This window comes from Diorhabda sublineata, chromosome 7 (genome assembly GCF_026230105.1).
Source record: "Diorhabda sublineata isolate icDioSubl1.1 chromosome 7, icDioSubl1.1, whole genome shotgun sequence".
Taxonomy (NCBI): domain Eukaryota; kingdom Metazoa; phylum Arthropoda; class Insecta; order Coleoptera; family Chrysomelidae; genus Diorhabda; species Diorhabda sublineata.
The window spans coordinates 11321390-11461670 of record NC_079480.1 but is presented as its reverse complement, the minus strand read 5'-3'; the positions used below and the strand labels follow the sequence as shown (position 1 = coordinate 11461670).

Genomic DNA, 140281 nt, shown 5'->3' with positions numbered 1-140281 from the left:
GTAAGGTCTGTGGACTCTTTTCTTCCCCAAAAACGACAATTTTGGTAAATTACGCATATATCTAAATGAAAATGTGCCACATCGCTGAAGAATATGTTGAATCTCTCTAAGATTGCATTCACAAAATCTTATAACGTAATCATTTTAATGTAGAGCTTGCACAAAATAAATTTTATAGGCGTTGAGGTGTAAATCAGATCGCATTATGCGGTGAATTGTCTTTCTTGATAATCCCAGTTGAGACTCACGCTTTCTGACGGTGAGTCGAGGCTATCATCTTACAGAATATGCTACTGATTGAATATTTCCAGGCGTTCTTGCAGTCCTTGGACGGTCGTTATGAATTTCGCCTATAGCGTTTCCTGTAGTATTGAATGTCTGGATCCAAGCTAAAGTTGTTGCGTTGCTTGGAGCTCCCGCAATGTTGCGCCGCCCCTCCCCCGCGCCTTGTTTGCATCTCACTCACTTTTGAAATACAATAAAAACTAAAATTTACTTACTTTGGAATATAAATAAATTGCTCTATCTAATTTGTTTTAGCTTTTTTAGACTCATATCGTTCAGATTTTGTTTTATGTACGTCATAATTTAGTATATTTCGAGATAATTCATAAAAATAAACAATTACCACGTTTTCTGGAAAGCTATTAGACTTATTTTTGTCCTTCTAATCCAAAAATGGATAGTAAAAATTTTCTTATACTTTTGCTGATTTTACTAGCAATAAATTATTTGTGGCAATTGTGACTTGGTCTAAAAAAAAATTTCTACAGATTTTTCTTTTAAAAAACACAAATTGAATTAGAATCAGTAAACTTTTTTACAATTTTTCAAGATTGATAAATTTCAGATACGTCAGGTGGTCCGGTAATAATTGGTGTTGTCCAAATATTATCTAATGCTCCAATTCTATTGGTTATAAACTTGTGTCTTAATGAACAATCTATATCTTAATGAATATCATGGAACTTTAGGTTTCTTCTGTTTTAACATTAGTTTTTTTATAATTTCTGGAAGACAGACAGAATTTATTTTAATATATATTTTGATAAAGACTGAAAGTAGTTGAAACGTCAAATTTCTATTTGTCTTTCAAAAATTATAAAAAAAACTAATTAGAATAGAAAATAGAAAAGATATAAAATCTAGATGTTTTAGAAACATAAACGTTTGTGAAATTTCTAGACGACTATGATTTTATTATAGTTTTCCAAAATGGACATAGTCGTTTCGAAATTCGACTCCTCACTTCAATCATTTTGACTGAATTAATTTTAGCATGAATTTGCAACCTCCATTACATTGCGGCTTGCCGTTTAATATCAATTCAACCATGAATATAATTTCGTCATTAAATGCGATTTCCTGTTATTCGAAATGTTACAGTTCACTATTTCATAACTTAATGCAGTTCAAAATATTAAAAGTAGATATCCTTGACAAGTTTCCCGTTAATAGCTTGATAATTTTGGCCTAAAGGAAGGTTTTTACTCGTGTATCGTTAAGTGAATGGTTAGTTGAGTTACAGTGCGTCCAAGAAGTAACGCATAATAGTACTACTTTGTGCAACTGGTGTAGGTATGACGGACATATTGCACGACGCCGTAGGTTTTTTTATATCAAACGTACAGTTGTTAAGGATATGGTTTCCTTTCTTTAAACTGTAAATTTATTTTCTGCGATTATATTATAAGTAGATATTGATTCTATTAAATTTTAGATAAATAATTTGCATCGATGTGAATGACAAACATTTGATTGATTTTTCGAAAATTCTGCAGATAATTTTGTATTATTTGCTTTCGACTACTTGTATGAAAAATTTTCGTAGTATTTTCCGCTATCAGTCTCTAGATGGCTTCACAACCTATCTCTTTACAGTATTCACAAATAAAATTCCGAATTTTATGACGAACAAAGAGAATTTACATTATTGGACATAGTAGACGTCTATTATTTAAATAAGTGGATGGGGCAACCTCTACAGGTATGCTACAACTATGAACCACTACATCAGCAAGATATACTTTATAGCAGCTCCAATCTCCACAAGAGGTAGTTGAATTTCCACTTCTGTAGAGTCCGGTAGTAGATGAACTATTGAGAACTGAATGAGTTCGGCATACCCCGACGAGATTTACACAAATGAGGGTTTTGCGAATCCACTCTGCTACATAGTTTGAGGAGGATACTATACGCAAAGGCTGTGTCTATCGGTAGTACTGAATGTCGACCTAAACAAGACTCAAACACATCAATTTGGACGAGTAGAGAGGAAACATTTTACACTAACTCTAGATAGTAATATTCTCTGGAACAAAGATGGAAAGGAGACAACCAATAAAACCACAAAAAAAGGTGAGGAGAGACTTCACAGGGATGAATTTGAGTTCTAGTCCAAAGAATCTACTGTATACGGCGGATATTGGTCAAAGGAAGTTAAGTTGGGCTGAATACCACGAGAATCAATTCCTCGAAATTACGAAGAATGGCCTATATATGTTCAATGAGGTCATGAGAACGTGCTCAACGGCTGCTTATAGACATTATGAATCTTCTACCTCTCCATATATGATTGGAAAGCGTGGCTGCAGAACTTAAACATTAAAGTTAATGAAAATGCCATCAAACGGTACGTGGATAGCTCCAGAATAGTATAGATAGCTGGAATAACAGTGTACGGTGACAGAAAAAAATACTCTGTGAGCCTGGGCAATGCACTAAGTATTTTCTAAGCAGAAATGAATACAATTCAACTTGGAGAGGAATTATCGCAAACAGAAGGTCTTACATCTTGTCCAATAATCAAGCAGTTATTAGAGCTTTGAACTCCGATGTCACAAGATACCAGCTGGTTTTAGAAATCCTGTATAAGTTAGATGAGATAGACAAAAAAAATGTAAGTCACCCTTCAACCAGAGCGGAAGGAATTGAAATAGCAAACGGACTTGTTAAAGTAGAACCTGAACCCTTCTGTGGAGTCGGCTACTACTGAAGAATAGAAAAATCACTAGAGGATATAAATAGTAATCTATAACCAAAGAAGATCTATTGAATGTTTGAACTTAAATTAGTACAATTGAATTCAAGAGTCATGTCGAGTCATTGCCGCCTCAACGAAATCCTAAAGATGCTGTGTTAAGCATAAAATGCAACATGGAGAATCTGGCATATAGAAGAAGAAACATCTATCCACATTCTTTCTAAGTGTTAGAGATTACGGTATGAAATTGAAAGTGGAAATTTTTGTCAAATAGAGTCATCCTGAAAGTAGTGGAATTAATACAATATCTGTAAATACAGGTGATCCCCAGTGCCACAGCAAGTATACAGGATACCGTAGATCCTTTGAGTCGCAGTATATATTGAACTCATCACTAATCATACATACATACTGTATCCATTTTTGTCTATAACAGAGAAGTATGAAAATGAGTACAAATTCCTCAATTGCAGCGATACTTTACACCAATACCTTTTGTTCTTTCATTGTCTTTCAAAAAGTAAACCGTAGATCACTTCTAATGTGTTTTCGGCTCCATTGAAAATGTCTGTTTATCAATATTTTCCAATTTTTAGTTTCCATTGACAATTTCAACTCCATTTAACAAAATTGAATCCATCATCTATTTATATTAGTATCCATATTTACTATTTGATTTTTGAAGCAATACATCTTTTAAGCTAAGCGTCATCAGAAAATGTTTGTAGAGTTTATTTGCAGCCTTCCTTCTATTCTGTTAAGGTTGTGTGTTTTTTAATTTCAATAGCCTCTCTGTATAATCTACTACGATAAGTTGTTGTTGCAACAAGTAGCTGAGTTTTCCCAAATATTATGTGACGGTTGTTGCCTGTTAATACATGTTTTGCTACATATGATCTTTCTATTTCCCAAGGCGACAATTGGCTTTGTTTTCTTTGATTCTAATGTTTAGCGAGCATTTTGTAGTACCCACACATACCTCATGAACATGGAATAGGATAGACTCCTGGGTTTGGAAGAGGTTCCCGTTTATCTTTGGTGGGTCTTAGACTTAAACAATTTTTTTATGATTAGCTTGTGTACTGTTTTTTTTGTTGGATTTCTTTAGCAATTGACCAATTCTATCGGTGACTTATTTTCTTTTCTCTATAATATAGTCTACGTTGTTGATTCATTACCTTGTTTATTCGAACTGCGATGTTTAGGCGCTACAGTTCCCTCGTATTCCCCACGGTTCCAAATTATTCTCGCTGTTTGGTTTTCATAACACCATGATTCCCACAAGCATGATTACTAGAGCTCTCAAGCAAAAAAGTGTTAGTAGTTTTTCTATAGAATTTAGTGGTTAGTGTTGTTCAGCTTCCATTGTGAACTGTATATTTTAACGACAGCAATTGGTATGTCATAACATTCAGTTTTTCTAGTCTATGATTGCAGATTGTAAATGTGTCATCTACATATCTGCACCTTTGGTCAGCGGGAGCTGTACTGAAATAAATTAGTAAAATTCATTGAAAACAACTCATTGATATAATCTATTATAGTTTAGTGGACTCTTCATGAGGGACTACGTCAAAGCTTACCATGTCTTCTTCATCGAGAGCGAAATCTTTTATATTGAACATGAAATTGGTTGAGTCGCAGTGGTACATTAGCTTTATGGACGTTTTTGTCTATAATTTCTAAGGATTCTTCACCTAAACATGCTTTTCTCACAAATAAAATTGTTTATTTTAATGTTTTTTGCGTTAGGTTATTCTTTAAAATCTTTTAGTGCTTGAATCGAGCAGAGCAGAATACATATAAATTGGGCAAGAAAAACATATTTATTTTAGATGATACGAAACTAATAACATTTATTAACTACTATAATTTCCTTTTCCCGGTACAGATTCGTAATCATATCTTTTCGGAAATGATTCAAAACCTTTTGTCATTGGTGTTATCTGACCTGCTTCTGCATTCACTTTAATGGCATTTTTCTTTTTCATTTGCATAATGGCTACGTTTTTCATAATCTCTTCGTCAGTCGGTGGAATTTTCCTTCTTCCTCGCAACCATGACTCCCATTCTGCCGGCAATTCTTGCATGAAATCATCTTTTTTTGGTGGATTGAACCACCGACTATAGCGAGTCTTACCGACTGAGGGATCTGCTGGAATTTCGTAGTATTGATTGCCGAAATAATCTGTACCAACGAGAGTTCCTCTAAATTGTCTAGGTTTTAAGGAATTGATGAAATTTTTTATTATCATTGCCCATATACTCCGGCTTTGAGGGTGAGACATTTTGAGTATTTCTACGTGTTATAATAAATAATTCGTTTATGTCACATTGAAGAATATGTTATTAATGTTATTTATTTTACTGTAGAGACACTGTCAATATTGTCAAGCTGCACTTCGAGCTCAAAACTGTCAACCTGTCAAATCACATATATTCAAGGTCGATCTTGAATGAAGATATAACACAAAAAATTGATGAGAAATATTTCGATCACTATGGACAAACAACATCAGAAATTTTTCAGGAAAAATGCTTTTTGGTTGGTAATACAGTAATAAAAGAATCCTGGCTACTAGAATAGCTGATATGTAAAAATTTTTTTGTTTTACTGGCGCCACGAATAACGATATTGATAAGAGTTTGTAAGTAAACTGAAAAGTATGGAAACGAAAAGAGCTAGAATAAATTCAAGCTAGATAAATCTAGATAATGTTGTTAAGTGCGACGGTAATGGAAATTATAATATAGTGCATAGACATGTGGTCTAGGCTAAGAAATGAAATACTGATACAATAAACAGTAAAGAAGTAAAAAATAGTGACATCACTAGAAACACTGAAAGAAAATAGTTCTAGAGCTAGCAACAAAAATAAGGTCGATAAGGTGCGCGCCGTTTCAGCTTGTAAACCGGAAGAACAAACCTAGTACCTCATCAAACGGTAGTAGGTCAGTGCAGGTTGGATATGAAACTGCTAGCCAGTTTTCCCGGACGAAAAAATAGTCGCTAAAACCTCAAGTGGTACGCGCATCATTCTTTTTGTAATTTGAAGTTTGAACTTCAAATAAGAGCGCTGTAATAGTGGAAGAAAATGCATGCCAGAAAACCCTCGTATTAAGTGATCGAAAGTGCCGGAAAATTCATGTGAAAAAACCTATTAGGTACGCGCGTCAAAATTTTTACCTAGATTTTTGGGGTCTGTTCTAAGAGTGTTGAAATATTGCAAAAAGTTTCGCAGGCCGAAAAACTTCCGAAAAAATTTGAAGAAAATTGTCGTATATTTGAAACTTTGAGCATTTGGCTCAATGGAATATTATTTTTGATGGCTCTATTCAAAATGTCTGTTTCTGCTAACCACAATTGAAAAAAAATCACCAGGATACGATGGAAACTACAAAAAAAGCAACAGGTTTTTTTTGAATTCATTTACTGTGCCAATTATCAACCGATTTTGATCTTTTTTTTTTATTTCTGGAAATAGTTGTATATATTGATAAAGTTTCTCAGTAATGATTACCGATTCATGGTATCCCAAGAAACTTCGAGGAACGTCGCGGCAAGATGATAATCTGGGTGTTCCCTTCTCTCAGTGTAAAACTGCGTTTATGTATTTACTCATCTAACGAGCTCATTTCATTTTTTATTGATTGTGATAAGTTTTTGATGCAATATTCAAATAAATGGGATATGATTGTGCTATATAATCAACAAATAAAAGTAAGTAAAATTTATTTCACGAATTTCATTTTTAATGGCCACTAATTAATAGTAAGTGCAATAGTGCCAAAAGTAAGTGTTTATTGCACTCGATGTGCTGAGAACTCGGCCTAACGGCCTCGTTGGACATATTCTTATCGCGTGCAATAAACACTTTTTGTATGAGTTGCGTACAATATTTTTTCTACGTTTATGAAAAAAAAAATGTTTTATTTAGGTATAGAAAAATAAAAAGCGTGATTTAAGAGCAAAATATTTAATAATTAATTAATACTATTGGTTAACATTGAGAAAGTTAGGAACTAGTGATTATGAATAATTTAACTTAAACATTATTTGTACCATTAATATTAAAAGTAAATGTACAATTTTTGCAATTTTTAATATTAATACTTTTTAGTGAAATATTTTTTAATTCTACTTCTTGATTTGTGACTTCTTTCAATGTACTAGTACTTGGTATCTGTACATTGTTATTTTCTTCAGCTTCTTCAGTATTTGTTTTGCAACATTGAGTTTGTTTGCAAGTGATTGCTCTACATATTTTTCCGCTACTGTCGACGATTTCCACCCGCCTTGTCGTTTGAGCTTTAATATATCTGCTCGAGTATCTGCGGATGATTTTCTGAAGCAGTGACCGGTGTATAGCTCAGGATTGTACGTTATATATTGAACGTGGAACTTTTACAATTAATATTGAACCTACTTCTTCTATGTCTTTAATACTCTTAATTTTTGGAGCTCATCTCTACGACATGCCCCTGCGATGCCAAATATTGCAGCTACTCACAACAAGTAATTTTTAAATGTCTTATAAAAGCTAAACAATACTGACTGACTTATTTTTTTCATCAAGTACTGGGAATTCGGAGCTTCTTTAAAAAATTGATAAATGTGTCCTCTACTAAATACTCTTGAACTTTTGTGACCGCAATCCTGCAGAGCTCTGCTATGGCTAGCTCTTATGCTATTAACGAAAATTACCTTCAAATAAAAAGGAAAGAGAGATAGAGATTTACGCAGTGACAGTTAGAGAGAGAGAAAGAGGGGGGACTAGATGCTGTAATCATTACTGAGCAACTTTATCAAAAAGTACAATTATTCTCAGAAATTTAGAAAAAAATTGATCCAAATCGGTTGATAATTGGCAATGTGAATTTTCTCATGTGCTTAGACAAGCAGAGTTCGGTAATTTATGAATTTGAGTTGAATTGTATTATATTATAACTTAAAATAGTATAAATCGCAAATATAAATTCATGATAATTTGATTATGGAACCGAAAACATTTTTCTATTGGTTACTGCGGTTGTGACGTAGAAAGTAAGTAAATACTAAAACGTGGTCACCGCGTGTCGCCTTCAAACACCATTCTGTTGTTGTGAGTGGAGGTAATTGGTTGTTTAGTGCGAATCGTGTTTTTGTAAGGGTTTCATACACTATTTTAATTGAAATGATGACCGAAATAGAATTTATCGAAACAAGATCGGACAATCTACCTAAGGTAGATGCATTCATGGTTGCTACGATCTTTGCTAATTATCAATCATTTAATTCGGTTGAAATACGTGGAGTAAAAGTAGATATGTAAGTGCGACTAATTAGACTTTCTTATAGTAACGTCATTATCACATTTGTTTGCTTGAACTTTATTAAAATGTAGTCATAAAGGTGATAGTTTTTAAGGTTATGTTTTGATTAAAGCTTTCGATGTTAAAACATTTTTATTATCTTTCAGTAATGGTCGAAGCACCTATGGGCATGTGACAACAAATGAGTTTTGGCGCGTTATTTAGATATTTAAATTTATTTTTTCTTGAACTAATATATATATATATATATATATATATATATATATATATATAAATTAAAAAATAGTGTGTTATTATATATTAAAAGTAGTTGAGGTATAAAAAAAGTATGCAAGGACCCTATTACTTGCTCGTGCTTTTAAAAACAGTATACTTTACTATCAATTTATATATCTGCAATTCATATATCTGCAATCACAGTATCTAGAGACTTTCTGGATAGACAAGCTACTGTACTATTAGTGAAAGTGTACCGTTTCACTTGAGCTTGTATTAGAAGATAATTAAAAAACTGAACCGACTTCAACAACATGTATTACGAGGAATATTGTTTCTTTCAAAGTAATTTTGTACGTTATTGTTTTTATCACTTTTAAACGGGTTTTTTTCACGTTTAATAAACGGGTAGAAAATGAAAAAATTATATTATTAAACACCTGATACTTTCTCTCAAATATTATTATTTAAATCAAATTATTAGCCTAAGGATACGGCGATATGCTAATAATGATAATTTTAATTCACAGAAAGTCAAAAAACGTCACGGTGCGAAAAGAAAATTTAGTTTTCGATAGTTGTTTGCATTCCTACATCTCTTTAAAATTCATATTAACCGGTACTATTACAGAAATTTCACACATCCTGTGAATACATCGGGTGATTTTGGCTGGTATCCAGCAACTTTTATACCATATGCTTTCTGACAAAAATGAAAAATACATTGTGGTCATTCTATTACGAACGTAAAGTTCGTGTTGGTTCTGATTTAATGTTTCTTGCCATTTTTCTTGAATTTCCTTATTAAAAAATGCTTGGAAATCGGTGTGTACTATATGGTTACTCTTTACTGTCTGCCCATTGTTGTATGGATTTTTCGCTAATCCATCTACTCTATCATTTCCCTCTATTCCGGTGTGGGATGGAATTCATATAAAATTAACATTTTACTTGTCAAAAAAGAGAACTAAAAAACAACAACTTTCTTTTATAAAAACCAATTATAGCTTTGTTTCCAAAAAAATAAGAAAAATAAATGCATGTAATCTGCATTAACCTGAAGTGTAAAACTAATGAAACAATTCAAAAAATTGCATGTATTGAAATCACTACAAATGACGGCAACAATGAACCCGAAATAACGATGGAGGAAATTCAGGAAACAACAAAAAAACTGAATAACCGGAAAACGCCTGACATTGATAATATAAACAATGAACTTACTAAGTACGGAGGAACAGAGTTACAAAAAGAACTCACGCGACTATTCCGGTTTATAGATTATAATTTCTGGCACTATCCCAGATGAATGGAAATGGAGTATATCCCTACCAATACACAAAAAAGAGATTCGAATAATTTTAGGAATATAACTTTGCTTTGTTTGGTTCTTAAAATTTTTAATAAGATATTGGCAAATAAAATAAGGAATAAGATACCAACTTCCGAAGAACAACAAGGATTCAGGTCTAATAGATTAACAGTGGACGCAATATTCATAGTTCGTCAGTTGGTGGAAAAGTCGATAGAATTCAATAAACCCATGTTTGTCTGTTTTGTTGACTTCACCAAAGCATTTGATAGAATACGCCTGGGATACTATAAGTACCAACGAGTCATCAAAGAACTTTATGCCGGAACCAGAACAAGAATTAAAACTAAGATAGGACTCTCTGAAGAAGCTCAAATTAATACTGGTGTTCGGCAGGGAGACAGTCTTAGCCCAACCCTATTCAACATCATAATGGCTCAAATTATCGAGGATGTCAACAAAGTCAATGCAGGATACAGAATTGGTCGCCGCTCCCTAAAGGTATTCTTTTATGCAGACGATGTTATTACCGTAACAGAAAATGAAGACGACTTACAACGTCTAATATATAAGATGAAAATTTTTTGCCGAAAAATTTAATATGAGCATCTCAGTCAACAAGACACAATCAATGGTAATATCAAAAAATTCTATTAGATGCAAATTGGCTGTCAATAGAGGAATAATACAGTAGGTATCAAGATTCAATTACCTAGGAGTGAATATATCTAGTGAAAGAAATCTGACAGAGGAGACACGAATACAAGCGATGAAAGCAAAAGTCGGCGGCTGTCTGGCTATCTGAGAGATATAGTGTGGAGAAACAAAGCGTTAAGCTTACAGAGCAAGACCAGAATCTATAAAACGTGTGTGAAAACTATTCTCACATATGCCTCAGAAACTATAGACAGCAACAACAAAAATAATTAATGAGGACTACGTAGATGAAAATATTGCGAACCATCAAGGGTCACCCTCAGGGACTGAATAAGGAGTAATGACATGAGAGAAGAATTGGGCGTACAGGATGTGGTGAGATGGATCAGGGCATGAAAAAGATTCTGGAGGGATAACGTAGAAAGAGTGCCAGAAGACAGATGGGTAAAGTGAACTAAAACGAAGAGACCAAACACACGCAGATCTGTAGGCAGACCACCAGAGAGGTGGTACGAAAGCTGGAGTTCAGCTTCTCAGGAAGATCCAGGAAAGGGCCAAACGTACAGGATTGAACATGACCTGGTCCTATCGAAAGAGGAAGAAGAAGAAGAAAATTGTGGATATCAATTTCTTAGCCAAGTAGGTGATTTTTATTTAGGGTGAATTTACTGAATCCATTGATTTGCATCCTGCAGCAATCAGTATTATAAAAACACCCCTATCAGTTGAAGTGGAGAAAGTTTTTATATTCAGGCAGGAGACAAAATTATTTAATTGAGAACTTTGTAAAAAATTTAGTGGTTTTTGCATGTTTAGTTTAGTAACTATGTATGTCCCTCCTACGTTATCTAATACCATAGAAAGATTGGTCAAAAAGAGGCTTTTATCACTCCATTACAACAACTTTTTGTGATTTTTCTAAGGCTTTCGATTGAGTTAATCGTAATTTTTTGTTCAACCACTTGCAGTACTACGGTTTAAGCATGGTTTAAGTCATACCTTATCAACAGAAGTCAGCTTGTAAGGGTTGATACAACGATGTCATCTTGCAAGCCAATAGAATGTGGAGTGGAGTTATTTATTGTGGTTTTCTTCTATATATTGAAATTTTATTCTATATGTATCTTTATTTAGTTATTTTTATGTTTCTTTTCTAGTTTTTACAAGCTTTTGTCTACAAATTGGAACAATATTTTGACAATAAAGCATCTCTATCTCATTCTTTCGAAAATTAAAATATCAACTTATTTGTGAATCAATAATAAATGAATAAGAATTTTTTGCTATTTTGACAAAATGATTTGCATATCTTGGTTTTTTTATTTATGAGGAACTCATGGTTTATCTAACTAAGTGTTCCTCACTAAGTCTTTGATATTTCTTGTATGTTATATAAACACCACAAATATAATAAAATGAATCATTATTATAACTACAATTTCTTCATGACGAATTCATGTTTTAAAAGACAAGATAAATACCTATATTGAAATAAATAGTTAATGAATATTATTAAAAAGTAATAATACCTTAATACAACTTAACCAGACTCGCGTGTAAGTACCTCAATTATGTCAAATTAATGAGATCTCAGATGTTTGTTGATAGCACATTTTTAAATACGATAATGGCCCGACCTAGAGATGGCGACAGTTGCTCGAAAATTACTACTCTATTAGAAAGTACACAATGTATACAGCGTATGTTTCAAGTTTGAAGACACTACGTTGTTTATCATTTGTTTGACAGCTATCAATAGTAAACGTTTTCAGTGAATTTGTAAACATGTAAAGAATTGGTTATCGTTATGTGAAACAATACTTTTATTTGAAAGGCATAATTCCAACCAATATAAAAGGCTAAACTAGGTTTTACTCTGAGTGAGATTGCTCCTTCGTTATCAACAGTAAAATATTGGGTGGACCAGCATCACAGTAGTCGTCCAAATGAGATGAATCAAGAAATGTAGAAAAAATCCACAAAGCAGTACTGGATCATCTTCGACTGAAAGGGCGCGAGCTAGGAGACATCGTAGGCATTTCAAAAAGTGCGGTACACCGCATATTAACTGAAAGTTTGGACCTGAGAAAGTTATGCGCAAGATTGGTACCAGATTGCTCACAATGGAAGAAAAACAGCGTCGTGAAGATGTTTCCATCGAGTGTTTGGCCATGTTTTACAGAAATAAAGGGGAAGGGCCTCGTTTTTTTTTATTTTCATTGACTATCTTGAAAAAGGGAAAACTGTCAACGGCAAGTATTATGCGAACTTATTGCAACATTTGAGCAAAGAAATAAAGCAAAAACGGCCGCTTTTGGCTAAGAAGAAAATGTTGTTTCATCAAGACAATGCACCAGCTCACACTTCCGTTATTGCCATGGCCAAAATTAATGCAGTTAAGTTTACTTATTTTCTGATCGCAGACTTGAAAAAATGGTTCATTGGTCAAAGATTCTTATTATAAAAGGGGTATCAGACTTATTGTACATCACTGAAGCTAAAAAGAGATTATGTTAAAAAATAAATAAATTTTTATCCAAAACTTTTGTGTTTTACTCGTATTTATTGGATCAGGTATTAATATGCAATTAATTGCATGCTTGAAAAAAAATGATGAAAAAATATATAGAATTCTTGTTCATCTCGTTCTGATTGCTTCAGTGCCCAATAATAGTTTTACCAGGAAAAAATATTTCAAATATTATTGTCTAACTATTTATGCAAATTTTTCCAACCATGTCAATTTATTTACACGGATTATCTCATAACTATTGTTTTCAGTTTATTAACCTCCTTTTTATATTCTCTATAAGTATTGTAATTCAAACGAAGTATGGTAATAATGAAAAATAATTACTAATCGCTTTAACGAATTCAGGTTATTTGAATAGAGTCTGATAATGACAATTACATAACGCTCGCCACATTAAACACAAATTCGAACCATCTCTAATGAATATAAAACGGAAAATTGTCTACTTTGTGCCACTTATGTATAAAAACTAAATCAGAACCGGCTTCCTATATGAAAAAAAAATGTAATTTTGTTTGTTTATATGATATTTCTAACATCTATCAAACTGTAAATGAAATTGGTTAATTACTTATAGATAGATTCAATGATATTTTGATTTCTGTTTTCTTTTATACTGAAAAGTCTTACACCAACAGTCACAATTACATTGTCTGAGGCGCGTTTCGATAACCAAGTTATCGTCTTCAGAGACTGAAGATAAACTAAAATCTAATATCTTAACTCACTTGTTTTATACTATATTTTCCCATCAATGAGCCTTCTCCCGCGAAAAAAATTCCAGCGGGAAAATTTATTCGGCGGAAACTTCACAGTTATTCCTTAGCAGCTAAACTATAGTGGACTGTAAGAAATAGTCCCTTTGTGCCTAGTTAAAATGTTCATACATTGAACAATCCCAATGCTTTCGAATGCATCCAACAATTTATTATTCGATAATAGGTCTTTTTTATCATTTATAGCTTTTTCGTTTTTACGTAAACTATTTCTAAAAATTTTTCGTGTATTAGATTCTGTTCCAAGAATTTTCGAATTTTAATAAACTGCGTTAAAGAACCATAACAAAAAAACATAAATTCAATTATAAATATTCAAAAATTCTTGAAACGGAATCTAATACACGAAAAAGAGAATTTTTAGAAATGGTTCACATTCATAAGAACGAAAAAGCTATAAATGATAAAAAAGACTTAAGTAAAATTTATAGCTCTATTTTGTAAATTCTAAACTACAAATAATTAGATTTTTTAAGTACTGCTATATATTTGAGATGTAAGGACTGAAGGAAAATTAATTTTTCTTATTAGAACAAATTTATTTTTTTATTTTATTCTTATTTTGATGTATTAATACGCAAATTGTCAGGGTCAATATAATATTTTGACAAAGAAAAGTCGAAACGTTAAATTTTATCTTCCAAAAATTATTGAAAAAACAGAAGAGACGAAAAGTCAAGAACATTTAGATGCATTATATCTCAAATATCCTTGTTTGTGTTTCACATCCAATTTCAAGTCACTATTCCAAATAGTAACAGTCCTGTTTACGAAAACTTATTCTATTTTTTCAATTTAACATCTTGTAACTCACTCATGAGCAAACTAAGCTCATTGTTGTTTATAAAAATATCAATTTGGTTTTTAAACGTGTAGTTTATTTCCATCAATGTTTGGAATATCGATTAAAAATATTTATTTATCAATTTTATATGATTCATATATACAATATTTAATAAAAATTCGCACAAAAATGCAGAATGAGTCATTTACACAAAAATGGAAGACTATTATGTGATATTTCCAGCAGATAAATTGATATCGTGCGAGCTTGAGCCGATTCTGTCTGAAATGAATGTGGCATACCTACTAATTTTTCAAATGTCTTCGTTTCGCATATTTTCTCAAAGTTATCTAACCTTGAACGATATATAGAGGAATTCGACTGTGCCAATTAAGCAATTCTTATTGTTAAATCTAATTGCAGTGATATTCCTATCAGATTTCAATGATTCATGGCCTCACGTTTTCTTAAACAATCATATTGGAAATGTGATCAATTTAGACACGATTGTGTGTAGCAAAATAATTTTGTGTTAGTGTAATTACTATAAAAACTTTCTCATTTGTTTCAAAATATTATCGATGTACTAAGAATAAAAGCCATTATGCATACTTATCTCAAGTTATACGTATTTCGGTTTATTAATCATCAGCACAGGATCTTGAATATCTTGAGAAGGAATAAATTATCTAAAAAAGTCGCCTCCACTTGTTTATATTTTTATTTTGATTATTTCTAATTGACACATCTCTACCTGGAAGAACAACACACCTCACTTGCTGCATCTCTTCCTTTTGCAAATATACGTATGTGAGAGAGTACGAGATATATCAGGTTGTTCAACTAAAATACCATAAATTTTTACACTTTTTGAATTGCTATGATAAAAAGCAAACAAATTATAATCAAAGAAATGTTCTCTCGAAATAAAAAACAAAGAATGGAAAATTACATTAGGCCATACTCAAAGTTACTTGAATCGAATTGGTTTTTGTCCTTCACGTCTAAAATCGTTTGAATTTTTTTTCTGTAAGTAGTTCAGAGTTATCATCGATTATTTTCGCGAATTCATCTTCGGAAGTTGGTTGATAGTGATAGTTGATCGTGTAAAATATCAGGCAAATATCTGAATTCTCTCGACTCTCGACACCCCTAAAAGGCTATTATACATATTCGCAACAATTTTATTGGGTGCCGTACACCTGCTTTATCTCTTGTCTTAAAAAATTTGACATGTTGGTTCAATGGAGAATATACAGCCATGCCTTTTGGTAAACCAATGATATGGCGCAAATTTACTAATCACATAAGTGATTGTTATTTTTTCTTGACCAATATCAAAAGCTTTTTAAGGAAATTAAATATACGGAGGTGTTTTCTGTAACAAAGCAATCCCTCAGTCGGAAGAAGTTCGTGTGCCCTCTCCACTCTATGGTGTTGAAGAAATATCAAGCAGTTCTGAAAACGAAGAAATTGAAACGGGAATTGGAGTTACCGTGTACCATAAACGTCACAGTTCATATGTTGATTTGTTTTCTATAGAGGACGATTCAGTGTACTGTAATTGCATTGAGGGATTAGTTGAATCCAAAAAGATGATATTACCACCTTCCTATTACCTCTTTGAGTAACATTAAAATGAATATTGGTTGGATACGACGTCAAAACATTAATTGAAGATACGATATCCAGAGAAACTTGGATGGCGTTTGTCAAAGTTACTGAAGAAAACTTTTTGGGTAACTACTGATCTTCTATCGCCACAAATGAAAAGCGCTACCAAGGAAAATTAGAACCAGCAATGTTTGCAGACTAATCTTGGTTTGTAATTAGAGATACTCCGGGCCCCTAGTTTCATAAATAGTTAAGATTTTCCAATAAATTTATTTCTCACAAAAATGTGACGTGACTAAATTTTTTTCGCCTTTCTTATTTATTTTTTTTTAATAAGAATTACGAAACACATAAACTTATCCACCAGGAAAAAACTAATTTTCCTGTTGCCTAATGTTGTTTCTTAACCTGCATTTTTCGGAAACTCTTCGACACATACCGCAGAGTATGTGCCTATTTCTTTACGAGTATTCTCCTTTAATAAAAGTATAGTTCTTGGTCTATCCATGTAGAGTTAATTTTTAAGAAAACCCATAATTTCTTCTCTGCGCTAGATTTGTCTGGTACAGAGAAAAAGAGAGATTCGTAGGACTGAAGTTGCGGTGGACGGTGGAGTGATGTGTACTGAAAAAAAAAATAAGTAAATAAAAAGTTTAAAAAAAGAAACGCTCGAAGCAAACAAACGTTTCTTCGTAAAATGCAAGTATTTATGTGGCGGGTACAGGTGAACCGCTTCACCAGGTTACAGGAAAAGTGCAGAAAACCTGCAACAACGACGATCATAGTCTCGAAAAGTTTCTTTAACCACGGGTAAACTTTCCATGGGAGTAGGTTGCTCCAGCCTACTGTATCCATGTTTTGTATAACCTTCAAAATGAAGTAACTATGGTGGAATAAAATCTAGTAACGTTCTAACATATTCTGCAGCATAGTTACTGAATAGCCACGTGCATATTTAGATAAATACGGACCAATTATGCACCGTGGTTACTTTTGTAGAATGTAAAGGTCTTTATTGTTCTATTTAACGGTTTTATCGACTTCAAAATCATCAATTAAGGAAACACAGGGTGTTCAGTCTTTTTAGAGAGACCTTAGTATTTGAAAACAATAACTTGGTTATGTATTGTGTTACCTCAACTTAGAAAATTAAAGTTAGTTAACATTTGTTGAATCTAATACTACAATTATTATTAAAGTAATTCTTGTAAGCATAACACAAGTTATTAAGCATACATTTGAGATAAATTGCATAAAATGATGAAAAACTTGAGTTTCTTTCATGAGCTTTGAATTTCAACATACGAGTAATTGAGCAATTTCTCATTAACTCAACTATGAGATGTTCCATGGGAAGAACCTTTACTTATTACTGCACTATTAAGGCGAATTTACATGGGGATAGTAGCTAAAGCAAGTAACTAAAGCCAGTTACCAAATTAAGTTACTTACCATTTAGTATTTTTCTACGCGACATTTTAGCTCGCTCTGTTTAGTCACTGAATTAAAATGGCGTACATTAAACTAAGACATTTTATATCAGTCGTAAAAGAATGAATAATTGTATCATACGAGGAAATTAGTAAAGAGAATATCCAAGCAACTATTTGACATACTGCCAGGTAAGATTGGTCCCTCCATAATGAAGTCTGACTTCCTTATGAGGGAGGCTATTTCGTCAATAATAAAATTAAATTAAATAACTTTATCGTATCGAAATAGTTTTAGAACTTTACAGTTCTTTACAGTGTACAATTTCGCGTGTCCAAACCAACAATTTGGAAGTTTATTCCCAAAGTATGTGATGCCATTTATGTTTCTATAAACAGCACTTTTTGTGTTCCATAGACTTTCTTTCAAGTGGTACTCCAGAATAAATTACAGGGTGGTATCTTCGTTCCAGCGATGTACAGCTGGAACTACACACTACTAAACTACTACTTTTTATTTCAAGTTTAGTTTTTATTTACATTGCCAATGGTTCGAGATGGTTCAATTGATACGACGTGCGACGCTTTCCGGCAATGGAAATCTTTTTAACGGCTGTAATTCGCTATTGTTTTATTAAAACCTTGTATTTTTGGCTAAATCTTTGTCCCTTGTATGTCTTGTATGTCCCTTACGCACCGAGTTCGAAAACAACGAAGCGGTGGTTACAATCTTTGTGTTAATTGTGCCATGAATCAAGTCAAAGACGAACCTTGTGGATACGTTACTTAAAAAATGGGCCCTTAAAACTGGAAACCCGCATCATCGGTACTCTTATTTATGATTTCTCGAACCCTCATTTACACGTTTGATCCTATCTAGTTTATTAGCTAACGCTCGCTTTAATACCAGAAGTTATATTTGGCAGTCCATTTTTTCTGTCCTGAGGCACATAATAATTTTTTAAATTTATTCTCGATAATTCTATTTTGAAACACTCATATTTTAGTTGAAAATTGAACGTTAAATTTCTTTTCAAAAGATGATATATGTAAGAACACTTGATAAGGACTAATACGCTCTGATATATTTCACCATGAGTTAATCATACTTCAGGCTTCTCTTTACGGTTTACGCTTGTTCCCTCCTTTCACATTTCCATGACTGCGACTTTTTTATCGTCGTCAATAATGGCATATGTAGCTTAATATGCATTTAATTGTTAATTGTGGATGTATAGTATATGAAACACCAAAATTGTGGTCGCCAGCCTAATTTTGGACAACTGTGATGAGCTTTGGTTTTCATACAACGGAATGATGATCTTCGTTGACGTATAAAGCCGGTTTTACACCGAACGGTGTAATTTATCAACATAATTCACGTGTTAGTTGTAATAGTAGGTATTGATTTAGTAGAACATCCTATATTTTGAGATTTGCCTCTTTATAAAAGGAAATAAAATTCACGCGTTAGATTGTTAAAATATTGCTACCACAATATTACGAAAAACAATGTTTCCTACACGTTATTTGAATGAAGTAACGGTGATAATAACATTTAATTGCGTTTAGGTACAGTTATTTAACTCACTCCAATTGAACCTTATATAATAAACAAATAAAATGAATGGTAATCGCAAACCAGTATAAATTAAAAGGAAATTGAACGTGAAATTTCTGATGGAAATATCAACCGGAATATTCCTGATATATTTATGTAATTTTTGTGAGTTGCATCATTGTTTTTCAACAGTACCACTATTTTCGAAATAAAATATATATATATCTACAACGGAATATATGTATTTGATAGTAGTTTATGATTATATTAACTAAAAAGTTAAATTCGCGGCTTGAACCGCGTTGGAATTTTGGAAATTCTCGACGTTTCGGCTCCCACTTTGAAACTATTATCAGGACAGGGATGGGGTTAGAGTGGTTATTCGTTCATTGTCAAGAATGGAGCAAATAACCTTTTTTAGTTGATTCCAAGTACTCAATCTGCATATTGACAAATATTGAATTACAACTTCTCCGAGGAACGTGATGTAAATCGACCTTTTTGTCGATATTAACATTAATGGCTCGCAATTGCAAGGAGAGGGTGTAACTACTGACTAGTTTCGACGTTATTACGTCTCATCAGAGCAGTTTAACACCCCCCGTTCGAGCTGGAGACCTGAACTGAAGACAACGTCAAGGAGTATCGCATCAAAATAAAGGATTTCTACTATTCACCTTGGAAATAATTTTGAAAATGTATTCCGCCTCTCTTCAAAGGTTAATGGTTAATGTCTCATAACAATTTAGATCCTGATAGGTGTTCATTAGCGACACATGTCGTTCAAGATTCATATGAATTATGAATCCTCCAAATCTTTGACAATTAAGAAAATACTACGAAAAATGTCTATTTCTAGAAATAACATATACATATTGCCTAAAATGATCAATGTATTAATAAGAAACCTGATTTAAATAACCTTAGAAATCTTAGATTTTGAGAAAACAAATTCTATAAAAGAAATTCAACGCCATCGACAACCAATTAACCTTACATTGAACTTTGAACTTCACTTATAACCTATAAATTTAATGTCATTCATAATCGAACCAATAAATATTCAACTCAATCCATAACGACCTATTTTATTAAAACTTAATGTCATTTATTAACAAATCAATCAATCTTCAAAAACATTCCCAATAATCTAGAATATTCTAATCTATAAAATTTGATGTCATTTATAAACTAACCAATGAAAATTAACAAGGATTTCTATAACAACCATAACCAATAACATTAATATTTCTATCAAGCGTCAATTCGTATATTGATTTTTGAAACCGATGAATTTAATGCCTTTTAAGTAGGAAAATGAAATTTTGAACGCTGAAACTCTTAACTAATTAATATCATTTTTATTTCTATACTTTTAAACATATTTTTATATTACTTGATCATAATTTCAGTCTCAGACGATGAATGCATAAGTATTACAATACTCGGTAATATATTAATGTTAGTACACTTTGATGGTTCATAAGAGAGTTGCTATATTCGTATTATGGTAAAAATAAATACAAAAATGTACTAACTCTAATATATTACTGAGCTTTCGAATAATTATGTATTCATCGGGAATTGTGGTCAAGCACAATATAAGTTATAAGCTAGCTAGTTAATGAGCGTTTTCGTAGTAGGATTGTGGCAAAATTGAATACCAAAGTGTACTATTTCTTATATATTTCCTAGCTTTCGAATATTCATGTAGTATTCAGTGGGGACTGAAATTATATTTCCTTATCCAGATTTTCCCCTGTTGTAATTTCGAGGTTGCAATGTAGAATGTATAAAACTTACACTCATATATTGTTTTTATTAGTATTTTTACAATTTAAAACTCATATCAATCATTTCTTAATTTTCCACTTGGTTGTATTGGATATTATTCCATCAGATTTTTTCTGCAACGAGTGGAACAATTCAATCGATAACTTTGCTCCCGACGCATCTTTTTTACTAAAATTTTTTTGAAACTCAGACACCGACACATTAATTTGTACGTCCAACTAATGCACCGATACGTACCGATGGTTTTAGCTTTGTGATTTTATTTTTCAACTTCTAGCTATTTCTTGATTTTTCTAATATAACATCGCAGATCTAGTTATTATTTTCAAATTATTAAAAGATATTCGTTCCATTCCAGTTAGTACTTCCACTAAATATAATATATAGAAATTTAATCTTATTTGAAGCAACTTTTACTTTCTCTAAAATTAATTATCGTAGTCTACGAATTCTTGTTAGCACTTTACTTTATACTGATAAAGTAAACGAATTAACTTTCATCTGAATGTATTCTAATATATTCTCATACGAGGTATGATCAAATCACTAGGATGAATAATTTTATTAAAAAAAAGTAAAAGGGTACGTTAAAACCTGGTAGTAGAATAATAATACGTTAAGAATCCATGACTAGAATAGTTTCTGGGAAGCTTCTTTCAAAAATGTTTGCATCTACCTCATCGTGGTTTTCTAAATGTCGAATAGTTTGCTGGAACCCTCCATTTCGTAACCTTGAGATCATTATAAAACACCAGAGGTTTCCCTTGGTACAAACGGAAAAAATTACATCAATATTGGTTTGACTTTCATGGCTGTATATTCGAGGATGTATTGATAACTAAAAAGTTTTTTTGTACTTGTGAAAATTTGTTCATTTAATCAATTAGAATTTATTCCATCTAGTTGGTACTGGCCAAGTAGCAGCCGCCAGAGCTGATGACTATTCGGGCTCGTTTTCTGGCCATAATTTCGAGCGAAAAGCTATGGCCTACTAGGGGAATATTCTACTTATGTCTTCAGGTATTTGATGTAAGTTCGTGATTTCAAAAAAAAAAACAAATAAAAAGTCTGGTACGGTTAAATCGAGTGATTTTACCTGCTAGAGCAAATCACGAAAGATTAAGCGACCCTTCCTTCATAATATCGGTATACACCGTATAATCTTCATTTCAAATTTATTAATTTGATAATCATGACTTTGTAGCTTACGCTGATCGCAGTCATCGTTTGGTTCGAGGCCTTTAGAAAAAAATGGGCCAAGGACTTCTCCAACGTAAACAGCACACGACGCAGTAACTTGAGCAGATGTAATGGTTTTTTAATTGGTGATACAAAAATTTTAAGTGCCCCTTAAGTGATTATTTAGTTTATTTGCAACACCGCTAAGATTAAAATATTATCGCTGATAATAATTTTCGTTGATATTCAGGATGGCTTAAGCGTAGGTTTTACGCGTTTGGCAGTCAACAGCCAAGAACTTATGCACGGTCTGCACTTTGTGAGAAATGGAAATGGAAATATTATCGAAACAATTGACTTTATTTGAAATATTGAAATATTAAAGTCATGATTACAGTGTTCTGGAATTCCAAAAGTGTAATTTTAATGTTTATCCGGAAGAATAGAGAAGCATAACTCGCCAATATAATTTTGATTTGTTGACACATTTTGATATCGAACTTGAGAAAACAACGACCACGGCCTTTGTTCAAGAAAAGAGTTTGATTCTATTGTGGTCTATAACTTACTTCGTGCGGTTTTTTTTCAGAATTTGAAAATTGGAGGAAAACATATACATTAGTATTATTCAAAGTATTGCCCATCTGAAGCTATGACATTTTCCCATCTTTCTGGCAATTTGTGGATCCCATCCCAAGCGCCGGCTTGGCAGCCAAGAATGAATCAAGCCATATTTTGATATCTTGCTCTGATATAAACCTTTTTCCAGTGAGGGCGTTCTGCATCGACTCGAACAAATGGTAGTCAGAAGGGGCAAGGTTTGGGCTATAAAGCGGGTGGGGTAAAACTTCCCATCCATAGTTTTCCAAATAGTTCTTAACCGGAATAGCAACTTGGGGTCGAGGGTTTTCCAGATGGAAAATTATTGTTTCGTGTCTGGTCGCATATTCCACCCAAAGATTCTGCGAGCTTTTCTTGTGTTTGGAAACAATCTTCATCGAGTAATGTTTTTAGTCCTTCATCTTCAAACTTTTTTGGCTGCCCAGGTCGTTCATCGTCTTTGAAGCCAAAATCACCACTTTTAAATCGTACAAACCACTTTTGGCACGTTGGCCAGAGCATTTCAATCATAAACTTCCACCAAAATACGATGACTTTCGGCAGCATTTTTCTTCATATTAAAGTAATGAAGAAGAACTCCCCGCAAAAACACTTTTTCAGGAACTAAGTTCAACATATTTGAGTGAAAAAAAATTATTGTTGTTAACGCTTCAAATGAATGACATATACTGAAAAGACTAATAATATACAAGTTACGCCATCTCTTATCAAACCACACGAATTAAGTTATAGACAATGTTATGACAATGCTCCTATCCACTTTTGTTGTAAAAAAATTAGTTGAACTGCATTAAGATTTATTGCTTCATCCGCCTTGTTCACTTGATTTAGCTCTCTCAGATCACATTCTGTGTCGTAAAATCACTCGTTAAAATGCTAACGTATCTCTAGCTGTCTTTTTGATTTGTTTCAACTAAACTTTCCCGTAATTATTTTTAAAATTAATCACGTTGGTAAAAGTCTTCATAATCAAAGCAACCAGCTTAACTAAGATTTTCAACATTCTATTACTAAAAAATTGTATAAATAATGTTTTTGTGTTTTTGAAATCAGAAAAAAAATAAATGCTGGTTATTTTGTTCGAATACTATCTTATGCACTCTAAAAATTGCACTTTTAATAAAGTGTGAAGTGTATCAATCAGAGCTAAATTAAAAAGTTTATCGTCCTGATGATGACAAATAATGAAAAATACGTTAGGTATGCAGACTGAAATTTTCCTTTCTGTGATAAGATCCCCACGCTTACATGAAATCTTCAAGCCCTCTAGCAAAGTATAAAACAATCCTAGTAAGTTTCTTGAAGACTTTCTTTTGCAGCCATACCCACTTGCGCTCTCGATAGGGTTACGTTCGTATTAAGGTGCTACATTCAGTGAGATGTGGTAGTGTCAGCGACATTCTTCTTGTGCATGTTATTTGTTTTTTTTTGTGACTGTGAGTCGCTCAATTCAAAGACTTTTTTTGGATTAAACGTATTTAGGAGAAATGGTGAGTTTTTTCGATGCTTGAAAAAGTTATATTAGATGCTTCCCAAAAAAAAAATTTATGAAATTCCAGAAAAAACTTGTGATGTGAATCAATTATTAAAGTTTTTACTCTGGACGGTAATAATTTCAAATGATTTTTATGGAGAATTTCAATCATTAATAGGAATAAATTTAAAATATTAATAGAATAACATGATTTTGTGGTCTGTTGTAGTAATCTCTATAATCAATGTATGTATTCTTCAAGTTTTTTTATAGTTAAAAATAAATACAGGTTTAAATTATAATTTTTTAACCGATAACGTTTTTTTTGTTTATATGAGGGTTACTACTTAAGTTTTTTGAGTAAGTGAATATGTCAAATCTGACATTGCCATCATAAACTTTGACATTTTTAATAGTGAACGTACTCAGAACGTGTTGTCATACGAGTGATATTTGAACTGTTTACAGATAATTGAAACAATCATCTTGGTCAAAAACGCGAACTTTTTCGAGCGATGATTTTCTCGTCCAAAATCGGCTATTCTGCCAGAAAACATCGATGCTTTGCGTAAACTGATATTGCAAGATGGTCATATGATACATCTAATATTGCATGAAAATTTGGCTGTCAGAAAGATTTGTTCGCGTTGGATACCGCACAATTTGACAATTGCTCAAAAAAACCTTATGTCGATTGGTATCTGTTTAAAAAAGAAGGACGGCTTGCAAACTTTGCATATCTGGCGAATATATTTGCTCACTCAAATTAACTCAATAAGAGTATGTAAGGCAGAAATTCCAATGTTTTAACATCGTTGAAATTGAAAGCTTTCGCGCTAAATTGGAACTATGGATCAGTCTCGCTACCTATGGTAATAATGAAATGTTCCCAAATGTCATGGCAGCTGATCCGGAAAAAATACTCGTAGTTCAGGCTTTAATTAAAGCTTCTTGCAGAGAAATTTCTATTTCCCTAAGATTGATCTGCGACCTATGGTGACCTATTGTGACCTATTATGTGAATTAGGATTTTCCACTCTTACCACAATACAACAATACAAAACCAAGAAAAAAGAGAACGCCTCAGAACGATCGACGAAGAGATGAGAGCAGCTTTGTCAACTATTATTCCAAATTTAGACTCGATTAAACAGGCTCATGTTTCGCATTAAATACCTTTTTTTTGCAATTTAAGCTTGTTGGTTAATAATAAATATTGATTCGGTGATTAATGAACAAATGTTGATTAATATTACTTAAAAATGTTTTTTTGTTTGGGTTGTACCTTTAAAAATTTACCTCTTCATAGGTGTACATTTTTTCTAATAATAACCACATGTTTAACTTGTTTATAGTATTTACTAGAGTTCTCACTAAGTACTTGAAAACGATCAAGTATGTAATATTTTTAAGAACAAACACATTTTCCAAATTAAGATTTTATTTACGGTTTGTGTCCACCCTCACTCAGTAGCAGATATATAAATTTGAGCTACTGAGCTCTGAAATTAGCTCACAATAATATAAATTACATTTTTCGTAAATAAAATATCATAAGTTGAGAACTAATGTTTCGTGTAAAATACTTGATCTAATCACAAAATAAAAAACCTAGAACGTTTTTTATTGTTTATACGAGGGTTACCTCTTAAGTTTTGAGATATGGCAACACTAATGTGAATATGTCAAATCTGACATTGCCATTATGAAGTTTGACATTTTTAATGGTGAACGTACTCAGAACGTGTTGTCATACGGGTGCTATTTGAGTTATTTATTGATAATTGAAACATTCATCTTGCTCAAGAAAAAACGCGAATATGTTTGTGCGATATTTTCCTCAAACTTTCGACGTGGATTAAACCAACAGCAGTGTGTATATCAACTCGTTTCAACTTTTGGTGACGAAGGACCATAATGTTTCGCTTGTTTTTACGGATTCAATCGTGGTCTCTTTGCTAGACGAATTTTAACCCTCTCGCTAAGTACTTGGCAACTTTCAAGTTATTTTTAAGAAGCTACGAATAAATGACCCATCACATTTTATATTTAAAATTTTAGTTACGGTTAGTGTCCACCCTCACTCAGTGGCGGACATATAAACTTGCCGTTTATAGGCTATTCATCTTCTTACCTTTGAAATTACCTCACAATCATATAAATGACATTTTTCGTCAATAAAATATTATGAGTTGTGAACTAAGGTTTCGTTCTAATATATTTGATTATTTTTATGTAAAAAATCGTTACAAGACGTTAGTCCAAGCGAAGAAAATTTCAATGTTGTATTTCTTTCAAAGTAAGGAATATATGTTTCAAAACTACTAAACACTTATATGAATAAAGCTTATACAACGAGTAACGTTAATAAATATTTCTTATTAGACTCAGAAATAAATATTTTTCTCTTGATTACCTGATGATATTGCTTATCAACCCATTAATGCCCAGAACTATGAAAATGTTTTAAAATGATTAGAGTAAATATATGACGTAAAAACATGTTTAAAAAAATCTTCGAATTGTAGTTTATGATATTTATCGTGGATGGTTAACGACCCCTTCGGGCACTTATGGAAATATGTTATTTAATTCTATGTAATGTAAGCACAATTAATGAAATTCATCAAAACATTTAGGAATGGAAGTCGATATCAACGTTTTAGTTGGTTTATTCTCAAACAAGAAGCATCTTCTTCGTGTCTGCCGACCAATTATTCAATGGGATTCTTTCGATATGGTAGTCCTTTTATGCTTGGGTTTTTTTGGTTAGTTTAATTCCAACTCTCAGCCAACAGATCTGTTTGCAGCCTTCGAGCGGTGGTATGCCTAATTCTTAACGCCGTTAACCTCAAATAACGATCATCTACTACCGAAGTTACCCTTTCGCGCCATTGTCCGAGTCTTCTGGTTAGCTGCCCTGTTTCTTGGTTACGAATAACAACTCTGGATATGGTGCTTTGTTGAATTCCAATTACCCCGGCGACGTATCTTTGACTGAGGCTATCTTGTATGAGCGCAATGATTCTAGCGGATTCTTCATTCGTCACATGTCTTGTTAAACGTTGAGGCACATCCATTATTAACAAAATAAATTTAAATTTTCATTATACAATAACACAATTTGCTTAGAAAGATCTCGAATCTCAATGCATTCTCCAAAACAGAAATGATTTACTCGAGCATTTTTGCTTCCAAAAAAATTTGTAAGAAATTGTGATATTTTTTTGCTCATGATAAGAAATCAGAAATATCTATTAAGTTGATACGTATACAGATTGTCCCAAAAAGCTAAAATTAAGTATTGAAAAAATCATAAAATACCAGTGATGCGATAATTTTTGTGGGGTGTATATATATGCCAACTCATAGTTATGAGTGCTAACATCTTCTCTTCAGACAACTTTCTTATTGTATAGTATGTGTCCTAATCTCATAACATTATATCAAAAATTTCTACTCTTCATCCTGCCCAGTGCTAGAATATGATAACGTGCTACGAATCATGACAAAGTTTTTTTTTACAATCAGTGAACTCATAGAAATCGAATAAATCCAATTCATGATAGATTAAACCACAAAACATTTCTTTTATGCTCCGATGTACATCACATTTTTCTACTATTCTATTAGATATAATTTTCAATAAGCGGTAGAATTAGAGCATGATTAATTCGAATTCCGCAAATAACATAAACTATGATATACTTTTTTCTTGATGTCAATTTTTCAAGCAAACGTTTTTAATATTTCTTATAGAATAGCTTTATGTAATATTTCATCATACATTTTATCACAATTTCAATTTTGCTTTTTAAATATATATCTGAAACTCATTGTTCTATTCGAATACACTATTAGACAGTTAACCTATTGATTCAAATTAGTTAATACTTTCATAACTTTGGGCATAATTAGAAGTATTTGTTTTACACACTCAATTTAAAAATGTTTCACATAACTATTCATTGTTAAAGTAAAATTTACAATAATCTAGCTAACTAAACATGAAACTAAGTAGCAATTGTTGGAGACATCTGAGTTAGTTATGATATTCTGATTTAACTAATATGGAATTTCTGGAAACAATGGTGATATTTGTAGTGGACTTACTGTTTGTGCCATCACTACGCGCTTTAGTGTACATGCGAGTATTTGAATAGTCGTAGCGTAAACTGTGAGTTCAGTCTTGTTTAGTATACACGTCTCCTTTATAAAATACCAGACTCGTATGCTTATAAAGTGACTCCATCTATTGTAGTACGTATCACACGCTCCATGTCTCCACTGTTAAAATTGTCATGGTATATTTCAACAGTTGCCATTAACTCTGCTTTGATAATAGTTGCCAACTTTGAAGTTTACTTTGACATCTTCGCCAGTTGTTTCCTCGATACCAAGATTTTGTTATTTTGTGTAGAAATATTTGATTGATTCTCAATTTCGAACTTTCTCATTGAATGCCAAACTAAACGGTTGTTTATTAACTTCTATAAAGCATTGGAGCCTTTAGGATTCAAGTTATACTTTTCATTGAAAATGAAATCTCAAAATGGAGATGTGATAGAAGAAGCTTAGATTTGGGATAGTACCTAGTTCTACATTCCCCTCACATAAATTTAGAAGCTAACATTTGATATGAAGTTATAACCTTGTTCGTATACTAATAAGCTTAAATTTTTAATGTACTAGATTTAATTTAATTGTTACCATTAAGTCAATTGTAGAAGCCAAAAATGTTTACTTTGACACCTTCGTGATAGTCGGTAGTTGTTTTCTTTTAGATACAAATATCTTATTATAATCCCCCGAGATGTGGAGAAATGTTGATTGCGTGCGAGCATTAATTTTTTTAATTAAATGAAAAAGTAATCGGTTGTTTATTAAGGCAATTGGAGCCTTTATGACTCCAGTTGTATTTTCCATTGGAAATAAGATCTTAAAATGGAGATGTGATAAAAGGAACCTTGACTTGGCATAGTGATTCTTCATTTCCCTTACATGAATTGACATGTTGACTTTCGTTATTTGGTTATAAACTTGCTCGTCTGATAATCAATTTAAATATTTAATTAGCTCGATATAGTTTAACAATTGCCAAATCTATATCTACCACCTGTTCGCTACTAAAGGTCACGTTTAAAGTTCTATAAAATTAAATGAAAAAGCAGCTACATCACGTCGGAGATCAAAGATTCTTGCAAGGTCAACTTCGAGAACACCTCCACTCAATCTTCCTTCATCACTACCTGCCCCGACCTCACTCCGTTAGACTTTTTTTGTTCACTCGGCTAAAGAGATCTCTGAAAGGACAACATTTAGAGACCTTGGACATTTATAGCCGTTATAGCCGTTACGACGAGATTGCTAAAGAACATCTCCATAGAACATATAAGAGAAAATTAGAAGAATCAAATATCATCAAAAGCTTGGTATGACACTAGCACAAGATAGAAGATTAGAACAGAAGATAAACGAGAGAACTGGAGCAACTGGAGGTTTATAAAATGCAATTAAGACACATTTTTCAGTCAAAAAGGGAAATACCAAAACTAAAAGAAAAACAGAAATATATAAAAAAAGCCACATACGGATCAGGGACATGAACACTCCCACAAAAAAAGTAAAATATAAAGTTCTGAAATGAGATTTCCAAAAAAAAAAATAGAGAATAAATCAAGATATAAAATAAGGAATTACACTATGAGAGAAAATTGGAAGAAGAACGATTAATACGGAAGATATATGAAACACAAACTTACAATTAAAAAGAAAAGAAAACCAAGGAGGAGACGAACAAAAGAAATTATGATGGCAGGGGAAAATCGAGGAATAAGATGGCAGGAAATAAAACAAAAGATGCAGGGTAGGGAATAATGGAAACTGCTGAGGGAATGGAAGCCCACGTAATAATTCAACTTCAGCATGCGTTACACCTGAAAAGGTACAAGGTTTCAGGTTTAAGTAAGTAAGTAGATTTTTTCCTGCTGTAAACGCGCCTTGTTGCAAGCTGCTGTTGATTTACTAGTTTTCGACTAGTTAAAACCTTCCTGTCTGTTGATTTCTGTTTTACTTACCAGATTTAGCACTCATCTTGACTCTACAGGTAAATAAAAAATTACTAAAAATGTTTTGATGCCATTCTTGACATTGTAAAGACCGAGACAGTGCAGATTAAACCATTCCAGAGATACTTTCAATTATTGATTCGTTGTTGATAAGGGCAGTACTTTAAAGGATATTGAGTCAAATTTTATACTACTTTGTTGAAATAATTTTCCGTATTTTTTAATTTGACGTTGAATAATAATAATAATAATTGGCCATTAATATTAATCAACTAGATAAACCGTACGCTATAATGATATAACAAAATTATAGTTGCCTTTCTATTGTTAACCTTCACAAACGGAAGCTACTTAGATCAACGTCATTTTAAGAATTAGATCAAAATTTGAAAGTGTTTTCAAGATAAAAGTAGATTCGACATATCTCAGAGACATCTTAAAATCAGAAATCTCTTAAGCAATAGCGAAAGTTGAAAAATGTTTCGTGGTACTCCCTCATTTTCAATGATATAGCGGTTAACCGTTTTGTTGAATATTTATTTGTCTATTAATCAGCTGTAATCAATAGGCCAGGCCAGAAAGTTATTACAGGACAAAATTGGCAGAAAATGGTAGTAAGATGTTAACAATATTGTGGGAAAAAAACATTCACCCGAATGTTCACAGCCGCCTAAGGGTGGGATATAGTTTATTTAGGAATTATTAGGAAATATTCGTTACGTTGGAAAAGTTATAGATAAATGAACTCTAGAACATTTGTATTTATAAGTTTTCAAAATTGCTTAGTAAAGAGGAAAAAAAACATTTTTCTTTAAATTATACTTTTAGATTTGTAAAAAAGTTCAGCCCTATAAAAAATGGCATAATTGGAAATATTACAATCTACATAAATAGTGGTCTTTTTTCGGAAGAGATTTTTCTCTGAAATCGCGATTAAAGGACAACTCCCACTGGGCTTATTTTTTTAACAAAGACTTTAACTCCAATATTATAAAATGGAAATATAGTAAATTGTGAAAAAATTAGAATTACGTATTTTTGACATATTTTTTTCTCTATTAGTGTCTGTAGTGCTAAGTCCTTATTTAAAATACTTAATTATTTCGACAGCAACAAAGAAATTAGGAAATATACTAAGTTTAACGTAGATATGCGATTATTTTGCTGCATGCATCACGATTTTTCCGATTTGCGTTACATTTAATAAAAAATAGTAATTAATCAGAAAACTTATCGATAATTGAAGGTTATACAAATTCAATTTACATCAATTTTTAAACATAACCTCAAACCCTTCCTTCTTGATCTTTTAACTCCTTATTTATATACAGGGTGTTTCTAAATTCATGCGACCATGTTCAGAACTTATGAAATTGAGATGGGATTTCCTTTAATAAAATTTCCTCAGCCCACCCCTTTCCGAGGTATTACCATTAAAAGATGGTGACTAAAATTGAGTTTAATTTTTTTTTCCAAAATTTCAGTAAAGCCAGAAACTTTCAATTCTCTCAATTTCGCAAAGGACTAACCACGTATATTTTTTCAATATTCCTGTTACATTATACAGGGGTGAAATTAGCAGCCCCCACTTCATTTTGTATTAAAATTTTTTAATAAATAAGATCATAACTCAAAATCCTCGTTTTATTTCTGGAAATGTAACATGAATATTGAAAAATGTCCATAGTTAGTCTATTGCGAGTGCAATTTTAGTAAGCACAAGGGTGATGTCTCGGAAAGGGGAGGGCTAAGGATTTTTTTATAGGAAAGACCCATCTCAATTTCATACGAGTAATCACACCCTATATATTCCCATGTAAACACAAATTTTTTGAATGAAAATTATATTTTAGTATATTTCACAGAAATATAATTCATTCAGTAGTATACCAGGACGGTTTAACACCAAACGGTAACTTTTTATAAATTGACGTGCAAAGGATTTTGATTATTTCACCTGAACATGACAGATAAGTTAGTTTCAATACTCAATAAAATGTTTACTTTATTGGGTTATTATGGAGATAAAAAATTATATAGTTGATTAGAAGTTATTTTATACGTGGCAAAACAATTGTGAAATTATTTGTATGGGATCTTTGCTTTTAAACGTGATCACATAAACACGGATGATGCCGAACCTCCGAGACCGTCATTTTCTGCAATTACTCAGAAATTGTTAAGAAAATCTGTGACTTTGTAATATGCGATTGTTGGAGAAAATATAGCTAATAAAGTGAATATTCCAACCGAACGGGAATAAAATATTTCGCATAAAAACTCTATTTGAAAGGTAGGTGTCGCGATTGCTTGATACTGGTCAAAAGCTCCAGCGTAATAAAAATTCTTATGAATGTAATTCAAGTTAATTCTTTTGTCTATGTTCTAAAGTACAAGAAACTTGGCGACATTACTATATATCCCAAAAACAAAAATTAAATTCATTCAAAGAACGTTCTCCCAAGGAATAAAAAATCGGCCAATAATTCCAAGGCTATAATCTTTTTTGATTATTTAAAAAAATGATAAAAAATGATAACTATAACATTATTATGCTGATATTCTGAGACTTTTGATGCCTAACTGAAGAAAAAATACCCCATATGTTGAAGTAAAGTGATGGTATGTGATCAATGAAAAATTATAATTATTAAAGTAATTTTAGAAGATTTTTTTCAATTTCTAGATCATATTGTTGTGAAAAAATGAAAAGTTTCAACGTAAAATTGTTAAAAAACCAAGCACCGGTCTACAGGTTTTCAGTCAAATGGAGAAATTACTGGGATAAATCCTTATTTTTTCAGAAAGTATTAAGAATTAGAATTAGTAAAATTACGAGATTGAAATGAAATAACTTTCGCGTCTAATCGTTTTCGTGTTACAACAAAATATCTGTCCTTGGTTATAATTGAATTTCAACTGTATACAGCTCAAAATTTGGTCAATTTTCTCGTCTCTCATATAGCATATCAATAATTTAGTGATCTTTATAAACAACAAGCACAATGGGCAGAATTAGATGAAACACATGTTTTTTATTTCCTGATGGAAAAGCACTTTCTTGTTCTACTAATACTTCACCAAGCAATGATGCATAATACTCTCCTGTTATTATGTCACCTTTTTGAATATAGTCAACGAGCAAAATCCCAGGATTATTCCAAAAACGGTTGCAATCTGGCCTCGTAGCCCTATGCAATCTACTGTCTTGACTGTTCTTTCGTTTTAGGCTTGTAGTGATTGATCCAGGTTTCCTACAGTTACGAATCGATGCGGAAAATTCGACTCGTTGCTTAACTGCTACAATAAGTTCTGGGAAATATTCATTCCAATGCTTTTGGTCCAAACGGCACCCATATAGCTTAAACACTCATTACTCATTATATGGCAAATGCCTCTTCTATCTCTTTAACCTCAAAACGATTGTCTTCCAGTTAGCTTTTTCGATCATATCGCTGCTCTTCACAGTTTTTGATTGTCTCGAATGCTGGTCGTATGTCCAGCTGAAATTGCCACATTTGAATTCAGTTGCCCAACGTTTTACGGTCGTAAATAATGATCAAAATCTTAGATACGAGTAGTGTCTAGCTCCTCTTTTATTTGTTTAGGCGAATTTTCATTTTAAAATCAAATATTTTTCGCATCCTTAGCGTCTATAAAAGGTAAAATTTTGGTGAGCATCTGTCAACACAAGCATACAAATATTACTCAACTTATATTGGTGAGTGCTGAGACATCTTTACATTGAGGTCAGAAACTCATCAGGCAATTCTCATACTTAGATCTTTACTGTAAATGCTGGTTGCGTTATATTGAGAGCCACGCTAGTTAGATTGAGTGAGCTGAATGTACAGAAATTTGTGTTCTTTTCGAAAAAAATGCTATATCATACCGTACCTAATAATGTTTCAGTGGTGATTATTTGATTAAAATAGATTTGCATCTTATGACTAAAAAGTTGATGAAATTTCAAGATAGATCGGTAATATAGCTCTCAAACAACGCTGGTATACTAAGAATCATCCATCAAATAGTTTTGAAACATTGAAAAGAAAATAGTATACGAAAAAGCTCGATATTTGAGTGCCGCAAGAGTTGACTGCAAGAAATTTGATTAACCGTATGGAAATATGTGATACTTTATTCAAAATCGGTGCAATGAGGCCTTTAATTAGAAAACAGACAATGAAAAAATGGATAAAAAGAACGTTAAACGCAAACGATCGTAGTTGAAGAGGGAAGAAATGACACAAAGAACTACAATACCCGGATAAGGTGATGATGTGTGTATGACGGATTTGAAGGGCAACTATAAACTAAGAAGTTCTGAAACCTGGTCGGTTAATTGAGTACTATACTGTGGATAGTTGAGTACATTGCAGGTTATTACAAAAGGAGCTCTCGAAGTTTGTCAGTGTTCTTCCACAGCGTTAATTTATTTTCTATGACCAGACAATTTGGTTATGCACCTTGACATTGCATCGTTTGACTATTATTTTTTTTTCAGCCATAGGAAAGCTTGATTATTGAAGGAGACGTCGAAAATTGGGTCACTGAGCTTATTTCCACTAAATGAAAGCTCTACATCATTGTTAATATCAAAATACAAGCTCATGGATAGTGATGATACATAAACATTCAAATACCATCACAATTTAATAAGGAAAATTCTTTTTGGATGACCGTTTATTCAACTTTTTATATAACACAAAACCTCATTGATTGCAACCCCCTTAAACGGCTGTAAATATTCAGACGTATTTTATTTCACAATATTTATTATCCTACCATTTCCTGTTAAGCTTGTAAGAATTCTCTTTTTCTCTCTCATTCAGAGGTAGTACGACTAGCCTAAAAATGAAACGTGTCTAATAAAATTCTAGGTGTGGTTGGTAGGTTGATTGTAAGTAATTGATCATAATAAAAGAATTTTAAACAAATAACGAGTGATTCATCAACTTATTTAAAAGCCTAGAACTGATGAATAACAGACAAAAAGTGTTAGTCTAGTCAAATAAACTGTGAAATGGAAATCATCAAGAGAATGCGTACAAGTAAAAAAGTTCTCGAGCCCCAGGAGGTGAGAAAAATTAAATACTGCCTCGAAATACGATTTTTGGGTTATATATTTCAAAAATATCAATCAATGTTATGGAGACCTTTCCTCTAAGACTCCTCCTTTTACCCCAGATCACTAAGAAAAATGAAAATTTTGAAAAATTGGTATTTCAGTTAAAACGGGTTATACTTAAGAAATTTTACACAATTTTCAATTTTTGTATAAATTTCGACTTTGGATTTATGTTGATAGATATTTACCTGCAGGAAATAGACTTTTATAAAATAGATTGACTATTAGTTGCACGCATGTGAGCTATTCCATATAAAAATATTTCAATACAAAAATTGTATTATGAATTTTTTTTTTCAAATAAAGCGTCTTAACTGAAATTTCCAGTAAAATTCGTTCTCACTTCTTAGTTTTCAATAGTTTTAAATTCATTGTTCCTTATAATTTCGAAATTTGCTATCAAATTTTTATTTTTCCAGTACTCTGAACCACCTTAAGGGTGAGAAGCGTTTTAGAGGAAAGTGGTCTAGATGAAATAAAATCAAATTTTATGTTTTACAACTCTTAATAATTTTTTTTGATATTTATATATTATAACCCAAAAACTATAGATCAGGTTAGTTTCCAATTTTTTACTTACCCTTACTGGGGGTTGAGAACTTTTCACACAATTTCAGCCATATCTCAATTTTAGTCTCTTCAAAACTAACTAAACTGTCAAATGAAATTATATGTACCCTCAATCTGAAATGGTGATTATCAAAGTGGTGCAGGTGCACTCCAGGGGTCCATGGGAAGCTCTACAACAGGAGTGTACTTGAATTTTCATAGTCAAACTGATTTTTTGACGAGTGTCAATTGAAACTAGTGACTGATTTACAAGGAGAAGATATTTGGGAACTTCTGATCTAAACGAAAACAAATATTATAGGTAATTTTGAAAAAATCGTGTTATTTTCCAAAAGACGGTTGTGTTTTTTTTAGCAAAAAATAACTATAATAACATACCGTCTGAAATAAATTTGTATTTTCAGTTTAAAACACAAATATTTCAGGATTGCTAACAATTCTTGTTGGTGTCATAATAGACCATTATCGTTTCATTCCATTATTTTTCTTTGGAATAACTTCTTCGCAACTATGTTTTAAGCGAGTTCAACGTTCATCACATTTTTGGAACATCTGCTCCTGTTTCTTAAGTTGATCGAATGGAAAAGTTGTGATGTCGGGCCAGTAGATGTCTTACTTTGTATTCTAACTAACGCTGGATGTTGATGCAGCATCTTGGTCTGTAGAAACCCGGCCAATTTTCACTTTTATTCCTGTTATTTATTTGTACTGAAGTGTCATTTTTTATCTATTATACTTTTCGTACTGGTTGTCTTGATGATTTCTCATTCATCAGCTCCATTTTTTTGTAACGATACACCCTCATTAATTAGCAGGATAGTCACTGCCGCAATATATAATTTTTAAGTAACAATTCACAGATATTTATGTGTTATCATTGACCTGTCATCATTCTGCTTCATTTTTCATAAAGAGCATAGAATTTCTTAATGCCATCTAGCACTATTGGTGGGGGTGACTATTTTCTATCTTTGCTTTCGTTTTGCAGTCCCTCTATCTCTTAGGTTTTCCATCAAATCTGCGTACCATCTTTTCCTTGTTATTCCTTTCTTTCTTGTTTTTCCTTTATTGTTGCCCTAAAATCTGGAACTCTCTGTATGTGACCTAGCCACTCTATACTTTATTATTTATTTTGTTTAATTCTGCTTCTCCAAATAGATTCCTTATTTCATTATTTGTTCTCCTCAGCCATAAATCTCCCTCTCCCTAGTATCCTTCCGAGCATTCTTCTTTCCGGTATACCTAACTTCTCCTTTTCTGCTTTATTGAAAATTCAAGTTTCGTCTCCGTAGCTCACTGTAGATCTTATTATTGTTCTGTTTAACTGTAGCTTCACCTTTCTGGAGATTCTTCCCACCATCATACTCGCTTCCAGATTTCCTTTCTATTCATCGTCGTCCTTGATAACCATTCCAAGATATACATAACTTTGAAATTGCTCTAAGTTCATTGCTTTTTTTTCCTTTGTGGTGTTGTCATTATCATGAACTTTGATTTATCTTCGTTGACTCGTAGATTTTCGGTCTCTGCCGTTTCTATGAAGGCTCTGCAGATTTCCTTAAGCTCGTTTTCTAATGTTGAAAATCGTCTGTGTATGCCAGAAGTGAATTATTTGAGACAATCTTATTTTCTTGTAGAGGTGATCTATTTTAAAAGTCTAGTGAATAAACCAAAACTCATACTACAATTGAAGGAGAGCATTCATCAAAACATGGGTAACGTACCCAGCGCTATATGTCGAAATGGTCTGGTTTCAGAAATCACAAGACAGTCACTTGAACAATATTTTCAAGAAATAATTTCCACTTTACGATCTGTGTTTCACATTAAGATAATGTTTAAATACAATTTGTTTTTTTATTCATGGCAATTTATATAGTGGAAAAATTTATGACCCACCATGTATTTGTGATAAACAAATTGAAAAATTTCAAATTAATAAACAGGAATTCAATAGATATTCAATTCATAACATTATTTCTTGCTGTATACTACAAAAAAATTATGTTCTCACAACTATGTACATCAGCTTGCCGTCAATTAAGTTTCTACATTTGCAATAAAAATATATCTTCCAGCGCAACTGGTACACAAATTTACAATCTGTTTTGGAATTTTGTTCCGCGTCGGTTTGTTTTCTCTTCATATCAGAGAATTCTTTTTTTCAACTTTCCACGCTCTGTTTTGTACAATTTAGAAAATATCATGTAGAAGACGTTCATTAGCGGTTCTTGAAAGTAATATGAAACAAAATTAGTTACTTTCAATTACAAAGTAAAAATTAAATTAGCCTGCAATTGAATGATTATACAGGACGACTAGCTGAGTCGACATCTCGAAAGTTACTTGTGATATTTTACGGGAAATTTGTAATTAGAATTCAAAATATCACCTATTGAATGTTGACGGTTACTCGAGAGTGAATGTGAAAAGACCCAACTTCCGTGTGGGAGTAGGCCACGTGTCGATTTTGTCACTTCAAAGCTACCAGGTAATGTTGAAAAACCTTAAATCTTGATTTATGAGATGAATACTCGAAGTATTACTCTTTCAATGATGAATAGATAACGTATACTACAAAGATAACTTCATTGAAAACAATAATTTGAATTGGCACTCTATGGCCAGCGACACATTTTTCAAAGGTATTGAAGAAGTCTTCTCAATGATACTAGTTTTGTTTCTGATTATTGATAATGAACGAAATTTGAATTTTACTAATCAATATTAATTATAGATTCAAGGGTCTATGATATTAATTGCTTTAAGTCAGCTCCATTCACTTTCTGGCAGTTAAATATTCCATTTAAACACTATTTGTACTTTTTCAAATGTATTTACAGAATTATTTCTAGATTCCGCAACAATACGTTATATTAAAACGGCAACATTAGCAGCTGTAGTGGCATGACCTTCGATTTTTAGATATAAGAAAAAAATTTAATAATGGGATCGAGTGATCGAGACGAACCTTGTCATTCAATTCATCTATCATGATATCTCTCTTCTACAGTTACTAATCGATGCAAAAAATAGTGTCAATAACGATTAGGAAATGTTCATTCGGAAATTCTTCAGTCAAATGGCAAATGCGTCTTATAACCTCTTCTATTTCTCTAACATTAATACGACCTTCGTTCAGTACCATTTGGTGAACTTTTTTAATGATATGTTGTCACAGTTTGTGGGCATCCCAAACGCCCGTCGGCGTCGTCAGTCAAGTTGATTCAATGTTTGAATTTAGCTGTTCAAAATTCTTAGATCTTAAATAATGGCACAGTTTCCATACATAGTGTCTAACGTGACTATTTATTGTTTGACTCAAAGCAGGACATAAATTTAATTTGCTTATACTTATATAGCTATTTGATTTCAAGTAAGAATGAAACTCTTGGCTAGTTTTTTTATATTCACCTTGATTATCAACATCGCCTATAGAATTTTTTCATAACAGAAAATACTCTTTTTACTGGAACATTTGCTGCAGGTAAACATAAAATATATTCAGTTAAAATAGAAAAGTTTTCATGTTGAAGATTGTTGGCGTGAAAGTGTTTGATAAGTTCCACCTAACGGGTTTCAGGGGGAAAATTTAAATTATTTCATTCTATTACTTTTTGCAATGTAATTTGATTAGTAATTAATGAAATTTTGTCAAAAACTTCTGTACTTTTATTACAGTCAATATATTGCTTTTCAAGTAATACATCCAGAGATTTTTGAATGCCTTTTCCCAAGTGGGGATCTTCTTTAAATCTGCCTAGTAAAATAATTTCAATTTTTTTATAAGAAAGCAAGTCTGCTGCTGCAGATATTCACGACTTGTTTTATAAAGTTCTGTAGCTATCCTGTTCACAAAATCTTCTTCAATATCAGTACCTTTATCTTTCAATTCCAATTTGTCTATTTCTAGGTTAAATTGTCTGTTAATTTATCGATTTAATACCGATACAGTCTTCAAGGTTTATGATGTTTCAGCAAGTTTTCATCAAACTTGCTGAATGAGCAGGTAAAAATTGAAGCCACAATTTGGATGTGGGCTCTTCAAAAAAATTTTTCAGTAACAGGGGACATTTTTCAATACTTAGTCAAAAAGTAGCTTTTTGACTAAGATGATTCCTCGCCTAGCTGCACCTCCGAAATTAACTTTGGCTTTGTCCCCACAAACGCCACGACTTTTACTGTCAAATTATTATCTGTCAACCTGGTTTATTTAATTGACAATGATGTCAGAAGTTTTACCAAATGGTTTTGGAGAACTAATTTTTTCTCTTGCACACCTACGTAAGGTTGAAAATTGTCTTGTTACCGTGGTTAGAAGCGTCGTTTAGTATTGTAATACAAATGCACTTATTAAGATTAATTTTTCGTCGCTTTAAGTGTCAAAATATTTACTACTATAGCTTCTAGTCTTCTATTCAAATTCAGGGGTTTCTGAACACGGGACAATTTGCGTCCCAGAGTTTGTTTCGGGGACACCGGGACTCGTAATTTTAAAAAGGGAAAATCCCGTTCAAAACAGGACGTCTAATCACGTTAGTATAAGTCCTCTCTTATCTAGCCTTTCAAAAACAAATAATTAAGACAGCTCGAAATTGAATTTCTGCTATTTTTAGAAAAATCACAGCAAAATGACTAGAAGTTTTGTGAGGATCTCTCAACGTATTTGCCAAAATATTTTCCAAGTTATTGCTGATATCTTGAAGCTGAGAATGGAAGCTTTCCAGACAACCCTCGTGTAATTATTCTTTTTGGAGATCTAATAATATGGATTTCACATTAAATACCATATTTTTATGAATTTATACTTGGAATTGCGATGAAAATTCTTAGTATCAAAAATTTCATTCATAAATATGTAAATAAACGCTGTCGATGACCGTCACTTACTGTTAGAACTTGGTTCACACTCTTCTTCATTTCGTTTTCATGTATTCAACATTAGAACGAATCATTCTACTAAATGTTTCTAGAGGTCACGACTTTTCAAGGTAACGATTGTCAGTTACAGCACGATCCATGAAATGAAAAGTGTACTATGACATTGACATTTTAATACATGAGAATTTCGTTTAATTGTTTAGTTAAGAATAAAAGACTCGAATTTTAATTTATTGACTTTAAATAAGCAATTCATTTCTTTGCAAGGAAAGAAAGTATTGATGTTTAACAGCAACTTGCTTAAATCTGAATGTTTGTGATAAAAACACACTAAATATAGGTAGAGAGGAATATGTTTGTGATATGATTTATTTAGTTACTGTTTAGGCAATTTTCAGTAAGATAGATTTAAGTAATCCAAAACAACCCTTATTTATTATTATCAACTTTAACCCCATTAAGGTATCATCAAATTATTTATTATTTAATTATTATTAATGTGACTATAAAGTACCATGAATATATTTATCTAATTTTATAATTATTATATTGTGTAAGATAAGAACTAATATACAGGGTGGTTCAACGAAAAGTTTCCAACTAGCTTTTCTCCTTTTTTTGTAATTAAATTTAAAAATGCTCGGACACGTCGAGAACACATTTTAAATATATTAATCGATCTGCGCCTTTAAACCCCTAGCGGGGATGAGTAACAACCCTAAAATTTTAGATAGAAAAAGGGGTCGACTGTTATTTCCTTGAAAGGGCACAAAATTGTCTTTCTAATGAGACCCTATGTGTTGAATTTTTCTGAAACAGTTAATGTGAAAACAGCTTTAAAGACATTAATCCGTTAATTTTGGTATTAACGAAAAATACAAATAAGTTTTAATTGTTACGAGTGAAAACAACTACAATCATTTCTAAATTATTTAATTTAAAGGAAGATGGGATTTCAACTAGCTGAAGCCTCAGGTGTCTTTCGTTCGTCCATAATACGAATTTTAAAAGCGTACAAATTTCATCCGTACAAAATCTAACTAGTACAGGAACTAAATGAGGATGATCCTGATAGAAGGCTGCAATTTTGTGAAACAATGAGCCGGCGTTTAATTGAAGATCCGCAATTATTATTTAACATTTGATTTTCCGACGAATGCAGATTTGATTTGAATGGAGCTTTAAATAGGCACAATTGCCGTTACTGGTATGATGGTAACCCACATTTATTCCGTGAGGTTCATACCCAATATTCTCAATAAATAAACGTCTGGTGTGGCATATTAGGAAATCATATCATAGGACCACTTTTTATTCCTGTAAATTTAACTGGTGAAGTCTACCTAAACATGCTTGAAGATATAATTGATCCTTTATTAACACAAATATTTGAAGATGACCAAAATCATACTGCTGATAGGCTTCATTTTCAGCAAGATGGAGCACCTCCGCACTATGTGCTTACCTCCTGTAAGACAGTTCTTAGATGACCAGTTTCCTGGACAGTGGATTGAAAGGAGGGGCCCAATTGAATGGCTGCCAGGTCACCGGATTTATCGTCTCTAGACTTTTTTCTTTGGGGATCCTTAAAAAATAAATGTTTTGCCACGAAGTCTGACTCCATAGAAGATCTTCGCCAATGGATTACAGCAGAGTGCAGAAAACAAAATCTGAATTATTATATGGAATCAAATGGGTCACATTTTCAACATTTGTTAAAGTAAGGTTGTAATAAATCAATTTAACGGCTAGCTTACATTTTTTTACAAAACATGTTAAAAATAATAAACATTGGAATGTACTAACGATAGCAGTGGTTTTCACTCGTAATAATTAAAACTTATTTGAATTTTTAATACCAAAATGTTCGGTTTAATGTCTTTAAAGCCATTTTCGCATTAACTGTTTTAGTATAATTCAACAAATAGGGTATCATTAGACAATTTTAAGCCCTTTCAAACAATATATCAGTCTACCCCTCTTTCCATTTAAAATTTTAGGGTTTTTAAAGGTGCAGAGCGAATAATATGTTTAAAATGTGTCCCCCTCAAAAGCAAAATCGACCTGTTCGAGCATTTTTGAATTTATTTACAAAAAAAAGAGAAAAGCTAGGTGCAAACTCATCGTTGTACCACGCTGTATAAAGAAGCTTGTAAAACTAATACTATGTTCATTCAATTTGATATTCGTCTAGTATGCCAGTCAGTTAGTGTAACTAATTGTAACTTTAAATGATTATTAAATCCTCAGTTTGCTAAATAAATTGTTTTTAAAAAGCAAGTTGGTCAATGTTTCACAAAACTATTTATTCAAAATGGTCATAAATAAAATTTTTGGCGTGAAACTTGATACAATTAATATTTAAGATCAACAAAGTCATATTGGAACTATTGCTTTCAAATAAATAATTAATTGAAAAATTCGCCATTGAATACAATTAAACTCACTAACATTGTTGATATATATATGATAGAGTTGAAATTTGAAAAAAAATTGTAAGTTGTAAAAATTTTCAATGAACATAGTAATACCATAAAGTGTGGACGTTTTAAAGTTTATAGTGAAAATTTACAAATTTTTTTTAAATTGTCCTATTATGCATGTCTCTAATGATATTCTACATACTAACCATAAAATTGTGAATCGCGCTCACGATCCATTGAGTTAACGAAGCTATTTTATTTATTCATAAAGCAACATTTGGCAGAAGGTTCATTTCAATGATTTATTTCATAAAAATCGTTATGTAATTTAATAATATCCAGTCAATTCAATTGAAAATATTGTTATATAATAACAAAAATGCACATTTCCCAGTTAGAACCGACGAGTATTTGACCTCAAATTAGTATGAATGTATATGTATGTATATATAGATTGGGAGTCTCGTATACACTGCCACCCAAAAAATCTATTGTGTCTTACTTTCTTGCTGCGATACTGAAAACCCCAGTGTTTACAGCTGATCCAGTCTTTGCCTGTCGCAGCCCTTGTTTATGGTCCCAATAATTGGTTTTGCTCCTATCTACCTTCTTTTTTAGTGCTTTTTCCATAGTTCTGTAGTTAATACCACAGGAGGGTCCGGGTTTCATGAAGGACTTGTCTTCCCCCTATTTAGCAAGCTTATCAACTATTCCATTTCCTTCGCTTCGGTGTGTCCCGGAATCCATTGTAGATTAATTTTATTTTTCTTGCCTAGCTTGTTAATTTTTCTAGTCAATCCCAAACGAGTTTGGATTTTATTATATTGGAGCTTAGAGCTCTACTGGCTGCTTAACTATCGGACAGGATAATTACCTCTAGAAATTAGTATCGTCACATTTTGGTGAAATTATGAATCTTCTTTGTTTCTTGTAGCCTCATCTATTTATGAAATTTTGAAGTTATATAACATTCACTTTCATATAAATATCAATTTCATTAATTGACGCGATACTATAAATATCAAAATTAGTCAAACTTTGTTTAGAAATTTCTATCTAAACAGATAAAGACACCAATAACCTAAGTAAGTTAGATAAAGTGTAATAAAAATATTTAGAACGATACTCATACGTTCGTACTCTTTTATGACTGGTTCAGATGGAGTTAGATCCCTGAGTCCTGGAGAGACGTTAGAATAAGCTTTATCCTCAAAGAAAGGAGAAGATTTAGAAACTAAACTTCATCGTCCTATCAGTCCATTTATTTTTCCTTTGGTAAACGATGGAAAAAATTATTGATTCCTATATTAGAACAAAATTGCTTACAAAGGTCCCCCCACAAAGAAATCAACTTGCATACTAAACTATAAGTCATTTTAGACTTGCCCTCTTTGAAGACCTGCATAGACAAGAACAGAAACATAAAACCCGGCAACCTGACTGACGTCTTAGCATTCTACAGGAATGTAATGTGCCCGTAGATATTAGACTCTTTCAGACTCTGCTTTACCAAAAATTATGAAATTATAATAACAAGTCAACAGCAATGGAGAAATGCAGGGATTGCGTTCTGTGGAGGCTCATTTATATTTTACATTGATGGCTCGAAAATGAAAAATGGACAAATAGGTGCAGGAACATGGCCCAGGAACCGAGCTCGCTATCCCAATGTGCTCAGAAACTTCTATTTTTCAGGCGGAAACATATGCTACTACTACTATTACTACCGTAAAACAAAGATATTTCTTAGTCCTTTTGATATGTTTATGTTTCTAAATGTTCTTGATGTTAGGTCTTTTCTGTTTCAAAATTGTTTTTTTTTGATAATTTTCAAAAAATTGACGTTTCGACTAATTTTATGTCTATCAAAATATGATAATGACACAGTGTCAATATTTCTATCAACGTCACTTTGAATATTGAGTTCTGAATCCTATGAATCTAAAAATTTTCACAATTAATACAATTCAAAACCACCGAAAATCTTAATTAATTATTTCCCAGACGATGAATACATAAGAATTCGAAAGCTTGGAAAATATATTGAAGTTAGTCCACTTCACTGGTGTTTCATTGCCACGTTCCCAATAAGAAACCGCTCATAATATAGCTGACAAAGACTATTAATAATTTTATTGCTTCCAATCATTTTTTCTTGGGTCTCTTAGTTTTCTGATGGTATTCATCTCATTACTTCACTTAGTAATCTTGCTACTGTCATTGTGTAGACATGCCCGTACCATACAATTTCTTTACTTTCTAGACATGTTATAACTGTCTCTTCCACACACATTCCATAATTCTGTCATTAGTCACTCTTTCCAATCTTGATGTCCTACATACCCTTCTTATTACATACATTTCTGTAGTTCGTATTTTCCTTTTAATTTGTAAATTAATATTCTACGAAATGTTTCATATATATAACCCAGAGCTAATCTTATTGTGACATCCGGTACATATAGAAGTTAACGTGTCATTACGTTAAGGAACGATCAACTAACAGATACGTATAGAAATGATAAAAAAAGAAATGTATAATTTAGAACGTACATTCTACAACCATAAATAAGTTAGTAATCTGGGACATAACCACTTGGATACAACTATTTATTAAAATCCACTTTCTCTATTGAAGTTGATGCAAGTTTCAATACCCAATGGCAAAGGATAAGATATAAATCCGAACATGAGGAAGCTATAGAATTTGTTAAATGATGTAAAGGAACCTCATGCGGGTATAGTGAGCTAATTAATTAGAAAAAAATGCGGAACCAATCTGTTTAAATTACCCAATCATTTGTATCATACATTTTTGAGATGTATAGAATATACTTCATGTTTATAACATTTTTCGCTAATTATTTAGAATTGGAGCTCCACCCCAAAAACACCCGAAAAACTTCGTCGCGCATATAGGGTTGTTTTTTAGTGCTCCGAAAGTACTTTAAGGGTGGGAGAAACACATATTTTCCATCATAACACTCATTACCGATGTTCTAACAGATGAATGGAGTACAAAAAAGGATCAGTTCACGTCTGGTATCCTGTTTAAACCAAACTTCCTTACAGACAGGTACATTGTACTCGTCTATTTACGTTTTATAATTTAATACTCAGTTGTAGTAAGTTAACGAGGTATAATAATGATTTTTTTCTAAGTTCCAAGTGGGACTACAATTAAGTACATAAGATATACATATTTTTGAAAGTATTTATAAACATAATAAATTTATAAAATTAGGTATCTACGCCTAAGGTAGATCAAACAAAATTGTCGACAAAGGTTTTTATAATCTGCAATTGATATTGAAAGAGCTATACATACAAGAATATTTTCGATGTACCTGTATTATTTGAACCCAGTAGATGTCAACATCTTATACATAACTTTTTATTGCAGAAAGTGAAGCGTCTGTATTTAGCAATAACCGCTCATCTTGTTTGCTTAGTAGCAACGCAAAATGATAGATCATACGATACAAACGATTGGATTCCAGTGACCCAAAAACCCGGTGAAGAAATTATTCAAAAGAAGGCACAAGGTCGAGTACTAAATCTTGACACGCCATCTCAAAAATTTTTTCCTGATGAATTGAATTATAAAAAAGGTAGACCAAACTTCCAGTCAAGGCCTAAACAAAAGGATAGGTATAACGTGCCCAAATATGAGAGCACCTACAAATTCGAGCTGCCTCCGTCACTCCCACAAAATGGTAAGTTATTCGTCATTTATTACATAATTTTTTGTGTATCGGTATGTTGCTGAATAATATTCATACTGATTATATGATTATATATGAGTAGTTTTCTAAATTACTTAAAAGAACAACAGAGGTAGGTGGTAGCATTAGATACATTGTAAGTACTCCGCCAAGAATGGAACACATACGGTTATTATAAACAGAAAAGCAATTGTTTGGGTTTTTTCCTAAAATGGCTTGCGATTGAATTAGAATCCTATGAGTAGTTTTTAAAATGTTAAAGAAAATTTCGACATAATTATAATAGGTTCAAGCTTTTTTGCCACTTATAAACTTCTTATTTATTGACACTATTTCTATTCTTGGGGTGAATTTATAGACTTAGCTAACTTATATAATAATTAACTTATCACTACTTGAATGATGTAATATTCACTAGTTTATGCCGTGCTTTCGCCAAATTTTAGAGTTCCATTATAACCGAACAGAAACAGTTCCATACCGTGGACGAGTGCGTAACAATATTTATAACTTGAAACATCTATGTACAAAAAATGGGATTGTGCCGATTAACTCGCTTAAACTTTTAGTGATGAAGCACCATCTCGAACCACCGTGTCGATACTGGACGTAAATTAATATTTCAAGATCGTCATGTGACATACCATGGGATTGAAGTATACTTGGGCATTAGTTCCACTCGCGCACATTCAATATTGCATAAATATTTGGTTGTCAAAAATATTTATTCGCATTGGATACCGCTTAATTTGACAATCGCTCAAAAAAGCTCGTTTTGATTGGTGCAGAAAAAGTTCAATCGTGGTGCTTCAAAAGATGTCTATAAGATCATGACAGGCGAAGAATCATGATTCATATAAATCCATATGAACCCTGCCTATATGTGCTGTAGTAGCTGTAGTGTTTGATTGATTCAGTGAATAAACAGGAAGAGAGAAAGTAACCCTTTTGCAGTTCTAATGGCATAGCGAAAACACACCAACCATTTTGATGATTGCTATTTTTGTATGACAAAAACTGAAGATTATTCCAAAGAAAATGGAATAAAATCTGCCATAAGACTTATTCCTCTCAATGCAGATTTTGCACTACCAACAATCACTTTGAATTGGCAAATTATTACGGGAAATAATGAAGATAATAACTATTCTTCAGGAAGGTCCGAAAAAATGTGTACCGGCCCCACATTTAAGCCTGTTTCGAGTCCCGAAGAGCCACATTTTATTGTTAAATGAGGGTTGAATGATTTAGTACCTGATTCGATATTGTAAAACTAACAGTCCGTCTTAAGAAGTGGAATTTACATTTCAAAGATTACAACTTTCAAAGAGCCACATTTTCCATATCCTACTATATGGAAAACTCATTGCAAACGGCGCTTTTTCATATTACGTCTCAATATTCCGTAAATTGTTAAAACTAGTCTATAATTCTATGATGAGTACAATTGCTTTAATACTTCTTTCTTTGTTTATTGTGAACGGCGTACGCTTTTATAATATTTAGTGTGGAACGCGATAAATACGGCATTCGTGTATTGTTAAGACATTGAAAAGAAAAGTTTGCAGCAGCACGGAAAATATGTGAAATTGCAGATGAAGACAAAATAAATGAAGGAACGACATCATTGGTTTAATCGTTTTAATAGCGGGGATTTTACGCTTGAGTATCGTTCGCACTCGGTCATCCACGGACTCACTTTGACTTTCTAAAGGTCGCTATTCATAATTATTAGGTAAGATTTATAAAAGTTGTTGAATAGCGCCACTCGAATTAGGCGAGATTCGAAACGTCGAGTAAAGGTATGTCAACAACTCCTTGGCCTACCGAAAGATGATCGTTTTATTAGACGTCTAAACGACCGGAACTTGGAAAATCATTGGTAAGACAAAGGGCAATTACTAGAACCCGTGGAAAAGGAAGATCGCTTCGAACGTAAAGTTTTATTATGTGTCTGGTGAAACTATGAAGGTGGATTGTGGATTGTACTTCGAAATCATTCCAGATGGTCGAGCTTTCGGTGTCAAGGTATAAAGTGAATAGCTGATGCGAATGTTTGAGGCTTATGATAAATATACAGATTAAGCTAATCGAAAGCAGATATAACAAGACAATGTTAAATAACATACAGCGCAGAATAAGATGGAGGAAATTAGTGGTACTGTAATCCTAATACATCCAGCATTCAGTCATTTATTCAGATCCACACCAAAAGTGCTTAGTGGGAAAAAAATTTAATCATAAAGATGTGTTGAAAATGCAATGCCACAATTTTTTTGCATCTTAGTTCAAAGAATTATTTTACCAAGGTCTCAGTAAACTTGCTGAACGTTGAGTTAAAATCATAGAATACGATTGACTGTATTTTTTTAAATAATTATTATTAAACAAAATGAGCATTGTAAACCGATATTGCTCTTTGCTGTCACTTTCCAGTTTGTTACCGAGGCCTGTTCAATTCATATTTTTTGCTTCGTCTAACATTTATTTTGATTTTTTTCCTGTTATTTAAATTCTTAAAAATTCTTCTTTGTTTGTTTGCCAGATATTTTATAAACAAAGTGAACATTGGAAACCGAGGCATTCTCTATAAAACCTAATTACTACATAATGGATATTTTACCATCTATACCAGTTGCCATTTAGCCAATAGACAATAAACGTCACAAGTTACATATCTGTAGTTTCTCAAAGATATTACAATTTTAGTAGGACTTCTGTAAAAAACGAAATTTTACTGGTCTCTTTATTTGTTTGTTGACAGTAGTGCAGTGAGGCAAATTTGAAGGAAAATGTTCGAATTTTATTTGTTTATTAATATAGTTAATTTAAGGATTTTCCCATTGTAAAAAATTATTCTTAAAATCAAAATTCTCCAAAATCATTCGAAGGATTAACCTTTCGTGGTAACTACTCATGAAAAAAATTTATTTTTATGATGAAGTGGAAATTGGGGTGTCCACTTGACGTGATCTTGCTCTTTAGTAGATTGTCGTCCTACTAGAAGCTTCGTATACCATAAACTTGCGTTCTCTTGTTAGGATTGCATAACAATATATCAGTTATGTAAGAGGTTTTTAATAGAAACAATATAAAAGTTAAATACTGTCTTTCTTTATATAACGGTACCGGTGTACTTGATTTAAATATAAGATATAATTAGCACGCATTGTTTTCAGTGACAGGTATAAATACAATCATTAAGCTTAACAGATTTCATCTGGATATTCTAAATATGATTAAAAATCACATTTAAAATTAAAAATTAAAACTTTACTGTAGTATTGATATGACTTTTTTTCATAATGGCCTTTAATATTATGTTAAATGGGCGAAGACAACCCATTCATGGAATCTGAACCTTTCTGAGGAACCATCTACAGAACAATGGAAAAAGCACTGGAAAAGAAGGTAGATAGGAGCAAAACCAATTATTGGGACAACCGACAAGGGCTGAGACTAGCAAAGACTTCCCTGGGAACTATAACCAGAGATCTGCTGAATGTATCAACTTAAATAATGTACCAATAATATAAAGAATCCTATCGGGGCACTGTCGCCTCAATGGACACCTAAAGACGCTAGACCTACCAGATAATGCGGCATGCAGATTTTGTTGCACAGAGAACGAAACCTCTATCCACATTATCTCGAAGTGTGAAACATTAAGGAACTCCAGAGAACTACACCTGAGAGCGTGTGAAATAGAAGACGAAAATATCAGGCAATTAAAGCCATCCCACTTTCTAGACTTTTTAAAAGGAGTGGAATTAAAGGATCAATTGTAAACACTTCTCCAGTATCGCAGCAAGAAAGAGGAACCCAATAGATTTTTGGGTCACAGTGTACATGATACTCCCAATATTAATACATACATACAATATTATGTTGAAAAACAACGACGAGAGGAGATCAACTTACTTAATCCTCTACCTACATTGAAAGATGATATTAAACCATTAACCATTACTTTGTAGTTTTTTTCAAAGTTATGCTTACTAACTTGATTATCATAATTGGTATTCCAAGGTATTCCATTGATTCACATATTTTTTGTCTACAAACTGTGTCGTACGAAGCTTCCATTTTTTGTTTCACTGATAAACGTTGTATAATCTGCTAATCGAATTATTTCTTGTTCTTTTTGTTCAGCTCATTACAAAGCTAATATTCGTAAGCTGTGGTTTCCATTATTTCTTTCAGTCTCCTAAAAACTCCCTCTTGTTACGTACTTCTTGCGTTCTTTGTTCCTATTTCCATGTCTCTCTTTTTTCACCACATCTGAGTTATTAATACTCCGTTATTTTTTATCGTACTTATTGATTCTTGTTCTATTTATGTCCTTGCTCTTTTACTGTAGATCATACCCTTTTTGACACCTATTTATTGCTTCTATCTATCTATTTTCTTATCCCACTTTCATAGTTTTCCATTCACGAGCAGTTTATTATAATCTACTTTTGCTATTTCCTTCTCCCCTTCTCTCTCTCCTTTCTCTTCAGCTGTTTTTCTTATGTTTTTTTTATTTCTAGCTTATTTCACACACTTCATCACTTATGTTTTTCGCGCTTCGTAATATTATATTTACCTATATATAAGGAGAATAGGCTGATGTTTATAGTTTATTAAGAACCGAAAAAAAAATTTTTCCCTGAACATTAATAGATTTAATTAAATATTGTGTGTTTCAGGTAGTCCAAAATTTCCGTATCATCCGAAGCAAGGTGAACAAATATATCGTCCTCCACCACCCCAATCACAATATATCCAGAATTCACAAACGATTGTTAGAGACCGTTTACCATCCTCAAACGTACTCAATAATATACCACAAATCACCATTCCTGTCAATAATGATAGCAATTATTATCAAGCATTTAATCCTGTATCAATTAATCAAGAACTATCAGGAAACGTTCAATTTCAAGACATGAATATACCTAATATTCAATACCAAAGTCCCAGTGGAGCTGGTTTTCAATACCAACGTCCTGAAACAGTAAACCAGCATAATAAGATTTATAAAAATTCTAACGGTGGTGCAGAGGGTACATATGCAAACTTCAACAGGGCTCTGCAACAGAATAAACAAGTTCTAGGTGAAAATACGAAGACGGATTTTGGTATAGAAAAAGAAGCTGTGCAATTAGTTTATGTCCCATTGGAAAATCTGAAAGAAAATAGTCGACTAGTTCCACAAGACAGCCAAACTATTTATAAACAGGTAAAATGAGTAATTGTTCATATTCTAAAATGTATTTTTTGACTCTAATAGAATCGACCAAAACGTTACTGTCAAACAAATCCATGATGCTTAGTATACTCTAGATGTAGAGGATAGAGGTGAGGAGTGACGAAAACGTGTGCGTCAAAATGTATTAAATGAGGAAGCGCCAAAAATTGTTCACTCTTGGACAACTTTGAAACTTCTGTACAACACAAGTTGTTGGAATGTTCAATAATGAACGATGATGTTAATTTTTTTAACTCATCTACAATTGTTACATTCATACCATATCTTTTGTCTACACTATTATGAAAGGTTTTTGAACTGTAATTTAACGTACAGCAGGACACTTTTTAAACTTTTCTTTCATATGAGATACTCATCCTTCTTTCTACTCCATAATTCTTGCAAATAATCATGAATAGATTGACGCTTCAATCACGCTATGGATTTATCCAGATTCATTGTGAAAATTAGGTATCAATTCCGACGACTCGTAGTCGTCCATGACAGTTTTGCGCGCAATGACGAATCCTTAACTGCTGTTCAGCGAGATTTCCGATGTGGTCATGGATAAGACTCGATTTTGGTTCAACGTGTTTGTGAATAAGCAAAATTGTCGCATATTGAGTGAAAATAATCGACAATAGACTCCATTGCAACCAGAAATATACACAATTAAGAAATGCTTACACATAGTGGCATATTTGAATCTTCTTCCCTCAAAAATGGATTATATTGATCCAGCGAGATGTAGTGTGAAAACGTCGACTTATTGGAATCGAGATTGACGATAAGTTGATTTTGAGAAATGAACCAGTCAATTGGCTTCCACACTAGTAATATGTAACATGCCATTCGACTTGTATGTTTATCTTCAAACATTTTTAATATTCCTTTCTTCACGTATTGTGGCTCAGTAGTCACTTCTGATTCATTTATTCTAACATTCTGATTTTACGTTGAATTTCTCGAATGGAGAATGAATTAATTTCTTCAAAAAACTCGAATATTAGAATAAATAAATCAGAAGTGACTACTGAGCCACAATACGTGAAGAAAGGGATATTAAAAATGTTTGAAGAAAAACGTACAAGTCAATTGGCATACTATAAATAATTAACGCCTTGAAAGTTAACATTCTTTGTTTATTCATCAAATATGATCTGCAAGAAAACGTGAACCATCCAAATTGCACTAATAAAAGCCATAGTGGCTATATGCCACAATTTCAAACGATAACTCAGTATATTCTCACTCTACTTATGCAGATGGCCTACACTATTTGAAAAAAGTACGCTACATTACATTATGGACAAATTGTACAAGACAAATCAATTTTGCAGTTTATACAGAGAAGCTTAAATATATTAAATTTGAAGCCATTTGTAAAAGTTAAAATTTTTTACTTTGTTTTAGATTGAATCACCTAAATACGATAATCAACCTGACAAGCAACACCGTCTAGCAGCAATCGAACAAGATTTTATACAACAGGCATTACAAGCCACAAAACTTCAGGAACAAATTCATCACGGGGATCCCTTTTTATTCCAAACAACCACTCCAAAGCCGATACAAAAAAGAAAACCACATCAACCTCCTCTAGCTGTATACGTCGAAGGTGAAAAACAACAAGTTGCTATTTCAGACGTTCTAGAAGCTTTGAAAGATGCCAAATCCATAGCAGTTCAAGATAGTATTCAGCATGATTCACCTCAAATATTCATTGGACCGTCAACATTGGAATCATCAGAATATTCTAAGTTTCCATTGCCATATCTCAACGCTATTGATGGTAGCAGATTAAACAGAAATATAGAAAGCTTGCCGTTTTTTGTAGCTCCACTTAGTTTTAAAGCACCTCCTGGTTTTTCTAAAATACCTTTACCAGCTCCTCACGTGGGATCAGTAGTTATTTCAAATAAAGACGAATTACAGGGCAAACGCTCTACTATAAAACCTAATCAGTATAGTAATTCTAACGTTGAGCAAATCGTTAAAGATGTCTCTTCAACTACCACATCTAAACCTAAAAACAGCTATGATTCATTAAATATACAACCTTATATTGGACAATCATATTATCAACCAGTACAATTTGTTTCATCACCTCAACAACAGTTTTCATCGCCTCAAGAACAGTTTACATCACCACAGGCGCAATTTCCATTACCTCAAGAGAAACTTCCATCACCTCAACAGCAATTTCCATCACCTCAACAGCAGTTTCCATCACCACAACAGCAGTTTCCATCACCACAACCACAGTTGCTGCATTTTGCTGTAAACGAAAATCAACAAGAATTCTCGATACCAAACTCCAGTTATAACAAAAAATCACAAAAAACCGAATATACCCAACCAATGAAAAGCTTTTCGAACAATCTAGATAATCTAAATAGAAAACATCCAACAAAACGACCGTTTCAGTATGCATATATAGACGAAATAGCAACAGTAACGACTCCTTCTAGCAATGGTGATATCTACAGTCAGTTAAGACCATCTGAAAATGTTGAGTATGACGTTCCTGATAGAAATCCCTCATATTTATCATCACAACCTGTATTTGACCAGGAACGAATAAGTACACCTGCCTATACACAACAATATACTGATAAGAATAGTGCCAAAAACACAAATCGGTACGAGCCCATTGCAACTTCATTCGAAGATGCAACGCAAGATCAACAAGAAGAAATTGTAAATATCAAACCTAAAACAGAAACGGTAACCCAACTTCCATCAAGACAAAAAACAGTAACACATTCAAGTGAAAATAAACAAAAAGGTAGACTTCCTGATGTGAATCCCTTAGAATTAGCAATAAATGAGTTCGAGCTACATGAAATTAATACTCAATTAGAAGAAAAACCTAGGATCAAGAATCAGAATAATTATAAAACTAGTCAACATGATGAAGACACTGATTATAGATATGAAAACAACTACAGATCTCGACCAACTCAAAACGATGAACAAGAATATAAATATTTAAGAAATCAAAGCAAACAAAGGATACGTCCAAGTCAAGAAGATGAAAATACAGAATATAAATTCGATCCAGAGCTACACCGGTTTTCTAGCACACCATTATCGATCCTAAGAGATAGCTACGTTGAAACTACTACCAAACCTAGCAGTAAATCTCGAGGGAGAGTAAGAACTCGTCCAACTACTACAACAACTTCGACGACAACTACACCTCAACCCGAAGAACATTATACAGTGCTCGAAGAATTTCATATAAGAGATAAATCTACTCCTCAATATAAAAAACCAACTAATACGTATTACGAAGCTCAAACTGATGTCGAGATAGAGCCAATTTCGAATGAAAAACCGAGTGTTGCTCAATATTCCGATTCTATTACAGAAATTGAAAATATTCCAACAAACGTTTATAGTTTAAATTCTAATCAAAATTCATATACAGACAAAATACCAGTTGAGCAGCATTCGCATACATTGAATCAAAATTTGATGGACAGCCAAATTTTAAACAATCAACGAACCACTCCAAAATACGAGCAACAAGGACAATTTGAAGTCGATCCTTATACCAATCAATACATTCCTACATCTCAAGGAAAATATAAGGAAGAACAACAGGAACAGTATGAGGAAAAACCAATACATCAATTGACTCCTTTTGATGATCCATCCGTTCGATCACTACTCATTCCAAATCTCTTGGTACCCACGACGACAGCCAATTCTATTTATACTGGTCCATCATATTTACCAACTACCGAGAAAATTATTTCAACGACTACAACTACAACTACCGAAAAACCTATAGAATCTACTACCGCTCATCACAGCCGTACACGCAGTCGTACAAGAGGTGGAAGTAGATATACTGACAGCAGTACTACCAGAAGACCAGTATCCAGAAGGAGACCAACTAGTGCAAGAGTAACAACCGAACGTACAAGATATCCAATTGATGTTGACTATAGTACTAAAAGTTATAGTACCAAACAGAGATTTAGAACCAGGGGACACACCACACCAAATACTATAACGGAGAGAATATCGACAACTGAAAACGAGGTAAATTAATAAGGATGAAAACGAAAGATTGAAAAAATTGTTTTTCTAGAATTCTTTACTTTCTTATTTCTAAGCCTTCTGATAAATTTATTGGACCGGGACTATTTTTTTAAACGATACTGTGAAAATATCATTCATGAAAATAAAAAAAAATATCCTGAAGTTTGAGTCCTTAATCATATTAATATTGATGGATGTATCGTTACGACTATGGATTTTTGAATAGTAATCGCATTTTTTAATCAAAACTCAATTATCAATCTGAAAAATTGTAGCAATGCGTATTGTGAATTAATGTATGTATGTATGGATTTGGGGTCTCGTATATACTGCGACCCAAAGGATCTATTGTGTTCTCCTTTCTTGCTGCCACACTGGAGAACCCTATGTTTACAGCTGATCCATTAATCGCACGCTTTTTAAAAAGTCTAGAATGTGGGATGGCTGTAATTTCCAGAGATCTTCGTCTTCTATTTCACACGCTCCCAGGTGCAGTGCTCTGGAGTTCCTTAGTGTTTCACACTTCGAGAGAATATGGATAGAGGTTTAGTCCTCTGTGCAACAAAGTTTGCACCCCTCATTATCTGCTGGGTCTAACGACAGTGCCCCGAGAGAACTCCTGTTAGTATTCGTAGATTGTTCTTACTTATGTTGATACATTTTGCAAATCTACTCTGGTTATAGTTTCCCAGAAGAGTCTTTGCCTGTCGCAGCCTTTGTTTGTTGTCCTAATAATTGGTTTTGTTCCTATCTACTTTCTTTTTCAGTGCTTTTTCCATTGCTCTGTAGCTGATGCCACAGAGAGGCTCAGATCCCACGAAGGGCTTATCTGCTCCCGCTTTAGTGAGCTTATCAGCTATTTCATTTCCCTTCGCTCCGATGTGTCCCGGAATCCATTGTAGGGTAATTTTATTTTTCTTACCTAGCTCGTTTAATTTTTCTAGGCAATCCCAAACGAGTTTGCGATAGTTCCTCTCTAGATTGAACCGAACACATTTTTCAATTGCATAAATTTCTGCTTGAAAAATACCACTTAATGGCATTTCTGTTCATTTCTTGTATGATGTTTTTATCCCACTTGGTTTTACAGTTTCCTTAATGCCATGGTTGTATTGACTTTGTCCTTCGCCAAGACTTTGTCAAGTTTTGAAACCGCAAATGTGAAGTCAATTTCCTCGCAGAATTTTCTGAAGCTTTTTGGCTTTGCTTCTATTATTTGTTTATAGTGATTAGTGAGTTTACTGATATAACTCTGCCAGTCCCTGGAACACTTTGCTCTGTTAAAGAGGTTTCGTGTTTCGGTTTTTACCTTGGACTTCCACATTCCACCAGGGAGCATCGCTACCTTTTTTCGCTTTTTTGTATGGGGCAACTCGATTCGTATACATCGAGTATGGCCTCACTCACTTTTGTGAGGTTTTGCTTCAGACTCATATGGTGTTTAGCCTTACTGATCTGGCTACGCCCAAGGTTATAGTGTAGATTGGTTTATATGCTTCCCAATCGGTTTTTCTGGGATTTCTACTGATTTCTGGCTCAATGGAATCTGTCTCTAGTCCGAACATGATTATTTTGTGATCAGAGAGAGACGGCTCATTCTATACCCACCAGTTTCTACCTGGTTTTTTAGGTTCAAATTACTCATTGTTATATCTAAAACTTCTTCCCTTACTCTTGTTACAAATTTTAGAATGTTAGAACAAATGCTAAGAGCTGCTCACCTCTGCTGGTGGTATCTTTGCTATCCCAAACAGTGTTATGTGCATTTGCATCGCATCCTACGAGTATTGGCAGCTTCTTTCTCTGGCAGTACTCTACTAGTCTTTGCAGTTTTGGTGTCGCTACGGGCCCGTTTCCATCAAAGTAGCAGGAGATTATGAAACCTATCTACAGATTTAAACGACACAATATTCTAGTTCGTAGTGCGATATTGCTGCAAGACAATGCTAGACCGCATACAGCTTGGTTTACGATGAAAATTTTGAACGAATTGGGTTAGAAAACACTGGAATACTCTCCTTATAGTGCTTATTTGTCACCATGGGACTATTATTTATTTGATCTATTGAAAGAGGCATTTATCGGGCTGCGATTCGAAAGCAATGCGGAGGTAGAATCCTTCACACGCGAATGGTTACCTAACAGAGATTTTTACGAAAAAGGAATCGAAAGAGGTGGCATAAGTGTGTAAAGTATGACAGAGACTATCCAGAAAAACTATACAAAATTTTAGCTCTGTACGTTGATAATACCATTTTTTATAGAAAAATTCCGATTTATATTTCAAAAACCACCAAAATATCAGTCTTCTGTATATACTTTTCAATTTGTTAATACCATCATGATCTTGAATAATGTATAAGCTTATTATAAATTCTGTTTCAGGTACATCAAGTTCCTATCTCAGCTACACCAATAACTCTACGTACTCATCCTGATGTATCAGAAACTTATCAGCAATATGAACAAATAGATCAGAAATCTGAAAAGCCGGTACTAAGTGATGAGTACCCTAAAATACGTATAACCACTGCTCAACCAATTTTACAATACGAAAACACAGCTTCTTCCCCAAAACCTGTAATAAACGTTCAAGTAACACATCCTGCTGAAACTTATCGGTATGAACAAGAGCAAGTTCCTAAAGTGAAAGTTAGGGGTAGAATTCGAGACAGGCCAAGAATTACATCTACTACTACAGAGAAAGTAACAAGAAAAGTGACTACTCCAAAGCCTATCGAAAAAGAAGAATCCAGTGAAGACTTCTTTGGATTTTTCAGACAGCCGAACTTTGGACCACCTCCGACCTTAAAAAAAGAAATTGTAACAACACCTGCATCCCCCAGGATATTTACTTATCAGACCCCAAGTCAACATAAAGAAGATTATGAGGTACCCGTTACCATTGATAGCTCTACGGTAAAATTTGTTGGAGAATTAATACCTAAATATACAAGTAGAGAAGTTGAAACGGAAACTCCAAGACCCAGAATTAGAGCAAGAACAAGAGCAAATGTACGTAAACCTGTTTCTCATCAGGATCGTTCGGAACAAGCAACAAGAAGAAACATAAACTCTAGATCAAGGGGAAAAACTCATTATAGGATACCCGAGAATCTCAAGAAAAATGTAGACGAAGAAGCTGAAGTAGAAGGAGGAAATTATCCTCAATTCTTTCAAGAAAAACGAGGTACAACGACTCCAAGACCAGAATTCCAAATAACAGTAGCTCCAGAAGAATATGAAGAAGATCAAGCGCCGCATTCATCTATTAAAAGACTCAACGTCGTAGCTTCTCCTGAAAATTGGCATGATGCTTCTCTTTCAGATAACATTAGCGATGGTAAGTTCTATAATTGAATACGCACTATTTTCAAAAGCATTATTGATATATTTCGTGAAAGTACCCCTGAAATTATTTTTTATATTGATCTGAGCAGTTATAGTTATCAACTACCGTATAGAAAAAACATCATTTGAAGACATACGTTTTTTAACCATTTCTTTTTAATTGTATTTTTATGAAAAAAAGTTGAAAGATTTCATCATTCAAATAGAATTTCGATTAAAAATTTTTTGTGTTTTTTAAACTATATTTATTTCTCGCTTTATAGTTTTCTAATTGATACCAACCTAATATTAAGGCTTCGCTGCTTATATAACTAAATCTCGTCGAAGCTTGTTTCGAGCCGCAACTGTGTAAGTAGTAAGGTTATCGAAATGATTAATTTCCAAGACAGAGATCGGAAGCTCGAATTCTCTGTCGAACGAAATTTCTATTATTAAATAAGTCACTTGCTCTTTGTCCAAAGTTACAAACAAACAAACACATAGGCCTAATTATCAGAATGCGTAACTTGGGTGAACTTCCACAGGAGCAAAAACGATTTATTTTTACTAAGCATGAGAATCATTTGATTGCAATTATTAAGAATCTAGCAGTAATGAATATCAAGGAATTAAATTTTCCGATTTATTTCTAAATTTTCAAACTACATTATTAGAAAATGGATGTACGAACTTTTCTTTGAGGCAGTATCCAAACCTTAGGACTTCTTCTTCTTCTTTTTATTTATCACTTTGCTTACATCACACTAGGTAATAGTTTTTTAGTAAAAGTCAATAATATTTTCACAAAAACTTCTCATACTACATTGGAATCGACTATATGGTACTAATATTAATAAAAAAATGTCTATAGTATTTTGTAACATTCAGTGTGTTATTAAGTTATTATTATATTTCGATTTACGAACGGTTTATTAAATAAATGTTGAATAGAAGTTCAAATAATTCATTTCATTTGCATAAGTCAAATTTTGTATTGTATACATTTTTCTACAGATAATCCTAGAAAGGAATAAGTCAAAATTTATAAATCAGTAAAACTATCTGGCTACTCTATTGTGCTCATCCTTTCAATCAATCTTGTTTAAAAAACTTCATTTGAGTAATTTTGAACCCTAAAGTGGGGTGATATACTACTAAAGTGAACATTGATAAATTTTAAAACATTCAAACAAAATTAATGACAGCTAGTATACCCCAGAGGAGTTCCCCACATGCAGAGCAGTCTTAGAATATCTTAGAAACTTTTATCGACACCTTAGAGAAAATTTTTAGGAAATTAGACTGGAACTAAAAAGATTTAAAGGTTAGAAGGATAAAATCTGAACTATCTAAGATTCGCTGACGATCCTAATCGCAAACAATTCTAAAGAACTACAACAGATCAACGACCTCAATTTGGTTTACAATAAAATAGACATGAATATGAACCGGAATAAAAAAAGGTCATGCACATCGAAATGATAGACCATCATGATATGACAATCATCAATACCATACTTGAAATAGTGAACTAATATACATAACGGAACAAAATAAAAACTTAATTCTGGTTCACTATATCCAGAAATTAACAGAAAGTTAATATTGCGTAGCAAGTATCTTTAAGTCAAAAATAAAGCCCAGACTAAGAAGAAAGCTGATATCACCAGTAATTACGTTCGGCTATAAAACTTGGCCACTAGAACAAAATCTCATAAAGAAACTCTAGGTTGAGCTAAGGTGTATGACTGAAGTAACAGGTTTTATCCACAGAATCAAATCCTTCGAGTAGCAATGCTAGCAAGAAGGACTGACAACACGTGCACCATAAATATAAAACAATGTTACCCAAGAGACGTCAAGAAAGCAAATGGGCGCCCAAATGTAAATCAAATCAGGAAAGAAGCAGGGTCAACTTGTGTCAAATTGCTCAACAAAGCAACATATGGGCAGATATATAAGAAGGATATTTAGGCTGTATCTCAATTAACGGTCGAGAATTGCTGCAAGCAAAACAAAAAATATATACAAGGTGAACCGTAAAAATAAGTTAATTTTAATCGACTCATGCATATAGTCTGATTTGTTTGAAAAAACTTTGATAAACAGATATCGAAATATCAACCGTTACTTGATGAACACACTTTTTGAATTTATTTGTATCCTAAACCAATATTTCAATCCTATTAAAAATTTTTTGCAGATAAAACTCATGGTAACATAATAAACAAGCCGGAAGATCTGCCAAGTATGGAACCGCTACCAGAACAACCAACATTTCCTGATCAACCGTATGCTTTACCAATCAAAGCATCTTCAGAAGAAATTACCACGGAAAATATTGACGAAAATTTCAAAAATACCTCAAAACAAATTGAAGAGAAATTTGCCGCCATCAATAGCTTTGATAACCAATCAGTGAAAGATACAAATAAGAAAAAAAGAAGGAAAGGAGTATGGAAATTAGTTAAACAACGACCAGTAGACAAACTAGAAACATCGGAATCTCAAAATTATTTTTCAGTATTGAATTCTTTTAATAACATTGAAAAAGTGAATTATGAACAAAAACACAATAATTATCAAAAACCAAACTATATACATTTAGAACGTCAATCAGTATCTAACCCAGAGATCAAAACTGATGATAACGATACTATTTCAGATATTGAGGTGGAAAATGAAACAACAACAAACGATCTTTTCACTGATTATACAGTAACCAATCAAAATGATAATAGAGAAGCGTATAGTACCATGCCAACTTATACGGATAAAGAAAGCACAACTGAATATATAACCCAAGAAACGACAACTAAAAATATTGACAATGACTTTGTAACTAATTACGACAAAATTGGGACAATTACCACTACACCTACTACAGAAGATTTTACAAAAGGTGAGGAGGATTTCATAGATTCTATTTATGAAATGTTCGGAATGGCCCGAGATATTTCAACGACAGTCCCACCAACTACATCTACTGAAACAGAAGTAAACAGTGAATCAATCGTCACCACAACCTCAAATCCAACATTCCCAGAAGAATTAACAGAAGCAAGTTCTCCTACTTTTAATGTTACAGAGTCATCGACAGAATTTACTACTCTTCAAGAATTTCCTACAACTCTTCCGGTTGTCGAAGAAAAACGAGAAAAGAAGACGTTTCCATTTCAAGTTGAGCCCTGGAATATGAAACTGGTAAGAACATCAACTTCTACGGAGGTATCGCACGAAACGGAAATATGTTATAGAGGGAGATGTGTGCGATCACCCGATAGGAAAAAAAGGTTTTAATAAATAAGTTTCAGTTAAGTATGGATATAGTAAACCTACAGATCATGAAAGTGCAAATTAAAATGCGTCTTTTTATTTATTTCAAATTTAACGTTGAAAACACTCCAAGAAGGTGATTGTAAGTATATGAACAAAGCCGTTGATGTGTACAAACGGTTTCACCTAGAACGAATATGAAAATTTTTCGACCTAACCATTTATATTTGTAATAGAAAAATATCACCTCTATTCATACATTATAAATATTCTATTTCATATTTCACATGTTTTTCATAAAATGTAGATGTTAAGAAGATTCTGTTCGATCTATTTTTCTAAAAAAATGTTTGTTATTGAATGAAACAGTTCCTTCCCCTTCAAATAATTCATCCTTTGAATGATTTTAGTGATATTCCAGTTCAGTGGTAGCTCGTGAGTGAATGAATTAGGTACTCTGTACCAAAATCTGAAAGTAGCAGCATTATAGAGAAATTATAATATAGAGTGAGGAGGTACATGATTTCGAGAAAGGTAGATTGAATATAAATCTTGAAATTTTTAATACAGAATTTAACATTCTACTCTTAGTACTTCGTCTGAATTGTACACCTATATCTAATTGAATGAGGCGTAGCAATGTTTTGAACATTTTTGAACATCTAGTGAACATTGATTAACACTCTTTACTATCTAATAAAACGAAGAGTCATAAAATCATTGTTTCATTTAGAAACTAACATCGAAAGTCAATGGAATAAAAGTGAAATACAATATACTTAAAGAGCAATTCCTATAGAAACAACACCATTATTTCAAGCTTCAATATAGGAGTAAAAATAATTAAATAAGAAAGCAGCTTTAGATGATAAAACACCAAACTTAATTTCTTCTACTGTTACATGATTCTTGGCAAGTTTCTCAACGTTCAATTGAGAATAACCAAATTTATCAATTATTTATGATACATTTTTATTTGTACTTGATATATTTTTGGAATTATGTACTTACTGTTGACTGTTTTGAACTGGGAAATCCTTTTTTGAAGAAAATGCAATTTTAGATTTTTAAACATTCCAATGTCGTTTTTCATCAAATATTTTACCAACTTCGTTAAATAATTATTCTAACGCAATAGTAATTTCTTAATTTCCAAAATTAAAACGAAATTAATTTATTGTGAACCCCCTAACCCACTTTAAAAAGATTTATATTGGTTTTTAAGTTTCTTCTAATATGTTTTTTCACTTATTGCTTACTTTTTCATATATATTATTCATCAATTTAAATCCGCAGCTCCGCAACAATCGTTTGGCCCCAATCCCATTCATAGTTATAACAATTTTACTAAATCTCTATATAAATATTTATTTTAGAGAAAAAAATCTGCAAACAGATAATGAAGCTTATGAAAAGTTCTACAAAAAAGCTTATATATACAGGGTGTTTCATAAAAAGGTGATCCCGTCTCTAGGATAGATAGGTAAAAAATTTTCGTAACGCAAACTGTATTCAAGATAGAGGGCGTCAAAATATTTTGAAAAACACTGAAATCGTCGTAACGTCTATTTTTATCTTTCTTTTAAAAATTAAAAAACAATTAAAAAAAGTAATTTTAAAACAGAAGAGACCTAAAATCAAGAACATTTGGAAGAAATAAGAAATTAAAGAATAAATTCTCTTAAAAAATGTAGATTACCTTATATTTGGATTGAAGTTCATTTAAACGTTTTTCACTTTTTAAGGAACGTGGTTAATCAAATTATCGCTATAAAAGCCTTTATTATTGGCTATTGGTAAGAATAACAAAATCTACATCTGTTCAACAGCATCTTACATAGAACTAATTTGTTAAGATACAAGGCGTGAGCATGAGTTCTTATTTACATATATAAGAGCTCATTGCACATAATGATACACCGGCGTACAATTATAAATATAATACACCTCTAGAATAAAAATTTTCGGAGATATTTAGTAAAATTGTTACAACTTTGAGGGGGCTTTGGCAAAAAATGAACCATTGTCGGTAAAAATCCTTTTAGAAATTAGGATAATCAAGAAAAAGCTTTAGCAAAAATTGGGAAGTTCATCTTTTCGGAACTACATTCATTCCGTCATTGAATGATTTGTATTTGAACTTTGGACAATTTCAAACTACTTGCTATTGCTTACATTTCTCAGTTTAAAATAATTGTATATATTTGTTTGAATGTTTGTATTTGTGATTTTTATGATTGTGTGAAGTGTGTATTTTTACCATTTATATGTTAATTTTTCAATTATTTATTATATTATTAACTAAAAGATTTGGACTGTATGTCACAAAAAGTTTATTAATTTTAATAAAAAAATATAAAAGTGTGTGTTTGAATCAGTCTTTTCCCACTTCTTATTTGAAAATATATTTCAACTTTATATTCAATATGATGTGGTGTTGCCTTTTAACCGATTTTTGACCGTCTGGACCGGTTTTTCACTAAAATCACGAATCGCCTATTTCATAGACGTTTCTCACAGATTACCCAAAGTTGATTGATTAAAGTATAAAGCTCGAGTCTATTCGTTATATCACCACCGCTAAAATAATAATAATAATAACTCCCGTCTGGGTGAGCGGGATCTTCAAAGAATATATGATCATCTCGCAGTGCAAGATTCAAACGGTATACACGGTGAAATCCAAACTGGCAAACGTGAAGATAAAATCACCAACATTCAACATACGTCGCCTAAAATTATCTAATCTGAGGACCAACAAAAACTCTTACAGGAAATTTGTAGCTTCTCCCCATAAAAACACCAATCAACCTATACCATCGAAACCGACATTGGAAAAGTATTGGTACTCATTGTGGTCAACTCACAGAATCCACAAGAGAAATGCCGACTGGATAGCAGCCGAAGAGATGCGATTAAAAATTGCTCCGATGCAGTTTGATGATTTCACAATGAAAGAAATCACTGACGTAATCCAAAATACTAACAACTGGAAAGCACCATAATATCTGAAACTTCTGATATAAGAAATTCCCGAGCGTACACAGAGAATTAGCGAAGCAATTTTCTCACCTCATACATAACCCAGAAGATATCCCATCAAGGATGCAAAGAACAGCTTATCATGGACTCTGTGATACTTCACCCAAGTTAACCAAACGAATCTACATCTTCAAATCGGTCCAAATTCCCACAGTACTGACGAAATACCCATTCGTAAGGGAATATTCCAGGGCGAATCCCTGAGTCCGTTGTGGTTCTGCCTTGCAATGAATCCCCTATCTACCATGCTAAATGATACAAAGTACGGATTCAACATTAAAGCGAACAGAGACACCAACTATACCATCTCCCATCTTCTCTATATAGACGAGATCTAGTTATACGCAGCAAATAAGCATCAAATCAATCACCTTCTCGATATAACACATCGATTCTCTACCGATATACATATGGAGTTTGCACTGTCTAAGTGCAAGACTATACATATCGAGAAAGGTATTATCATGAACGGAGATGTCAACTTCCCAGCGGAAATATCGTACAAGCAATGGAAAACGGAGAAATTTACAAATAACTAGGATTTCAACCGGCAAAGCCGCTGGACCACAAGCAGGCAAAAGCTAGAATCCAGGATCAATATACCAAAAGAGGAAAGTCACTTATGCAATCCTAATTAAATGCAGGCAACTTAGTCCAGGCAATCAACACCTATGCCAAACCTGTTTTAACGTACTCTTGTGGAATCCTGAAGTGGACGAAAACAGAGCTGGGGGGTATTCAGAGGTTGACACGAACAATGATGACGAAGAACGACAACCACCACCTGAAGTCATCCACTATTAGAACAGCATTACCTCGAAAGGAGAGTGGAAGAGGCTTGATCGACCTTATTAACCTGCACTCTCGGAATGTAATGAAACTACATGAATTGTTTTATATGAAATCGGAAGTCTCAACTCTACACCGGATTACATCCAAAGCGGATAAGAATTATTCACCTCTCAACCTCGCATCGCCAGAATCTGACTTAAATGTAGTATTGGACACCGAGAAGCTGGAACAGTGGTCACGAAGGGCACTACACGGTAGACATCATCATTACCTCAACCAACCGCATGTAGACAAGGAGGCTTCAAACAGATGGCTTACTAGTGGCAATCTCTTTCCAGAGATTGAAGGTTTCGTGATGGCTATCCAGGGTCAAGCTAGTAATACCAATAACTACAAGAAAATATTATTAAGGATCCGAACACTCAATCTGACAAATACAGAAAATGCCAACAAATTTCAGAGACCATCCAACATATAACATCTGCTTGTACTATGTTAGCTAATACCGACTAACTACACCGGCGTAACCAAGTGTGCAACATAATCCACCAGAAACTGGTCAACAAGTTCGGTCTTCTCAATAAGTCTACACCGTATTACAAGTACCAGCCGCAGAAGGTGCTCGAAAATGATAATTTTAATCTCTACTACACCGATAGACAGGTGACGAATAACAAACCTGACATCGTGGTGGTTAATAGAAGAGTTAATTCAGTCCTTCTTGTCGATGTAGCTATACCGAACACTCATAACGTTCTGAACAAACACCAGGAACAACTGGTCAAATACGCGAGTGGAGCTAATGCCTAAGTATGCTTCAATCTCACGGTATGTCACATGACTATCTTGCTATATCAGTTTACGCACAGCATCAATGTTTTCTGGTACAACAGCCGATTTTGGTCACGTAATTCATCTTGTAGGGAAGTGCGACTATAATTGAAATCGAAAAACTAGCAAAACACGTTGGCTCGAGATGGTGCTTCATCAACAAAAGTCGAAGCGAGTTGATGGGCTCACTGCTGTTGGTTTAATTCATGTCGAAAGTCGACCAAAATGAATGTTTCAAATATCTGTGAACAACTCGAATAGCACTCGTATGACAACACGTTTTGAGTATGTTCACCATTAAAAATGTCAAATTTCATGATGGCAACCCTCCTATAACATTGCGAATCTATTAATGTAACGCATTTCTTCCCAAATACTCATAAGGAAAGTTTTAATGGATGACTGCTGGTTGTAAATAACCAAATTAACTGCATGGGATTTATTATAAAACTAATGTAAGAAAATTTTTTAATATGTAACATTTCTGTATTCTATATTTTATGCAAAAAAACATTGAATATCTATTTTAAATTGTTTATTAATAAACAATTTATGATTTATGATTTTCTTACCATCTGAACATCATCGAATCAGATTCTCCTTTAGTTTTTTTTTACATTAGTTTTCTTGTGAGATCATGGAGGGCAGAACTGTTCATTTGCAGAGCTTACGAAATTAATACGAGAAAGGTGTGAAGATTAACGTTTTTTTTTCAAAATGGCACTTTCCCCAATTGCCTTAAGACGGCTATAATTATACCTCTGCATGAAGGAGGAGATAAAAATCAAGCATCGAATTATCGACCAATTGCACTCCTTCCCATGTTATCTAAGATCATAGAAAGATTGGACGAAAAGAGGCTTTTATCATTTCTGTTTAAATATAAAATACTTACTACCCATCAATTTGGGTTTTTAAGTAACAAATGCATAAATGATGCTATACTCTCCCTCCTGAATAATATCTAATCCAGCCTAAACACCCATCACTCCACTACAACAACTTGTGATTTTTTTAAAGTTTTAATCAACAAATTGCAGTACTGCGGTTTCAGGGGAACACCTCTAGCATGGTTTAAGTCATCCCTTACCAACAGAAGTCAGCTTGTATAGGTTGATAAAACGATGTCTTCTTGCAAGCCAATAGAATGTGGAGTGCCGCAAGGTTCAGTACTAGGCCCTATTTTGTTTCTTCGGTTTATAAACGACATCGACTGTCTAGAAATCAGTGGTAAAATATGTCTTTTTGCAGAAGACGTTTCTCTTGGAGCAATTCAGATCTCACGGCACTTCATAGGACTATATCGAGTGACCTAACCACCCTTCAATCATGGTGCGATTCTAATATTCTCTGTCTCAAAGTTTCTAAAACTAAAGGTTTTTATCATATAAAAATACATTGCTGCCTTTTTTATTAAATAACACCACCACGACGTTGAATCTGTAAATTTGTACGAGACAGTACAAAATGACGTCTATGCTACTATTCGCTGCGATCTCGTCCGCAACGAATTCGCAGCGCGAGATCGCTCCTAGTCCGCTTTGAAAACGCTCGCAATCCGCTAGTATCATAAGGCCCTTATTGAATATTATCTAGTCGTGAATGGAACCTGGCCAACGAGCTACAATGTTAATTGTCCGAAACCGATTATCGGATACAGTTGAACTTAATGTAACAAGATATATAGCGAATGTGTCATAAACCATTAATTTTTTAAAACTTATGAAAAAGACTCCGGGCTTAACTTAAGAATTAAAACATAGTATATGTTTGCATTTGACGTCTGTCGCTAAAAGAGACGTTAATGTGCTAAAGTAAAGAACATTTAGGCTTAATGGCAGTTATGAAATGCGCGATTTAATTTAATGGGAACTTCAAATTTATATTTTCCTTGAGCGCAATTTGTGAATGTTTGTAGCACAGCTTTTTATAAATTCAAGATGAATGTACTTTTTAGATACTGTAAAATAATGATAAACTGAAATAAAGTTGTGGAATAAATTAATGTTTTTATTAATTAAAGGTAGAGGAGATTAGTTTGAGAATCGCAATGTGTAATTACTCACACATGCAACAAATATTAATACTTCAAATATAGCAATTTTTCCAAATAATTGCTTCACCTTGATACTGAATAATATTTACTTCCATTTAAATTACATTTTAATAGATATTCGTGCTAATTTTTAAAACAACATAGGCAGCTTTAATTAAACCTTCTCGTTGCATTTGCCTCTTGTTAATGATAAAATGATTTTCTCTTCGAAATACCTATTGAGTTGTCTTATTCCATACATTCTATCAATGAGATATATTATAATAAATATATTACAATGAAGTGTGACACTTGCTTATCCACTTGTTGCTTTTCGTTATCTTCCGCTCTGCATCGTCCATCAAATTAAACTCACGCTTGTGCATGGAATCATAGCAGCGTTAATATAAAAGGCACTAGCACCTCTGTTAAACATTGTCGGTGTTACAGGTTTTCTTGCGGTTTCCCTGTAACCTGGTGAACCGGATCACCAGCCAAATGGTCGAGGGGATGATGCAGCCGCAACTGTACCTCTACCCGCTCAGCCCCATTTAAATTTTTCAAAAAAAACAAAATTTTCAAAAAACATACCAAACAAAACTTACAAAAAAATTTCCAAACAGAGAAAACGTTTTTATTCACTAGAGCTTTCTTCTCGTTTTCTTCCGGAAAATGTCGTTCACTTTTCCAGCCAAGACCACAAACACAACCCCTTCAGAGGAGCAACTCCTATATCAGGGCCAACTCCAACAAATCTTCCTCCTATAACAAATCATAAAACAAATAAAAAAACTCACAGAAAACAAACAAAAAAATCCCCAAATAGAGAGAAACGTTTTTATTTACAAGAGCTTTCTTTTCGTTTTCTTCCGGTAAATGTCGTTCCATTCTCCTCTTTTTCATCCCAGACAGTAAACACAACCTCAATCAAGATCGAAAAAAAAACCAAAAAATTATAAGCTAATTGTTGAAAATAGAGGTATTATCTATATATGATAATAAAAATAAAAGTTTATCTCTTAGATATTGAGTTTTTGAAAATAGTCAAACATTTATATAATATTGAAAATCTCCACTTTAATTCTTCTGCCAATGCAAGGGGGAAGAACTCTACGAACTTTTATAGTGCAAACACAGATTTACAAGCAATATAAAAGAATACCAACAAAATATATGAGGGCTGATTCTTTTCCTTGCTCCTGGCCCTCTTTCAATAGAAAATTTATTAAGAAATCATTATTGTTTTTCAATAAAGATATAGCTTCCTATTTGTATTGATCACATTCAAGTACATTGAAGTTTATTTTCCTTTTAACACATTCTTGGTATTTGCCTCCTTGAGAGATTCCCATATACGTTAAACAGATTTTCCTCGGCATGTACGAGTACTTCTAATACATCTCAAAAGAAATATTGTCCATTGACAAGTGAGTTATATTTGTGATGATTTATCACAAATATAACTCACTTATCCAAAGAAAATGATTCACCATGCAAGTGCTTAACGCTGTTGCGAAGCTTGGATGCGTTATCCTGTTGCTAGAAAACACTTTGCCTTTTCCTTACATCGCCTCATATAAAAGGATGGTCCAAGAAATACCTGGTCATAAAAAGAAAACACAAACAATTTGGAAAGAAATCTATTTAATTTTCTTTTAGCTCCATACACTTTTCCCAGTGATGTTCAATAAGTTCTATACACTTTTTACAATAATAATAATCAAACTCCTCAAAATAGCCTTTAGCTGCAGACATCACCTCTTTATTGTTGGGAAATCTTGAACCACCGATCCATTTTTTCAGGTCTGCAAACTGAAAATGATTCGAGAAGTTAAATCTGGTAAATAGGGTTCATGAGGTAGCAATTCAAACTTCAATTCATTAATTTTGGTCACTGCAATAACGAATGTATTAGTTACTGCATTGTCTTGATGAAACAACACTTCCATCTTAGCCAAATGCGGCCGTTTTTGCTTGATTTCTTCATTCAAACGTCGCAATAAGTTCGCATAATACTCATCGTCGATAGTTTTTCCGTTTTCAAGATAGTCAATGAAAATTATCTCACACGCATCCCAAAAACCCGAAGCGATGACCTTGCATGCAGATGGAACGGTTTTTGCCTTCTTTGGAGCTAGTTCTTCCATGGTTTTAATTGTTTTAAGTGTGAAATGATGAACCCAAGTTTCATCCATGATTATAAAACGGCGCTAAAATTAGGCTTTATATCTGTGAAGCATTAACAAACACTCGATGGAAACATCTTCACGGCGTGTTTTTGGTTCCATTGTGACAAAACGGAACACCCATCTTCCGCATAGCTTTCTCCAAATTTTCTTTAATCTGCGATATACCCTACTTTTTGAAATGCCTACTATGTCTGCTATCTAGCACTCTTCAGTCAACGATAATCTAGTGCTGCTTCGTTGATTTTATTTAACATTTCTGCAGTCGTCACTTCATTTCCTCGACCACTGCGATGTTGGTCTTCGCAGGGTGTACGGTCTCGTTTAAACTCTACTACCCAATAATTTACTGTTGATAGCGATGGAGCAGTCTCACCTAGAGTAGAATCTAGTTCAGCTTTTATATTGGTTAGACTTAAAAAAGTCATTCTTCATAAAAAGTTTTGCATGGTCTAAAACGTAAAATTCAACCATCAGATGACAACTTTTATCAGTCATATACGAGGTTCGTCAAAAAACATGATTCCCACCCAAGAGTAAGGTACTTTTATTTTTACAAAATCGAAAATTACGATTTAAAACTATTGTCAGATATCCAATATTGCCCTTCTGCCATGAAAAAATATTTTTTGGTATGAATAAAATACATGCATATGTAAATCTTGTTCATATTTTATTGAAAGACATGATATACTTTCGGTTCATTATTAATTTATGCAATAATGTACATTGCAATTGAATAGTTAATGTATACATATCATAATGTTTTATTTTGCAAATGAAAAGTTAACTAATAAGTATTAAATAACATTCATAACAATATAATGAATCCTTCGAATAGTTATTTTTCAATATTTGAACGAAAGATAATGAAAAAATGGAAGTAAAATAATTTATTTTTCGTTTCAATTGACTAAAGCCTCAACATATCCACCATCTCTTTCTAAACATTTAGTGGTTCGTCTATTAAATTCCCTTAATACATGCTTGATTATATCTGCAGTAATTTCCTGACATGCCTCTGTAATTGTCCTTTCCAAATGATCAATATTTTGAAAAGGCCTTTGCTGGTAAACCCTATGTAGCCCCATAAGAAATAATCCAGAGGGATTAAGTCTGGAGATCTAGCCAGCCAAAAAATGTAAGAATATCTGAGTATTACTTTGTTATTGAAAGTCGATTCAAGGTATTCCCTCACAGCTACTGTGGTATGGCATATAGCACAGTCTTGTTGGAACCATGCACGTTGACGGTTTATTAGGGATAGTTCGCTAATAATCTCTGTCATAATCTCTTTCTTTCAATGTTGGCACAAACTGGGGTTTGTATGGATGATAATTGTTATTTTTTATAACCGCCATTTCTTGTATTTTATAAAATCTAACTAGCGATTTGACGTTTGCTGTCAGTGCATCCTAGATAACAAATCGTTCTATGCAAATTGCCAATCTCCTGAATTTTTCACGGCAATGCTGATACAGAAAAGATGATAAACCCAAAAAAAAATAATTTTTTCATGGCAGATGGATAATATTGGATATCTGATAATAATTTTCAATAATGATCAATTTTTTTGATAACAATTGTCAATATTCTCAAAAATGAAAGTACTTGACTCTTCAGCAAAAATTCATATTTTTTACATACCTCGTATACGACTAAGAAATTTTGATATCTGATGAGTGCATTTCAGGTTTTGAACCATGCACAACTTTTTATGAAGAATAACTTTTCTTGTCGTCTTTTCAAAAAGATTTCTTCTTTTTGTTCCCAACTTTAATTATACTTTGCTCTTTTTAGCTTTTCTAAAGCAATTGATATTGAAAGATCAGCATGTTAGATTCCAAGACATCGCTAATGCACTGGATTTCAATTACAAAACAGTTTGGTATCATTAAAGAAACCTGGTCATAAAAAAATCTCTGATGTTTGGTTCCCGCATGAATTGAATACTTTCTTCAAGCGTAATAAAATGGATCGACGTCTCAAAAAATAATATTGATTGATCGTTAAGCATCTGAGTGTGATAATGAAGTGACACAAAAGACTACTAAATCCAGATTGACTATCTACGTGAAATCCTCAATCTTCAAACAGTCAAATTACAAGAGGAAATTTAAAATAAGCGCCCCCAGTCTGTCAACGCCAGGCTACAAAAATCCACCATATAGCCCCAATATTGCACCGTCTGACTATAATCAGCTGTTGTCATTATAAAACGTTCTTGATGGAATAAAGGGAAAATAATGTGGCTAAGTTTTTTCCCACTAAACCACATAAATTCTTCACCGATGAAATTATGAAAGTACCAATAAAATGGCAAAAGGTACATGGTTAGTAATAATACACATTAACTTAAATAAACATCGATTTTTAGTAAAGAGAAATTTGAATTTAATTTATTTAAGTCAGAATCAGAAAATACTTTTTATATGTCTCTAACTTTTGAAAGTGACTATTTTTCTCTAAAATAATCATGTGAATCAGCTTCGATTAAAAAAACAGAAATATTATGATAATAACCCACCACACTTCGTGTTGTCTTCAATAAAAATTTGTATAATCACATTAGTAATTAACAGTAATTGAATTATAATTAAATAAATTGGTATGAATATATATATATATATATATATATATATATATATATATATATATATATATATATTAATTGAAAACATATAAATATGGTATCATACATGTCATTATTAAAAAAGTCGCAAACCATGTTTCGGGATCTTCTAGTTTTTGTTATATTTGCAACAGCAACTTCAAATCCTTTAATGGAGGTATGTTTTACTATTTTGAACCTCATATATACATATTCATTTATTTTACTTCACGAAGGAGAAGAATTCCATAATATATCATCTGGAAATTACAATTTACAAAATTCCAAAGTTTTTAAAGAGCCCCAGAATTTTTTGTTGTCAATAATAAATGGTATTCACATAAAAAATTAATCTTCTATTCATAAGGAAAAATATATATTTATTCATATATTTATGATGTTTTTCACAACAAATTAGATAATACACATACATTTGTATATCGAATTATTGATAATTACCTATTATTTAAGTAAAAAAATAAAACAATAAAGCACTTACAACTTGTATTTCAATAACAATCAATTTGCATAGTTATTCAAGTAGAAGTAAGCTTGTAAGGGTTGATACAACGATGGCATCTTGCAAGCCAATAGAATGTGGAGTGTCAAGGTTCAGTACTATGCCCTATTTTGTTTCTTCTATTTATAAACGACATTGCTTATCTAGACATCAGTGGTAAAATATGTCTTTTTGCAGACGACATTAGTTTCTCTTGGAGCAACCCTGATCTCACGGCACTTGATAGGACCCTATCTACTGACCTAGTCACCCTTCAATAATGGTGTGATTCTAATATTCTCTGTTACAACGTTTCTAAAACTAATGTTTTTTATCATACAAAAATACATTGCTGCCTTTTTTATTAAATAACACCCCCACGTCGTTGAATCTGTAAAATACTTAGGGCTCGTTGTGAACAATTCCTATAAATGTGAGTTACATATTGCCGCGTTAACTAAAAAATTAAGTTCACCCCGATTTGCGCTGAAATCAGTTTCCAAAGAACTGAACTTAACAGTCTATTATACCCTTATTGAGTCGCATATGTCCTTCCCTTCTGGAGTAAGTTGGGTGCGACTCAATTTGAGCGAGTCTTCAAACTACAAAGAGACCTGTTAGATGTTTACTCGGACTAAACAGCAGGGCTCACTGCAGATACTTCTTTAAAAGATTAAAAATTCTAATTGGTATCCACTTAGGAATGCCGAGCACCACCTTTAATCCTACTTCACGTTCAGAATTAGTTAAGGGCTAAATATTTTACAATGCAAAAAAATGCACAATCACTTGCCAATTGAAACCAAATCGATATTATCTTTTCCCGCATTCCACAATAATTTCAGGGCATATTTACTGGATTACTGGATAGTGCCTTCTACTCTATAAACGACTCTATTTTAATAATATTGTTTAATTCCGGACATGCCGCATATTGGTTTAATTTTTGCTATGGACTTTTATACGACTTATATACTAATTATTACTTATTACTATTACTTATAATTTTGTATCTTTATTTAGTTATGTTTATGATTGTTGTTTATCTTTCACAAGCTTTTGTCTACAAATTATAACAATTTTTTGACAATAAAGCATTTCTCCCTCTCTCTCTCTCTCTCTGTCTTCACTGAAAATGCAACTTGTACTTAAAATAAAAAAACAATTTGAGCAAACAAATTAAATGGGAGCGTTGGCTTTGCATAGGAATTTTAGATAAAATTGGTTCAATACTTGTCAAGTTTCAAACATGAAACTAAATTTTCATTTGTTAGTTTTTTTTACTCTTACACAAAATTCAAATTTTTTGACAAACCTCGTATACTGTTTTGAAAAATTGATATCTGATAGTTGCATTTTAACATTTGGACCATGCAGAACTTTTTATCAAGAATAACTTTTTTTCATAAAACCCCTAATAAAAAAGTTTTCCATATGATTCCAATTTAAGTAGTATTTCACCATTTTTAAGAAATTCTTATATAATTTTTTTGAACATTTATGTTTCAGATTACGGATCCAAAACTGAAAAACTTAACAGAAACAATGCATAAAGTATGTGTAGATAAAACCGGTGTTCCAGAAGCATCTATAGAGGAAGGTAAAAAAGGAATTTTAGATCGTGACCCAAAACTAATGGTACATATTTGAGTTATTATTATTTTTATTTGAAGAAAAAGTTCTTTGTAAAACATAGAATAGAAGAACTATACACCGGTCAAAAGTTGTTGGTAGGGTGCAGAGTACGAAAACATTCTGAGATTATGTCTATCTGATACCCGTATATACTGCGCGTCGGCGAAAACGGGCCATTCCAAAAATTTGAAAATTAATCCAAATTTTTATATGTAGTTTATTTTTTATTTCCTAAAATTTATAAATTTATTAAGTAACAACACTTTCAGTTGACATTACAATAATTGAACAAAGCACACAAAAAAAGTGAAGAGGTTTATTTTCCAAAAAAGCGTATTGCCACCTCGATACAGGATGCGAGTGGGCATAGAACGCAAAACAATCTGAATGTTTGTTTGAGAAAAATTGGTCCATCTTCTTCAAGGTGCTCCGTTACCATTCTTGTCGTATGCGGTCGATCATTATCTTACATTAGTAGAAAACCCATTACCAATAAATCCAGCATATGATAGTACATAATCTTCTAAGATTCCTACATATCGTTGTGCCGTTACTGCGCCTCTGACAGTCACGACGAGATCCGTGTATGCATCAAAAGAAATACCTGCCCAAAACATTACCGAGCCACCCCTATATGCAATCTGTGGTAACCGACTACAGGCAGCATTCCATTCTCAAGCTCTTCTGTACACCTTATTTCTACCATCTTTGCCATACAGGCACATTCTATACTCATCCGTGAACAATACCTTTTGTTTTGTCCACAAGCATAATCAAGTCTGCGCCTTCTGTGAGCTGGGTAAACAAGAGTCCTCTATTTGGACTGCAAGCTGTCAAACCAATTTTCTTGAACCTTTGTGGAATAGTAGACGTGCTAACTGATATTCTGTGAGCTTGTTGAAAACCAATTTGCGATCCATCCAAGCTGTTCTTTTCGTTTTCCACCCGTACCGGCCGTCGCTGGTGAGGGCCGATCGACCGAAATCGCTGGTGTGTTCTTTGTGATCTTTCGACAGATGACAGAAACGTCAGTTGACAAAGACAAAACACAGCAAACATGATAGATGACATCCAAGTTGGCAGTAACGACAGATGATATTGTATCATAGACAATAAGACAGATAAGGGGTGCGATCATAGAAAATAAACACACACAACATTTGACAGATGGCGGAAACGACAGAAGATGGGTGAGACATCACAGTACAGACCATCTCCTTTTGACTCGTTCCAATATCCAGCAATATTTCAATCTCAACAGTCTCCGATATTTTTCATCCATGGCATGACTATGGAGGCTACTTTAGTACAACGAAACGTCTAAAACTCAAAATCACTTGAAATGTTACAACGCAAAAGTTTTAAATCACAATAAACGTATATGAAGTAGTCGAAATTTTCATTAACTCGATTAGTGTTTGACCAGTAACCAGCAACTAACAATTATATCGTTTACTTGGTTCCGAGTTGTTTCTCCTCTGAACAGGGCCGGTATGCCTGCTCCGTATACACACTAACCCATTTCACTGAATTAATAAATAAGCAATTATTAAAAATTGATGATTTTGCAAATGGAATGGGGTGGCCCGTTTTCGCTGACACGCAGTTTATTATTATTGCCGTTATTGTTTTGAAAAGCTGAAAAACACTTTTTATAGTTTATTACATAAATAAGTGGAATATTAATATTATAATTTTATTATAATTTATGGAAACGTTGGTGACATACGAGTGCTGCTAATTAAGTTTTGACAAATAATAATAAATATTTATAATTGGATATAGTTTTATTGATTTTCAAAATATTCTCCATTGAGATCAATACACTTTTGCATGAGATTGAACAATTTTCGAAGCATTTTTTCCATTCCGATCCAAAACATATGATTGAACGCATCAACCGCAGCCCTACAAGGACTGTACGGAGGGTGATCCATCAATTCGATGTTTTAACTGTTCAAAAACGTTTGTGTGAGAACTCGCATTCTCGTGGTGGGGAATTATTCATCTTCTGGAATTGATGGCCTTGATTTTTCGCACACTTATGGCAAATGGTGTACTATTCAGAATTGACCGCTCTACCTTGCTCTAATGGAACAGTGGCGAGGTGCTTCTTGTACGAATAACGTTTCTTAGTTTTGGTTCGTCTTGAAGGATCCATACAGTTGATTGTTGTTTAGTTCATCGCCTGTCACGATCTTGTAGACTTCTTATGAAGCACTGTGATTGAATTTTTCCAGCAATTATTTGCACCAATCGACATAAGCTTTTTTTGAGTATTTTTCAATTCTGCTGTATCCGACGCGAACAAATATGCAATATTGTATGTATGCGAGCGGAACTAATGCCTAAGTATGCCTCAATCTAACGGTATGTTACTTGACGATCTTGCAATATCAGTTTATACACATAATCGAGGTTTTCTGGCACAACAGCCGATTTTGGTCGACCTTCACGCAATTCAACATGTAGCGAAGTGCGATCATGATTGAAATCGGAAAAATAGAAAAACACGGTGGCTCGTGATGGTGCTTCTTCACCAAAAGTCGAAGCGAGTTGATGGGTACCCTGCTGTTCGTTTAATCCACGTTGAAATTCAGAAAATCATCGCACGAAAATGTTCGCTATTTAATTCCATTTATTGACCAAGATGAATATTTCAAGTATTTGTAAATAATTCAAATAGCACTCGTATGACAACACGTTCTGAGTATGTTCACCATTAGAAATATCAAACTTCATGATTACAATGCTAGATTTGGCATATTCACATCGGTGTTGCCATATCTCAAATCTTAAATAGCAGCCCTCGTATTCACTGTGGTTAACGAATTAATTTCAAATTTGTAGGAATACTGGACCTGCGTATGGATTACATCTGGCTTGGTAAGCATCAAATTACCATATTAGTTCATTTATATTGTACCATCAGTAATATTTTAGGATGGCCCTTGGTATAGGAAAAATTATCATACGCATTTCATGAATCCAGTCCGCACCATAGTTATTGCATAAATAATATTATTTCCGCAAATGAATGTTACATACAGAAAGGCAACTTTGTCTATTAACACCCGAGTTTATAGTAAGGGTTTTTCGGAAAATATGATTTTCGAAAGTCCTGTTCGACCTACAAAACACTTTTTATTACTTTATTTTCGTACTTTCAATTTTTCCAAGGAATATTATTATATCTCTGTGATTTTTCTTTGTTTTGAATTGACACTAATTTTTAACATCAATGAGCTTTTACAAATTTGTTACAAAACCAAAAATTTCAAAAACAAACCATGTTAATTACTGCTGCTCATGAGAATTAATAATAGATAAGGGGAATTAAATATTTACCCATGATGTACTAGACTAGAAATACCCTAGCAGATAATAATTTTATAGAAAAATCGTACATGGCTACTATCAGAAAACTATTATTAAATAGTTTGCAACCCCCCAAAAGAGTGAAGAAAATAAGAAAAAACCGTGCTCTCAGAAAAATTTGTGCCATCTAATGATCTAAAATTTCTCTTTCTTCACTTTTTTGAAAGGCTTAAATTGCTTAATAATATTTTCTGATAGTACAAATGAAAACGCAGCTAACCATTAACGATTTTTCTATAGAATCAATCATTATTCTGCCAGGGTACCTATATCCGGTATATACTAGGTCAGTAAGGATCATAAAATATGGCTATGAAACGATTGCTTCGATCAGATTCCGAACAAAAATGAATGAATGAATAAATATTAACCTGACCATAGGTCTCGAAAAGTCCTATAGATCAAAATATAGTCAATAGATATAAAAACTTGATGGAACTGAAATTTTGTGAATTCACGGAAAAGTTGATCAGCTATGTTTGTATAAAACGTTTTTTGTTAAACCACTAAATCGATCAATACACTTCGATCCGTGGGAACGTGACTTCACTATTATTTTGATGACAAAAATTTGTTTTTGCAGATGGATCAAAAAGGAAATATCGATTTCGAGCTATTGCATGAAATGGCCCCATCGAATATTGCCGATTTATCAACAAACCTGGTTAGAACTTGTCACGACAAAACTGTAGGTAATGCTCAATTTAAATATTATAGTATAACAAACCTAACAAGAAATTAATCACTATTTTTCAAAATATAATCTAAATGTATACAAAATCTCTCGTCACAATGATTGTCATTACCAAAACGACTCCACCGATTATCAATTGATAGTTATGCAATAAATCTTATTTTATTCCTACCTTTACCTCCATATCCCCATGTTTCTACTCGTAAAGTGAGACAAATAAGATATTGTAGAGTTAAAACTTCCGATCATTCTTGGTTTTTGATCGGAATCAAAGGATTCGCAGTAAGACAATGTTTGAACACAATGAGTTCTTAGCGAAATTGCACGACTGTGTGGACATTCACTTCGAGTTTCAGGTAACTTCGTCGAAGCATCAAAACGATTAATGCAGAGTATCCACCAAACTTTCTTCGTTACTTGCTTATAACTTCCAAACAACTGATAATTGGTAAACTGGTAATTTTTTGCCAAAGATATAAAGAGCATTGTGTCATACTAGATATATATGAGGTATGAGGGTTTAAACTTTGACTTTTAAAGAATTTCATGCTCATAAGTAATAATTTTAATACAATAATTTAATAGGATGAGTAGAGCTACTTCTTTAAAATCCAAATCAGAGTCGGATGATGGACTAGTGCAACCAATATTCACAATAAGTGACTCGATCATTCCATCAGTAATATTGTTGAATTTTATGTATGATTTACTGTGTTTTCCTAGTTTTCTGATTGACACTATTTACGGCCTCAAAGAACAAGTGAAGAACAACCGTTTAACATCACTTATTTAAAAAGAATTATTTTTTTAACTTTTCCCTTTATCGTCCATACCAGTTCAATCAGGTCTAGTTCACAATGATATGTTGCGATGTCTCGCAATTGCAAGGAGAGGGTGTAGCTACTGACTAGTTTCGATGTTATTACGTCTTATCAGGGCAAATCTTATGATACGGCTATGTAATCTATCATACACAGGGCTTTTGGATTGTTTAAACCTTTTTCTATTGTTCTCTACAGCTTACTGTTATATATACAGTTTTCAGTAATAATATTTAAATGAGCGTACTAAATTCTCGATAAGTTATTAGGTTTTATTACTCTCTCGTAAATAAAAATAGACCATAGTTATATGGCTTATCTAACTGTGACCGTTACACTTCTTGGCTTGTTGTTTTTTTGGGAATTCTTATAAATACCGATTAGAGCTATTCTTCTGGTAATTCTCCCGTGTTGTATACAAGGTGTTCCTCAATTTATGAGGAAATTGCTCGTATGAAATTGAGATGGGTCTACTCTATAGTAAAATTTCTTCAATCCACCACTTTCCGAGATATTACCCTTAAAAAGTAGTGACTAAAATTGAGCTGTTATTATTTTTTTGAAATTTCAGTAAAGCTAGAAACTTGAAATTCTGTATTTTTCATGCACTCGCAAAGGACTAGCTATGGGTATTTTTTTAATATTCCTGTTACATTATATGAAATTATCGATCCCTACTTTATTTCATATCAAAACTTTTTTTTCAAGATGAAGTATTATGAAATAAAATTATAACTTAAAATGCTTGTTTTATTAAGAAATATTTTTCATTCTTGAATTTTTTTAAACCAATAGCTGCAGAGAAAAAGTTAATACCATAATTTATAATTTTTTTAATAAAGAAATAAAATGTAATACGAGTCACCCCAGTATAATGTAAGTAGTTAGTTCTTTGTGAGTGTATGAAAATTACTCAAGTTTTTAGCATTACTGAACTTTGAGGAAAAAAAAATAAACACTCAATTTTAGTCACCACCTTTCAAAGGTGACATCTCGGAAAAGGGTTGATTGAAGAAATGTTGTTATAGGAAAGACCCTTCTATTTCATACGAGCAAATACCTCCTGAATTTTGTCACGGGAATTTAGAAACACTCTCTATAACATCATAATATGAAAAATTTTAGTCTACGTCTTGTATTTTAATATTTGATACACATTGTTGAAATTTATTAGTTTTTAACTTCGTCCTATAATTTAATTTTATTTTTTGTAATTTCTTATTTTTGCAGGTGAAAAAGTTCTTACCACGTTAGTTTTAAAGATGACTAAATGTATTGCAACCACAGATTTTGAAGTGAGTAATCCTGTCAAAAAAATACTCTTTTCAAAAATCTTATAGTCAAATATGAAATCAAAATATGAAAGTCAATTGTTTAAAATAAGTAATCGCATTTTTTTCTTTTTCAGCACTTTTTAATATTCTAGCTAAAGGAGAATATCATTTATTTAGTACGTAAAATATTTGTCCAAACATTATATACTAATTCTCTTTGTTTAAATAAATAAAAAACCAAAAAGGAAACCAAGGACTAATTTTAATATTTCCGTAGTCATATCCATAATATTGGATTAAATAAAAACTCATATCAATATGGGCTAAACTTCTGGAGTATATAGAAAAATCTAAGATCCTATTTTCAGGGAAATTTGTGTAGAGGAGATTCTTGGAATTAAAATAAAATTTCTAACTTTTATTTGCTAATGGTACTTATAGAACAAAATCTTATGATCAATAAATGAAAATCGAACCAGAAACCAAGGACTAATTTTGATAGTTTCGTAGTCATATTTGTAATTTTTGATTAAATAAAAAAACGGTCAATATGAGCTAGACTTCCGTCTCATGTCGATGACGAATGGTGTTGAAGTTGGGTGTGTAAGTTGAAGTGGAATATAAAATTGATATACCAATGAAAGTCTTTGACCATTATTGTTTTCTCTCGGCACATCAAATCCGTAAACACCGTAAATCCGTTAATGTTCTTAAAAATCCTTAAAAAAAAAAGGATAATCGCCGAGATAGAGGGACATTTATTCTACTTAACCTAAAACATGTGAAAGAAGATACAAGAATACGCACTGATGAGTGGCGTGCTTACAACTGCTTGACATAATACGGTTATCACCATGAGACAGTGTGTCATTTTTGGAAAGTAAGTGGAAAACAGGATTGCTGAAATTAATATTTTTGTAGATGAATAAAAGTCTGAGATAATTTCGAAACTAAATATATTGCTCAAGGAATATCCCATTTGATGACATGAACGTATATACAAAATGTTAACATATGTTTTTCTATTTAAACCTAACGAATACAACAAAATACTGATTATGATAACACTGAGTATGTATTGAGTATTTTCATAATTATTTACTGATTTGATATGAATCAATTATAAAAGAAATATTAAATAAACTGCTTAACTTACACGAAAAAAGCTCGTCTAATTTGAGCAGTTCGAAAACAGATATGATATCGAGATATTTACGTTATGATGTACACATTATATACAACATAATATTTACAAAGGTACTGAGTTACAATATACTATGATTGATTATAAAACGAACCAGATTCCTCTTTTAATTACAAACAAATTAAAAGTAAGAATATTATCATACGAATATAAATAAATGGAGTATAGAAATAATATATTAATTAAAATGTTTTCAGAGTTAGGTTTCTTCAAATACATATTATTTCTCATTGTGTCAAAATATCCTGCAATAAAGGTGTTTTCTCGCAGTGATTATTTGGGATTTTCTATCTATTTCACATGAATTGAATTCACTGTTTAAGCTAATGACACGTGTCGTGTTAACACGCATTAACACGTGATACATAAATATCTATTACGTTATTTTATACACATCTACCGAGAACACGCTTTAACACGTTATAACGCGTGTTTTCAATATCTACGTTTGTCAGATTTTCATCAGAAGAGTTACAAAGTGTTGTAGGTTATATTCACCACCTGTGCCGAGTTTAGACATTCGAAAATGAAATGTCTTTTTTGGCACTCCATATTGAGCCGAGACCATCACATAGTAACGTAGAAAGTCGAAGTGAAGACAGATGTATGACTATTATTACTGAAACGATGGAGATGAAGATCATGCAACGAGCAAATCTCGTAATTCGCTTCCTTAAGTATAAATAATACAAAACGATCTTGATACACCAAATGTTGATTCTTTTTCTAGACCATCTTCAGGCAAAAAAACAAGAAATCAATGAGTGACTTAGTGGATATAATGAAATCAAATAACCTCATTTTCTGAGGTTTAGCTAAAACTGGAAAAAAACTTCCCTACAATAAACAAGTTCGTCTCAAAATTGGCATAAGTAACTTAGTGTTTGAAGCAGAATTGAGAAACATACCACCAGTTGTAACTGTAACAATGCCGCAACCTTCACCAGCTCTGTCCTCGATAACTACCTACTCGAATGATTCTGAAAGAGTTGTCAGAAAGTTCCTTTTCCAATACATTAATCAATTTTACAAATATTGTAGCACAAGCAATGCTGTAGTAACCCCAACCATTTCCTCTTCTTCATCCAATCTATCCATCTCTTCTTGTAGGCGTTCCATTACATTATGAGATTCGGAGGATTTTGAATGTGTGTTGTGTGAACGTGAAGGTCGAGGATACTACTTTACCAATTAAAAACATCAAAATGTCAGTTGGTACACACGTTTTACAACACAGATATATGTCCGGCCTATCTGATGTGTGGTATTCTGACGTGTCGTATTGACATGTGTTAACACGGCACGTGTTCGAAATAAATGTATCCTTTGCTTTATTCTTTGTAACAGCATTGTTCGCGGTAGATAATTTGAATACATTCCGAAAGTATTCTGAATATACATTCTTCCACGAACGATTTATGAACGTCTAAAATTATAAGTATTTGAATTCAAAACGAGCTAAGAGAATAAAATGTATATAACCCTAGAATAGGTGGATGTAGCCGATTATGGTATAGGCGCCTAGATACTGGCTCTAGTAAGTGCTGCAGCCCAGCGGCGATCATGTAAGCTTGAAGCCCTAGCTTCCGACACAGTGCAATAGCCGATGTGTTTCTATTGCTTCTGTTGTTGTTAGAATTTTGAGAAAGTTTTTGTTTGTTCACAGGTTTTGCACTGTTGTTTTGTTTTGGATACTATCACCATCAAACGTAATAGTTTTTGAACTTTTATAATATGTAACATTTGGAGAAAAAGTGTTAGTTTCAAACCAGGCCTAGTTTATTCTATTCTAGATGGCATTTTTGAAGTAATATCGTGTTCATTTCGTGCACATGGCGGCTCCTAATATCGGATAGCTTGAGGTCCCTAATATCAGATAACAAACACCTTGGTGTTCAACACACTTAAATTATATCAAAAATTTAGTTACATTCACATTTTTTTTTTGTAAAGAAAGAGCAATCTGATTCATTTTGTAAGGGATGATTATCAACTATTACTGAACTCTTTTATAAAACTTTATACAAAAGAAAAACCTGAATATTTAAAGCAACACAAGATATGTCGAAACACGTTAAACAAGTATTAAGGGTGTATTCTGGTCTAGAACTTAGACTGTTTTCAAAGCTTAGACCCTTAAAAATATGTCCTTAAATGGATTTTAAAAAACTCGCATTATTTCTGGAGATACAGTAAATTTTGTAACGTAGCGTCTGGGCCGGCAAGTGGAACGAGTTATTCTACTAGAATTATTTCTCAAACAACTTTTTTTGAAGTGGTTGACGTGATATCTCAAGTTCTATTCCTTTGAAATTTGGTGGAAATCTTTTTTATATATCTCTCTTATGCGCATTTCAAAAAATTTCAATTTGGAGTATTTTTAAAAAATTTAAAATGATCAAAAAAGAGGCAAAAAAATTAAAATGTCGACATCATTTGGTAATTTTTTTGGCAAAGGTTAATGTGATAGCAACATCTTTACAGATTGAGAATTTTCCAAAATTTTTGTTCCAGATTACTATAAGGACTGTAAACATGTCAACCAGGGTTCAATTTTTTACATTAGTTTCAAAAATGCCTAAAATTTAAGCTTCTAGACCAGAACTAACCTAACCATTTAAATATAATAAGTTTCTAAAATTCAACATATTCTCTATATACTGTTTAAAGTAACAAAGTATACTAAACACAAAAACCGGATGTATAAAAACCGTTTTCTTCATTATTATAAAACATACAAAAATTTCTCCTCAAACTATGCGGAAAAGTATCAGAACTGACAGAAGTTCTCGGGTTTCCAGATTATGACAATAAAAGTGATAAAATATACTATTCAATTTAATTTCTGTCATAGAAATTGTTATACCAGAACTAGAAAAACGGAGTTTAATAGAATATCTCTAGGTGGAAAGTAAAACAATAAAAAAAACCACCGATATTTGGATGTAAATAAAAAACTTCGAGGGTTGGAATACAAGTCAAAGCAACTATTTAAGTATAGCTATTCCTATTGGCATGAAACGCAAAAGAAGACTTCCAGCCTACACTAAAAAAAGCATCAATTGTGCAGTAAATTATTACAGAAGACTGATTCTTCTCAAGATTTTTAAAATGTTTATTATTAGTTTTACAGGACTGACTTTTACATTTGTTTTGAATAAAGGATAATTGAAATTGTAAGAGTTTTATTTCTTAACCTTTGGTTGAATAAACGCTAAAGAAAATCATTTTTTGGTACTGGTTAATTAATTTAGAGACATAAAAAGCTTATAATAATAAAAGGTTAGACTTTAGGAGTTTGTTTACTATGTTTGGGAAAAAAATTTTTAAAATTTGGTGTTCATTAACTATTTAATGGGTTAACAATGATTTGTTTGGGATCATTTGCTTTAAAAGGATGGTAAGATGTGAAAACCTTGTTTATAATTTCACATTAAAATGTAGCTTTAATTTTGAGGATCAGTTAGTATTTTTGGCTGTTACATTTTACTATATCTGGTGGTAAGTTAAAGATAAGCCATTAGTAAATAGTGTGTTTAGTATGAATATTAACAACAGTTCCAGAAATTCAGCATCAGAAATGTTCAAACAATGAAAGTGACATCATGAAAATCAGGAAAAAGACTGATAACAACCAATAACTCATTACACATTAAGTTTCTTGAATATTTCTTTGATTCTAATCTATAATGAGTTCAATAGGTGGATTTTTAAAAAATCTTTACTTAAATAAATGACTAAATTAGAAATTTGACTTTACATGGTTTTGCCGTGAACCTATTTTCAGTGTAAATGAGGGGATAAGTGAATTGAGTATCTGATTAAGAGAAAACACCTGCTACATCTTAGAAAGTATTGATCATACAACTTTGGGAAACATTTTTTATATATAAGAGAAACCTATATAATTATTTTACAATTTAAAGTATTACTTTGTTACTTCTAAAACGTTAACAATAATGAGTATAAAAACGTATTAATAAAGTGAAAATGGCACTAAGGCATTAACGACAATCAGTAAACTAAATTAAATCCTTAGAGCTAAGTTAAATTCGACATACTAGTCATATTAGAACATATTCAATAGTTTGGCACATTGAATTATAATTAATTTGTAAAATTCATTACTTGTTTTTCTCAGCTTATAACACAAAAAAATGAAAACTATGAGAATAAAAAAATTAATAACCCACATATAGTCTAAATATTGATTGTCAGTAGAGAATATACAATACATCCACTTTAATTTGCAGTATATGGGAAATATATTATTATTAATTAAAAAAAAGTTTTGCATTATGTAAAACAAAAGTTGTAATCATTAAAATTTTTCAGTCATATGTATGTTAAAAAATTCGTTTTTTGCTCAAAAGTGGAGTAACTTCAATTTTTATAGAAACAAAAGTAGTAATCATTAAAATATATTTACAATTGTAAATTATAATGAAATATGAGAGTAGCATCCTAAAAAAAGAATTCTTTATATAATTGGGACACTATTTCAGTAAAATATACAACATAATGCATATTTATTCATGTTAAATTGTGATTGAGCTTATCAAATATTTGATAAAAAAATGAGTTACTTGTTTCCTTTTTGATATATATATATATATATATATATATATATATATATATATATATATATATATATAACAATTTTCTATATTATTAAAAATGAACGTAGAAACAACATAATTCATATTTTTAAAAATACATGTACACGACTGAACAATATTGATAAGTGATGCTGTATTTGAAGTATTACACTATGCAGAACTTTTTAAGAAGAATAACTTTCCATAATTTTAATAATAAACCCATATGGAGTGAGTACAAGTAGACATATAATTTTTAGAGCAAGTAAAAAAATGTTTAAAATTACTTAGTACAAATAACGTCATTAAAAAATAAAAAATATTTTGAAATATATTCATCTAACATCGGCAAATAATTTATCAGGAACAAGTTTTATAAAATTTTTCTAATTAATAGATTTACTATTTTAATTTCACTTTGATCATTTTGTTTCTCATTGTAGCGAGATTAGCCTGCATTCTAGGGCATTATTTGAATTTTGAAAAAATATTTAATTTCTATGGTGGAAAAATTGTCTTACACCAAGCATACCTTTCAATTATTTATTCTGTTGTAGATATTTCCTCAACTATACAGCTAGTTCTATCAGAAAGCTTCACCATGCCATAATTAGAGGATTTATATCCAAAACAGAAGTCAGCAAAACGGCAGAGCTCAACGTTTACGCTCAAGGTCTATTAACCACCTCAACGTACAGGACTGACACCTTCTGAAGTGAAAACCACAGATAGAATCCATAACCAAAACATCATAACGACCCTTAATATGAAACTGATAAAAAATCAAATTAAAGAAATAGATCTCCTTTGGTTTTGTTATGTTATTCAGTATTACCTTATAAAACACGTCACGGTAGACCGCAAGTGAATTGTCAAATAATGTCAAAAGCGGAAAGAAAGTGGGGTCAAGTGGAATCAAGCTCTTAATCGGAAAAGTTGTTAGTCTTATTCCATACATTTACATGATAAGGTAGTTGGCAAGGTAACAATTTTTATCTACGGATGGCAAATGATGGTTAACAAAACATGCATTATGATATTTCCTTAACATCAATCAAGGATAATATTAATAGAATAGAAGCAATCCTATTCTATTTTTATATTACCAAGGAGGTCGTAGTAGCTCTTTTGAGAGCTGGATTTTCAAGTAATGCATACCATGGAATTTAAAACCACCTATAAGAGTATAATCACATCAACCTTTCAAGTAATCTTAATCGGAATATGCAAAGATTACAAAATCTTTCTAAGTCGGGAGCTTTTTTTTTCAAAAGTATGACCCTAAATATCAAGTCACGATCAACAAATGTTTATCTCGAAGCTGGATTATATGCCCGATCCACACTCTCTACAAAAGAGAACGCGAGTGCGATAATGTGAACGGTGCGCTCACGTCCCTATCGATTTTTCGGATAAGTCAACTTGACGGGATGAATACATAATAAATGGAGAGTGTGGATTGCTAGCACTCCTGTCCCCTCCACTCGTCGATACGTTCGTACCATCGAAGACCAGGATGAATTATGAAATGAATTATCAAATGTTTGAAATATCGTCTCTAACGGTTAGAAGACGTTTACATGGAGCAGAAGACCAGCTAAAAAAACTCTTGATTACCAGTGAACATAAAGTTCGGAAATGAAAGATTAAATCAATAATTGCAAACGGGTTCTGTTCTCCGATGAAACTTTTATAGCCACCACCAAAAGGCACAAAATGGTTTGGAAAGAATTTGCTTCGATGCTCTTACGGAATTGGTCCCTATACGTACGAGGTCTACGTATGCCCAATATTACTTAGGCAACATTATTGTCGAATATGTAATGCCTTTTGCTCCGTTCGTTGAACCGAATTTTTTATGCAAGCAGGACAACGCCCGTCTTCACGTGGCTGGACAGGTTATTGGATACTTACATGATGTGAATATCCCTTTATTAGAATGGCTACCTAATAGAACATCTATGTGACTATCTTAGAAAAAGGATTCGAAGCCAGAGTCTCTCTGTTTCTAATCACAACCAACTCATAGAGGTCGCTATTGAAAAATGTGAGAATTTACCCCAAGCTTTTGTTGAACATTTGATATCAAGCATGCCGCGACGCATGAATGCAGTGATAAGAGGTAGAGGAGGGCCTACGCGGTATTAGGGTTAACCCATATGCGTTTATTCTCTTTTACTGATTTTTTTTTGTTTTGTTTCAATTTTGAGGTATGAGCTTAGCTTATTTATGCATTTCCAGCAAAAACAAACTTTTATGGAAAAAATACGGCAAATTAAGGTTATGTTAAGGTCATATTCGATTAATTTGTAGGTGTTCATTATTATCCCAATGTAACTTAGTTTTAGTTTGTGTTTATATTGTAAATATTTAGATTAATTAAACTGGTGCGTTTAATTTCTTTTTCATCTACCAATTCGTAAAAGGCCGACTTTTGGAATATTAGTCATAAAGATTATTTCTACTGAATTGTCAAAAATTATGATTTTATTCATATGAATATTATTGATGACGTATTAGTCATGTGATGGAAGACTTCCACCCATCCGACTTTACATTTATATAGACATAATTCTGAATCTGATGATCTACCGCGCGTATTTCTTGAATTATATCTCTATTTTCACCGTTTTCAACTTTTACATTAGTCTAAAATTCAAAATAAAAATAATATCGTTCAGTTCTAGTATAATTTACTAATAAAAATCATGACCACTGTAAAAATATGGAAATCATTTGTTCCATATCACAACAAACCTTTTAGAATTGTAGATTCTACAATGCTACATAGACCAGGGTCGATAATTTTTGTAACTGAAAAAAATTATAGTAGAATGAAACTTATTAGAGGTTTGGGTAGTGGGTGGGGACGAGTTTTTCTGGGTAAAAAATGTTTTTTTTTATTTCTGCCAAAACTAGAGTTCTACAGAAAATGAATGGTAGAGTTGTAAAGAATCAAAAGATCTACAACTATATTGTTTTTGGTTTTTACTCATGTTTTATCTTTTAAAACAATTTTTTTTACGAAATATGTTAAAAACTTACCGTTGTTTTAAACATACTGTAAGTGTTCTGTTTTAAACATACTGTAAGTGTTCTGATTTAAAATATTTATTTTTCACCCTTTTTTTATTTTTTTTAAAGGTGGTGGGTTTTTGTTTGTTGAAATCCCTACTTTCTGATGGTATAAAAAAATATACAATACTATGGAAAATTTTTTAGAAAATGCAAAATAACCAAAAAAGCTCGAATCTTAAATATCTTTTTCGTCATTATGGACAATTTCATGTAAGATTGCGACTGTGCTTTTAATAAAATAGTTAATTTATTAAATTCTTATTATATTTATGTCATCGAAAATCTCATAAATGTAACTCGTACTGTTGAATTTACATACTTTATACTGATTATGTTATGCATTATAATATTTTTAAATCCAATAAACTTGTTATTTATAATTATCTTATCTTGAATTGTAATTACTTATCCATAAGTTTTTGTCTCTTCGATGGCGTTTCTTAATCTTTAGATTCCGCTATTATTTTTAGTTTGCGTTGGTACTTCATCCAGACTTTCATCTGAATCACCAACTCCCTCTTAGTTTTTGTCTTTTACATTGGATCATTTTGCAGAACCATGACAGTTTGAGCATATATTTGTACATTTTAATCCTTGTAACATTTTTTGAGTAATTAAAGTGTAAATTTAAACAAACAAAAAATAAATATTTTTACCTTAAAAGCTCACCCCCACCCACAACCCGAACTCAGATTGTCTGTGATTTATTTTCCCTTCATTTTTTTTATATTCTCTGTCTAATAGGTTTTATCCTACCATATTTTTTTTCGCTTTTTATTATTTTCGATGGCTTTTGCTCTGGTTTAACAAACAATTATAGGAAAGAATCAAAGATAGTTTAAATTGTTAAATAAGACCGTTAATTCTAACTATTACTACTCAGTTCATGAAATTATGATGGGAAAAAATAAAAATCTTAATCATTACAAAACTTCTATCAGTTCATTCCTATAATTGTATTCTAATCTAAAAAATGTATTTTTTACCAACAAATTGCTCTTTGTTAAAATACCTTACTCAAACACAAATTTCCATATCTTCCATTTTGATGACAGTATCATCTGCGCTCGCTAATTTTAATAATGTCTTCTTTATTCTAAGTGCCGGAAGTCTGACGTTAGGATTCTGATGCCAACATTCTTTCATAAGTTTCGACATCCCAGCTAGTAACTAAAAATAATAATTTTCTTTAGATGTGGTTCTTAACCTTTTTTAAGTCTGTTACCGTTATGACCTAACTAGAGTCACTGATTTTACCCCTCCTCCCAACATTGAAATCAAATAATATACAAATACGCCGGTAGGCTTTATTAAACATAAAAAATAGCACATAAAAAATTTACTCTGAATTACAGTCATAAGCTAGGTAATTTCTAAAACTCAGAAAACAAAATAAATTTATAAATTTTAGTGTGAAGGTTGGTACTGCTTCATTTTTACAAGTTTGGTATTGTTAGGTTTCCTCTAACTTAAAGCACATCTCAAATCGTGTTCCACATTGAGAATATTTCTGACCTTAGTTTTTAGTGTCACCAAAGTTGAGAAACCACTCTCAAACCTGAAATTAGTAGCAAACGATACCAAAATTTTTAAAGCTCTGGCTGCTATGATCGGATATTCAGCACCAGCTTTTTTCCATTCTACTTTTAAAGTGCAATCTTCACGTAGACCAAGAAATTCTACTTTAGCTGACACATCTTCATCCATAAAAATATTATCAGTCAAAAATGGTCTCAATACCCAAAAGTTGGACTGACGGTTCCCATGTCCGGGAAATATTGTTGCAGTAAGCTATATTAGACAAGATGAAATTACTTGAGACCTATGAGATACTTCAGTTTTTGGCCAAACAAACATGTAGCTATATTTTTACTAAATTCACGATATCTAAAATTATAAACATATAAATTTTGCTTATAATACATCGTCTTAGGATTGAATGTTTATTTGAAAAGCATCATAAGTTTGACACATATCCTTTGATGGTTGTTTAAAATGTGAATTAAATTTTGTATAGTAATATTTTTCTTTCACTGGCGCTACATGTTTCTTTACACATTCTGTGACGTATGGTTCATAGACGTCAGGATTTAAATATTGTGGTCTTGGATTATGGTGTAGTGGCTGTGGTGTAGTGACTACTGTAGTTTGGAAATGACTTTATATGCTTTATAACATTTGTATCATCTATTTTACTGTTTTTTAAAACAATATTCGTATATCCGTCTGCACTCTCCTGATAAGTGTCTCTAAAATATTTTTTACAAACGGTAATTTCAAGTATCTCTTTTCGAAAGTGATATGTAAATGGATGTAATCTACGTTCTTTAGTTTCATTCGAGGGACGCCTTCTTCTTATTTCGTTAACTTTATTACGACCTCTTAAGAAATCATTTTGGTCAAATGAACGATGTAAACTATAAAGTGCCTTCATGGCAGCCTCTCTCTCATCTGAAATAATTTTTTGATTACTCCCTTGTCAGCATCTGCATTGTATATCGACAAATGTTTTTGCAGGTATTAAATTTCCTTCCCTATTTCTGTATGACAAACCTGCACTGAATGGCTCGAATACAAATACAGAAATTGGAAGTCGATGGAGTCTCAGAGTGCAGTTGTACAGATAGTTAATAATGTTCCTTAAAAACGAAAGCTACAAAGACATCATTGGGTACGGGGGAAAATCATATTTTAAAGTGGAGAAATACAGTTAAAATAAGTACAGTTTCAATAATTGAAATGAAGAAATGCAAGGCAATTGAAAGCAAGAGGCAGAGGTAAACAAAAGAATCGGTACAAGTGTTGAAATATATCAAGTTCTTGATAAAAATTTTCAGGGGATGGAAAAAGCCACAATGAAAGTATGTAAAACAATATTTTTTGTTGATAAATCCTTTTGAGTTTAGGTCTCTAATTAAAAATTGTTCTTTGAAAAAGATAAAAACATTGACATTTCGACCTAATTTTTATTTTGACGAAACTATGTGGTAATTGTGTTCAAAGATTTAAAGAAAGCATTTGAAACAGTGGATTTAGAACTTTTTTTAAGAAAAGTGTGAAAAAATAGGATTTTGAGGCTATGTACTCTTAAAGTCATACTCAATAGGAAGGAGACATCTAACTGAAGTAAATGGAGTAACAAATAGTGAAGTGAATGTGGGAGTGGGAATTGCTCAGGGTTCTGTGCTGGGTCCATTGCAGTATCTATTACATGTTCACAACCTGCAGTATGCTGACCTTAAGGTAAAATATTCTACATTCGCTGATGATACTGTATTATTATTCTCGGGTATGAACAAGAATTAGTAGAGTTAGAAATAACTATTAGTAGTGATCCTCAACGTTATTATCAATGGTTGTATCATAATAAATTAACAATGAATATAGAAAAAAGTGTATATATGGTTGTACAACAGGTTGGAAAAAAATAATCATCAATAATGGTGATAATATTAATAAAAATAAATGAAGTTATATTAGAAAGAGTGAAACAGTACAAATACTTGGGGTTAAGAGTTACAGAAAATCTGACGTGGAAATTACATGTGGAAAACATAATATAAACAGTGTCTTGAATATTAGGTGCAATTAAATGATGCAATCATATGTTGACTGCTAACGCTAGGTACCTTCTGTATAACAGTTTTATTGAACCACATATAAGGTACCTTATCCCATGCTAAGGAAATACTACTGTAGCTCTAAATGATAAATCACAGAGACTGCAAAATAAAGCAATCAAAATTATATTTGCGAAAAAATATAACACACCTAGTAATTCACTATATAAAGACTATCCATTCCTAAACATCTACAAACTAAAAAAAATGAGCAAATAGAACTCATACATAAAATGAAGGAAAACCTAATAAAAACTGATATTAAATTAAAACAAAATCAAGATTACTACAATTACAATCTGTGGAAAAAAGAAACAATTGTTTATGTACAAAAAAGCTCAAAACTCTCCAATATTTGCAAGTATAACTGCATATAACAGTGTTTTTAGGTCAGAAATAAAGGAAAGTCAAAAAACTGTGTATAGAGAACTTAAGAAGCTATTAAGAAATGGAGTGAAATAATAGAAAACACTAGAATTACATTATTTATTTGTATTTTGTTATGTTATTTGATAATTTAAGGCCTTGATGTCAGATTATTGTTATCTGTTTAGAGGTCAGAAATAAATGTTTTAACAAAACTGAAAATATTAGATTACATTGAGGAGAAACAATAAGTTGATTAGGGGTCAACTACATTGAATAGGGGATAATAAAATAGTAAAAAATACGGTAGATCATCAGCTACAAAAAGAAGCAAAGGCAAATCGAAAAAAACTTGGGACACTACAATACTACCAAAATGTTAGTGAGATTTTATATGCTAAATCATTATTAGAAATGATATTACATACCGTATCACTGGCCCATCTGTTGGGTAAATTAGGACGTTGGCAATCAACACACACAACTTTTCTCATATCTTCAAAACTTGGATCACTAGGTACAACGTCATAAAAAGGTGGTTTATAATCTTCGGCAATGCCATTACTGATTGTCCTCCTACACATCTCCCAAAACACTAATCCCAGAGCATAAACATCTGCTCTCCTAAACGAATCGAAATGATCCATTCGTATCCTAAAAAATAATATTCATCATGTAAAATTGTTAAGTATTTATTAGCTTCTATAATATGATTCCTATTTGAAAAATGTACCTTTGGATATTTAATGAAAGAAATTAGATACAATTGGTACAATGATTGAAGGTGTGGAAGAGCAAAATATTCAAGGGGAATTTGTTTGTAATGTTTGTAATCAATAAATAATATTTTCTAGTATTTATTCACTTAATTATTCAATTTATTTCAATTCATCTACAAAAAAATTGATACATTTATTATAAAAAAATTTGTTTGTATTGATTTTAATCAAAAAATAATATTTTCTAGTATTAATTCACTTATTTATCCAATTTATATTAATTGATTTATATAAAAACTGAACACTTATTATAAAAAAATTTCTTTGTTATCAATTAATAATATTTTTCTAATATTCATTCGCTTATTTAAATGTATATCCCTTTTTGGTAAAAGCCTCAATATATAGTCCAGGCTACCAAAGCTTTCACCTTCGATTTCTATGAACCTGAATCGATTTTAATGAAATTTTGACATCATGTGGGGAATACCTCAAAAATCAAAATCTACCCTACACCGATGTGTGCTTTTGCCATAGAGGTAAATTTAACCCCAACTAGAAGATGAAAATTTTGATGTTAAAAATAACCGCAGACATTGATAGAGGAACAAATTTTAAGCAAAAAATGTTCTTAACATTTTTCTCTAAAAGCCCTAACTGCTTCTTCGAATGTAGTGGCGTTGCATCTGTTTGCAGTCAACAAAAAGTCAAATACTGCAGACATCAGTAGCACATAGTGATCTTGATCCTTGCCAGTCTTATAGGGATTAAGGAAACTAATTGCTTTAGTAAATTTGAACACTAAGGGGTATTTTCCAAAAGTATGGAAACCATATATATCTAACAGTTTCTACAATCCTTGTGAAAGACCAACATGTCCTCAACTTTTACTTGATGACTTCAAAGCCTTTCCTTTTTTGAGGTTGGTTTATTTCTTGGAAATGTCTGTCTTTATAAATAGGAGTGCTTTTAAAAATTTGCAACGAACCACTTCATTAAGTTATTCAGAACTGAAATCAGGTTTCATAAAGAAATGGAGTTAGGGGCCAACCAAAATTTTTAAGGAATGTTTCTAGTTCTTCAGATAGACTGAAAGAATGCTAGTTCAACCAATAGTAGATTATCTATTGACTGAATTCTTTCAGAAACAGGTATGTTTTCTACCCATCGAACAGAACAGAATTTTGGATGGAAATCAAAGCAACCAACATTTCTTTTTTATGTTTTAAGCGATTTTTATCGTCTCAAACAACTTTTTAAAAATAACTCCGAAAAAGGTTGCTGAATGGTTGACTATGATTTTTTCTTATAGGTACAGAATTTGTGAAAAAAAACGACTGTTCATGTGTTTTAAATATTTATAAATATATGTTTTAAATGTACATACAAAACCTTTAAAGCAAAACAACCCTGACTTACAATACCTGAAAACTAATATGAAACCTTAATCGCATTTCTTAAATAAATAAAGCAAATTGGCAGGTAACCTTGCACCAAATCTAAGCTTCACTTTAAAATAATTTTGTAAAAAACAACATGAGACTCTAAAAGAGTCAGGGGAATCCCAAAACTGGTGTCAATACCAGGCGCCATCAGAGCCCGTAAGTTAGGCAACCAAAGATACGTGTGCCCATAAGAGTGCAGTTAAGGAGGTTCAAAATGTTGTTTCGGTACGATTTTTAAGATCAGTCGAAAGGTTTTTCAGCTAAACCATAACCAATTTGTTGTACCTGGTTGGCACACTCAAAATTAGTGAAAATTCTCCAGTTTTTCCCGGCTCTGCGAAATTCCCGTCTTTTTTCCCGGTTTTCAAGGCTCCAAAACACCCTGTTGTAAGAGACATCAGCACAAACGTAACAATTTAATATACTGTGTACTTAAAGTTGACTGGTAATGTGAAAATTTAATTTAAAACATTAACCGTCTGCATAAATCAAGTAAATTTCTAAATTTCCAAAGTAGGTGAAAGGTCAAATTTCTTATAACAATTATTTATTTCCTGATTAACTCAAATGAAATCGGATTTTGTACAGATTGTACAATAGTTTCTTTCCAATGTATTGAGCATTTTGTGCATGAAACCCGTGGACACATGAACTTGATACATGTGAATCAATTGGAAGAAACTTCGGTAAATTTTGTGTCAAGGGTCAAATTTGAAAGCATGTCACAAAATAATTGTTTATTTGTTACCCTATACGAAATACAAGATACTTGATTAATTGAATAAAAAATACGAATACTACAGAAGTACTTTTCTGAAACTATATTTTTGACTATCTTCTCATGCCCTTTTATCAAGTAATAATGCATATTTCCAATTTGCCCCTCAATGCAATAATATAAGAAAATTTTGTTTTAAGCAAATACAAATGTAAATTTAAATAAATCAAAATGCATTGCGCAATCATGTGCTGGATTGGGTGCTTCAATTGTAATTAATTGGTGAGCGACAGATTCAATTATAGTGGTTAATTACTCACGTCTCGTCAAGAACCTCGGGACTCATATATCGTTTTGTTCCAACTCTCGGATTAGATCCAATATCTAATTCATCGGTGGATTGGAAGTGAGTTACGGCTAACCCAAAATCGGCTAGGCAACAGGTACCATTGTTTTTCACTAATATATTTTTGCTTTTAATGTCTCTATGTGCTATTGCTGGTTTTCCCTAAAAATCATGTTAATTCTCAATACATAACAAGTAACTATTACTATACTTAACACACTTTTTACGCTAACCACTGCACCAGCACTCAAGATTAGTGCTACGCTTCGATAACCAAGGTATCGTCTTCAGAGACTGAAGGTAAACTGGTTTATTGTGAGTATTGATGTAATGGTAGTTGAAACAATGTGTTCAGAATAAAATTCCAACATAATAATTGCCATTATCTGTCATAAATCCGAGCAAACAATGATATGGAAACAGAAGAAGAGAAATAATAGCCTGTATATTATAAATGAAGAAACATACTAATCATCAAGTTTAAGTGTGTGCAAAGCTAATAATTGAGGAATTTTTGGAAAGAATAAAAAAACAAGAGAGGGAACATATAAAAATATGTGTCTTTAAAAAGGAATGTCAAATGAAGTCTTCTGACAGGCCCACAAGAAAAAATAAATAAGAAGTATCGAATAAAAAAGAATGTTGAGAAGAACACTTAGAAGAGGAACAAAAGGTTTAAAGAACCATAAGAGCGTAGGGGACAATAAGATTCCAGTAGGAATCGTTAAATATGACAGGAATTATATACAAAATAGAATATGTAAAATAATAAGGAATATATGGAACAAAGAACAATTACCTAACATAAAAATTAAATGTGGTAAAAGATAGTGGAATAGTTGTGGAAAATATCTTAACCAAGTGCCAGGATAAAATAGTGGATTAAAAAAAAGAAGAGTAGCACTGGAGCAGATTTTTACACCCTATAATTTAATTTAATAGATGAAGACTATATACATAATCTAGTACTGCACAAGATGTTTATAGATTTTAAGCAGGCCTCATATGACACAATAGACTAGAACAATCTGTATAAGTATTTGAACTTATTGTAACAAAATTTTGAAACTAGACAGTTCATATAGCAGAATAGCCAGTAACTAAATTAGAGAAGAAATTAAAGTCCCAAATAAGCCTGGATTCATTATTAATCTATTCTTATGATCTACTTTTATTAACAAAAACTAAGCAAGTAATAGAAAGAGCGTTCCAAAACCGAGAAGAGATTGAAACAAAATTTGGAATCGGTACTTCCTGTAAAACCAGAATTATGGTAAAAAAGAAGATAAAGAACTGAAAGCGAGAGAGAGCAGAAAATATTAAATGGAAAAAGTTCATGAATTTTATTCCTTGGTAAATTATTAAATAACAATAAAGAAACAGAAATATATAAAAGAAATAGTGAAAGAAAGTAAAGCATTTGGATCATTCAATAAATTAGAGTTAACAGAATAATAATCAAACCAACACTAACATATGGATATAAAACATGGTTAGGTACTCTTTGCTGACTAGTTTGAACATTGGGGATTTCAGCAAATTTGGAAATGAGAACTCTTTATTAAATTCCAAGCTTTTGAGAAGTGTTCTTCCCATCATCAGAGAAAGTTCAATTTGATGATATATAAAGCAGCTCCACAGGCCTTATAGCCGCAAGAATTGGAGTCGCTCTACTGCTTGTCTCCATCTATTTTTGTTCATGACTGCTTCACGCCAGTTCTCTATTCCTATTCCTGTAAATGCGGCTCTTGAAATATCTTTTGATCTCAATAGTCCTCCTAGGGCTCCAAACATTTGGTTCCCTCTCGCTAGTCTGTTGTCAATTTCCCTGGTTTAATCTCATTCGTTTGTTACTTTCACTTCCAGGAATTCACACTCCTCTACTTTATCTAATCTAATACTCAGTGTTTTGGTTTGTCGTCGCTTTTAATTGTTTGAAGTTATTTGAACCCCTTCCCATCTCTATTTAATTGATCTTTTGTTCATTCATGTGTAGTACATATTATTTTGGTTACTTTTCAAAAAGTAGAATCATCCTCTGGGTTCGGTTGCCACTACTTATCAGGATCATTTCTAGTAAAAGGTTGAATAGTACAAAACATGGTATTAATTAATTAAGGTGAAAATGCGAGATTTTGATGAAGAAGAACAAACCAGTGCTGAAAAAAATGCCGACAGAAACACTGTGTCCTTTATAATAACACAAAGAGTGGTTGGGGTATTTGAAAAAAAATGTAGAAGATAAATTTGCAAAAAAGAATATAGAAGGAGAAGGGGGAATAAAAAGAGGAAGACCATAGAAAGAAATTGTTGGAAATAATGCTAGAGTATATGAGGCGTAGAATTCCAAAACCAGCCAAGTCCATTTTTAAAAATTTTTCACAGCTGACCGATAAAGGTCACATATTTTTGTGTTATCAGTGAACAGCTGATGTTATCTCTTTTTTTCTTTGCCACTTAGATACCAGTCCTCTAACAGCAATACAAAATTTTCGAGAAAAAAAAAATTAATTTACCTAAAAAAATCTTCGAATTGGACTTGGCTGGTTTTGGAATTCTACGCCTCATATGAGAAATATAGATTCAAATTTGGACAGAAATTCTATTTTTGACACAATTACTGAAATAAAATTTATAACTGAACTTTATTCCATACAAAGACACTGAACACTTGCATTAAAACAATGAAAAAAGCATAGAAAAATTTTAAGAGGATTTATAATTAAGAAAAATATTCAAAACAACTTTGTAAATAATTATTTCTCGTCGAAACGAAAAGATCATATTAAAACCAAACAATAAATAGCAATGTTTTCTAAGCATGAGTACCAGTGTTTCCAATAAAAATGATTTCTTAAGAAACTACTAAACATGAAGAAATACACCAAGCTGACTAATGAATTTAGATAGATGTGGAATTCCCTGGAAGTAGTGCTAATTGTCCCTTTATCTTGGGAGCTACTAATGTAAGGTTACTCAAGTTAGAAATTTTCTCATAAAAATTATAATGTTAATATTTCACTTAAAAGTGTTTCAATCCAAAAAGTATTACATACCTGTGTTCCAAATATTTCGGTATGTAAATGTACAAGACCATTAGCTACAGATAGACACAGCCTCATTAGTTGCTGATGAGATAAAGAAGTATGATTAAGATAATCATAGAGACTACCTAAAGAATGATAGTGTGTAATGAGCCATAATTGAGTACACGAATTGCGTGATGTCATATCAGATCCTATGTAACCTAATATGTTCTCATGTCGAAGTAGTATTGTGCTAAAATATGAAACCAAAAAATTGCGAGATTAGTATTACAATAATGTATTTACAGATCCGCTAGGTATTTAGACTTTTGCAATACCACCAGATGCTAACCGTATCCTGGACAGCACACAACTCTGTTCTATTTCACTTCCCAATTCACCCTTACTGCTTATTTCATTTGTTATTACTAAAAGATTGTTGTTTTTATAGGTGAAAATAAAATATAAACTAACGAAAAAATATATGTATGGTGGTTATTAACCCCTAAGATCATACAAAGCTGAATCGACACGAGGACAAGGTTGATAGAAACCAAAATTATAATATTGTTAAACATTTAAAAGTTAGTTAAGGAATTTATGTGAACAAAATATCTGTATAATTGAAGAGAAGCGTGAATTGTTTACTACTAGTCTCAGATAAATAGAGACCATGAAAGAAAATATATATAGACAGTTATAAATCACATAAAATATTACTTTACAGTAGTATATAGAATTGTTTATAGAAGTGATGTTGATATAAATTGTATTTAGTGTAAATATAAACCCAATGACCTAGAAGATGTAAGCGTTATCCCTCAACATAACCATACACAACAAATGAATTTATTTGAAATAAAATCATACATTTATTCCACAATATGTTAGGAATACCTTTCATGATATTTAAATAATCTTCGCATATTATTTTGGAATGTTTCTAACATAGAAATGCTGAACACTTTTCATACGATTTCTCGTTTTTCACTGCTTACACTAACCCCTTGGTCTCTTTCTATTGGGCACTGCATCTGAAGATGTAGCAGTCTCTTCAACGTCTTCAACAGCTCTTTTCTGATAACGAAGGCTTAGAAAAGCTTTCACATCAACGAGAAGGTTTTTTCATCAAATATTGAACCAGTTTTTAGGATTTTAGATACAAATATTTCTTCGATGAAGATTTTTTGTTGGTAATCCTGAAGTAAACAATATCTGTATGTTGATCCCACCTACGTTCATTATATGATCAAAATCATCATTGATTATCCTAGATGAATAGCCAATATATTTTTCCTCAGGTGCCCTGTTATGTAATTTTCTTGGCTAAAAGATTCTCAGCTAAGTTGATACTTGAAAACCAACGGCAGTTGGCAACTTTCCCTTCATTGTTAACTGTTCATTGAACGACTGAGGTTTACTTTTACGCTTTTATTGTAGGGGATGAATACTAGGAAAAATAACTTGAACATAAAAAGTTAGCGGAAATTTCCATTTCCTATAATAATGAAAGCACCTGTCTGCTGTCCAACGACAGGCGTAGCACCTGGCGAAAGGATAATAATTTAAATTAGAGGACTTGTATTCCACTAATTTTCCTTAAAACATAATATCAAATCAATATTAGTAAGTATTTAAAATTATTGGTTGATATTAATTTTGAATAAAACAATCTTACCTATAAATTTCTGTTTCTCTAGACCAACTCGCTTCATCTCTTGAGAAAAATATTTTAACAGCAATATTTTCTCCATGCCACAATCCTTTCCACACTTCTCCATATCTCCCTTTACCGATACACTCCACTAATGATATCTGTTTAGCCAAGGTTCTTTGTATTAAGAGTGGTAAACCTGAACCACTTCCAGATGTCATGGATTGTTCTAAATATTCTCTTAAAGTACTATCTCCAGCAGCTGTAGCTCTCAATAGTTCATCGGTAGCATAATATGTGTCTGGGTCATCTCTATTTTCATTACACATTCTATAGAACAAAATTATTTAATTGTCAATTGTATTTTTATTTATATATAAATGGATTTTGAATAATTTAATTAATTTTTAGAAATTTTTTCAAATTATTCTCTTTATTACATAGTAAGTACACTGTAGATTAAGTGAATTTGATCATTATTCTTTAAAATTATTGAATAGAATGGTGTATAAATAGTATTTGGTATGTAATATAAACTTGCAAGCGTAGAAATCGATCCACTATAAAATTTCGGCAACTGCGTTTGATGCATTCTCAGTATGAGCTTGTAATTAGAAATAGTAGTATGTTCAGTTTGTTTTCTATAAGGAACGAGGTATGTTACTTTAAAGTTGGTTTGATCTGTAAGAAGTTACTTTGTAAAAAATTAAGCATAGGGACATTTATTAGGGTTTATAGTATTTGTTTAGTTATCAAATATTTATTCAATTTTATTTTTGATTACTAATTCATTAAATGGCAAATACCAAATAAACATTTAGTGGCTACAATTGGAATACTTTGAGGTTTAAGTTATTTCAACGTGAATATCCACAAATATATTTAAAACACTTAGAACGAATGAATTGATAGAGCTCGATCATTAATCACCAAAGAAAAAATTAGACATTGTCAATAAACACTTGATCTACTAGAAAATGACCAAGATGTTCTAGAACACCCGGAAGGAATATGGAACATAGATGAGACGTCATTCTATTTATGTCCCAGAGGTGGACTAGTTCTGGCTGAGAAAGATCGCCGCATGTACGGGGTGTCCCAATAAGAATGGCTCTCGGCCATATCTCGGGAACCGTTTATAGTACAGCTTCGGGAAAAAAATTTATAACAAAAGTGACCTCGACAAAAACCTGGAAATTATTTACGGTAGGTCCACCGCTAGAGGGCATAATTAAATACCAAAAATTATAAAATGAATAATTTACAAATTTTGCCTAATTAAGATGCATTTAAACTATGATTATCGATTTTTCAAGAAATTCAGTGTATATTTGATTTTACACGTTTTAGTCTATCTCTTAAAATAAGAGGTGGGGGGAAACGGGAATTTCATTATGAAAAAACGCCTGTAAGTCCAGTTCTACTTAACCTATCTATGGAAACTTAGTCTTTTTGAAGAGAGCTCCTTTCTACCAATGTAAGAGTAATAATTTCGAAACCACCTAATGAGTAACGTATACGCTAGAGGACGCTATTTATTTATTTTTTTAAATTTAGCTACTCGTAGGTCTATGTTGTTTCAGCACAATGGGTGTCCGGCGTATTTCTCCAGACAAGTTAGAAAATTTTTAGACAATGCTTACCCTGATAGGTGGATAGGACCTTGTTTGTGCAATTAGACCCACTACTATTCAGAGTATTTCGAGAGGAGAAATTGAGACTGCTGTTCAATCTACTCTTCAAAGAATAAACGCTTGTATCGAAAATGATGGGCGACAATTTGAACATTTAGGTCGTCACTAGTGAGGTACCTTAAGTTATATTTCCATTTTAACTTCCATAACGCAATTTCCCGGTGACAGTATAAGTAATATTGACATAATAATTGGAACTATTATTAATAGAACAAGGAAAGACAATTTTGAGGAGTCAAAAAATGTTAAAATCCGTTCAGTCAACCCGGAGTAATTTATGTTTAAAGGAAAATGGAAGAGGTTATTTAAGGGCTGAGAGATATATCAAAGAGATTTTAGCAATTCATGTGGTACCTTATGTCGAGTACATTTGAGACGAATTTACCTTTATGCATAACAATGCAATATCGTACACTGCCAGAATCGTGTAAGATTACATCGCAAAAGTCGGTTTTCGGGTTATGGAGTGGTCAGGATATGTTCCTGGCCTAAATCTGATAGAATATTTATGGGATGAGCTAAAAAATTAGGCTTCCTACCCCAAACTCGATCCCAAAACTTATTGTTGCAGTGAAAGAATGGCTAACATCCCACAAGAAACAATAGCTAACTTGATTAGATCTATGCCTAGTGGTATGAGAGATGTTATTAGGACAAGAAGAGGTCATCCCTATTATTAAGAAATTAAGGTTAAGTTTTAAATTATTAATAATCTTATTTATGTTAATTATAAAAAAGCTTAATTTGCTCAATGTATTAATTTCACTTAGGAAGTCGAAATAAGTTTTAATAAATTTATATTTACATTAAAGCATATTAAATTGTTTTTAAAATAGCATATTTTTTTAACTGATCAATATTTTAAAAAAATATATAACTAAAGTCAAAAGTTTACAGTGGGCTGATTTCTATGAACACAAGAGTACAAATAAATCTATAGTCAGTGCAAACAAACCATTTGGTTCCGTTACAAAGATACATTAAGCCATTTTGGAGGGCAAGTTCCGGGCCCGGTTCATAATTTGTTGCTATTTGGTACCAAATTTCTTACTTGATGATTGATTTTGTTGTTCCAGCTTTTCCCAATAAATGAGTGGTCCCCTACCATAATATTAACTTAAGGTACCAATTGCAAGGTCTCGTTAACAGAGGGAGCTAGCGAAAAGAGCCTGCTGTCATATTTTGTTGCTTTAAGATGGTATGATATATGATATTTTTATGGAAATACCCCCGGTCATTTAACTTGATAACTATCCTATTGGATTATTTGCAGTATTAAGTTATAGTAGCCAGCTACGATATCTCGGATGAACTAGCGATATTAATTGGGTGGCATATTATATTTTATTTTTATTTTATTGCTTTACAATGGTATAAGAAAAAAACCTCCAAAAAATCCCCTATCCGCCAAACCAGCCTCTTACTCCTGCGATATTAAGCTGCAGCAGCCATTTGCTTCAACTGATAATGTGATATGTGATAAGGTGTCAATCAGTGGTACTACTTGTCCATTACTGGTGTGTCAACAAATGAATAATAGGTGTCAATTATTGGATTTCCAAAAAAAAACACTTAAATACCATAAGAGATTCTAATTGTAACAATTATCGGTGCCTTTACCTTATGCTATTTTTCAAGTTGTGTTAGTTCACTTTCTCCTAACATGTTTTTTGCTCATCATGTATCTGGAATTCCTAGTCTATAACTGTAGTCTAGCTAATTTGTTCTTATCCAGCTTCCTTATACGACCTTCACCTTTCCAAAAATTTTTCCTTAGCATTATCCTTCCTCATCTGTATTTATTGTAAATTTTTGATTTACTTTTTACCTTTTCAAGTGGCTGGTCTCACGTGCCTCCATTTCATCCACTATTTTCTGTCTTCTACCATTTTCCAATATTATTTGATGTTTTGCCTATGTTTGCCCAGTCAATCCATTGATTTTTAATAGTGTTTATTTATATCTCTTTTGCCTTCTTTGAGAAAATCATTTGTTATTCTCTTCATTAAAAGTTGGTTTAGTTATTGTTAATGCTAACTAATTAACCTCTTAACTTGTATGATCGAGTTAATTTGAGCAGTGCTGTATTTTATGCTGCTTTAATTTTTCACACTTGAATATAATTGGAAAAAATAATTTGAAAGCAAAGAAAAAACCGTTTTATCAATATTTATCATAAACAAGGGATTGTGAGCTACAACGTTTATTTATTAAAGAGTTAAATACAGTCGAACTCCGATAATTCGAATTCCTCGTTAATTCGAACTTTTGCGTCAGTCCCTTGACATTCCTATACTAACACATGTAAAAAAACCTCGATAATTCGAACTTTTGAAGTTCGAATTATCAAAAAAATTCGTATTTTCTGTGTTAAAATTACCGAAAAATTCGAATTTTTGGCGTTTCAATAATTGAAAAGTTCGAATTTTTGATGTTCGAATAATTGAAAAATTCTAATTTTTCTTGTATAAATTATGTATGTACATATGTATTGAAAAATTCGAACTGTTAGTGTTGAAAAAAATTGAAAAATTCGAATCTTCAGATTCTAGGTAAGACGACGATATTTTGTCGAATCACTCGATTTGCTTCAAAGGAAAAAATCGTCAGCATGAAGCAATCTAGCATAGCTGATTTCTTTACAAAAAAATAAATATATGTATTTTTTTTATTTTAAGATAAATAATCGGTCCTTTTTAGGACCAAAAATTCTTCAAACGTATACAAATTATTATTTTAAATAAATAAATAAATAAATAAATAAACATGTTATATACCCATAACATATTTATTTATTCATTTATTTATAAAATGGAAAGATGCATCGAAATGCATACATATATGTATGTAAATGTGCACAACTCCGATAATTCGAACACCTCGATAATTCGAACTTTTGCTACGGTCCCTTGCAGTTCGAATTTTTGGAGTTCGACTGTATAGCCTTTTCTTGGAATAAAAGCACAGTATACCAAAATTGACTTTTTTGGGATTTTTGAGAAAAAGCTGCATTAAGGGGTTAATGTTAAAATTGCATTATAATGATTAAGTAATTTCTCCTATTGACCATGTCCAATGAATGTTAATTGAACATTATTCATAACTTTCTTAGTAAGAATACAATTACAATAACAGTTACCTCTCATAAGTATAATATCAAATACTATGACTGAACTTACCTGTTTCTATAATATCTTCTCATAAAATAAAGAATAATAATACCAATAGTACCAAACAAGACCAAAGGTCCCAAAATAGCCGCAAATATTTTCAGTCCGTAAAATACTGATTCTTTATATTGATTACTTCCTTCAACCACTGGAGGTAATTCAGGAAACTCTCCGTCATTGCAAAAATCTCCTATACAACAATCTATTTTGAATTGCCCACTTGCGTGTCGTTTGTGTTGGACTGTTATCGAACCAGCTCTACAATAAAGAGGAAGCTGTTCTTGCAAGACAGTACACCCTCTTGTAATACTTTCTTCTCCATTACTTTCCCTAACACGGGACTTCCAGCACTGAACAGCATTTTGGCAAATGGTGGGTTTAGAACAATCTGGTGGTTCACAAGAGTGGCACTTATAACGTTTAACATTTGTATTTTGTAAGGAATTTGGATTATGTTGTTTAGTAATGAGATCAGGAGGAGGAGGTTCACCAGGATCATTTATATTAATTAGGTCATAATCATCTTCTGAATCTTCCCTCAGTTCTGGTTGTCTTTGAACCTCTCCTAAAATAGGTATGAATTTTTCAGTAGTACCAAAAATAAAATGTGTATGTATAAACTTCGGCAATGATATAGAGTAAACTGCACACTTCAATATGATCAACATTTGACTTTGAATTTATGAAAAAAATTGCGTTTCAAGATATTTTTTAACTGCAGAAGTAATCAAAATACCAATTGAAGCTTGTGATTCAACGAGTATACTTAAAATGATAGTATGCAGTTCCAAACAAATATAGAAAAGTAATGGTAAATAGAAGAAAAAATTATTATTATTATTAATACAAGCTTTTGAACAATCTGCAAAACAAGTAGAATTTACTTAGCAGTAACAGTTGTACACGTTAGGGACTACACACTATTTCTAGTTTAGTTAATACATTAAGTGGAAAATAGAGTTAGCTAATGCAAAAAACTAAGGACATTTCAATTTCCATATATATTAGAAGCAAAACAAGTTGTTTAATGGTTATTTGGTTTCTAAGAACCAAGTTAGTATCGAAACTATTGGAAGATCATTATATATTGTAAAGTGATTAAATTAAGGCAATATTTAAAGCCGTATATTTTTTGTTTACCTGTAGCTTGATGTATAATTAAAACAATAAACAAATAACTGGCTATATTCTTAGCAGCCATGATCCATTTGTGACATAAATGACAGATTTAGATCGGTTCACTTCTACCAACATTAAAATCTGCTCTAAAATATATGTACCGACAATATTGTACATTATTTATGAAAAAATAACTGCGGATATCGAGAAAAACATGCAATACTATCTAGTTTTTATTTTTAAAAATGTGAGGATAAATAGTATTGAATTTTATTTTCGTTTTCATAAATTTCCATTTTACAAGCTTCATATGTAACCATAGATGACGCTGTGAATGTAGCAAATGAAATAAGTTTCCCTTTGTCATATGTCACACAAAATACATCAGCTTCACGTGTGTTTATTGGAAGTTGGGTTATGTGTACAACAAAGTTAAAAAAGTAAAATATCTATTGTAAAATGATAAAAACGCTAAAGAAATATGATACCATCATAAGGACTATCGAAGAGGACGAAGAAGTGGAGGATTTGTCTGAAAATAGTGATGAAGAAGTCGAGGTAAAATCCTATAATTTGATACCATCAAAAGCTTGATTTATGTAATCAAAATTATAACTAAATTAAAAAACATCTTGGTGGTAATGTTTTGGTTTATGCCAATGATAATTATTAAGTAATTAGGAATTCCTTGTATAGATCCTTTTCGTCATAAAAATGTGGAAAGCTCCTTCCTGACACTGTCTATCATGTTCCATCTTTTAAAGGACATTGCTGACTTCAGGCATTGCTTTTTCTTATTTTTATAATTAAACTGAGAACTAGTTCAGGAACTCATAGTTTAATTATAATTACAATGTACTGTTAATTTTCTGCATGTACTACAAGTACCATTTCAGTGTCTTTCAGCTAGTAATTTAATTTGTTAGTTTAATTTTTAATTTTGACTGCATAAACCAAGCTTAATATGAAACTTTTCCATATATTATATCACATTGTAATCATTAGTTTATATAAGAATTGGTATCAATATGAATATTTCATAGGAATTTCATACATGAAAGGATATAACTCATATTTCAGATTTTTTAAAATTTTTTCTTCCTAGGAAGATGGCACTGGACTGAGCCAAAAGGCCAGACAAATGTTTTATGTATTGCTAGTGTTTTTTTAAATTATATTATCACTTGTTGGTTTTTATACATGAATTTGTTACCTTACATTTGATAGTACAGTATTGTTAGTGTTTAGTTACTCATTCAGATGTATATTTTTTCCCATTTTTTCATCTAACCATTATTCATTTTTTCTTTTTTTTTCACTATTGTTTCAAATTTTTTATTATCTTATTTCTCTTTTTCATTATTTTTTTTTCTAATTATTTTTCATTTCTCGTTTTTTACATTTTTTGTTTCTTTATTTTTTGTTCCTCGTATAACTGTCTTCTGCAATTGATATTGGAAGAACTATACATTGTCTGGTGCTTTTACTATACTATATAATATTATTTGTACATTTTAGTTCCAACCATCTAAACAAAAAACTAGAAGCAAAGATGACTTTGACACAGATTTTAACTTTGTCAGCTCAACTGAGGAATATAACAAAGATACATGGAATGATCTCACTAAATATATCAAGAGAAAAGCAAAACAGAAAACTGATGACAAAATCAAAAAGGCTAGAGGTCCTCAGATCGCAGAAGAACCTGCAGATATGGGTGAAACTACCAATGATGCTGTAGAGTCTGATATATCTTTATCAGATGATGAACTGAAACCTGATAAAATAAAACACAAGGAAAAAAAGAAAAAGAAAAAAGTTAATGTGGAGAATGGAAATAACAATGAAACATTTTTTGAGGATGTTGAATTGAGTGTGGAAGATAATATTAGTTTCTATCAAATGAATTTGTCTAGGCCTCTACTAAAAGCTATTGCTGAAATGAAATTTGTACATCCCACGCCTATTCAGTCTGCTACTATCCCAGTGGCATTATTAGGTGAGAATTTTTTTTTTTAACATGGTGGCCCCATCACTGGAAAAGTCAGGAAATTTCTCTAAAAATCTGGAAAAAATGAAAATTTTCAATTAGGATTATTCAAAATAATTCAACTACTATAATTTTTTCGTTTCTTTCAAATGAGATTGAAAAATTGGCCCGCATGCAATTGCCATACCGTCTAGCGTACTTTTTATTGTACTATTCAGTACCATCTGTTTTATCTTTCGAAAATGTGTGCATAAAAAATACCAGCTGATCATTGAGCGATTATTTTAAGTCAGATGATAAAAAACTAAATTGTTTGTGGTTAGATAATATTATGGCTACGCCAAATGATTTTAAAGAATTATGTTACATGTTTACATGAGTGCACGTGTTTTAATTGCAATTCCAAAAACAACTGTTGTAACTACTATTAAAAGAGACTTTTGAAGTTTACCGTCAATAACTGCATTCTAAAGCTCGAAACAGTTATAGTTCTGTTGAAAAAATTCCAATTTTCGTCGCAAAAGAAGTTTGTAGTTTTGAGGTTAGGACAAAATGAATAACTGCTCTCAGCGCAACAAAACTTATGGACAGGATGAAATTTTTAAGTGTGATGGTTGGGCCACAAAGTTTTGTGACCCCTGCTCGAAATTATCTGCTACTGAGACTCGCTGCATGGCCCTAAAAGGAACCAGGCATCTAACGTTCTACTGTCCAGCTTGTAAAGCAAATATCGGCCAGATCCAGGATCTTAAACAATTGATTGTTGTGTTGCAAGACGAGATGAAAAGCCTCAGGCAAATGCTTCAAACATCTCAAAGCCAACATGTGCAACCAGCATCAAACCTTGATCGAGAAGAGCTCATCAATGAAATGATGGAGCGCGAAGAGCGTGCCAAAAACATTGTTATATTTAACTTACCAGAATCAAAAGCTAGAGATGTTAAAGCTAAGCAAGAGGAAGACATTAATAGTGTCAAGGAAATATTGCAAGAGACCGTTGGAGGTAACATCACAATAAACACAAAGTGCTTCCAATTGGGGAAGACTTCTGAAGCCAATAAGGTAAGGCCTCTAAAAGTTGTGCTGGAAACAAAAGAACAAGCAATTTCAATACTTAAGAATAAGAACAAGGTCAAAAACAATAGACTACGTATATACTCCGACCAGACCCCAGCCCAAAGGCAGTATCTTAGGGACTTGCGTGAAAGTCTGAACAAGTGAATCCAGGAGGGTGAAACGAACCTTATTATTAAATATGTGAGAGGCATGTCCAAAATAGTTCCAAAAAACTTGTAGAAATCACAAACAAACTTATGGATATATCAATATTATACACCAATACTAATGCACTTATGACTAAATTTGATCAGTTAGTAGTAGAAATAGAGAAAAAAAAACAGCAGTAGTTGTTCTCACAGAAACATGGCTAAATCAATCAATACCAGGCACGTTAGTAAATGTTGATAACTACTCTTTGTTCAGAAAGGATCGCTTTGATGGTTGTGGAGGGGTCGCCATATATGTTTCGAAATGCTACCAAGGACTACAAGTTATTTCGAGTGATGACAGCACTGAAAATTTAAGCCCATACGAAGCACTGTGGATTAAAATTCAAATAGCTGAGGTAAGGCTTATGATGGTAGGAGTTTATAGACCACCAAACTCTTTGCTAGAAAATGATAGGCAATTTTATGAAAGTATTAAGGCAGCATCATTTACTGAGAACATCCTTGTCATGGGGGATTTCAATTTACCAAACCTAAGCTGGCCAATACTAGGTGAGCCCAGAAATGAAACGTACAGTCTCTTTACTTCTATGTATACTGAAAGTAATTTGTTCCAGCATATTGACAGGCCCACTAGATACAGAGGAATGCAAGAACCCTCTTTACTGGATTTAGTTCTCAGTAACGACGAAAATTTAGTAACCATGTTATGGAAAGAATAATAGTGGATGAGTTACTGAAGTTCATGGATGAAGAAAATATTCTTCCTGCCAAACAACATGGCTTTACCCCTGGAAGGTCAGTCACCACTAATCTGCTTCTTAATTTAGACGTTTGGACTAAGGAATGGGACAAAGGAAATCCAATTGATGTTGTATATCTCGATTTTGAGAAGGCCTTTGACAAGGTCCCAATTAAACGACTTCTGATAAAACTGGAGCATCTTGGAATTAGAGGAAAACTGTTATTCTGGATTGAGTCATTTTTGACTGACAGAAAATTCTACGTTAGAATTGGGCAAAAAGTATCAGAATTTGGAAATGTTGTTAGCGGAGTACCACAGGGTTCAGTGCTCGGCCCAGTACTTTTTATCTTGTACACCACAGACCTGCTGTCATTAATTCAGTCAACAAAAAGCTCATATACCGATGATACCAAGATATCTAACAATCCTCTTACAAGTGGAGAAACCATACAGAATGATTTAACGAACATTTTCAACTGGACCAAAAAGTGGCTATTAAACCTAAATATACAAAAATGTACTGTGCTTCATATTGGAAGAACCAATCAAAATATAGAATATCTAATAAATGGTAGCCCACTGAAGGTGGTGTCTGTTCAAGAAGATTTAGGTGTCACTATTACCGACAACTTAAAGTGGGAGTCACAAATCATCAAAATTGTCAAAATGGCCAATTCATTAATTTATCTAATAAAAAAAGCATTTCTACACATCACAACAGAGCTCTTCGTCAAAATGTACAAATCTTACATACGCCCTATTTTGGAGTTTGGATTCCAGATCTGGTCACCTTACTTCCAAAAAGATATTGATCTTTTAGAGAAGACGCAAAGAAGGGCCACAAAAATCCTACCCACTGATTTTTATGGATTGTCCTATGAGGAAAGGTTGATCAGACTGAATCTACCTAGACTAGAAGACAGACGTTTAAGAGGAGATCTTATAGAAACTTTTAAAATTGTGAAACAAATATACAAGTGTAGTGCTTTAAAAGATATTTATGCCTTTAATCAAAACACCAACCTGCGTGGCCATAGCTCAAAGTTATCAAAAGACAGATGTCATTCCAATCCTAGAAAACATTTCATCAGCAACCGAATAGTGGAACAGTGGAATATGCTACCTGAAGAAGTCATCAACTCAGAAACAATAAATCAATTCAAAAATAGACTTGACTCATATTTGCGCACTCGTTTGTGATAAAACTTTAACAATAATAAACTAATTGTACTCATTAATCTTAAGGGAGCGCTAACAGCCTTAGGCTGCCTGCCCTGTATTAGATAATAATAATAATTGACCAAATGCATAAAATTTATTTTTACATTTTTTCATGGTAACTCATCTCTTGAACGAGGATTTTCTATAAGGACTGCCTAATTGAAAATCTTCAAGAAGATTCGCTCATCGCCCAAAGATTAATTTATGATAAATGGAGAAATGTTTGCATTGAAAATATTGAAATATCGAATAGTCTGATTCAGTCGATTAAGAATTCAAGAAGCCATTGTGAAGAAAAATTTAAAAAAATGAATAAAGATAAAGAATTAGATGACTTTGATAATAAGAATAAATATTCAAAGAAACAGCAATTGAAAAATTTTTTAGAAAAAAAGAAAGCTCTTGTTGAGACTAGTCATCGAGATATTTCATCCGTAGATGATGAAAATGAAAAATTAAAGAATAAATGAATAATTATAATGATAATAATATAAAGAAAAGAGTATATATGTATTACATATGCTATTTAGTTTTTTTGCGCTAAAAGTGTTAATTTTTCATATTTATTTAATAAATATAAGTAAAATAGAAGTGTTATGATAATTTCTTATTTACTACACTTTTCCTAAGTAATATTCTTTAAATACAGTTATCTATTAATCATATTTATCAAATATTTTTAAACTAAACTAAACAGTTTTAAAATTAGATCTCTGGAAAACGTGGAAAAGTCAGGGAATTTTATTTTAAAAACTCTGTGGTCACCATGTTTAATAAAATTTATAGCAAATATTCTGTTAGAACAATTTTTCCAATTATTTTTATTATAAATGTGTTTTCTTAAAAATGATGCTAGACCTGGATTTGATGCAAAAAGTTCGGAAGTGACTAGGTGCCGTGAAAATAATACTGTGACATAAAAAAATTGTCTAATGCGACGCCTCGTTTCTGAGTTATAGGCCTTCAAAGTTGCGAAATCAGAACTTCTACATAAGTATATTTTCTAAATTATACATTTGAACATTATGAATTTTTAATGAAGTGTGTTTGACATCCTAATGCCAAGGGCGGCTAATGTCCAATGGTTGAAAAATTCGTAACTTTTACTTTGGAGCCACACTAACGAGAAATTCCATTAATTATCGCGATAATGGACGTTAACTGTAGCTGTAGACACGACTTAACGCGATAATTTAATAACGGCATTAACATTGCCGTTTCTCGTTAGGCCATAGCTCAAGTGGCGGTACATCAAAGAAATTAACGCAAGAATTAATACCATGTAGCGGCCACACTACGTATTGTCAGTGTGCGTGTTTGTCAGATCGCACGTGTTCGTCTTTGAATTACGTACAAAAAACTATGGAGTGGAGTAACGAGAAAATAATTGCGTTTCTCGAGATTCTGCAAACAGAACTATGTTTATGGGATCTACAACTCGAAAAGTTTCAAGAATTCTGGAACGCAAAGTGATGCTTGGTGACGAATAAATTACCTTTTAAAACAACTATTGAAGAAATGAAAAAGAAATTTAAACAGAATTAAAAAGTCTTTATAATAAAAATTTACACTCGTGAAATACAGAGCTCTGTCAACGTCCATCTTGCTTGAATTCAACTAAAATTAAAGCAGTTTCCATCGCCAATGATAGGCATTCACGTTGAGTGTAGCCACCCGCTTTAGCGGGTAAAAAATCATCGCGCTAATGGGCATTGACGTTTGCCGCTAGTGTGGTCCCAGCATTACAGGGACAACCCGTACAATCTAAAGATAGCTAAAATGAATTTTTCAATCGATTTTTTAACAAAAAAGTATTCTTTGTTTAACTCGATGAAATTTATAGTTTCGGAGATATGTAGATTTTTAGATCGTTGTACATGACAAGGAACCGTTCGCCATAATGAAACATTCTGAAGAAAATTATCATAAATTGTAATTATTTATTGAAAATATTTACAGGAGGTATTAAAACACAATCAAATATTTCTAACTGAACTACATATTGTCGAACATCGTGTTACTTACATAAGGAAAAAATTGAAATATAGAAAAATTTAGTTAGTTAGCCTACAACTTATCAAATAGAAACAAAAAAATGTTCGAAGTGGGCACCTTGCCCGGAGTCTACAGAGGATATTTAGAATGTTTTCACACAAGACGATTATATAAATTCCCATAATTTACATTTACGGGCAGATGATAATCCTTACTGTACAATCCAAATAAAGAATCAACATCGATTTTGTGTAAATGTGTGGGCAGCAATAGTAGGTAATAATTTAGTTGGTCCATATTTTTTTTATAATAACCTGAATGGTCAGCGATACTTAGAATTTCTCCAAAATGATTTCCCACCCATTTTATGTGATATTCCTCTTAAACATTCGCAGATACATGTGGTTCATGCACGATGGAGCCCGTCTCACTTCCTAAATGAAGTTAAAAATCATCTTAATAACATTTTTCCTAATAGATGAATAGGTTAGTTAGGACCATTTGCATGGCCAACACGTTCCCGTGAATTACATACAATGGATTCATTTTTGGGGGGATATTTTAAAAGCTTGGTATATGCAACACCGGTAAACACAATGAACGAAACTATAGATAGAATAACCCTCACATTGTGACGCTAAAAGTAGAATCTTAGAATGCTCTTCCAAATTCAAGGAAATATCTTCCGTTAACTCGGGAACTGTGTAGAAGTGCAAGGTGCCCACTTAAAACTTTTATTATAGCTTTATTCTTATTTTGTTCTACTTGAAATCAAGCTCGAAGTGTTCCACCACTTTTTTCAAAAAGTTATCACCTCAGCGGTTATTTATGGTGAGTAATTTTCGTTGAAACACCTTATATATGAAAAGAGGTTTGATGTTATGCATAATTTTCGTTGAGACACCGTGTATATGGAAAGAGGTGTGGTGTTATGCATAAAAGTATTAGGGTGAAGTATGTTCTTGAAATCAAGCTCCTAGTGTTTCATCACTTTTTAGGAAGTTTTCACATCAGCAGTGAATTAGGGTGGGCACTCTTCATAGAGACACCGTTCCACTGCTTTCTTAAAAAATTATCATTGCTGTAGAAAAAGTGGATACCACTGTCTAGATGGTAAAAGGGGTGAAGCTACGTATAAAAGTATTCTCCTTGAAATCAGTTCTAAATGTTACGCCACTTTATAGAAAGTCATTCTGTTTCTTCGTATAGTTTCTTGTGTCTTGCTGTCAAGTGGACATTTAGTGCTTGTTTTGTTGGCCTGTATTAGTTTTGTTGCGTTAGATTTGCATAATCGGTATTATTATACTCCTGATAATCCTGAGCTTTGTTTCTGTCTTCAGCTTGCTTTTCTACCGATCAATCTCCACGTATCGCTCTGGCTTGTCTCACTCTGTATTTTTCACGTGTTCGCTGAGAGTGAGACCTTAATCCAATGTAACGCGTAGGTATTTGGCCTTTTTTATTCAATGGATTTCTTTGTCGTTGATTTTTGATTTCTCGTTCTTTTCTTGTAGAGAACGGCTTTTCTTTCTTTTCTTTTCCATGTTTTACACCATTTATCTATTTCGTTAACAGCCTTTTGGAGTCTTTTCGTGATGTGTTTCACCTCGTTGCTACTGCGGTATCGTCCGCATATAGCGCTGTCATGGTGTTCTCCTTTTTTTGGATGTTCGCTGTGTATACGTTATACAACATCGGTGATAGCACAGCTCCTTGCGGTACTTCCGCTTGCTGCTTTCCGACTTCTTCCGATTTCTTTTTTGCAACCTTCACCTAAAACTTCCTCTCTTTGAAGTAAGTGCTCAGAAGTTTTATGAGCGATTTATGTATCCTGCCTCTATCAACTTGTAAAGCAAGCCCTCGTGCCATAATCGATCGAAATCTTTGCTTATGTCTTGTCTTAGAAAGATTACTCCTGTGGACTCTTTCTGGTTGAAACCTTGAGTAGTATATTCTACTAGTATCAAGATTTACTATTCAGTGCTGTGGTTTTTCCTAAATACGAACTGTTCTAAACTATCTACTAACACTTATCTAATTTATTTAAATTCATCGTTTGATTTTCTTATTACTATTTCGCTGTCTTCACTCTGACACGAAATTATTTACTGACTACTACGGTTGCTAATTTAAATATTATTATCCCTTTCCAAATATTTTGTTTACTGGAAATCGCTAGTTTCCTGCAAACAAAAAATAATTTCTTGTGGGAAATTTTCTCTACAAAACAGTCACAACATAATAAAAACATGTAACAAAAGATAGGTAAACAGATCTAACAAAAAGTACCCTACACATTCGCCAAACTTTAACATGCATCAATATAATAGAACAGGGTCGGTTCCACGGGTTACTTCAGTGAGCGCGTATGTAACAATATTTCTCTTTCTTCTATAACGCATGTTCCTTCTTCGATATCTTTCCTCATTCTGGTTCTAACTTCCTCTTTCCACTTCTTTCGTGGTCGATCTCAATCCTGTGTTTCAATTGGATATTTATCTCTTGCTATTTTTACCAGTCCATTGTTTTTACGCTGTAATACTCATTCGTTAACGTTATCTACGTCACGTCATCTGATGTTTCCGCTTCTTTCTCTTCTAGTAGTGTTTTTTCCGAGATTCGCCTGAAAAGTATGGGAAAATTACTCATGTGAACTCTTTCTGGTTGAAACTTTGAATAGTATATTCTACTATTATCAAGATTTACAGTTCGGTGCTGCGGTTCCTCCTAAAGCCGATCTGTTCTAAATTATTCTCTAACACTTATTAGTAAACACTTATCTAATTTATTTAAATTCATTGTTTGATTTACTTATTAGTATTCCGCTGTGCTCACTCTAACATAAAATTACTGCAACGGCTGCTGAAGCCTCATTTAAATATTAAATCATTTCAGTAGAAAGGTGGATACTGCTGTCTAGATGGAAAAAGAGGTGATGCTACGTATAAAAGTATTTTCCTTGAAATCAGTTTTAAGTGTTCCACCACTTTTTAGAAAGTTATCTATTTAACTATTTAGTGTGAATACTTTTTGTTGGGGCACAGTGTATATGGGTGGAGAGATGCCTTTACATAACCAATAAGATGGTAAAATGTGTTTTTTTTTTTAAATCAATCTCGAAGTGTTTCACCATTTCTTTCGAAAGTTATGAATTCAGCCGTTATTAAGAGTAGGTACCTTTCATTGGACTACCATGTATATGATTGTGATTAATTTCATTGTTTTTATTTTCAGGTAGAGATATATGTGGTTGTGCTGCAACGGGTACAGGAAAAACAGGCGCTTACATGTTACCAACTCTAGAACGACTTCTTTACAGGCCATCTGATGGCACTCCATTAATAAGAGTGTTAGTCCTAGTACCAACTAGGGAATTGGGTGTTCAAGTATACCAAGTAACTAAGCAAATATGTCAATTTACTGACATACAGGTTGGCTTAGCTGTGGGAGGTCTCGACCTTAAAACCCAAGAAAATATTTTGAGAAAAAGTCCCGACATAGTTATAGCAACACCTGGTAGATTAATAGATCATTTAAAGAGTACCCCGACCTTCAGTTTGGATTCGATAGAAGTACTTATTTTAGATGAAGCGGATCGTATGTTGGACGAATATTTTGCTGAACAAATGAATGAAATTATCAAACAGTGTTCCAGAAAGAGGCAGACGATGTTGTTTTCTGCCACTATGACAGAAGAAGTAGAAAGTTTAGCAGCGGTGTCTCTTAGTAAACCCGTTAGATTATTCGTCGATAGCAATAGAGACGTAGCTTTCAATTTGAGGCAAGAATTTATAAGAATTAGATCCGATAAAGAAACTGATAGAGAACCGATACTAGCTGCTCTTGTTTGTAGAACATTCCGGGAACATTGTATGGTGTTTGTTCAAACTAAGAAACAAGCGCACCGTTTGCATATACTTTTGGGTCTATTAGGTCTTAAAGTGGCTGAATTACATGGTAATTTAACGCAGCCACAACGATTAGAAAATTTAGAAAGATTTAAAAATAAACAAGTTGACGTTTTGATAGCAACTGACGTAGCTGCTCGAGGTCTTGATATTTCAGGAGTTCAAACGGTTATAAATTTCGTTATGCCCGCTACCGTTGAGCATTATATCCATAGGGTTGGTAGAACTGCTAGAGCAGGAAGGGCGGGTGTATCCGTAAGTTTGGCTGGAGAAAAGGAAAGAAAAATGGTGAAAGAGGTGATCAAACGTGCTAAAAATCCAGTAAAAAGCAGAGTAATTCCACCTGATATTCTAGAAAAATATAGAACAAAAATTCAATCGCTAGAAAATGAAATAAATAAAATTTTACAAGAGGAATATCAGGAGAGGTTGTTGAGTAAAACTGAAAATCAAGCGAATCGGGCTGAAAAATTATTGAAAGGTGAAAAACAGGAAGTACGTCCATGGTTCCAAACGAAAAAACAACGAAAAGAAGAAAAACAAAAACTTAGTTTGAAAAATGTGACCGACAAAAATAAGATTAAAAAGAAAGGAAAAAACAAAAATGATTCTGAAGATAGAATAAACAATGAACTGAATAAAGTAGCGCTAGTTCAGGCGAGATTGGCGAAAAGAAAACAAAAACAAAAGAAAATTAATACAGTTAGAGATGAAAGTTTCCAGAGTAATGGGAACGTGGGGAAAAAAAGGAAATCTCATTTTTCCGATTTGGTAGATACTTCAAACAAGAAAGTTAAAAAGCTGCGTTACGAAAGTAATTTCCAACAAAAAATGAAGAAAAAAGGAAAGGATAATAAAACAGGAAAGAAAGGCAAAGTATTTGGAAAAGCTGCACAAAAAAAGAAACGATAATAGATTAAGAAAAACAAAATTTGTATATTTGTAATAAAAATTTTTGTTCAAAGTTTCTAATTATTTTGATACGTACACCAACGCTACACCAATTACATTATCTGGTCCTTCGAGCCGGATATGACCTAACATCTCATGGAAGACTCGAAATTACACAGTCTGGGGCGCGTTTCGATAACCAAGCTATTGTCTTCAGAGACTGGAGGTAAACTAAGATCTAATAACTTGACCTAACTGTTTTATACTAAATTTTTCCACTAATAAACCTTCTCCAGCGAAAATTAATTCCATGAGAAAGATACTGAATGGAACTTTCAATATATCCAATCAATTCTCCATCGCCTGTAAGAGCAAAACCTAAACAACTCCATCTCTTTTCTGTTAAAAGCCTGGAAAGAAAGGTTTTCTACAATAGACTTCAAAAAAACTTTCTTGGACTGCGGATTAAATTTCTTATTCTTTTAAACTCACACCAGTTTTCGAATTCTAAATCGCTTAATTTATATGTTAGTATTTTGTAAAATCCGTTTGCTTATATTTCAAGAATACTTCGTTTACTGTACAGATATTTGATTTCTAGATTCAGCCATTTTTTTCTTGCAAACTTCTTTCGTTGTATCGAACATAAGATGGCTAGTCTCCATTTCCTGATACATCGATTAATTCACTTTTCACTTACCATCGAGAGATACAATAAGGAAAGGACCATTATTGAGGATGTAGTGGTACTCAACGGTTATAATAAAAGAATTGTAGATAAGTTAATTAATCATCATAGGTTTAATAAATCTTTATTTGAAACCACTTTTTTTCAAACTCAAAATGAAAACAAGAAAAATTTGCTCTGGTATCTTTCAATCCTGTTTATACAAGAGGATTGGAAGGAATATTTAACAGAGTGGGTTTTAAATCCAATGATACATTAAAACAATTTTTGGGCAATCCTTACGATAAAATACCTTGTGAGAGGGAAATATATTGGACAGACTAAGAGATCCATTATTGTCTGGTTGAAAGAGCACAAAGCTAATTTAAAATATAGAAAATCGAGTATTGCCGATCGCGTTGCCAGTCATAATCATGACAAAAATATTAATTATGTCAAATTGTTCTCCAATTTTTCACCCGCTTTTTTAAGTTCGATATATTTAATGTTAGGTCTAAAACTTCTTTCTTTACCCTTTGTAAATATGTGGATGCTTCCTCAAGCAATATTGTGTGCGTTTGGTTTGTATCATAGGAGTATTGGCTGCTTCTTTCTCTGACAGTGTTCCACAGTGCATTTCCCATCGAAGTAGCAGGAAACTATGACGATTTCTTGACGCCTTTTCTCATATTCAAGGTATGTTCCAATTGGTACAAAGTCTCTTGTCGGGAATTCTGAAAGATAAAAGTGATTTATAATATAGATGACGTGTCAAATATTACCTTGGTATTATTAAATGTGAGTCCTCTAACCTATTACTTGTAGACACAGTGTTCCTGTATCAGGACTACGGTAATGTTTTCTTCAGTGAACGTTCGGGTGTTATCACAAGAGATTTATTAGACGCTAGGAATTCAACTGTTGCGAAATTCTTTTGTTGAGAGCCTAGACATTTGAATACGGCGATGTGTCGTCAATAATAATTTGGTGTATGAATATAAAACAATTATTATAGGATTAATAACAGAACACCTGAATTCCATTATTCATTTTACACATTAATCATACAAAAATAGCTTGTAGAATAAGATTCGTCATAATTTTTAATTCATGTCCACAAATTTTCGTGAACGTACGTATCAGTAGATATGAAAATTTAGTAATTTTTGTAAGGATGGGTTAAGTTAGGTTAGGTTAGGTTGTGCTAGAGACTGAAACAAGAATAATTTTCTTGAATCAAATATTTTAATTGGACTTAAATCTATAAGTTTTACGTTCGAAAATCTTTTTGGATTTTTTGAATTAATGAAATGAATGGGCTTATTTTTGGTTCAAATTTATGAAATTCTCGTCGCCATATATATTCTATGATTATGTCCTCCCAATCTTCTGAAGGTACATGCCTATCGCGGAAGAATGCTCTCAGAGGTTACCATCTGGCCTCAATTCTTTGGGTATGAACCCCGCAATCAGAAACAAATCTTTGTGATTGACCCACTCATGAGTGTGCTGAGGCATCGATAGGCTAGCCAGCAATCTGTATGAATTATGCTTCCTGGAGCAACGTGCTTTTTGATTAGAGGAATCAAGACCTCAAAAGTTCTTTCATTGTCTAGACAAGCTTCAAATCTGATGTCTTTCGATCCATTAGCAATTATGCCAAGAAACCAGTGTCCATCCTATTACTGACCTCTATGATATTTTCGTCGTCCAAATTTAACCTCGTCAATTTGGACTAAAATGCCTGGACCTCCAATCAGGTATCGCTCTTCTTGAGACGATAAAAAAGCAGATGTTATCGCCTCCCTGAATCTACTGTAGCATTCTACAACAGTCAAATGCATTTGCATACTTTTTTCACAAAAACTCTTCTGCGCATGCATCAATCATCATGACTTTTCACACACATATAGATCTTGATGAGATCTATCGAATAAAGTTATCCATAGCTCGATATCTGTTAGCCTTCCTGAGATAATGGCCTCTTCCGGTATCTCCGAAAGTAAATGTTGATATAAAATAGATATGATAAATCGATTTCCCGTAAAATCAATAGTATATGTATAGAGTTTCATGATGATCGTCGTGTGGTGGCTTATCATATTCTTATCCCAATATTACTTTTGGGAGTAAAATGATTTGTACATATATTATCATAACATAATTCTCAATCAACATTGATTATTCAATAAAATTGAACATTCAGTAGAAGTTTAAATTGAATGCAGTTTTGTTGGTTTAGTAGCCACATTTAACTAGTGTTCGATTTGATAACGTTATCCGCTCATAAGGTTATCTTTATATTTGTTGGTTACCGCCGATTGTGAAATGAGTTGATTACTCATTAGTTATATTACTATTAGTCTGTTTATATCAATAGAAAATAATTTTGGTTCTAATGCAACAACTCTAAATATGCCTAATATAATCAATGAAATTAAATTAGATTTCAAAGACGTCCTCTTGAGACCTAAGAGATCAACAATAAAAAGTAGGAACGATGTAAGTTGAGATTTTGTTTTTAAAAACTATAGATATGTTAACGCATCTTTTTTTTTATAATATTACATTTTAGTGATTTAATTGCACTCCATATTTACGTATAATCTAATAATGTTTTAGCATTATTAACAGAATTCAGTGTGATAACTCTTCGAACATAGCTTTAAAAGAAACATTTTGTTATTAAAAATCAACTTAGATTAAGTTAGGTAGAAAATTCGTGAAAATATTTTTTCCTCTACCTCTGTCCAAAGTATACATTCCCTAGCCTCATTATAGGGGTCAAAGTCGTACTTTTCCTCGGCAGGAAAAATAGCATTTTCCTTCCTTGTTATACAAATAGCTATTTCCTACGACCACTTATGAAAATGATAGATTGCACACTCATTTTTACCATATTTCAACACATGTACTAAAAAATAACAAAACATACATGTATTGAAACGCTTCTTTTTCTTATATATGATCTTGAACGATTGAGGGAATACGCGAATACAATCTGAATCTGGCTGGATGCCAAAAGGCAAAAGGTAAAATTTAAGAAGACAAGAAGTAGACAATATGATTTTTTGAGGTTATGTTAGTGTTTACAATAAAAGTTGAAAGTTTGTTGTGATTTGTGTTCAAATACATACTAGTGTCTGCAAGATAATTTAAACGTTAAAATTAAGTGTTATTACTATTACCGGGTAATGTATAAAGTAGTTTAATTAAAATTTAATGGATATTTTATAGGATTTTTCAGCACACGTGTTTATATATTTTTCAACACATGTGTTGAAATACCTTTCAACTCATGTGTGATGTTGTTTAATTGGATTTCTTATTTAAAAAATAGGTTTTTTCAAGAATTTTTTACCTGTATTTCGGATCGTTACGTTTCAGCAATCGCCGCAACACGGTTCTTGCAATACAGTAATTGGTACGAAATGTGTCACTTTTCAAACTCGTTAAGTAATATACTATTTCTTCATACTTCGGTAGATAGTACGTACTTGCGCGTCACGATGCCCGAGGCGAAAGTAATTGTTTAACTTTTGTCACTGCATAAAAGTATGTACCTTCGACTGAGGTATGAAGAAAAATCTATACACTACAAGGACCGAAAGTTCAAATCTGTCCTGCGCGTCATAATTCCTGAGGCGAAGCCGAGGTTATTATGACGCACAGGGCAGAAAACATTCGTCCCTTGTAGTGTAATATACTAAATTTTTAACCAATAGAAGTTGTAAAAATTTTTAAATTTTCACTATAGGTACCTACTGAATAATATGGTAGTAATATATTATTTATAGGTATTACATCAAACAATATTTTATATATTGATATTTATAAGTCGGATAATACTTTTCCCCAATAATTTTTATTAGTAACAATGAATATCTGGAAATTTTTTTATAAGGGTCATTGTTTGAAAAATTAATCAGTATTAGTACATTTCAAATAATTTTACAATATATCCTAATATTTGTGAACATTTACCTGCAGTACAGGCAAATTAGGCGATTTTGAGCTGAAACCTTAAATTGGGCGGTTTTGGGTTTCTAGATTCTGGGAGCTTTTGGGATACTAAATGAGTCTAGCAACTCTTAACAAAATTACGGGCATGGATTTTCCAAATTTTTGAACTTGCGACTGAAAAAAATTTTGAAACGCGAATAACTCGAAAACTATGAAGAATTCAAAAAAAATGCCGTAACAAAAAATTTATAGTACAAAATTCTCTATCTCCATCTCTATCTAGGTATTCATTTCTAACCTCAAAATTCTCACCTTAAAATGGGTTTATACACTCAAAAATACTAAATAGTAAAAAATCGACCAAGTTAGACTCAAAAAATTATTTATAATATTGGATGGGTGTTAAATTTTTTGTTTATTTGAATACATTCTTCTTCTTTTCCCTGTAATTTGGCGTTTTTCTATGAAATTACGCAGTTATTGATTATTATGGAGTGGTTTAAACTGTCACGAATGTATTTGAAGCACATAAAATAATATTACAAATGGAGTAGAATGATTTCTTCGTTTATCATGACAATTATTTCGCAACCTTATTGTATAAGCATAAATTTAATTTACATCACACAATTTAATGTAAAGGTATACTATAAAACAATCATCTTGAGGAGCTTGTTATACAGCAGAATATATATTTGGATTTAAAAATAATTATTTCATGTAATCGTTGGGTGTCTTATCGCCGCCACTGCGCGTTATCTCAATTTATGTTAACCGTCAATTTATAAATTTTTACGCTCGTGTCCGCGTTGGCGTCCTTGTTCGCGTTCAACATAAATTCAACAGATTACGGATGCATTCCACTAAGCAAAATTAAGAAATGGCAAAGCAGAAAAAAAAAAGCGAAACATTCAAGAGGTTATGTTATAATTTAGCCAACGGGAAGTTGAACGTAACGTCAACGAAAGCGTCACCGCTGGCATTTACAAATCCTCCTTAATACATGCCTGTTTTACGTTTCTTATACCGATTTTTTCTGAAACGAATTCAAATTAACAATTTGTTACTCATATATTTTGCAACAAATGGCACTAGCTAATTTCTTAACATTTTCCGTTGTTGCTGCTGAAAAGACACAATGTTACAATCAAAAATTAAAACTATAACAAGAAATATACCTCTTTTTCCTCGTCCCCTTTTTTTAAAAATGCGAAATAAATAGAAGTGGCAATAATAAATATTTCAGTATATTTTATTTTGAATTAATCAGAAGTATTAATTATCTATTGCTATCTATGTTTACTGTTATCTTTCAACCAGCTTTAACAATTTTGTCATACATATTTGGTGATATTACTAGCTCTCTAGTACTTGCATACACTAAATAACTAGGGGGGAAACTACAGTATTCACAGTATTCACAAATCATTTTTCTATATTCACCTACAATTTACTTGGAAATATTAATTTTGGAATTTAAAAAAAAACTCATTGCTAATCTAATCTATTAATTTGACGAATTTTATAAACACTCATCATTCAATTTTTTCCATATTTTTTAGGTTAACTTGTATAAAAAAATTACCTTTCGTAACTCAAAAAAAATTTATCATGGAGTTCCTGTTATGGCCTCAAACATGGATACTGTTGGAACTTTCAATATGGCACGCGCTTTATCAAAAGTAAGTAAATTAAATAATGTCTAAAAAAGATAATAATGTTATATGTAAATGTCATTCCTGATATTATTGTCCTCCCTAGTATGAAATTTCGAATGGTGTTGTGGGTTGACGATTCAAAATAGAACTATCCAAGAAATTTTTAAAAATGCCAACGTTTCGATCTTTTATTTGATCTTTATCAATGCTAAAAATATATGGTACATTATAACTCTAACGTTGATGAAGATAAACAAGTAATAAATATTTTCAAATTAGAAAGTAAAACAATAATCAGATAAGTTTAATGTAATCAATATAAAAAACACATATGGGATAAAAATTTAGACAAATTGTATAACATAAACCAATAAGAACATTGTATAAAACAGAAGAACTAGGGAAAAGTCATCTAAAGAAACTAATACTCGTACATATAAATAAAAACTTTTGTTGTTAAGATACATTTATCAGTGAATGAAAAATTCAAAACTTTTCATATAACAGAAGCATATGTTTAAAACGGTTGGAATTATTTTAATTGTTAGCATCAAATACTAAAATCTATTCAATGAAGAAAAATAGTGAACCAAAACAATGATCAGTGGATGATCATCACATAAAGATAGATAAATTCATTCATCAATATTTGTACTGTATTTTTTAAATAGTATACATTTTTTTGTTTATTTTATAAGTTGACGCCCTCGTTCGCGTCCAACTTAAATTTAACAGAATACGGGTGCATTCCACTAAGCATTCACGACGACGATCTTTCCCGTTCTACTTAGTCCAGAGCTTTATAGTCGTAAACCCAAGTGGAATGGATTCCGAGGTGTTTTGAGCGTTGAGTTAAAAAATTAAGAAATGGCAAAGCAGAAAAAAAAGAGAGGTTATGTTATAATTTGTAAGTTATTGAGTTTTTTAGTGGAGTGTTCAACTAATTTACACTGAAGTAAAATCAAAGTATCTTCTGCGGCGAATAAAAGATTTGAGGGTGCGTCGCCTAACCTAACCAAAATGTATTCAACGAAGAAAAATAGTGAACCAAAACAATGATCAGTGCATGATCATTGTTGTCATACTTTTTCAAAGAGTATATATTTTTTTGTTTGCTTTATAAGTTCTTGATATAAAATAATGTCAGAAAGTAAAATATTTAATTGCAATTGAAAAAACAATATCAAAATATTTATTTGAAAATCGCAAAAATTTTAAATTTTCAACTACATAACAAAAAGATTCTCATTGGTTTTCAGTTGTGACGTCATAAGTTTAAAAAAAACATTGAACAGTTGTCTACTTGATGATCACGAGGTTATCGTTGCCGGCAACGTAGCGTGTGCTGTTATTTTTATTTATTAGTTACGTCTAAATAAAACATTTTTCTATATATAATAATAAAGTGAATAAACCTTTTATAGGTTAAGTTCTTACTATAAAATCTTAAAACAAGCTAAATTTGAATCTTACTTACATTAAAAAATGATCCTGGCAACAAAAATACTTTTAGTACAGTTTACCTTTAGTCTCTAAAGACGATAACTTGGTTATCAAAACGTGCGTTAGACACTGTGAGTGTTGGTGTAGCGATGGTTTAAACAGTGGCAACAATAATAATTACATCTCACAAGATCCTCAAAACGACCAACACTTTCAAACCATCCTTATTGTATATTCGAATTTCTTGGCATCATAAAAAAACTATCTGGTGCTTTAGTCGTGATATTTTTACATCCAGTTACAAAACACCATTTATATACCATTTTTCAGATTAATCAAAGTTTAATAATAACGCCTATTTTAGAATAACCGAGACAATAATTGTCGTATTTACTTTGTATCATATGTTCAGTGTTTATTTTATTCTTATGATGTCACGCAATATGGCGGCCTTACTAAATTGTTTAAAATGTTGAATTTCTAATAATTTTTTGCCTATAAATATTGGTTTAAACATTAAACAAAAAAAGTTGTATATAAACTACCCAAAACTATATTTTTCTCAGAGCATGCAAGTACCCTATTTCTTGAGAGCATTCCAAAATATCACTGACTTTGAACTTTTGAATTGCTAGTTTTCTTGTATCTCAAAATATATAGCGGCACCTATGTAGCACCAGGCATCAAATTATAATTTAATAAAAACCAAAATTGTACTGAAAATAAGAAAAAAAATCAAAGACAATATTTTGTTCCAGAATGGATTATTTACTTGTATACACAAATACTATAGCGTAGATGAGTGGAAACAGTTTGCCAAAGAAAATCCGGAATGTTTAAAAAATGTGGCCGTCAGTGCTGGAATGTCGGCAGATGATTTTAAAAGACTGTCTGATATATTAGAAGTAGTTCCTGATGTTTCCTTTATTTGTTTAGATGTTGCTAATGGCTATTCACAACATTTTGTTGAATTTGTGTCTACAGTGAGAACAACATTCCCATCGCACACTATTATTGTAAGTAAATCCATATTTGAACCAAAAATTTTATTATTTACGTTTTAATGCTTCAATGAAAAAGGACCTCAATTTCTCTACTCGTATTTATGAGATATTTCTTAAAATGAAACATTTAGTTAGAAGCTAGAACATAGTGAGAAACTTTGTAAGGGTATCTGTATTTAGTGTTCCGGATATAATTTTATTATCATTTATGTCATAATTAATATTAACATTGTGATAATATGTCCTATTTATATCACAAATAACCTACACAAAAGAATACAGACTGCATAGCAGGTTGTAACTTTAATTTTATAACACTTACCCCGACCACCAGAGAATTGGTAGTGGCAGTACATGTCCTACTTCAATATGATTCGACCGAACGGTTGTCAGCGCCTGCTATCTTATTTTAGAGCAATCAAGACTTTTGCCTTGATCTCCGTTGTCACGTCATTATCTTCAGTTATCAAGGATCCAAGATATTTGAATTAGTGGCACACAGGGAAGCGAGGTTGTCTGACTTAAAACGTGATTTGGGATGCCTCCTTGAGGTTCTAATGTACATGGTTTTCTGTTAATTAATTTTGAGTCCTCTGCACGATCGAACTCCTCAACCGCTCCTGAAAAGGCCGAAGTGGTTCGTGCCTTGATGTCAACATCATCTGCATAGGCGAGGTACTGTTTTAGCCTATTGCAAATAGTTCCTCCGGGATTCGTTCGGATGCTCTTTGCGGCACCTTCCCGTGAGAAATTGAACAGTGATGTCGATAGTGGGTGTCCTTGACTCAAGCCTGTGTTCACACACCTTCACTCTGCCAGAGCCGTTCTCCATCGTCATTATTCTAATCATACGCATCAGTGTCTTTGAGACGCCAAACCACTACCAGGTGCTCATACAGCTGGTCTCTAAGGATACTGTCTTACGTTGGCGGAACAATTTCCGAACTCGCCGCTACCAAATAGTTCAACAGTATAGAAAACGTACCAGCCATTCTTAAAAAAGTGCTTTGTTGGCGACGCGCCGCTTTCTGGACAACCGGTATCTGTAACAACTAACTAAAATATGGAAACAGAAGCTCTGGCGTTAGTTGAGCAGCCAAACCAATCTGCAGTGTGGTTATTGGGAGAACTTCAAATATCCGATCTCTCTTCCCTGCACTATGCGTTATGTATGCAGGAGTACCTTAATGCTCATTTTGGAGACTGGATAGACGTTGAATGGCCCGCCCGGTCATGTGATCTGCGCCCTGTGATCTCTTCTTGTTGGGTCTTCGTAAGAACCGCGTTTTTGCAAAAGGACCCTCGAACTGCAATTGAAGAATTTGATACGCTTTACAGACAGATTGACATGCCCTTCGTTGAAAAACGTTCTGAAAATGCATTGATCTTAATGGGCATCAATTTGAACACTTACAGTAACCCTTTTTCGAATCCCTTTTAATAAATTCATTTTGACGCTGCATTTTTTCCCTTGATGCAAATGTGTTACCTGATATATGCCGACCTCTGTATGTTTCAATATTGGAACCTTCTCTGCAAAAACCTCCTTTTTATAGCATCATCAAGCTCTCCAAAAGTGCGTAGTGCGGTTCCTAAGTTCTTGACCTGATATAGTAAAAAGAGTGCGTTGTTACGAGTCTCAACCAGCTTTACACAAAGTTTCAACAACAAGAACGCTGAACACCAACACAAATCAAAAACAGAATGGAGGCTGTTTACGGTGACTTGTGGCCGTAATTTTCAACAAATAAAAATTGGTTGTTTCGCTGGAGACGAGAATAATTGGAAGATGACCCACGTGTGGGAGGTCCTATGACGATAACTACTTCAGAAAACATTAAATCAGTGGAACAATTGTTCTGTGACCACTGACCGGCGTCACAAGTGCTCTAAATAAATATTATTTATAAATTAAATATGATAAAAATCAGTGCAAGGTGGATGCCTAGAATTGTCGGAGTAGTGCCAAGCAGCGTCAAGTAGAATGTTGTGAGCGATTTCTAGAGTATTGCCGTGAGAACCAGGCCCTACTGTAGAAATTGTAGTAAACCATACCACTCAAGTTGCATATCATGGCGGACTGTTATATATTTTAGAATAGTTTTATTAAAAAAATCATCAATCCTGTCTAATAATTACATAATTTTAATTATTTTGAATAACTTTCATCATACCGATTATATTTTCTCTCTTCTTAATTGAACAACAAATATGTAATAAGTTTTTTCTGCCAAAAAATTTTGAAGTTATATTTGTATCAGGCAGGTAATGTGGTAACAGGTGAAATGGTAGAAGAATTGATTTTATCTGGAGCTGATATAATTAAAGTTGGAATTGGTCCGGGATCAGTTTGTACAACGAGAATGAAGACTGGCGTTGGATATCCACAGCTCTCAGCTGTTATCGAGTGTGCAGATGCTGCTCATGGTTTAGAGGGTCACATTATATCTGTAAGTAGAAATTATTGTTCACATTCAGTAAATGTACGGCAAGGCGCAAATTGGGACACATATAGCACGTGTGAGACGACTCAGCACAGCATGTAGTTTAGTAATCTATAAGATTGATAACATTGACGCGAATTGCTGACGCAGCGCAAGCTGATACGACACGCGTGAGCTCGTAGATGTATCCCACTGTAGTTCAGACACAGTTTGCTGTACCACACTTGTGGGTACGTAAGTCTTTCCTGAATTTTGTTACGAAAAAAAGACAGAAGAAAAGTTAATAGAGGTGGTAAAGGGATACAGAGAGTTTTACGATACAAAAAGTGGTGATCATATGAATACGAAACTAAAGAATGTCGATGTCTTGACGGATCTTCTCATGTACTTCAGTTAACTGGTATCGATTCATTCGGAAATAATTAGCAAAATCAGTATCACTCATTTTAGTTGTTTTTCCTCTTCGATAGAATAAAGTTATTAGATAATTTAAATTTTTTATTCATAAAGGAATAAAACAACATTTTCTCCTCAGCATCATACGTTTCTGATTCAAAACTTAAGTTCAATAACAATAATTCTTTTGTTCGATTGTCAAAAATGTCAGACATTTTTTGATGCCGGCTAGTCGCGAACTGCCAATCAAATCCAAACCCCACCGATTCAAATGTAAAAATATAACAATGATTTTATTGTTTAATTTCCAATAATTCTCAATAGGATGGTGGTTGTACTTGTCCTGGAGATGTAGCTAAAGCTTTCGGAGCTGGTGCTGACTTTGTGATGGCCGGAGGAATGTTCGCTGGCCATGACGAGTGTGATGGTGAGGTGATCGAAAAAGATGGGAAGAAATTCAAGCTGTTCTATGGAATGTCATCCAGTACAGCAATGGAAAAACATGCAGGTATACATTTATATGTTGATAATGAAACTTTCATTGTTTTTAGATATTGTTCTCTATAATTTGAATATTTGATATATTACCATAAATGAATGGATACAAGTTTTAGGTTGGAACCCTAAGTGGGGTTATTTGTAATTGCCATTCGAAATAGTCTTATGGTAAATGCAAAATACAAACTGTATTTTGCATTTATTACTACTGCAGTAGTAATAAATAAAAGTAGTTATTGTAGTATTGAAATTTATTTTTTTACTTAAAAGTTAAAATATACACAACCTACGTTAGACTCATATTGACATATGGTGGACAACAAAAGAACTAAAAAAATAATTTGAGCAAGAGAAATGAAAATACTCTGAAACATATGTGGATACACACTAAGAGACAAAAAAAGAAACACATACATAAGACACGGATGTGAGATGGAAGACATAGTCAGATGGGGACGTAAACATAGAAGAGCTTGGAACGAACACGTTGACAGGATGACCAGAGAAAGATTAGCAAAGATCACACGAGACGGTAAACCAGGGACACGAAGACCTCCAAAAAGATGGATGGATTCATAGACATCAACATCTCAAGAATGAGAAGCTGAAAACTACAGGTCTAAGGCTTACAATACGTTGAAGAAGAAGAAGAAAAAATGTATTTCTTTAGTAGAAAACAGGATTGGATTAAACAATGAACATAAAAACTCAATGTCCACTATTAATGTACTGATATCTTTAACATAAAAGCAGGGATGCCAACCTAATTTTAGACTGTATAACAACAAAAACTAACTACATAAATTTATCATTCAATAACATTATTCCAAAAAATATGTGTGAAAAGCTACACAATTTTTATTTAAGCAAATCTTGAAAATCTTATTGAATTTTTGCGGTAACATTTCAATCTCAATCTGCTAAATATTTTACGCCTAAATAGCTGAAGTTATTCTTGAAAACCTCCACTAGGTTGGAAAAAAGAAAAAATCCACTATTTGGATTAGGAACTGTTATTTGCTTATAAGAAATATTTCTAGCGATATGCTAATGAATTATGGTATACAATACTCATTATAAAGGGCTTCGCCAGTCCATTTGCAATCATATTTACCTAAAAAGCTTCCTATGATATCTGGCTGAATTTGAATAGTAGGTTTAGTAATGCTTTGAACATGAAAGCAACATGTCTACCAGTAGTGAAGATGAAGTTATAACGATGTTTGTTTTTTTTCCGAATGATAAGAAAACGAAAACATGCTTACATTGAAAAAAATTTAAACAGTGGCGTTTTTGGCGTATCATTCTATAATAATTCTGTCGGCCTGCGATTTTTCTTAGGCGGTATATTAAATATATTATAAAAATTTAAAAAAGTTGTCTACTGGCCATGTAAGTGCAAAATTTTATCTAACGTAACCTAATCTAACTACCTCTAAATGCAACAACCAGAAAGGCAGTCAAAAGACTCTAAAGAATGTAGTTGCATTCATTCAACACTTCACCTCGAAAGATGTTAAAAATTTAGTTTATACTAACTCCCGAAATTTCGCGAAAATACCGAGACGTATCTGCTTTAAGTTACTGGTTAGAAAGAAACGGCCTTCAACTTCCTATTTCTGCACCCTTGCCTCACGCTGAGACAAAACAGGAGGTACCCTACTTCTTTGTGGCAGTTGCTGTATCTCCACTGAGGCACAATATAATGCACCCTTATCCAGCGATGGAGCTAAATAATAAGAGAATATTCAATTACAGACTCAGTAGGGGAAGAAAAACAATTGAATGTACTTTCCGTATGATGACGCAAAAATTTCAGGTGCTTCTAACACCAATTTGATGCATTAATTACACAACTATATTCAAAATAATAAAGAGTGTGTGTGTGTGTGCCTCACAATTTTATTCGCATAAAAGACGGTGTTCCGTACGCCACACCGATTCACAAATCCGCCAGAATCAACTGGGCAGCCCAATTTGATTTGCAAGAAGAACCCACTGCTATAAATTCAAGGTCAAAAGGTATAATTGTCCGCAGGTATCTAATTATTTTATAAAGCCAACAATTGCCCTTCCATGGCAATGTAACTAATGGGTTTAGTAATAATAATGAGACTTATTATATATCAGTTGAGCGTATTTTAGAAGCAATCTTTACCCAAGCTTCCTTAAGAAGGTCCATACGTGAAATCAGGTAGTGTGTAATTATACAGACACGGGTACTTTTCAATCTCTAGCACCAATTTTTATATTTTCAAGTCTAGAGATATTATTTCATACAATAAATGTGGAAAAATGTTGAATATTGCACAGCTACTCACTCGGATGATGCAGAGCCTCGACTGATCTTGCATACCGAGAGCAAATCATAGATATCGAAAACTAATCCTACCGTCCAATCTGAATGTTTCTATTTGATGACATAGCGTCGGTATCCATGCGGTACAGAATGCCAGTTCGGTACAGAAACTCGATATATTCCATCTACTATACAGGACTAATATTATATAAAATGAGTTATGATAAAAATTTTATGTCAAATATTATAATGTTATCAAAGTATCATCAATTTTAGGTGGTGTTGCAGAATACCGAGCGTCAGAAGGAAAAACCGTCCAAGTACCTTACAAAGGGGAAGTCAGAAATACAGTGTTGGATATTTTAGGTGGTCTTCGAAGTGCCTGCACATATACAGGATCTTTGAAATTAATAGAATTACCTCGTAGATCAACGTTTGTCCGATGTACTCAACAATTTAATAACATTTACATTTAACTAACCTATTAGTACTATACAAATAATAAAATGGATGTTTTATCCATAGTTTATTCACATTTTGACTAAAAACTAACATATTTAAGAATCACATTTATATTTTATATAAATAATATTTCATATCTATTAGTATATAGTTTGTTTTCTGAAATTTAGGGTGGATTATTAAAATACTAATTTATCCATATTATAAGATATCCAATAATCATAATCTTCACTTTTTCGTTCACTGTCTGTACTTTGCGTTGTATTCTTTCTCCCACCTTTTGGAGTTTATTACAGCAGTAAAAGAACGTAGATCTTTGATTTTGAATATGTGTTGAACTTCGATGTATTCCGCCAAACCTCGACTCATCATACATCAAAATGTTCCCTTTGCATCGCTCTATCGATTGGTTTGAACTGCGTTAAAATCCGTTACATGGTTTCGAATTATTTACGGACATACAAAACAAGAGAAGCAAGTAGATCTTTGATTTTGAATATGTATTGTTTGTCGGTTTATAATTTATTTTTATTTTTGTTATTTTTTGTACTATTTCTTAAGACAATTGGTGTAATCAGCAATAAAAAGCTTTTGGAACTGCTGGCTAAACTAAAATTTCCCCTCTCATCTTGACTTTCAAACTGAGTTGGAACTGGAATTAAATTTTTTTGTCAAGAATAATTTGGCTTTTAGATTATGTTTTCATCGACCAAAACTTCCAACCGCACAATTGAAGATACCTTCAGAAAGTCTAAACTAAACTACAAATCCTGAGTATTAACAAAATTTGTCAAACACATTCACATTATTTACAATAAATATAAAAAATTGGGTTGTTAATTTATAGAGGTAACAAGTTTGCAAAACATTGAACTGTGCCGAGACAAGATATACCATCTTTTTAAAATGTTTTTTGTCATATGCAATTCTAAATAGGGCTTGATTATTTAGGTTAGTCTAGTGTGTTATTCTTCAGCCATGAGTATTATCGCCAACTCACCAGACCTCTTCTATCCTCGACTTTTCTTTCTAAAAATCGGTATTTAGGACCACTGTACACAAAAAAATGGCTTAGTCTACAGGTATTTCAGAAATTACTGTTAGACAATGGAAGCGTTCCTCTTCAGTCAGTTAGAATCCAAGAGAGCCAACGAGCACTCACATTGAGGGAACCAAACGTTTCTGTTAAAATTTTTTCAATTGTGCCGTGGGAAGATTAAGAATGCGGTCAACAAATTCACAGACCTTTGAGTAACTCACTGTTGATCTTCTGGACAAATGCATCCGAAACCGGCGGACGTCCATTATGTTTTTCATCTTGAACTTCCATGCTACCATCAGCGAAAGCTAGTTATTTTGCCACCCTCGACTTTTTAGCCGGTTCTCCACATTGAAGATAAAATCACACTACACACCATTATATATAACAAAGGTTTATTGCTTTTTTTGGAAAATAAGATTAGGTTTAAATTTGCCAGAATTTGTCTAAAGCCGCCTAAATCAAATGCCCGCTGCACCACAATTTACGACTGACTGACAATAGCCCAACACCTTGTGCTCCACTGTCGCCATCTCACTCACAACTGGCAGTGACAGAGAATGGCGGTCTATTGCCGCGAGAACTCTAGCGGCCGCTTCCGGAACAATCACCGCCTGCCTACACTTGTAATAAATTAAAAGAAACTAGTGGAACGGGTTAGTAGCCCATCCACCGTAAAACCGAATATAGCTCATAGACCCACAAATTTGCCTCGGAATAGGACTGATTTAAAGACGACGACCCATGCGAGAAAAAGGCTAACGAATTGGAGGAGGAGAGATGTTCTACGATTTTCTACCTGGAATATAAAAACTTTTAACAACAAAGAGCAAGAAGTTATGATAGAACTAAAAGACCACCGTATCGATATCTGCGCCTTTCAAGAAACCAAAAAAAAAAAGGGAAATTGACAACAAATATACGACGATTACATGGTAATATACAGTGGAGTCAGCAAGGATGAACGTGCGAAAGAAGGAGTGGCACTGGCAATACACAAGAAATATACAAACAGCATAGAAGAATGTCAATATACATCATCTCGCATACTAATCGTTAAACTGCGAACAGAAACTCAATTATTAAATATAATATCGATATATGCACCCGAAGATAATAAGCCAAAACAAGAGCGAGAAACTTTCTATGAACAGCTTCAAAATATTACAGAATCACTACCACAGAATGAGTCGATAATAATCCTTGGAGATTTTAACGCACGCATTGGTAACGAAGTGAAACCAGGCGTAAAACAACGCTTTAACGAAAATATATTGAACGACAATGGGGAATTGCTTATGAACCTATGTTCGCTATGTGATCTAAGAATCAACAACACCTTCTTTGATCTCAAACCACAGTACAAATCCACCTTCTGTAACTCCCGGGGACAACAATCAACAATAGACTACATCGTAACCAATAGACATATACACCCCGCACAGATACAAGAAGTAAGGACATTAAACTCCGCGAATGCAGGAAGTGACCACAGTTTGCTTCTGGGAAAAATCAAAATGAAACTTAACCTGGGAAGGAATAGAGAACAAAGAGCACACACTGAAAAAATAAACATCGAATCCATGTGGGACACAACCATAAAAGAAGTATATAAAAACCGTTTAAAAGGGAAAATCGATAAAAACCCGATAGAAGAAAATGATGATATTAACAACAGTTGGAAGAGATTAAAAGAAAATATCAAAGAAGCAGCAAGTGAATCGCTTGGAACTCGGACTATAAGACCACAAAAACAAGGAACGAACAAAACATTATGGTTCTCCAGCAAGGTCAAAGAACAGTGCAAAAAGAAAAAGAAAGCGTACTTAAACTATATGTCGTCACAAACGGCAGAAGCATATAAAGAATACAAGAGAATCCGTAACGATACAAAAACACTAGTGAGACAAATGAAAGACAACTACTGGGAAACCTTCTCCAAAAGAATGGAAAGCTACTTCTATGGGTTACAAAAACAAATCTGGCGATTAATAAGAAATCACAAAACAAGCAAATGAACTCATCAGAACCAGACACGTAGAAAGAGATACTTGGGTAAAATATTTAGAGGAACTATACAAGGAAGAAGAGACCGAAACCGAACCAAATACACCAGAGATAGTAATAAGTGATGAGACTAATATAAAAAAGGAAGATATAGAAACAGCACTCCAAAAACTAAAAAACAGAAAGAGCCCAGGTCCGGATAACATCGCCAACGAATTACTTAAATATGGAGGAGAGAAGCTAAACCAACAACTAACAACCCTAATCAAAAAAATATTTACCCAACACAGAATACCAGATGAGTGGAGAAATAGCATTACGATTCCACTATTTAAAAAGGGAGATAAAAAAATGCCCGAGAACTATAGAGGAATAAATCTACTATGCACAACGCTGAAATTAACCACAAAGATAATAACAAATAAAATAAATGAATGTATCTCACTAGCAGATGAACAACAGGGTTTCAGATCGGGAAGATCCTGCACGGACGCAATATTTGTCATAAGACAAATAACGGAAAAATCGATCGAATATAATCGACCAGCCTTCATGTGTTTCATTGACTTGCAGAAGGCCTTCGTTCGAATACAATTAAAAGACATAATACACCTTCTTTATGATAGACAGATACCATATAATGTCATTAAAATAATCGAAAATATATACTCAAAAAATACAATCCGAGCAAAAATAAATGATGACCTAACTGAACAGATACCTGCAAATAGGGGCATTAGACAAGGGGACTCTCTCAGTCCGCTCCTATTTAACATAGTGATGGATGAAATCATAAAACAAGTACGCAAACTAAGAGGATACAAAATGGGAAATAAAGAAGTCAAAATCGTGTGCTATGCAGACGATGCGGTACTGTTGGCGGAGAACGAGGACGATTTGCAAAGGCTACTGTACCAATTTAACAAAACAGCA

General features: G+C 32.6%; 6 protein-coding genes across 8 annotated transcripts; 4 read left to right on the top strand and 2 right to left on the bottom strand.

The window, feature by feature from the left end:
* Positions 1-4842: 4842 nt before the first annotated feature.
* On the bottom strand, positions 4843-5271 carry LOC130446876 (NADH dehydrogenase [ubiquinone] 1 alpha subcomplex assembly factor 2-like). Its single transcript, XM_056783382.1, has one exon. The coding sequence runs from the start codon at positions 5269-5271 to the stop codon at positions 4843-4845; it is 429 nt and encodes a 142-aa protein (XP_056639360.1).
* A 4556-nt stretch (positions 5272-9827) lies between these two features.
* On the top strand, positions 9828-65942 carry LOC130446875 (uncharacterized). Its single transcript, XM_056783381.1, has 7 exons — positions 9828-10325; positions 46724-47036; positions 51737-52269; positions 53692-56331; positions 58717-59674; positions 61865-62954; positions 65711-65942. Exons 1-7 carry the CDS (start codon positions 9828-9830, stop codon positions 65940-65942), a joined length of 6264 nt encoding a protein of 2087 aa, XP_056639359.1.
* An 8567-nt stretch (positions 65943-74509) lies between these two features.
* On the top strand, positions 74510-83201 carry LOC130446606 (uncharacterized). The gene is made up of 6 exons (XM_056782969.1): positions 74510-74612; positions 76443-76571; positions 79419-79454; positions 80530-80638; positions 82692-82756; positions 82870-83201. The coding sequence occupies exons 1-6, from the start codon at positions 74511-74513 to the stop codon at positions 82885-82887; spliced, it is 459 nt and encodes a 152-aa protein (XP_056638947.1). The 5' UTR covers position 74510; the 3' UTR covers positions 82888-83201.
* Positions 83202-83674: 473 nt separating this feature from the next.
* On the bottom strand, positions 83675-109640 carry LOC130446553 (activin receptor type-1). Of its 2 annotated transcripts, XR_008910162.1 has the most exons (8): positions 109514-109577; positions 108383-108938; positions 103534-103839; positions 101886-102108; positions 98804-98991; positions 96030-96255; positions 89373-92785; positions 83675-89309 (listed from the first exon to the last, which is right to left on the bottom strand). XR_008910162.1 is itself a non-coding variant. In XM_056782886.1 (7 exons), the coding sequence occupies exons 1-7, from the start codon at positions 109572-109574 to the stop codon at positions 92633-92635; spliced, it is 1713 nt and encodes a 570-aa protein (XP_056638864.1). In that variant the 5' UTR covers positions 109575-109640; the 3' UTR covers positions 83675-92632. The 2 variants fall into 2 exon arrangements, 1 of the variants encoding a protein (XP_056638864.1); XM_056782886.1 differs by having other exon boundaries at positions 83675-92785; positions 109514-109640.
* A 214-nt stretch (positions 109641-109854) lies between these two features.
* Positions 109855-121537, top strand: LOC130446552 (probable ATP-dependent RNA helicase DDX27). The gene is made up of 3 exons (XM_056782885.1): positions 109855-110050; positions 111011-111491; positions 119904-121537. Exons 1-3 carry the CDS (start codon positions 109952-109954, stop codon positions 121487-121489), a joined length of 2166 nt encoding a protein of 721 aa, XP_056638863.1. The 5' UTR covers positions 109855-109951; the 3' UTR covers positions 121490-121537.
* Positions 121538-124382: 2845 nt separating this feature from the next.
* On the top strand, positions 124383-137589 carry LOC130446555 (GMP reductase 1-like). Of its 2 annotated transcripts, none has more exons than XM_056782888.1 (6): positions 124383-124637; positions 127661-127780; positions 129958-130215; positions 132465-132653; positions 133368-133551; positions 136117-137588. In XM_056782888.1, exons 1-6 carry the CDS (start codon positions 124551-124553, stop codon positions 136314-136316), a joined length of 1038 nt encoding a protein of 345 aa, XP_056638866.1. In that variant the 5' UTR covers positions 124383-124550; the 3' UTR covers positions 136317-137588. The 2 variants fall into 2 exon arrangements, with proteins under 2 accessions (XP_056638866.1, XP_056638867.1); XM_056782889.1 differs by lacking the exon at positions 124383-124637 and adding an exon at positions 125217-125326 and having other exon boundaries at positions 136117-137589.
* The last annotated feature ends 2692 nt before the right edge of the window (positions 137590-140281 follow it).

What these genes read in the sequence shown, in the direction of transcription:
- LOC130446552 (XM_056782885.1), top strand. Translation starts at nt 109,952, where the DNA reads ATGATAAAAACGCTAAAGAAATATGATACCATCATAAGGACTATCGAA. An exon ending in ATAGTGATGAAGAAGTCGAG is followed by an intron (nt 110,051 to 111,010) that starts GTAAAATCCTAT and finishes TGTACATTTTAG; the next exon opens with TTCCAACCATCTAAACAAAA. An exon ending in TATCCCAGTGGCATTATTAG is followed by an intron (nt 111,492 to 119,903) that starts GTGAGAATTTTT and finishes TTTTATTTTCAG; the next exon opens with GTAGAGATATATGTGGTTGT.
- LOC130446555 (XM_056782888.1), top strand. Translation starts at nt 124,551, where the DNA reads ATGCCTAATATAATCAATGAAATTAAATTAGATTTCAAAGACGTCCTC. An exon ending in TCCCATCGCACACTATTATT is followed by an intron (nt 130,216 to 132,464) that starts GTAAGTAAATCC and finishes TATTTGTATCAG; the next exon opens with GCAGGTAATGTGGTAACAGG. An exon ending in TAGAGGGTCACATTATATCT is followed by an intron (nt 132,654 to 133,367) that starts GTAAGTAGAAAT and finishes AATTCTCAATAG; the next exon opens with GATGGTGGTTGTACTTGTCC.
- LOC130446875 (XM_056783381.1), top strand. Translation starts at nt 9,828, where the DNA reads ATGGAGTATATCCCTACCAATACACAAAAAAGAGATTCGAATAATTTT. An exon ending in TTGGTCGCCGCTCCCTAAAG is followed by an intron (nt 10,326 to 46,723) that starts GTATTCTTTTAT and finishes TTTTTATTGCAG; the next exon opens with AAAGTGAAGCGTCTGTATTT. An exon ending in GCCAAACTATTTATAAACAG is followed by an intron (nt 52,270 to 53,691) that starts GTAAAATGAGTA and finishes ACTTTGTTTTAG; the next exon opens with ATTGAATCACCTAAATACGA.
- LOC130446606 (XM_056782969.1), top strand. Translation starts at nt 74,511, where the DNA reads ATGGTATCATACATGTCATTATTAAAAAAGTCGCAAACCATGTTTCGG. An exon ending in CTTCAAATCCTTTAATGGAG is followed by an intron (nt 74,613 to 76,442) that starts GTATGTTTTACT and finishes TTTATGTTTCAG; the next exon opens with ATTACGGATCCAAAACTGAA. An exon ending in TTGTCACGACAAAACTGTAG is followed by an intron (nt 80,639 to 82,691) that starts GTAATGCTCAAT and finishes TTATTTTTGCAG; the next exon opens with GTGAAAAAGTTCTTACCACG.
- LOC130446553 (XM_056782886.1), bottom strand. Translation starts at nt 109,574, where the DNA reads ATGGCTGCTAAGAATATAGCCAGTTATTTGTTTATTGTTTTAATTATA. An exon ending in AATTATACATCAAGCTACAG is followed by an intron (nt 108,939 to 109,513) that starts GTAAACAAAAAA and finishes TACCTATTTTAG; the next exon opens with GAGAGGTTCAAAGACAACCA. An exon ending in CCCGAGGTTCTTGACGAGAC is followed by an intron (nt 96,256 to 98,803) that starts GTGAGTAATTAA and finishes ATTATTTTTTAG; the next exon opens with GATACGAATGGATCATTTCG.
- LOC130446876 (XM_056783382.1), bottom strand. Translation starts at nt 5,271, where the DNA reads ATGTCTCACCCTCAAAGCCGGAGTATATGGGCAATGATAATAAAAAAT.